Source organism: Sus scrofa, chromosome 2, assembly GCF_054392235.1.
Source record: "Sus scrofa isolate SSC_HxYL_T2T_F1_AM1 chromosome 2, Sscrofa_HxYL_maternal_Yorkshire_Landrace_v2.0, whole genome shotgun sequence".
Taxonomy (NCBI): domain Eukaryota; kingdom Metazoa; phylum Chordata; class Mammalia; order Artiodactyla; family Suidae; genus Sus; species Sus scrofa.
In genome coordinates, this window is record NC_139384.1 from 81,894,108 (window position 1) to 82,000,918 (window position 106,811).

Sequence of the window (106,811 nt, forward strand, 5' to 3'; positions counted from 1 at the left end):
TGCCGCAGCTCCAGCTTAGGTCGCAACTATGGTTTGGGTCTGATCCCTGGCTGGAGAACTCCATATTCTACGAGGTGGCCAAAAAAGAAAAAAAAAATGAGCACTTTTCTTATGGAGGGGAAGATTCAGAAGTCTAGGCTCATTGAAATCAATCTTTTCATAGGCACTTCAGCTATCCAGGGCCAGATCCCCTGTGCTTTCTCTTCCCGAGTTTCCTCCGGGTGCCCCATTGGAGTGGCTGCTGGCTGGATGGCAGGCAATCTGTTTCCATTCTGAGTTCCCTCGGGGCTCGCAGGGCGCAGGGGTGGGGAGAAGGGGGGTTCTTAATGCCATGGCTTGATGGCAGCCACATCCTTTGTTTACTGATAATGTTTTTCATTCACAACAGAGGCATGGGAAGGAGCTAGGATTGGGGGTGACTGAAGCCTCGAGGTGGTGGAGCTATGGGGAGAGAGGTCCTGAGGGGAAGCTGAGCCATGCAGTGGGGAGGAGGGCAGAGTCCAGAGGAAGGGCAACCGGTGGAGGGGTCCTGCCGCTATCCAGCAAGCTCTCATTCTGACAGTTCTGCAGAAGACCAGCAGAGGGCGCACGTGTGTGTCAAGATGACTATGCATGTGTTGCATATCTGTGTTGTGTCTCTGTATGTCTGTGCACTTTGTGTGCATGTTTCTGTGCATTATATGTGCATTTGTATTTGTGCATGTGATTACGTGGTGTGTGTATCTGCATGCACATTGGGTGTGTCAGGTGTTCTGTAGTTCCACTGTGTGGCACATAGACATATGTTGTTTACATTATGTGTGCTGTGTGTGCCTCTGTGTTTCTATGTATTTGTCTGTATCTGTTTGTTTATTATTTATTTATTTATTTATTTATTTATTTTGTCTTTTTGCCGTTTCTAGGGCCGCTCCCAGGGCATATGGCTAGGGGTCTTATCCGAGCTGTAGCCCTGGCCTCCGTCAGGGCCACAGCAACGCTGGGATCCGAGCCTTGTCTGCGACCTACACCACAGCTCATGACAACGCCAGATCCTTAATCCACTGAGCGAGGCAAGGGATCGAACCCACAACCTCATGGTTCCTAGTAGGGTTCGTTAACCACTGAGCCACGACGAGAACTCCTGTATCTGTGTATATTTATGTGTATGTGTGTGGTTTTGGTGGTGGCCTGTGGTCTGTATTTTTGTATTTGTGTTGTGTCTGTGTTATATCTGTATGCACTGTATGCATGGGATGTTTGCAAAGTTTTTCCTTACGTAGGGATCTGTGGTTGGATTGTGTCATGTTCATCGTGTGTTTGAATCTTTGTGTGTTTTGTGTGGATGTCTCTGTGAGTCTGTTTGGCTTTTTTTTTTTTTTTTTTTTTTTTTTTTTGCATTTTAGGACTGCACCTGCAGCCTATGGAAGTTCCCAGGCTAGGGATCGAATCAGAGCTGTAGCTGCCAGCATACACCACAGCCACAGCAATGCCAGATCCAAGCTGAGTCTACAACCTAAACCACAGCTCATGGCAACACTGGATCCTTAATTGACTGAGCAGGGGCAGGGATCGAACCCAAGTCCTCATGGATACTAGTCAGGTTCATTAGTGCTGAACCACCACGGGAACTCCTGTTTGGGATTTTGTGTTGGGTTTGTGAGCATGGACTGTTTGTATTGTGTCTGTGGTTCAGTTGTGTAGGGACAGTCGGTGTGTGTGTGTGTCTCTGGCTATTTGTGTGACTCTGTGGGGGATGGCATTTTATCACTTCATGTCTCCATGTATCTGCCTGATGGGGGGGGCCCACATCCCTCACCCTAGGGTCACAACAGCTGTCACTCAGGGGCAGTCCCCAGTTCTACAGAATTCCTACTTCCCCACAGTGCTGGGGGCCTGCAAAAGGCCATGAGACCTCTGGACCTTCCTGGGGAGGGGCTGACAGGGCCCCTGGGCTTCCAGGGCCAGGAGTCTAGCGCCCTCTCTGTAGGGGAAACTGAGGCCTGTGGAGTCTGCATAAGTCACAAGGCCAAGGTTAGGGGAGGCTGCAGGGCCACTGGCCCCTCCCTGGGACCTGGGGCCTCTGGGAGAGGATGGTGTGGATTTCCCCTGGCTGTGGGGGGATGGGTATCAGCTCAAGACTGAGGTTGCAAAGCCCCAGGGGACAAACTAGCAGCATAAAACATTTCGGCAAAGAAAATACAGCGGCAGCAGAGTCTGCTCCTCTGGGGTGGCCTACTCCAATGTCCCCTCCCCTCCCCAGATTTCTTTTTTTCTTTTTAGGGCTGTACCCACGGCATATGGAGGTTCCCAGGCTAGGGGTCAAATCAGAGTTGTAGCTGTCGTCCTACGCCACAGCCATAGCAACGCCAGATCCAAGCTGTGTCTGCAACCTACACCACAGCTCACGGCAACTCCAGATCCTTAATCCACTGAGCGAGGCCAGGGATCAAACCCTCATCCTTGTAGATATTAGTCAGGTTCCTAACCCACTGCGCATAATGGGAACTCCCGCATTGATGAATTTTAAGCTTTGTTTTTATGCTGCCACATGGATGAAACTCGAGGGCATAACATGCAATGAAATAAGCCAGACACAGAAAGACAAATGCTGTCTGATTCCACTTATACGAAAGATGAGTCAACTCCATAAAGACAGAAAGTAGGATGGTGGTGGCCAGGGGCTGGGGGAGGGGGAGGAGGAGGAGGAGGGGAGTTAGTGTTGAACGGGGGCGGAGTTTCGGCTGGGGACGATGAAAACATTCTGGGCCGAATGGTGGGGATGGTTGCATAACCATGGACTTAATGCCACTGAAAATGACTAAAATGGTAAATTGTGTGTTAAGTATATTTGCTATGTAGTTAAGACCAAATATCTTTTTTTTTTTTTTTTTTGTCTTTTTGCCATTTCTTGGGCCACTCCCTCAACATATGGAGGTTCCCAGGCTAGGGGTCTAATCGGAGCCATAGCCGCCGGCCCATGCCAGAGCCACAGCAATGCCAGATCCCAGCCCCGCCTGTGACCTACACCACAGCTCACGGCAATGCCGGATCGTTAACCCACTGAGCAAGGCCAGGGATTGAACACGGAACCTCATGGTTCCTAGTTGGATTTGTTAACCACTGTGCCACAACGGGAACTCTAAGACCAAATATCTTTGTCTTCCTTTTTCGTGAGAGCTGGGACTTTGGTTTGCAGAGGCTAGCACACAGTAGGTGCTCCGTGAATGGTTGTTGAGTGAATGAAAGAGGGAAGAAGCAGGGAGTCCCCTGGTGGCTCAGCAGGTTAAAGATCTGCCATTGTCACGGCTGTGTCTCAGGTCACTGATGTGGCGCGGGTTCAATCCCTGGCCTGGGAAATTCTGCACACCTTGGGCACAACCAAAAAAAAAAAAAAGAGGGAAGAAGTGATGTGTTGTCAGCAGATGGAGAGAGTTGGACACAGAGAGGGAAACAGGGGAAGAATGTTGAAGCCTGAAACCAGCACTTTCTCCAACTACAACTCATGTCCCCAAAGCATTTGGGGATGTTTGGAGACGTCTTGGGAAGGGAGTGGAGGAGGTGCTGGGCAACTAGTGATCCGAAGCCAGGGACCTTGCTAACTATCTGACAATGCACAGGACAGTGCCCCACGAGGGCTCACCCTGTCCCAATGTCAGTGGTGCTGAGCAAGAATGAAAAAGCCCAGCTTTAGAGACACCTCTTCCTTGGAAGCCCTTCTGGATTTGACATACAGCCCTCCCCTATCACAACTCACACACCTTTCCCTTCCCCATTCCCTGCCACCCCGTGCCGCCCCCGGAAACACCAGGAAAGATAGGACAGGTCGGGTAAGCTCAGAGCTGTGCCAGAATGGGAATGGGGTCAAGGTCAAGGTCACGAGTTTCCTTCATCGCATCGCGTTTGCCATGAGAACCAGGCCCTGTCCCTGGTGCTGAGGTTCTGCATGTAGCACGGGGGATACAGCTCCTTGTCGCACCAAGGACCTGTTGGGTTGGGGATAGGAGCATCACTGGGGGTGAATCCTGGTCCAGGAGGATCAGGGCTAGGGCTGGACTGGGATCCTGGCTGGGAACTATATATTGTCATTGTTCAAACTCCTACTCATTCCTATTGAGTCCGAATCCAGGACTGGTGATGAGCAAGGCACAGGGATCCCAGCCCTGAAAGAAGAACTGACACCCTCAGATCGCAGCCCACATCCGCATGGTTTCCTGTTTACCCCTTAAAATGGGTTGACGCCACGGAAGGAAAGAGAGAGGGGGCGATCTGTGACAGCACCTTCCCCTGGTCCCCAGAGTGGAAAGGGTGAGATTTTGCCACACTTACACACCCCCAACATCCTCTTGTCTAAATTGAGTCTTGGCAGGGACCCAGCCCCACGCACCAGCGGCTGAGCCCAGGTAGGACACGTCAGACCAGTGGGCACCAGTGTGGACTGCGTCTGGGGCGCCTGGACCTAGAGAGCTGTCAGAAGTTCATAAACACCAGACTCCTTAGCCCCATCCTCTACCTGGAACCCTGTCCTGTGTCTTCCTTGCAGCCCAGTAGGACTTGCTCCCAAACATTCTCTTCCTCCTTCCTGTGTCCTCACCCTGCTCTCCACCCAGACACTCTGGCTGAGACTGGTCATTTTCCATAGCATCTTCTGATCACCCACTCCCGTCTCTCCCATCACCAAGGCCATCTCAGCTCAAATTTACCTGTTTCTCTCCCATCCCATTGCCACTGCCCGGGCCACCTCCTCTGGTCCCTGGGCCAGGGGACAGTCCCCTGCAGTGTCCCCATCCCCACCTGGCCCCCATGAAATTCCCCTAGCATCCCCACCCCCAGGCCTCCTGCTGTTTTGTCCACGGTGACTTCTGTCTGGTGCCCACCTGACAACTCTCTCCTCTGCTTAAAATGTTCCTCCTCTGTCACTCAGCAAACCAAGCAGGGGGTTCAGACCCCCACAACTGGCCCTGATCAAGGTTGAGAGGGACATGTGGGGGCCCAGAATGAACAGCCTCGGCCCACCAGAGTCATTCTTTCAGTGGACAGTGGGTACCGCAGGCTACATGTCCCCATGCTGGGGACACAGTGTGACAAATGAGACAACATGGTGCTTGCTCTCCTGGAGTGCATGGTCTGGGGACATTCTAGCCAGGCCCCTCTCTGTTTGGTGGACAGCCTGGTCTAGTCCTGGTTGGGAGGTGGACAGAAAGGCACAGGTGGGCATCTTCCTGAGGGGCAGAATGTCAAGCCCGGAGTTAGGGAGGCAGCCCATCGAGGGATTTGACATAGGGCATCCTTCCCACCCCTGCCAAGAATCCCTGGAGTTAAGGAGCAGGAGACACGTTTTTGGAAGGAAGAGCAGGGTGCATGCCGTGTCCAGCAGTCCCTGTCAACGAAAGGCTAGGAGTGTGGTGTGGAGGGCCCCAGACTGGGTTCAAATCCTGGCTCTGCTGTTTGGGAGCTGTGTGACCTTGGCAAGTTTCTTAACCTCTCTGTGCTTCACATCCTTCATCCCTAAAGCAGCATTGATGACAAGAGCCTCTACTTCATTGGGTGGTTGGTTGAGAACGTTACACATGTTAATGCATCTAAGACACTAGGATCTGTGCCCAATGCAGGTTGCTGTTAAATTAAACCACATGAGAAAATGGTCAGTATTGACCAGAATGTTATCTTATGTTTCTTTCTTTTTTTCTTCCCTCCCTCCCTTCCTCCTGCCTTATTTTCCTCTCTCTTTCTTTCCTCTCCATCTTCTTCTCCTCCCTTCCCTGCCTCTCTTTCCAACATAATGATTTAGTCACTTTGGTTGGAAGGCTGACTCGCTTGTTTCCAACTCCTCCAGCACTTTAGGAAAGTGGTTCAGTGTCTCTGACGCTCCGTTTGTTCCCCCAAGGGATGGAGATTAGTGTAGCACAGACTTGCCCAGGTCGTGGGGGACATCAGGGGAGGCCATGCATTACGCTTCCCCTGGGTGGCGAGCCCATAATTAGGTCTGTGAAAGTAGAAGCAGCAGGTGAGTCTGCTCTCAGAAGAAAGCATCTCTCTGGGTTCAACACCTCATCGCAGCCTGTGGCCCCTGCTGACCTCTCCAATTGGCCCCAACGGACCAGTAGGACAGCGACACGCTCAAAACTCATGTGAGTGAGCGACGGGTGCTATTGTGTGTCTGTCTTCTGAGTGTGTGACTCACGTGTGTGTGTGTGTGTGTGTGTGTGTGTGTGTCTTGGGGCTGGCAGTAGGAAGTGGACATGGAAGGCTTCCTGGAGGAAGCGACCTTTGGGCAGAGTCGCAAGGGATGTCCAGGAGGAGGTCTGCTTAAGAGGTGGTGGTGGGCAGCGGGTAGGTGTGGACAGAATTAACAGGTGCGCAGGGATGTGGTTTGGGGAAGTGAAACTCTGCCAAAAATGATGGGCTTGGCGGAGGCCCTGGGGGCTGATCATGCAGGGGCCTGGGAAGCCAGGGATGGCTAAAAGCAGGGACAGGGGTCCTTGTGTTAGAGACACAGGCTGGCCTCAGGACTCTGCCACCCTTGTCGTTACCAGCAGACACCCACCTGGAGGCCATGTCCACTGATGATGGAGCTCTAGGTTCCAAGGTCACACATCCTGGGTTCAAGTTCCAGTCCCACCATGATGTGATGTGGACAAATCCCTTAGGCTTTCAGTACCTCAGGTCACCTACTGAGCACCTAGGCTGAGCCAGAACTGTGAATGCCTTATCCTACTGCATGTAGTAGAGTCAGTGCTGTTGCTTACCCTTAGTTTACAGATGCGCAAACTGAGTCTCTCATCCAGGGACAAGTCAGGACTCAGCCCCAGGTCTGGCCAGCTTGACCTTGGACCCAAGGTGACAGCTCTGACCTCCTCCAAGTGGATAGTAAAAAGGATAACAAGTGGCCATTAAACAGAGTCTCAGGAGTTCCTGCTGTGGCACAGTGGGTTAAGAATCAAACAGCAGTGGCTTGGGTCACTGCAGAGGTGTGGGTGGGTTAATGGATCCAGTGTTGCCACAGCTTCAGGGTAGGTCACAGCTGTGGCTCAGGTTCAATTCCTGGCCCAGGAACTTCCATGTGCCGTGCAAATGGTCATTAAAAAAAAAAAAATCAAAGTCTGGCTACCCCCCTAAAGTGACTTGCCCTTAGTCACCTAGCCAGGGGGCCAGCTGGTGGCTCCTAGGCTTGCCTGACCCCAAAGCCCATGCTCTTCAGCACATAGTAGGTGCTTTAGAGACAAGAGACTTGGGCATGTTGACAGAGGAAGAAGCTGAGGGCCGGGTGACAGAGTCTGCAGCTCCCAGCAGGACCTGGCATAGCGTAGATGATGGATAAACATTTGGGATCTGAAGACCCACTGTGTGCAGAACTATGTATGTTTTTCTCTCATTTGCTCATTCCCTGTCTCCCTGAGTTGCGTACTAGCCTTGCTCCCATTTTACAGAGGGGAACACTGAGGTTCAGAAAAGTTGAGTCCTGGGCTGAGCTGCACAGGCAGCAATAGCAACAAGAGCCGACAATATTTTGGGTGGTTCCCATGTCCCAAAATTTGTTCAAAGCACTTTACATGTTCATGTAAAAGTGAACCCTAGGGTGGAGGTATCATTCATCTTGCCATTTTATGGACAAGGACAGTGGTTTTTAAGGTTAAGCCATTTGCTGAGAATGATGGAGTACCTGCCATATACCTTGCATGTGATGGGCTCTGGGGTGCCCACCTCTGGTCTCCGGCCTCTGACCGCCCACACCAGTGTTGTCCCTCAGTTAAGGGTGACACGGACTCCTAGTCGTGAACTAGACAAAAACCAGTGAATAGTCACTGAGCTCCTGGAGTCCCAGGTGCTGTCTGTGCCAGTAACGAGAGCCTGACCTCGAACTCTACAACCCCCTCTTGAACCCAGATTCCAGCTAGAGGCCGTGCCCATCCAGTGGGCTGCCTTGACAGGGGGTGAGCACCCCATCACTCGGCGAATCCAAGCAGCGCTCCCATGGAGGAAAGTTTATACTCAGGTGAGAGAACTCTCTGAAGCGGTCCCTGGCAAAAGCTAGGAAGCTAAGTTCCTAGCTTCCATTGAAGAAAGGAGAAGGGTTCCTGGGTCCCTGTGTGGGAAGAGAAGTCAATTTCTAGCACAGCCCAGCCTGGGAGGAGGGGTGAGCCCTGACTGGGCTTCCCAGGCACAGAGCCAGGCAGGCAAAGGAAGCTGTGGGCCCCTCCCTTCCCTGACTCAACACACTTATGACAAAAAACCCGGGCGTTCAGAGCCTGGTAGAGAGAAGACCACGTGAAGGGGACTCAGAGCGAGTGGAATTCAACACGATGACTCCTCACAGCCAGGCTGAGGGGAGGGGACCCGGGCCCGCAGTGAGACATCAAGGCAGAGCTTCGAGGGGGGTCCAGGAGCCAGGTGAGGGGAAGAGCTTGGAAATGGGGAAGAAGGGAGACTCGGTGTCTGGTGTTTAGGATTGAGCTTAGCCCGGGTGAGGGCTGGGGGTCAGGAGGGAAAGAGGCCCCAGTGTTCCTGAGCTGAGGCTGCAGACCCCACCTTGGGTGGGATGGAGTTAAGGGAATCCATACAAGAGAGGAGGGGCAAAGGTGAGAGCTGGGTGGGGGCGGCCACCTGAAGAAAGAGCCCATGGAGGAGGAGATATCAGCTCCTGGCCCCGGACCTGTCTCTGGACAGTGACCTGGCTCCAAGTCAGGCTCTCTGGCCACTGGAGTGTGGTCAGAAGGAGCGGCTGACATTGGGCTGGACTGGCAGAGGGACAGATCCAGAGATGCACAGATGCACAGATGGACAGACAGAGGTTGGTGGGAGGGGAGGCATTGCTGATGGACATGAAAGCAGCATGTGGGGAAAGGGTTCAGAGGAGGCTGGGGGTCCACTGAGACCCTCTGCTTCAGTGCGGGCTCTGGATATGCTCCTAGGACTCTGGGGCATGCGGTGATGGGAAGCCTAGCCTTACCCTGTGCCCCCGACCCTATTCCCCCGGCAGAATTCTCAAAATTTCCCAGAAGGCGGCGGCGGTGCTGCAGGAGGGGAATGCAGCTGGCACTGGTGGGGCTGATGATCGCAGCTCTGTGGGCTGGGCTGCTGACTCTGCTTCTCCTATGGCGTGAGGACACCCCCAGCCCCATATGGCCTCTCTCTTGTGTTCCCTCTCAGACCCCCACTCTCTGATCCTGGGGAGCCCAACATACCTCTCAGAGCCTAGTTTCCCCATCGTGTCTCCCATGTATCCCCACCAGCCCCTTTCCCTGCCCCTCCCACCCACCCCCAAGAGGCCCCTGCCCTTGCCCAGCACCCCAGGACCCCCTGCTTTCAATACCACCCACATGGTGCACCCAAAGCCTCCATCTCCAGCAGGCAGGTGGGGTGTGGATGGATGGGGGGCCCCTGAAATGTCCTTCCTCTCCCCTCCTCTCCTCTCCTCCCCAGATTGGGACACTGTACGCAATCTGAAACAGCTGGAAGAGGCCGCTGCCCTGAACGGTATGGGGGGGGGGGGTTCTTTTCCTGCTTCTTGACTTCTGTGCAATGTGGGAGAAGGTCTGGGCTCCAGAGTCCCACCCCCGCCCCAGGAACTGAGGGTCAGTCTGTGCCCCTCTGGTGAAAACCCACAGATGCTTGGAGGACAGGCTCCGAGAAGTGCCAGATGGAATATTATGTCACTGTCCGTGCCTCACCTTCCTCACCTGTAAAATGGGCATCCTTTTAGGGCTCAGAGGCAGAAACCAGCTAAGACTTTCGAAATGCTCAGAATGGAGTCCAGTGAGCTTTCGAGAAATGCCTACCACTTTTTCAGTTCATTCTGGGTGGGGGAAGGGTACACCTGTTCATTCGATTCTTGCCGGCACTTTCCTGAGTACCGGCAGACCTCGGAGATACTGTAGGTTTGGTTCCAGGAAAGAGCAAATATAATGATAAAGCAAGTCACATGCATATTTTGGTTTCCCAAGAACATATAAAAGTTGTATTTACCCTATAATGTGATCTCTTAAGTGTGCAATATCATTATGTCTAAAAAAAGTGCACACACCTTAATGTAAAAATATATTCTTTCTAAAAAATGCTAATCATCACCTGAGCCTTCAGTGAGTCATAATCTTGGCTGGTGGAGGGTCATGGCATGTAGAAATTCCCGAGCCAGGGACCGAACCCACGGCAGTGACCTAAGCTGCTGCAGGGACAATGTGGGGTCCTTAACCAGCTGCCCCACTAGGGAACTCCAACAGACTCTTCGTTTTATGTACAATTTCTCTGTAGCAGGTGCTGCTGTTCCATAGCATTTTCTCCACAGCAGAACTTCTTTCACAATTGGAGTCAATCCTCTCAAACCCTCTGCTGCTTTATTAACTAAGTTTGTGTACTATCCTGAATACTTTGTTGTCATTTCAACAGTCTCCAAAGCTTCTTCTCTGGGAGTCGTTCCCATATCCAGAAACCACTCTCTCTACTCATCCATAACAAGCAACCCCTCATCTGCTAAGTTTTATCCTGACAGGGCAGCAGTTCAATCCCATCTTTGGGCTTCTCTTCTAATTCTAGCTCTCTTGCTCTTTCCACTGCATCTGCAGTTCCTCCTTCACCAAAGTCTTGAGCCCCTGAAAGTCATCCAGGAGGGTTGGAACAGACTTCTTCCAAATTCCTGTTACTGTTGCTATCTTGACTTCTTCCCATGAATCACAAATATTCCTAATGGCATCCAGGATGGTGAATCTTTTCTGGAAGGTTTTCAGTTGACTTTGCCCAGATCCATCAGTGGAATCACTGTCTATGGCAGCTATCACCTTACAAATGTAATGCTTAAATCATACATAAGACCTGAAAGTTGAAATGATTCCTTGATCCATGGGCTGCAGAATGGATGCTATGCAGCAGGCAGGAAAATAACATGAATCTCGTTGTCCATCTCGACCAGAGCTCTTGGGTGACCAGGTGCTTTGTCAATGAGCAGTAGTATTTTGAAAGGAATCTTTTTTTTTTTTTTTTCTGAGCAGTAGGTCTCAACAGGGGGCTCAAAACTTTCAGTTAACCGTGCTGTCAACAGATGTGCTGTCATCCAGGCTCTGTTGTTCCATTTATAGAGCATGGGCAGAGTAGATTCAGCATAGTTATTAATGGCCCCAGGATTTTCAGAACAGTAAATGAGCACCGGCTTCAACTGAAAGTCACCAGCTGCATCAGCCCTAACAAGAGAGTCAGCCTGTCCTTTGAGGCTTGGAAGCCAGGTGTTGACTTCTCCTCTCAGGCTGTGAAAGTCCTGCATGGCACCCTCTTCCAACAACAGAAGGCTCTTTCATCTTTACTGAAACTCTGTTTAGTGGAGCCACCTTCATGGATGCTCTGAGCTGGATCTTCTGGGTAACCTGCTACAGCTCCCACACCAGCCTTCACTGCTTTCCCCTGCTCTCTTCTCCTAGGGAGACGGCTTCCTTCCTTCAACTTCATGATCCAGCCTCTGTCAGCTTCTCACTTTGCTTCTGCAGCTTCCTGACCTCTCTCAGCCTTCTGAGAACTGGAGGGAGCTAGCCTGGCTCTGGATGAGGCTTTGGCTTCATGGAATGTTGTGGCTGGTTTGATCTTCTATCCAGGCCATGAAAGCTTTCTCTATATTAGCAGCGAGGCTTTTCACTTCTTTTTCATTCAAGTCTTTACCAGAGCAGCATTCTTTTTAAAAAAGTTTTAAAGTAGAGTTGATTTAGAATGTTGTGTCAATTTCTGCTCTACAGCAAAGCGACCCAGTCATACATATAGATACATTCTTTTTCTCATATTATTTTCCATCATGATCTATCATAAGAGATTGGATACAGTTCCCTGGCACAGGAGGCTTAGCTTTTGATCTCTCTTGGCTTTGGATCTGTGCCCCTCACTAAGCTTCATCGTTTCTTAGCTTTTGATTTCGAAGTCACTGTAGGGCTTTTTTTTTTTTTTTTCCTTTTTTTTTTTTTTTTTTTTTTTTGTCTTTTTGCCATTTCTTGGGCTGATCCCGTAGCATGTGGAAGTTCCCAGGCTAGGGGTCCAATCGGAGCTGTAGCTGCCGGCCTCCGCTAGAGCCGCAGCAACGCCAGATCCAAGCTGCGTCTGCAACCTACACCATAGATCACAGCAACACCGGATCCTTAACCCACTGAGCAAGGCCAGGGATCGAACCCAAAACCTCATGGTTCCTAGTCGGATTCGTTAACCACTGTGCCACAATGGGAAATCCTGTAGGGCTATTTATTGATTGAATTTCAATATTGTTGTGTCTCAGGGAATAGGGAGGCCCAAGGAGAGGGAGAGAGATGGGGGAAAGGGTGGTTGGTGGAGCAGTCAGGACACATTTATGGATTAAGTTCACCATCGTATGTGAGTGTGGTTCATGGTGCCCTGAAGCGATACCAGACTAACATCAAAGATCACTGACCACAGGGAGTTCCCGTCGTGGCGCAGTGGTTAACGAATCTGACTAGGAGCCATGAGGTTGCGGGTTCAGTCCCTGCCCTTGCTCAGTGGGTTAACGATCTGGCGTTGCCATGAGCTGTGGTGTAGGTTGCAGATGCAGCTCGGATCCCAAGTTGCTGTGGCTCTGGCGTAGGCCGGGGGCTACAGCTCTGATTGGACCCCTAGCCTGGGAACCTCCATATGCCGTGAGAGCGGCCCAAAGAAATAGCAAAAAACAAAAAAAAAAAAAAAAAAAGATCACTGACCACAGATTAACAACTATAATCTTAATGAAGTTTGAAATATTGCGAAAATTACCAAAATGTGACCCGGAGACACAAAGTGACCAGATGCTGTTGGAAAAATCGTGCTGGTAGAACAGCAAGCCGCAGACCTTTGACTTGCAAAAAGAAGTGATTATCTGCAAACCCAAATAAAACGAGGTCTGGGAGTTCCCTGGTAGCCTAGTGGTTTAAGGATCTGGTGTTGTCACGGCTGTGGCTTGTGTTTGATCCCTGGCCCGGGAAATTCCATATGCCGCAGACACAGCTAACCACCGCCCCCCGCCCCTGCCCCCCACAAAAAACAAGGTCTGCCTTTACTTGTGACCTCAGCCACTGTGACTATGTGACTAGGGGTGGGGGGTGGTATGTGATGGGGGGGTCCCTGTACTTGGGCCTGGGATGGGGGCCTTTGAGGACCTTCCTGGCTCTTGGGTATGCGTCTTCTCTCCCACTGCCCCAGTTTCTCAGGTGTCCAAGGACTTGGAAAGACACAAGGGTGATCAGATGGCCCAGAAATCCCAGGGTGAGTGAGCTGAGCTCGGGGTCTAGGGAGAGGAGGTGGGAGGGGGGATGGATGGATGAGTGGACACAGGGCTCTGGAATTGCAAAATGGGCAGGTGACCCTAAAGACTGAGGCGGGGTGGGGGTGGGGGGCTCTGTGGGAGTGGGTCTGAGAATTTGCTTACCACCAAGTCCCCTCCCCTACAATCAGCTGCCCAGATGTTGCAGGACATGGCAAGAATCCAAGCTGAACAGAAGAGAATGGTATCTCAAGGTGAGAGATGGAGGCCAGGGAAGGGGGCCTGGGTCCTAGAGCCGTGGGCTGAGGGCGTATCTTAGCATCATCCCTGACACCAGCCCCACCCCTACCTCCATCAGAGTCCGAGCTTTTCCGGAACCTGGATGGTCTTCGAGCAGACCTGAGCAACTTGAAGTCCTACAGTGAGCCTTGGGAGGGGCATGGGGGTAGGGGGGCAGGGAGGTATGTCTAACCCTTTGTCTCTGACCCCTGCCCTTTCCCCCCAACCACCCAAGGCTTGAATGAGAGGCACAGGGCCTTGCATTCACTGGGAAGACTCCAGGAGGAGGTGGAGAAGCTGTGGCTGGAGCTACACGAGTCCAACGGTGAGCGTGCACGTCTGTGCCCATGAGCTTGATGATGCATGTGACAACCCTGGGCGGGGGGTGGCAGTGTGTGTTCCAATGTGCAGTCCAGGTGCGTATGTGACAGTGGATGGTGCATGTTTATGTGTGTGGCAGGGCTGATGGAGATCACCCTAGAAAGCCCTTTCTGATTCCAACAGCTCCCCTCTTCCGACCTGGAGGGGGCGCCCACAATTTTTTTCCCCACCTTTGGGAAAAGCTGACCCACATTTATCATCTCTGGGTCCCCTTTACTGATCTCTCTTCTGCCTGATTTGTCACTGCTAGAGGAGGGCCGTGGGTAGGATGCCCTCGGCCACATGGGACCCAAAGGGTTGTTTGATCCCACCAGTGGCGGTGGGGGTGGGGGGGCGTGGGGGGTGTCACTTCTGTAGCAGTGGAGACAAGGAGAACCTCGGTGTCTTCCCCAGGGCTGGTAGTGATGGAGGCAGTGCTGGCACTTCTGAGGGGCGCGGGGATGGGCCAGCAGGCCAGCAGGCTGCAGAAAGAACAGAAATTCAATCACCGTGCCTTCAACCTGGAGGGGAACCTGGGTGTTACTGCCTGAAGTCCCCACCCCCTGACCCCTATGGCACCCTTGATTTTTGGCCTTCCACCTCTGGGAAGCCCCAGCTGGGTCACAGAAGGGGAAGGATCTCTGCTTGGTCTGGAGGAGTGCTGTCCCCTGGGACATGGTGCGGCTGTGGGAATCCCAGCAAGAAACCCCCGCTGCGCTCCTCCCCGGGGAGCAGGGGAGAAGGGCCTCTGGATCTCACGCTAATGGATTCCCTCCTAATTCCTTGAGTCCCTCCCGCAAAGTCTGGTCCTGCGGTCTGGGATCTGAGCCCAGCTCAGCTGCTCTTCGGGGTGACCGAGTGACACAGAGCCAGGACACCAGCCCCGAAGTTTTCTTTTTCTTTTTTCTTTTCTTTTCTTTTTAGGGCCATAGCTGCCCAAGTTCCTGGGCCAGGGGTTGAATGGGAGCCTGCATCCTCACGGACACCATGTCGTATTCTTAACCCACTGAGCCACAACAGGAACTCCCCCAAAGTTTTCCTGAAAGGACCAGAGATGCTGTCTTCAGGTTTTATCATTGCTCCCTGCAGAGGGCTGCCTACTGGTTACTGTTGTTCCCCAGGGTTTCTCAAACTGATGTGGACCCCAGACCCCTTAGAAAATTTCCACCAGGAGTTCCTGTTATGGCTCAGCAGTTACAAACTCAACTAGTATCCATGAGGATGTAGGTTCGGGTCCTGGCTTCGCTCAGTGGGTTAAAGATCTGGTGTTGCTGTGAGCTGTAGTGTAGGTCATAGATGCAGCTCAGATCCTGCATTGCTGTGGCTGTGGTACAGGCCAGCAGCTGCAGCTCCAGTTCCACCCCTGGCCTGGGAACTTCGATGTGCCATGGAGGTGTGGCCTTGAAAAAGCAAAGCAAAAACAAACAAAGAAACAAAAATCACACACAAAAAGAAGAAAGAAAAGAAAAATTCAGAGTTCCCATCGTGGTGCAGTGGTTAACGAATCCAGCTAGGAACCATGAGGGTGCAGGTTCGATCCCTGGCCTTGCTCAGTGGGTTAAGGATCTGGCGTTGCCATGAGCTGTGGTGTAGGTTGCAGATGCAGCTCGGATCCCGCGTTGCTGTGGCTGTGGCGTAGGCCGGCAACTATAGCTCTGATTTGACCCCTAGCCTGGGAACCTCCATATGCTGTGGGAGCGGCCCAAAGAAATAGCAAAAAGACAAAAAAAAAAAGAAAAGAAAAGAAAAGAAAAATTCCACCAAAGCTATGGAGCCCTCCATGAACATCACTCTAAGAAAATCTATTCCTGGAGTTCCCGTCATGGCGCAGTGGTTAACGAATCCGACTAGGAACCACGAGGTTGGGGGTTCGGTCCCTGCCCTTGCTCAGTGGGTTAACGATCTGGCGTTGCCGTGAGCTGTGGTGTAGGTTGCAGACGTGGCTCGGATCCCGCGTTGCCGTGGCTCTGGCGTAGGCCGGTGGCTACAGCTCCGATTCAACCCCTAGCCTGGGAACCTCCATATGCCACGGGAGCGGCCCAAGAAATAGCAACAACAACAAAAGACAAAAGACAAAAGACAAAAAAAAAAAATCTATTCCTGAGTTCCCTGGTGGTCTAGTGGTTAGGATTCAGGTGCTTTCACTGCTGCTGTCTAGATGAACTCTGGTCTGGGAACTGAGGTCCCACATTAAGCCACTGCATGCCATGGCCAAAAAAAAGAGAGAGAGAGAGAGAGAGAGAGAGAGAGGGGAAAAATTATTTATTTATTTATTTTTGTCTTTCTGTCTTTTCTTGGGCCACACCCATGGCATGTGGAGGTTCCCAGGCTAGGGGTCCAATCAAAGCTGTAGCCGCCGGTCTACACCAGAGCCACAGCAACACCAGATCTGAACTACACCTGCGACCCACACCACAGCCCACAGCAATGCCGGATCCTTAACCCACTGAGCGAGGCTAGGAATCAAACCCGCAGCCCCATGGTTCCCAGATGGATTCATTAACCCCTGAGCCACGATGGGAACTCCAAGAAAATTTATTTTAAATCACAGTCCAGAAACAGTGGTTTTAACCTCCCACCTGGGAGTGCTGGTGGTGGTGACAGTGCCTGAGGCTTGTTACCTCATGGGTAGGGGCAGGGGGAGAAAAGACCAAGGTGGTCCCAGATCGAGGCCATCAGGACCCAGTCCTCCAATCTTCTCCCACACCCTCACCCAGGCTCCCCTGACCAACTAGAAGAAAAGCATCTCAATTTCCTGGAAAGTGGCCCAGAGTGGTAGTTTTGGGGGTGCTGGCAGCGACGGTGGCCAGGGCTATTATTGGGGCAGGGGGGCTGTTAGTGAAGATAGTAATGGAGAAAGTGATGCCGGCGGTCTTGACCTCAGCATTGCCATCGGCACTAGTGACGAAGACGTGGCAGGGCTGGTGTCGGTAAAGGTGGCGTTGGCCGTGGTGTTGGTGGTGGAGAGAGGCGGCTGGCCACCGTGGGTACCTGCGGTGATGATGCTGATGGTCAAGGTGCTGCTACCGTGGGGTGTTTGTGCTAATGGTGTCCAAGCTTGAGATGCCCCTGCAGGGGAGCTGGTTCTATGACAGCGTCTGAGCTCCAGGGAAAAAGGCAACCTGTGACTCTCTGTTAGGCTCTGGGATGGATCTGCTTTCAGCCCAGACCCTGGAAGAGAGGCTGAAACCCACCTTGCCCATTGTACCCATGGCACCCACCACGGCACCCACCACGGTGCCCACCACGGTCCCTACCACGACGTCCACCATGGTGCCCACCACGATCCCCACCACGATGTCCACCACGGTGCCCACCACGATGTCCACCACGGTGCCCACCACAGCTGACCCCCTCAGCCTCTCCTCCACCCCAGGCTCCGTGTGCAACACATGCCCTGAGGAGTGGGTCCATTTCCAAAGGAAATGCTACTACTTTGGTGAGACGGCCAAGAAATGGATCCAAGCCAAGTACGCCTGCAGCAGTCTGCAAGGGCGGCTGGTCAGCATCCACAGCCAGGAGGAACAGGTGGGCCCGGATTCCCTGGGGGAGGAGGTAGATCCCCACCCTGACCTCCTGTGTGGTGGTGATGAGTGAGGGACCCAGGCACACTTCCCCAGCCCTCCATCCCTGTCCTGCTCCCCAGGACTTCCTGACCAAACACGCTCACATAAGGGGCTCCTGGATTGGTCTTCGGGACCTGGACATCGAGGGGGAGTTCATCTGGATGGATGAGAAGCCCCTGGACTATAGGTGAAGGGGGGGCATGTAGAGGAGGGGGCCTCTTGGGGGGACCTCTCTGTGATGAGAGGGGAGGGTATTTGGGGGCATGTACTCCCAAGCCTGGTCTTGGGGAGCTTCTGGATTGCAACCCAGGGAGATGGTCAGGGCTTGGATTCGGGCTCAGACTAGGAGTGGGGGAGGCGGGAAGGGTGTCTCTGGGCCGCAGGGAGTCGGGGTGGGAATCCAGGGATGGGGTGGGGAGGAGGGCCCAGACTTGGAGAGGTATGTCAAGGCCAAAGATGGTGGGGGCCCTTCCTCTTCCCCATCTGCTGACCTGAAGCCCTCCCGCTCCAGCAACTGGCAGCCCGGGGAACCCAACGACGCGGGCCAGGGAGAGCACTGCGTGATGATGCAGGCCTCGGGGCAGTGGAACGACGCCTTCTGCGGCAGTTATCTAGACTGGGTGTGCGAACGGCTGGCCACTTGCTGAGCATCTGTTCAGCGCCTCGGCCCTGATTCCCCTGGGATGTTTTCCACAGATCCTGACAGGACTCTGCCCACCTAAAAGCTACACCCCTCTGCCACTCCCCAAGCTCAAATATGGGAATATCCGGACCCTAAGAACCCCCAGTCATGGCCTGGATGCCTCTTTTGTGGCCAAAGTGTCCCCATGATGTCTCTTCCAGCCCAAACGGTAGAAGCTGGCTGGTCCCCCAGGTCCCACCAACATCCCAGAGGGCCTGGCCCTTGCTCCTCAGCCCGAATGGTCATCACTTCCCTGTCCTCCGTTGCTTGGAGTTCCCACTTTGAGAACCCCCTGCCTGTGAGCTGGAGGCTACAAGCCCCCTTCCCTCAGGGGTGCAGCCCCTGGCAGCCCCACCCTCCAAGGAGCAGCTGATAACCCCCTCAGACCCCAGCATCCTTCCTCTGCCTCCACTCTCCATCTCCTGATGCAGCCCCTGTGTCCTGGCATCAAAGGACAGAGATCCCCGGCTCAGGCAGCTGGGCACCACCATCCTGACCTTCATGAATATCACGGGGTAGCAACAGCCCCTCAAGCTGGCTGGCTCTGGTCCCCAGGCATAGAATGTGGGAGCCAGGAATTTCAGAACCTGGTCCCTGAGGCCACCTCTGAGTCCTGGAACTGAAGTGGCATTTCTACCTCCCTGATTTTTTTTTTTCCCTACTTCATTACCAGAAGCATTTGCTAGGGCCTGGAGATGAGGACTCTGGGATCCGGGGAGGCCAAGAACACCCCTAGACCCCCAGGAATATTGTAGGGCCAGGCAGTGGGACCACCCTGAATCTAGGTCCCCACCCAGAGCAAGGCCCAGTGCATAGAATGCTGGAGAGGCTGCTGGGGAGGTGGCCAGGTCACCTGGCAGTCGGTTCAGGTTCTGAGCTGCCAGCCCCACCCCCTCTCAGGCAGCACCAGCCCCAGCCCCAGGCTTGGCCGGGGTCAGCCCCCCACCCCTGGGAGGCTGTGGATGGAGGCAGACCGGGATCTCAGGATACCCTGGTTAAATGCCTTGCTGCCACCTCACCCCCAGTCCCTGGCCTAGAAAAGGAAGAGCCAGACATCCCGTAATACTTGGTCCCCTTTGAGAAAGAGGAGTCCATGAGGAGGCACCCAAGCTGGACCACCTAGGACCTGGGAGTCAAGGATCGGGCCAAACACCAGCCAGGTGGGGGAGGGAGGGAGGAGGTCACCTTGGGGCTCAGAATGGGCAGAGACAGAGATGGTCCTTGGAGCAAAACTTGCTCTCTCCTCCCCACCCCACCCCCAAATTTCTGTCTCCTCCAGACCCTCGGAACTCCAGGCCAGCCACAGCTGCCTACCTGAGCTCTCCTTGTGGGAACTCACACTCCAGCCTCCCAGTGGCCCAGGCCACACTGGGCCACCCTTGCCACTCTTCCTCTCACCACCTGCCTCCTCCAAACCCATCAGAAAAGGCCATGGGCTCAGGCAGTCAAGCCACATTCAAAACCCATGTACTTTCCACCCTCTCCTGCTACAGCCTTGGTGCAGCCCCCATCCTCGCTGGCTCAAGTCTCCATCTTCACTGCCCCCAACCCCCCAAAATTTTCCTTCCAGCTCAAAGAAAAAGCCAAAAGTCCTACAGGTCCTTTTTGATCATGTGAACCCCTCACACGTGCCATACCTCCCCAATTTCAACCACACTAGCCTCCTCACTGTCCTTTCAACATGTAGGCTCACTCCTGCCACAGGGCCTTTGCACATGCTGCCTCCCCTGTTAGCTCCTCGCCCCCATTTAAAATGACACCTCCTGACTCCCAATCCCTTATATCCTGGCTGTACTTCTTCACTGCAGCATCTTGTCCTTTCAGTAGAATGTCTATTTCAGGAGGGCAAGGGCCTTTGTTTTGTTCTCAGCTGTGTCCCCAGAGCCTGGCACATAATAGGCGCTCAATAAATATCTGTCAAATTAACTGTGTGATCTTCTCTTGGAACCTGCTTCAGGGCCTGTGAAACGAGGGGTGCTACGTGCCTGGTTCACCAAGGGCTGGTGCTGGGTTCATCCTCCTCATGCCTCCCCTACCCACCTGGGGGCTTTGGTCCCAAGCATCCTAAGTCAGAGCTGCTGTGATGGGCACCCACAGAATCATGGCTGCATGTACATTCTCCCTGTACTCCCCTTGCCCCACCCCAAACCTACAGCTTGTTCCGAACCTTATCCCTTCTCCACGAGTCCCTACTCATCCTCTGCAGGCAGCAGCAGACCCTGGGCCCTCCTCTGCCAGCTCGCAAGCTCGGCAGCACCCCTTGGCAACCAGCTGTATCTCCTCCCCTCCTGCCCGCTTTCTCTGGGGCATCCTTTGCTGCCAGACCTCTGGACGGAGCCGGCCCTGCATCCCTACCTCCCGCCCCTCACACCTGGAATCTGACCCCTGCCCCAGTGGGCCCTGAAAGCCACCTCACAAGAGTCCCTGAGGACCTCGGTCTGCTAAGCCCAAAGGTGACGCCAGCAGTTCTCTCTGAAATCCAGCTTTCCAGGTACCACAGCCTCTGGCTCTCCATTCCCCACGCCTGTGGCTTCCATCTCTGCACTGATGCTGCCCCCTTACCCCAGATTCATTCTGCCACCCCATGGCCACCCCCTCTTCCAGCTGCCTTGGGATGCCTCCCCTCCTGATCCTGATCCTGGTGGGAGCTCAGTACTTTTATTTATCCTGTTGAAAAACGATGCACTACCTTCTCTGCAACATGCAGAAGCCCACCACTGGCTGGGATGACTGTCACTGCCCCTTACCAGGCCTGGTGGGTCCCCCTCCCCTCCCCACCTCCTGCCACCCTCCAAACAGCCAAGTTGAAAAAGCTGCACCCTCCCCATCCTTAAGCCCCTCTCATAAGCTGTGAGGGGGGACTAAGCCAAAAGCACCCAAGATTCCCTTTGAAAATAAGACTTGTGCAGGTTCAAGGGGGAGGAGAGAAAGACTTGAAGAAGTTCCCCTTGCCCCCACAAAAGTCCTAAAGGGCTTTCCTTGAGGGGGGAGGAGTGATCAGGGACCAAGCGTGGCGGGCAAAAGGGCAAACAAGTTTGCCTGAAATGTAATTCTTTTACTTTTTTTTTTATCTTAACAAGGAACCTGTGTTTGTGCATCGATTGTGTGTACAGAAATGACTTCAAACTATTTTAAGCATCCAGATGATTCTGAGGTAAGCCCACCCATTTCCTCTTGAGACCCAGGTCACGCGGGCCAGAGTTCTCAAAGTGTGGCTGGGAGCAACAGCAGTTCCTAGGAACTCGTTAGAAATGCAAATCCTCGGCCTACCCCGGATCTGCAGAATTGGAAACTGGGGCGGCAAGGGGGACGTCCCCCCCATACAAAGCCTATGTCCTAGAGCCCTACTTCTCAGACTAAGGTACACAGGAACCCCTGAGGTGCACCTGAGAGCCTGCATTTCTGACAAGCTTCCGGCAGATGCTGCCGCACAGGTCTGGGAACCACACTCTGAACAGCAAGGGTCTAAAAAAAAATGGTTGACCACCACCCTCTGCCTGTTTTCTAGACATACATTTGCCCCCATTCCCCCCACTTCTGCTGTCAAACAGAGGCTGCTGGGTAGAAACTATTTACTCTCTGATCCTCTACAGAAAAAGGGTGCCAACCCCTGGTCTAAAGAAATCTCCCTTGGAGTTCCTGCTGTGGCGCAGCAGAAACGAATCCGACTAGGAATCAAGAAGTTGTGGGTTCAATCACTGGCCTCGCTCAGTGTGTTAAGGATCCAGCATTGCTGTGAGCTGTGGTGTAGGTCGCAGGCGGGGCTGGGATCTGGCATTGCTGTGGCTGTAGTATAGGCGGGTGGCTACAGCTCCGATTCAGCCCCTAGCCAGGGAACCACCATATGCCACAGGTGCGGCCCTCAAAAAGACAGAAACAAAAACAAAAAAAGGAAAGAAATCTCCCTGGCCTTGGTCCCTCCATCCCAATGCCTCCCTATCCCGACCTCTTCAGCCTCAGCCTACAGATGGTCTCCAATTATGATCCCAGAAAGTGTCAGCATTCTCCCCATTCCAGCCACACCAGCAGCTCCTTCCGCCTGGTTTATCTTCTCTCGGCCCCCAGCCTCCCCCACCCCCCAAGGTGTCCCTCCCTCCCTCCCCTCTATATTATAAACATGCTTGGGCCTTGGCCTCCCTCATCAGTCTGAGGCAGGGGCCTGGGCCAAGGTGTTGAGCGCATCTCCGAGGCCCTCACACAAGACACAAGACACAAGACACACTTGGGAAGGGAGCAATCTGCATCCTTTATCTGCGTGGGATCAGCGGCCCTCCAGGGCCCGGTCTCGGGCAATGACCGCCTCCTCGAACTTGATCATGAGCGTGGTGCCCTTGTGCCAGTGGGCCGTGACCTTGGCGGGGAAACCACTGTGCGTGAGCACCGCCTCCACGATGCCCGCCGTGAAGCTGGCGCAGTTGAGCGTGCTGTTCTCCTTGGGCACGGAGATGTAGGTGTTGATGAGCGGCTCCCGCTCGATGATATAGAAGGTGCGCGCGTCGTCGTTGGCCTGCTCCAGCTTGTCGGCCTCCTTGCCAAAGAGCGCCTTCCACACGGCGCCCTTAACGAAGAGCAGGGCGCCCAACACCTTGGTTTCGCGCCGGGCACCCTTTTCTCGAGCCACCAGCGCATCCAGAACGCGGGCGCCCACCTGGCGGCCCAGCGCGGCCAGGCGCGCCTGCAGCTCCGCCACGGAGAAGACACGGCTCTGGCAGTGCTGCACCAGCTCGGAGAAGAGCAGCGCGAAGGCGCTCAGGCTCACCTCCGTGCGCGGCCGGGCCAGTGCGCGCTCCAGCAGCGCCGACTTCCCGCGCGTGAAGCGCGCCTCCATGGCGCCGCCGCCGCCCTGCGGGGAAACAAGGAAACGTGGGTGTCAGAGGCGGGAAGAACCCCCTGCCCCTCCCCGCCCTCGTGTGCTCCATCGTTGACTTCCCACGTGGGAAGAGATGAGTGGAAGACATGCAGGCCTCCACCTGCGCGTAAAGCCTACGTGCGTTACGCCTAGCCAGCGACAAAGGAGGGGAGCTGGGGTAGGTTTAGATTCTTGCCGAGGAGGTTTGGGAGGGTGGCTCGAGGAGGAAGGTGGGAGGAGATACAAGAGGGGGACCAGAAGGGGTCGCCCCAAACGACCCAACGCTCGCGTTCCAGGTGATCCTCAGGCGTTAATAGCGCCATCATGAACCCTCCGCCACCTGTGCGAGTAATTATAAAGCTAATTAATGCACACGGGCCGGGGCGTCAGACCCAGGGCAGGAAGGGGAGGAGAACAGGCGGCCATGGGAGGACACTGGCAACTGCCCCTCTCCCACCGTGCGCTCCAGCAGCAACAGCGCCAACTTCCCAAGGTGAAAGTCGGGGAAATAGGGAGAGAGAGGAGTAGAAACAGCGTCGAGACCGAAGGCCATGAGCGTTGGGGGCTGGGGGAACCGGCAAGATACTCGAGGCAAGGAAAAAGGATGCCGGGAACCCTTCCAAACCCGTGCCCTGGGGCAACTCCGATTTGTCCTGCATGAAGCATGCCTTCTTGAGTGGGCCTGCGTTGGGAAAAAGACTGGACGGGCGGCCAGAGAAGGTGTTGGGAGCCCCCTACCCTCGTGCTCTCCAGAAAGGTAGGTGCACAGTGGGACTCCAGAAGGAGGGAGCCGACTGTGGGACCCGGAAGTTAGGGGAGCCAGGAGGGGGCGCTGTGATCCTCCCATCCCAGGGCGTGAGGCCACTGCTGTCGGTGGCTGGAGACCCGGAAAGGGGTTGTTGGGAGAAAACCACGAGGGGGTGCTGAGAAAAACACTGCGATGGGGGATGGCAGCAGATGTGGGGGATCCCAAGGGCGCTGAGACCCCCTCCCCCAAGGGTGGGGTCGGGAGGGGTGGTCGAGAACCCCGCCCAGACTATGTAGGGACAGGGCCAGAGGCAAAAAAGCCTAGGGTTGCTGAGAGGGACCCAACCAGGTCTGCGTGGCGGATGGAAAGTCCAGTGGGGGAGGGGAATCTCAGGAGCTCCAGGATGCACCTGCCCCGGTGCGCAGCTGCCTACGTGGGGAGGGCCCAGCGCGCGATAGGGGAGCGGGGGGGTGTTGAGACCCTCCACCCGGCTGCCATGGGGCTGGTGCGCTAAGCCGCGGAAAGATCTGGATCCCGGCCCAGGAGTGGACCACGCAGAGGGACCAACGAGAAGCCCACCCTCTTCGCGGTCCCCCGGGATGGGCCGAGGCGAGCTGACCGGGGATCGCGGATGCCAAGGCCCTGGCCCAGGGCCCAAAGACCCGCGGGGAGGGATCGGGGAGTGGAGCGGGCTACGCGCTGGGAGGGGTCGTGGCGGGCGGGGTCTCACCGGGAACAGCGGCCGCCGATTCGGCCGAGCTGCTTTACGGCGCCGTAAAAGGCCCGGGCGTGCGCAGGCGCCGCGACGGGAGGGGCATGTGGGCGGGGCGATTCCAGAGAGCGGCCACACGGGGGCACCCGTGTCCGTGGGGTCGGACTGAGGGTTGCCTTGCTAGCCTTGGTGGGCCCGCCACCACCGGTGCTCAAGAGCACACGTTTGACGGTGGTCCCATGTCTGTCTCTGGCACATGTGCGTCCTTGGGCATATGTCTTCTCGTCTCAGGGGCACACGCATGCCCTCGGGTACACATTCTCTTTGTAGGAGCACATGTATGCCCATGCGCACGCGCTCACCTGTCCTAGAGATATACACATGGCAGTGCACACACGTCCACTCTCTTAGGTCCATGCGCATGTCCGTGGACAAGTATTCTCTTAAGAGATGTACATCCATGAGTCATGGGAATAATACACTTAGGGGCGTGTGCACACCTGGATACGTGCTCTGTGAACAGATACACTCACGAGCATAGTGCACAGGGGCTCATATATCCGCGGACCCATTCACTCTTAGGGAAGCATTGGATGTCTCAGGCCACAAATTCTCATGCACACATTCGGGTTTGGGACTCAATTACCCCCTGGGTACTCGTTCGTGGACACATAGGGATCCACTGGGGGTGTTCCTTCTCACATGCCTTCGTGCCCCCAGGGTTCCTGGCGTCATATCCACGTGCTCAGTGTGTGACCTTCCCCATTCCCCAAGTCAGAACACTCCCCCATCAGCTCCCAAAGCCACCCCCACCCCCACCCCCACCCCAGCCACACCAATAACAGATGGGAAAGCCACACTGTTTCCCCTTGGCCTTTATCTTCACGGACCACGCAATGAGAGTGCAGAAAGGAATGGACGCGTGCCCGGGTACACACTGTGAACACCCTTGGTGGCATAATCAGACACACTCATGTCCACAAATTCCTATTCACACCAGCACAGGCAGTGACGGGGCACACCCACAATTACAGAGACACATTTGCACGGTGTACCCCACCCCCACCCTGGCACAACTCCATTGCACAGGACACACGCGTGTTTACTCTGACAGTGAAACACTCAGGTGCAACACGTGTCACCCACACGTGTACAGTGACACAGGGGTGCACACCCCAGTCGCTGCGACTCCCAACATGCACCTATAACACCTTCCTTTGTGAAGTGCTTATCCCCGCCACATGCACAGGCACACACACAAAGCCACAACACTCATGCACCGGGACACATGGTTTTCTACAGGTGGAATGAAACACAGTGTGTACCCAGGTTCAGACCAGGCTGGGGCCCCCATTTTCCATCTTCACTGAGAGGTGCAACCTTGTCCTCCATTCTGCAGCCAGGGTTTTGATGTCTTCTCATTTATTTAGTTGTGGGCTCTGTGGGGGGTGGGGTAGAGGGCAGAGCCCATAGGTCAGGCAGATCCCACTCTTGGAAGAGAACCTGGGGCCACATGGGGGCTCATCCACCTCCCCAGCCCTGACTTACTTGGACTTGGGGTCTTCAGCATCTCAGTGACTTTCCGTAACTCATTCTTGATGTTGGTTAGGTCTGGGTTTGGGGGAAAGATAAAGGAAAAAGCTTTATCTTCAGGAATCATGGAATGCGAGTGCAGAAACAAATGGACACATGTGGGTACATTCTCTGAACGCCCTTGGTGGGGCTTTAGCACCTTTATTAGAAACCACCTCCCTTCCTGACCCCCAATCTGGGTTGCCACAGAATGTGTGTACTTGGGGTTCCCAGCAGCATTTCTATACTCCCTGAGTGACTTGGAGGGTGACATCCATCACCCCTAAACTCTGTGCTCTGGGAGGACGGTCCCCCTGCTGTCCCCTCCTTTGACCCCCCCCCGCCCAGCACCCAGCCCAACCCTGGGCATGGAGACAGATTTGCCCAGTGAAGGTCTGTAAGGGCACCTGTTGGCAGTGTCCTCAGTTTCAGGTTCCCCTCCTGGACCTTGTTCTTGACCGTTTCAATGAGCTCCTTGTTCGAGTTGATCCTCTCCTTGATGGTGCTCCAGCCTGCCTTCTGCTCTTTCTGGCACTCTTGCACCGAAATGGAGACTGAAGGTGCGGATCAGGGAGGTCTGTGTCACCATTGCCCCCCCACCCCACCCCTCACCCCGGGCCTCCTCTCACCATTCCAGATCTCCCTTTTCAAGACCAGCAGCTCCTGGGACAGCTCGGAATCTGTTCGGGATGGGGAGGTGGAGCAAGAAGAACTTTGAATCGCCTCAGTTCTGCCATTGGGAGCAGCACTGGGCCTCCCTGGCCCCTGGGGACCCCCTCTATGCTGCCCCAGACCCTTTCCTCGCCACCAAAAAGCAAAACCAAACCCCCACTCACTCTTCATCAGGACCAAGGCCAAGAGGACAACGCAGGACAGGGCAAGGAGAATGTGTAGGCTCATCATGGCTCTGTGCAACCAGTGGGAGAACTGGGCAGGGTCTGAGGATGGCCTGGACCGGACTGGGACTGGGGCAGAGGCAGGACAGGTTACCTCCAGGGCCCAACACGGCCACTCAGACCACCACCGAGAGCTCTGTCGTCCACACCCACTGGTCCCAGTACTAAAAATTGCTGGGGCCATCCATAACACTGCCACCAACATGCAACCTAGCCAGTGCCCCCTGCAAACGTCCCCAGTAGTCACCATTATGCTCCCTTTATCATCCTTGTCACCAACAGCCACCGACATCAGTGCCTGATGTTGCCAGCATTGTCCCATCACCAGACCTCATCAGCTCCGTCTAGGTGATTCCTTCCTGATCCACTCCATGGTCACCTAGACACCATCACCGTCACCCAGACCTTCACCAACACTTCCATGAGGACAATCACACCACGGTCATCATCACCAGCTACAAAGCTACCCCCTACCACTGTCACACACAAGCCTTGACATCACCACAGCCATTGACCTTGACCTCCACATGCTGCCCTATGTCCCTGAAGCCCCTCCCAAGGCTGTGTGATGTGCCCTGGCAGGCAGCTACTTACCCTTATTCTTGGGCGGTGAATGACTGCTTTTTGACTGATCCCGGTTTCTGAAGGTCAAGGTGATATTCTCATAGGCAGGGTCATTTGCACCTGTGGGCATGTCGGTGGGAGGGGTTGTGGAAACCTGGTGGGAGCTCTGGGGCAGAGATAGGTTTGGTTCACCAAACCCTGTGAGCAGCAAATTTCTGGGGGTAAAGAGAAGGAGTGGAGAAGGAAAAATCTTCATCTTGAGTAAGTGGAGAGGATGCGTGTGAACATTTGGGTGATACATAGAAACACGCATGTTTTGCGTGGGGGAGGGAACCCTCTGGCCCCCACTTTCGGCCCTTGACCTCTCCCTCTTGACCTCTCCCCACCGCCCCCGGCCCCCGAGGTGCCTAACCTTCTTTACAGGCTGGGGGCCCCTTTTTCTTGTCTTTGAAGGCTGCCGCCTGCATCTTGAGCTCCTGGTTCATGTAGATTTCCTCAGTCTCCATGGTCCCCAGCCTGCTGGTTTGTCTGTGCACATCCCCACCCACCGGAAAGTGTCTGGGCAGATGAGGAAATCTCTGCATTACGGAGGAGGAAAGGAAGGAGGGGTCATCCTCTTTTCAGGGATCCAGGACCCTCCCACTCTGGGGCATCCTTACCCCAACCCTGGCTCAAGAAGGGTCTTAGGAGACTAGAGTGTCACAGAGGATGAAGAAGAGATGCCCATAGACCTGGAAATGGAATAGAGTGGTCGGGAACCTGGGGGGGGGGAGGTGCTCACTAACGCTATGGTGGTCACCTATCGTAATGCATAAATGTGTTAAATCAACACATTGTGCATTGTAAACTCACACAATGTCACCGGTCAATTATACTCAATGAAAATAATTTTTTTTAAAGGATGGGAACTTTACAGGAAGCTCTTTGTGTCTGTCTGTCTACCTAGATGAACCTCATCCTCCTGTCTCCCATTGCTCTCAGGGGAGATATGTGGCACCCCCAGAGTCCCACTTTTAGGGGCAGGAGTATCCAGCCTTGGAGTTAGGATTCCTAGGTCCCAACACCTTTCTTTGCTCTGTCCCAGTCCCACCATTCGGCTCCACCCTAAGAAGTTCTGCTTCTTCAAGGCCCTTTGGAGGAAGGGAACGGATATGAGGCAATGGTGCTCACCACTGGAACGCCACACCCACATCTGGGACTATGGCCAGACTTCATCTTGACCTAACCCCAGAAGTAGTTTCCCCCTCCACCTGCAGACCCCTGGAGAAACACTCAAGAACACACACTCATCCACACATCTGCTCACCTGCCCTGACCCCCCCCAACACACACACACAAACACATGCACATGCACACACCCCTAAATACACCTAGTCACACATCTACTCACGCGTATGCATGGCACGCTCATTTGCATGCTTATACATATTCATGAACTCACTCTGGCTAGGTGTCTTAAAGCTCTCTTTGAGCCCATCTGACCTTAAAAGCTGAGGATTAAAATGAGACAAAGTAGCAGTTCCCATCACGGCTTAGTGGAAATGAATCTGACTAGTATCCATGAGGACACAGGTTTGATCCCTGGCCTCACTCAGTGGGTTAAGAATCCAGCGTTGCGTTAGCTGTGGTGTAGATTGCCAATGAAGCTTAGATCCTGCTTTGCTGTGGCTGTGGCATAGGCCAGCAGCTGCAGCTCCAGTTCAACCCCTAGCCTGGGAACTTCCATATGCCAAGGGTGCAACCCTAGAAAGAAAAAAAAAAGACAAAGTATATAGGGAATTTTCTCTTTAGGTCTAGAGGAGTGGCTTCCTATAGAAATATAATGTAAAACATGTAGGTTTGCGGGCAAGGTTTTTTAAAATTGAAGTATCATTGATTTACAATATTTATATTAGTTTCAGGTGCACAACATAGTGATTCAATTTTTTTTATTGTTATTTCCCCCAACACAGTTTTTTTCCACTGTACAGCATGGGGTGATTCAATATTTTTAGGTTATACTCAAAGTTATTACAGGAGTTCATGCAGTGGATTAAAGATCCAACTGCAGTGGCTCAGGTCGCTGCGGAGTTGTGGGTTGCAGCCCCCGCCCAAGAACTTCCATATGCTACTGGTGTGGACATGAAATTAAAAAATTAAAGTTATTACAAAGTAATTGCTATGTTTCTCTGTGCTGCACAATGTATCCTTGTTGCTTATCTATTTTATACATAGTATTTTGTACCTCTTGATCTCTTCCCCTTATATTACCTCTTCCACCTTCTTCTCCCCACTGGTAACCACAAGTTTGTTCTCTACATCTGTGAATCTGTTTCTGTTTGGTTGATTATATTCATTCTGTTTTTTAGATTCTACATGCAATTGATAACACACAGTATTTGCCTTTCTCTGACTTATCTCACTAAGCCCTCCAACTGCATTCATGTTGTTGCAGGTGGCAAAGTTTTGTTCTTTTTTATGGCTGTGTAATATTCCGTTGTATATATATACCACGTCTTCCTTATCCATTTATCTGTTGATGGACACTTGGGTTGCTTCCATAATATCTTAGCTATTGTAAACAAGGCTGCTGTGAACTTGGGGTACATTTATCTTTTCAAATTAATGTTTTCATTTTTTTGAATATATACCCAGGAGTGGAATTTCTGAATCATGTTTTGGTTCTATTTTTAGGTTTTGTTGAAGAACCTCCATACTGTTTTGCATTGTGGCTGGACCAATTTACATTCCTCAACATTGTACAAGGGTTCCTTTTTTTCCACATTCTTGCCAACATTTGCTATTTGTAGGTTTTTTGACCATAGCCATCCTAAGTTGAGGTGATACTTCATTGTGGCTTTAATTCACATTTATCCAGTAATTAGTGATGTTGAGAATCTTTTTATGTGCCTGCTTGCCATCTGTATGTCTTCTTTGGTTAGATGTCTATTTAGGTCTTCTGCTCATTTTTTAATTGGGTTGTTTGTGAACGATGTGTTTATTGAGATATTTTACATTTTTTGGTACTAGGTCTTCAAAATCAAATGCATATTTACACTTAAGTCACATTTCATTTTGGACTGGCTACATTTCACTGCAACATTGGACTCCTCTAGAATATCAAAGTTTTCTCCTGTTACCAAATTCATGTTCAGCCTCTTGCTTGCTACTCAAAAGCTGATACTCAAGAGACAAGCATTGGTTGGAAAGGAAAATTTGCTTTATTCAGGAAGCCAGAAACCTGGGGAGAAGACAGATTCACATCCAAAAGTCAACTCCCAGCTGCTGACCAGGGGGCAAAAGCTTTAAAAAAGGAGTTTCAGGAATTCCCATTGTGGTGCAGAGGAAACGAATCCAACTAGTAACCATGAGGTTGCAGGTTCCATCCCTGGCCTCACTCAGTGGGTTAAGGATCTGGCATTTCTATGAGCTATGGTGTAGGTTGCAGACAAGGCTCTGATCCTGCCTTGCTGCAGCTGAAGGTCCGATTAAACCCCTAGCCTGGGAACCTCCATATGCCATGGGTGCAGCCCTAAAAGGCAAAAAAATAAAAATAAAAAAGGAGTTTCAAGGGTGTTTGGTGGAGGGAGGGGGCTATGTGCAGAATAGCACAGTCGGATCCGACAGTCATCTTGAAAAAATTGATCATGCAGTGATCAGATCAGTGTCATCTTGATTATTTATTTATTTATTTTTGTCTTTTTAGTGCCACACTAGCAGCATATAGAAGTCCCCAGGCTACGGGTCGAATTGAAGCTGTAGCTGCTGGCCTACACCACAGCCACAGCAACTCGGGATCCAAGCTGCATCTGTGACCTACACCACAGCTCACAGCAATGCCGGATCCTTAACCCACTGAGCCGAAGCCAGGGATCAAACCTGCATCCTCATGGATACTAGTCAGTTTCATTCCTGCTGAGCCATAACAGGAACCCCCATCTTGATTATTTTAAGTACAGTTAATCTTCACTTCCAAAGTCAGTTTGTCCCCTCCCCCCCTTTTTTTTTTATCTTTTTCTAGGGCCTCACCCATAGCATATGGAGGTTCCCAGGCTAGGAGTCTAATCGGAGCTGTAGCCTCCGGCCTACACCACAGCCACACCAGATCTGAGCCACGTCTGTGACCTACACCACAGCTCACGGCAACGCTGAATTCTTAACCCACTGAATGAAGCCAGGGATCGAACCCACAACCTCATGATTCCTAGTCAGATTCGTTAACCACTGAGCCACAACAGAAACTCCTGTTCCCACTTCTTGAGGCTAGTTCTTGGAATTGTGTAAGATGGAGCAGCTTATGTTGTAGCCATGTTCTAGTCATCATGTAATTAACTTCTTCCACCTGATGGGGGTTTCAGCATCTGCAAAACAATTCAAAGGACAGGGCTCAGAATATTATCTATAGCCCTTGAGGAGGAACTAAAAGTCCTTTGACTTTGCTTAACGGCTAAATTATTATTATTTTGTCCTGTTTCTTCCATGTTTTTGCATGTCTCTGATTAAATTCATTCTTTGACTCAAGTTATTCTACAGACAAGAGAGAGGCAGAGGACAAGGTGGGTGGGGGGAGGCGGGGTGTCCGTCCTGAGAAGACCCATAGAAAAAATAAGTTTAAAACTTTCTATGTGTGGGACATGAGTATGTTTTCTTTTTAAAATATGATTAAATTCTAGATAACTTTGGAATGGTTCCCAGGGTCCGGTGAGGATAATGTTCTCTTTCCTAAGGTATTGCCGACCTTGTCTCTCAAGGAAGATTGATTTAATAGCGATTAGATGTCAGCTCCTCTAGCTGGCCTTAAAAAGAAATCAGACATTGAGAGAGGTGATGGGAAGCTGATGTAACAGCCATAGAAGAGATGAGCCAATGGGGAACTGGTTCTGCTCTGATGGACAAACACAGAGGGCGGGGCCACAGCATTACATAATTTCCCTGGCTCAGATGAGGCTAAGAACGGACTCCAGACCTCTGTTTTTGAGGAAAAGGTAGCCCCAAAACTGGAGACCCACAAGCAACCATGTCATGATAGCCTAAGAGGTCCCTGTGAGGTTGCCTGAGCAGACCTTTTCACGAGGTAATTGTTCTGATTTTCTTTTAAGAAAGGAAATGTGGAGTTCCCGTTGTGGCGCAGTGGTTAACAAATCCGACTAGGAACCATGAGGTTTCGGGTTCGATCCCTGACCTTGCTCAGTGGGTTAAGGATCCGGCGTCGCCCTGAGCTGTGGTGTAGGCTGCAGACGCGGCTCAGATCCTGGATGCCGCATTGCTGTGGCTCTGGCATAGGCTGGTGGCTACGGCTCCGATTCGACCCCTAGCCTGGGAACCTCCATATGCCGAGGGAGCGGCCCAAGAAATGGCAAAAAGACACACACACACACACACACACACACACACACACACACACACACGGAAATGTGTCCTAACCAGGGATTGGTTTGGGGGGGGGGGTGCATGATCCAGGCCTGGCCAATCAGAGTCCAAAATTTGTCACGGGGATGGGGGCAGACAAATGAGCCAGACACAGTCAATGAAATTCAGGCCCCAGGCTTTTGTTGGGTTAACCAGGAGAAAAGTTCATCCTCACTCTTTTTTCCTGTCTGTCAGACTGCCAGAATATAAGCGTGGATTTGTGATGGGAAGAACTTACTTGAGAGTGGAGCCAACACTGAGGAAAGCAGACCTGACAGGGAGTGAGGTCCTGGAGACATTATTTGAGACCCTGGATCCAGCCATACCTGAATCTGTTCTAATCCTGGGCCCCTTGGTTACATAATTCAGAAATATCCTTTCACTTTTGCTCAAGCTAGTTTGAAGTGGGGATCTACAGCATTTGCAACTCGAAACATCTTGGCTACTAAGGGAGCTGAGCAGTTGGCAAATGAGGAAAAAGGCTAAAGAAGGGGTTGCCTGTCAAAGTCTGCAGTCTGGGACAGGAGGATGACTTGTGTTGGAACTGAGGTAAAGAGACCCTTCTTGAGGACCAGATACAGACGGGTAATTGTGGGTCTTGGAGGCAAAGAGGCATTCACATCAGGGTCGGAGCACAAGGGAGTATCCCCTCTCTTCAGAACAATGAGGGGGCAGGATGGGCAAGGTACAAGACTCACCCTCTCTGGTCCTTCTGACTTAGTGGTCCCACTCCAACCCTAAGGCTGAAGTGGTGTTAGGATGGAGGACCTGGGAGGGGGAATCCTTGGATTGGGGTCTGGCGGGATCCATGGGCACCAGGAGTGTGTGCAGTCCCAACTCACCGCCACCAGGATCAGGACTGGGGCTGTGCCATCACAGGGGGTGGTTTGACAGTGGGAGTGATCTCGGAGTGATCTGGGTTTTTAAGACTCCTGGGTTAGGATTCTCAGGAAACTGGACCTTGAGTCACCCAGATTTGTGTCCCCAGAGATGCTGAGGATTTGCCTTCCAGGGCATTGACTCCAGACTGAGTCCAACATCATCCAGGCGGGGGTGGAGACTTAATCTTGGAAGCACAGGAGTCAGTCCAAGGCATGCATGTGTCTCTGTATCCCTAGGTCCCTCCCCATGGTGGACACATGTGTCTGTGGGCAGGGTGTCTCTGTATGACTCTGGTAAATGGGTTGTGTCTTGTGTGCCGTGTCTGAGTGTGTGTGTACATGTAGTGCGTGCACCTAGGGAGTGTGTCCACGTGTGTGGTTATTTACAAACATTTCCTGAGCACCTGTCTCGGAGAGACAGCCGTGAGTGATGGTTTGACGTGAGATCTTAATTCTCTGCTCAGGAACTGAACCTGGACAGCCTGGGTGAAATCCGGGAATCCTAGCCACTAGACCAGCTAGAGGCTAAAAGCAGAATTGCCCTGATTCTTGCCCCCCGTTGCAAGCAAGACTATTTCAAGGAGGCAAAGGCCAAAGGGGAGTGTGTGTGGGTGACCCCCAAATGAGGGATGTCCCAGAGAGGTGATTTAAATCACATATAGGACAGTTCTTCCCAGTCTTTTTTTTTATTTGGCCAATTATCTTGTTTTATTTCTCACACCTGACTGGACACAGGGCCCTCCCCAGTATGTGTGCACATCTTTTGGTCAAGATGGATTCTAAAGCGGAGTTCCTGACATGACTAGTATCCATGAGGATACAGGTTCGATCCCTGGCCTTGCTCAGTGGGTCAAGAATCCAGCGTTGCTGTGAGCTGTGGTGCAGGTTGCAGATGAGGCTTGGATCCTGCGCTGCTGTGGCTGTGGCATAGGCCAGTGGCTATAGCTCTGATTTGACCCCTAGCCTGGGCACTTCCTTATGCTGTGGGTGCAACCCTAAAAACAAAGAAGAAGAAGAAAAAGATGGACTCTAAAGCAAAGGGTTCTGGGATGGTGTCAGGACTTATTATGGCCTGGCCCCTCCTCCCTTTTTGACCCCTAGGAGTCTTTCTGCACATGTGTAATTGGGGAGGTCTCCTTGACCCCAGGAGTGATTGAGGTAGTCATCTTATCTTTTACTCCAGCAGAGCTCAGCTCCTGCCATTAACTTTCTCCTTGATGTATCAAAGAGAAGCAAGGCCCAGTTTACTCAGATTGACATGTCCCAGCTGTTCTCAGCCTAGGGTCCCATCTGCCTCCTACCTCAGAAGGAGAGTCCAAAACATCCTGAAAACCAGAACCCCACTCTGTTACCAATTCTCCTTCCTGTGGAGTGTGCTGATGGAGAATATGACATTTGTGTCTGGGGTCCCTTTCAAGACTCAGTACCAAGTGTTCTAAAGTCTCTGTCCACATCTCTCAGAAGCTGGGTTTTTAAGACTCCTGGGTTAGGATTCTCAGGAAACTGGACCTTGAGTCACCCAGATTTGTGTCCCCAGAGATGCTGAGGATTTGCCTTCCAGGGCATTGACTCCAGACTGAGTCCAACATCATCCAGGCGGAGGTGGAGACTTAATCTTGGAAGCACAGGAGTCAGTCCAAGGCATGCATGTGTCTCTGTATCCCTAGGTCCCTCCCCATGGTGGACACATGTGTCTGTGGGCAGGGTGTCTCTGTATGACTCTGGTAAATGGGTTGTGTCTTGTGTGCCGTGTCTGAGTGTGTGTGTACATGTAGTGCGTGCACCTAGGGAGTGTGTCCACGTGTGTGGTTATTTACAAACATTTCCTGAGCACCTACTGTGTGCCAGGCTCTTTTCTAAGCAACAGGATACACCAGACCACAAACAAGTCCCCTGACCCTGGGGCTGCTGGTGGCTTGAGGCCCTGAAATGTTCCGTGCAGTGGGGAATAGTGGGTTCCTGTCCAGTCCCAACCGCAGATCCCAGATGAGGCCTATTGTGGGCAGTGGGAGAGAATGACTCAGCAACTTCCCAGGAGGCCCAAGACCCTAGGGTGACATCAAGGTGGCCTCAAAGGTAACATCCCCTTCCCCTCTCGAAGGAGGCCGTGAGCCTTGGGTGAGAATGTCGTTAGAGGAAGTTAAAGCCTCGTTTTCAGAAGTAGAAGTGGGGGTCAACAAGGGAGGAGGGGGAAATGGGGCAAAAGAAAGCCATGCTTGTCATCCACCTGCCTTCTTTCCCGAGCCTATGCACCTGGCTCTTATTGGAGGCACCAGCTCAGTCACCCTACACCCCACAGAAGACACAGCACAGGGTCGAGGCGCTCTGCATCCTCTTCTCAAGGTTTATTTCCAGCCCTGCCCCACAGAGGCCTGGCCCCGCCCCTTCTGAGTCATGACCCCACCCCTGTGGGGCCTGGCCACGCCTCCAAGCCCAGTGATGCGCAGATGCAAACTTAGATTCTTCTAGCTATGGCGTCCTCAGGCGACAGCAGCGAGCGCCGGTCCAGTCTATGCCAGCGCACTGGCAGTGGCAGGTGGTCTCAGCGCGCACGTCCCAAGAGCCACAGGCGGAGCCACACGTGCACCCAGTGACAGCAAAGCCTGCAAGTGGGAATGAGGAAGGAGCACCTTAGACCCCGAGCCAGAGGCTGCTGGCCTGGGGGGTCCAGGGAACTGGAGCCAGATGCGTGGGTGGTGGGGCAGTTGGCGGCTGGGGGCATGGACACAAGTGTCCTGAGGAAATGGAGTCCAGAAGTTGGAGAAAAAGACAGGGCTGGGAGTGGCTGGATGTGTGCCCCCAGAGATGCTGAGGACCAGGACATTAGGGAAGTAGAGGCAGGGACTTGTGGTCCTAGAGAAATAGAGGCTGGACATAGGGGAGGGGGTTATCGGATACTGAGAGCAGAACCGAGAGTCTAGACAACAAGTTCTGTACTCACCTGAGGGGCAGGTGACCAGGTCCCCCCTGGAGGTGACACTCCGGCATTCCAGGCCAATGTTCCTAATTACCTGAGGAACTGTGGAACAGATGGTGGTAATGGTGGGAACTCTGAGACCAAGCTACCCCTCCCCCATTCTCATGCTGCCCAGGCCCTGGTGGTTTGGAGACAGGCAAGGGGTCTGGAAAACTCCCCTGGGGAAGGCCCAGGTAGTCCAGGCCCTGAGGAGAGTTCCCCAGGTCGTGGGGAACTCACCACCTCCCAGGATTCTGTCTTGGAGGGAGGAGGGTTTGGAGCTGTGGTTCCAGGAGGAACTGGGGTTGAGTTGGCTTTGGGTTGAGGTTTGGTTGGGACTGGGGTTGGGGTTGGGATTTGGTTCAGGTTGAGACTGGGGCTGGCTTGATGTTCACTCCATGTCAGGAATCAGAGAGGCCCCTGAAGCCCCTGCTGAGGTTGGACATGAGGGTCCTCACTTAGGAAACTGGCGACATCCCGGATCTTCTCATTGATGGCTTCATCCACGGGACACAGCGACTTGCCCCACACCAGCAGCCCCAGGGTTGGGAGGAAGAGGAGGGAGAGAGCCTTCATCCTGCAGGTGCTGCAAGAGGGAGCCAAGAGACCCACAGCGGGGTCAGCCCCTTCCCAACCTGGGGAGGATCAGGCCTGCAGAGCAGGTGGGATCTGGAACCTTGGGTCCTGATGGGGGATGGGGCTGGAGGCCCAGCTTTGCCCCCAAAGGCAGGAGCAGCCGTCACTTACCCTCTCTGTGGGCTCAGCAGGCCAAATCTTGGATGTGAATTCCACGCTCCTACCTCAGCTCTCTTTAAGGCCCCTCTGGTTGTGGGGCTTCCTGTCTTGGCTAAGTCCCCTAGGCATCCTGACCCTCCCTTCCCACATCCGGGGCTAAGAGGAACCCCCTGGGGTAGACTCTGGGGCCCTAGGTGTGGGTGGGAAGCTCTGCCCCTTCTCTGCCACAGCCTCTGCCTTCAAGTGCCTTCGTTTTCCATCTGGGCTGGGGCTGGGGCTGGGGCTGGGGCTGGTGCAGGAGGTAGAACCTAAGAGATTGTTCCAGGAACCGTAGTCGAAGGGACAGGTAGAGAAACAGGAGTTTGCGTGGAGGGACAGGAAACACAAACGTGACCAAAATAATGTACTTGTTGAGAACTGCATACCATGTTCCTTCCCCAATGCCTGTCCCAATAGAATAGACAGATAAACTCATGGTTTGTTCCTTCAATGGCAAACTACAGCCCATGGGCCAGATCTAGCCCACTGTTATTTTTGTATGATCCATATGCTAAGGATGGTTTTTACAGGGAGTTCCCTGGTGGTCTAGCGGTTAAGATTTGGTGCTTTCACAAAGGCTACCCGGTTCAATCCCTGGGCTGGAACTGAGATCCCATATCAAGCCACTGTACACTGAAAAAAAAGAATGGTTTTTACATTGTTTTGGTTTGTTTCCAATGTGGATAGATTCTTTTCAATTGTGGTAAAGTACAAATAACATAAAACGTACCATTTTAACCGTTTTCAAGTGTACAATTCAGTGACATTAAGTACATAGACGGTGTTGCATAATGATCAACCTTGTCCATTTCCAGAATTTTTTTTTTTTGTCATCCTAAACTGAAAATCTACCCATTAAACACTAACTTTCACTTCCCCCTCCCACAGTCCCTGGAAACCCCTAATCTTATTTCTTTTTTTCTTTCTTTCTTTCTTTCTTTCTTTTTTTTTTTTTTTTTTTTTTTTTTTGTCTTTTTAGGGCTGTACCTGCAGGTATATGGAGGTTCCCAGGCTAGGGATTGGATCAGAGCTGAAGCTACTGGCCTAAACACAACACCAGATCCAAGCTGCATCTATGACCTACACCAAAGCTCATCACAACTCTGGATCCTTAATCCACTGAGTGTGGCCAGGGATCGAACCTGAGTCCTCATGGATGCTAGTCAGATTGGTTTCCACTGAGCCAGGAGGGGAACTCCCATAATCTTATTCCTAAGATTTTTCCTGTTCCTACAGCACATGAGGAATCATACAATATTTATCCTTTTGTACCTGTCTTATTTCACGGAACACAATGTTTTAAGATTCATCCATGGGAGTACCCATTGTGGCTCAGCAGAAATTAATCTGACTAACATCCATGAGGAAGCAGGTTCGATCCCTGGTCTCGCTCAGTGCGTAGGGATCCGGCATTGGCATGAGCTGTGGTGCAGGTCACAGACATGGCTCAGATCCTGAGTTGCTGTAGCTGTGGGGCAGGCCAGCAGCTACAGCTCTGATTTGACCCCTAGCCTGGGAAGCTTCATATGCTGCAGGGCAGGTACAGCCCCCCACACACACACACAAAAATTCATCCATGTTGTAGCATGGATCAGAACTTCATTCCTTTTTAAGGCAAAATTCAATTTTGTGTACATACCACATTTTGTTTATCCATTCATCTGTTGATGGACTGTTGGGTTGTTTCTACATTTTGGCTGTTGTGAATAACGCTGCTGTGAACACGGGTGCACAAGTTTTCTTTCAAATACCTGCTTTGGTCATTTTAGGAGTAAACTCGGGCATGGAATTGCTCGATCATATGGCAACACTTAACTTTTTGAAGGACTGCCAAATAGTGTTTACATTTTTTAATTTTTAAAAATTTATTGAAGTGGAGTTCCTTTCGTGGCACAGTGGTTAACGAATCTGACTAGGAACCATGAGGTTTTGGGTTCGATCCCTGGCCTTGCTCAGTGGGTTAAGGCTCTGGCATTGCCGTGAGCTGTGGTGTAGGTCAAAGACTCAGCTCGGATCCTGCGTTGCTGTGGCTCTGGTGTAGGCCGGTGACTACAGCTCCTATTCAACCCCTAGCCTGGTAACCTCCATATGCCACAGGAGTGGCCCAAGAAATGGCAAAAAAAGACCAAAAAAAAAATGTATTGAAGTATAGGGAATTCCTGTTGTGGCTCAGTGGTGACAAACCCGAGTAGTATCCATGAGGACTCAGGTTTGACCCCTAGCCTCACTCAGTGGGTTAAAGGATCTGGTGTTGCTGTGAGCTGTGGTGTAGGTCGCAGACATGGCTTGGATCTGGCATGCTGCAGCTGTGGCTGTGGCCCACAGCTGCAGCTCTGGTTTATCCCCTAGCCTGAGAACTTCCATATGTTGCATGTGCAGCCCTAAAAAAAAAAAAAAATCATTGAAATATAGTTGATTTACAGTGTTGTATTAATTTCTGCTGTTATGTACAGCAAAGTAATTCAGTTAGACATTCTTTTTCCTACTCTTTTCCATTGTGGTTTATTTCTGTATATTGAATATATTTCCCTGTGCTATCCAGTAGGACCTTGTTTATCCATCCTATATATACTAGTTTGCATCTCCTAACCCCAGACTCCCAATCCTTCCCTCTCCCACCTGCCTCCCCTTTGGCAACCACAAATCTATTCTCTAAGTCTGTGAATCTGTTTCTCTTTTGTGGTTAAGTTCTTTGGTGTTGTTTAGATTCCACATAAAAGCAATATCATATAGTATTTGTCTTTCTCTTTCTGACTGACTTAGTATGAGAATCTCTAGTTCCATCCATGTTGCCACGAATGGCATTATCTTATTCTTTTTCATGGCTGAGTAATACTCCATTGTATATCCACATATTTTTAGAATTTTATTTTTTCAATTTATTTTTTATTTTATATCAATGTATAGTTGATTTACAGCATTGTGTTAGTTTCAGGTGTACAGCAAAGTGCTTCAGTTATATATATATATACATATATCCATTCTTTTTCAGGTTCTTTTCCCATATAGGTGATTACAGAATATTGAATATAGTTCCCTATGCTATAAGTAGGTCCTTCTTGATTATTTTATATATAGTAGTATGTATATGTTAATCTCAACCTCCTAATTTATCCCTCGCCCCCACATTTCCCTTTCATAACCATAAATTTGTTTTCTAAGTCTTTTTGTAAATAAGTTCATCTGTATCATTTTTTTAGATTTTGCTTATAAGCGATACCATATAGTATTTGTCCTTCTCTGTCTGACTTACTTCATTTCCTATGATAATCTCTAGGTCCATCCATGTTGCTGCAAATGGTATTATTTCATTCTTTTTATGGCTGAATAATATTCCATTGTATATATAAACCACATTTTCTTTATTTATTCATCTGTCAACAGACATTTAAGTTGTTTTCGAGTCTTGGCCATTGTAAATAGTGCTGCAGTAAACACTCGGGTGCATGTATCTTTTTGAATTATAGCTTTGTCTGGATAGACGCCCAGGAGTGGGATTGCTGGATCATATGGTAACTCTATTTTTAGTTTTTTGCAGACTCTCCATACTGTTTTCATTGGGGCTGCATGAATTTACATTCCTACCAACAATGTAAGAGGGTTCCCTTTACTCCACACCCTCTCCAACACTAATTATTTGTAGACTTTTTAATGGTGGCCATTCTGACTGGCGTGAGTTATAGTTTTAATTTGCATTTCTCTGATAATTAGTGATGATGAGCATGTTTTCACATGCCTCTTGGCTATTTGTATATCTTTGGAGAAATGTCTACTCAGGTCTTCTGCCCATTTTTTTGATTGGGTTGTTTGGGAGGTTTTGTTATTGCATTGTATGAGATGTCTGTATATTTTGGAAATGAAGCCCTCGTTGTTCACATCACTTGCAAATATTTTCTCCCAGTCTATAGATGGTCTTTTCATTTTGTTTCTTGTTTCCTTTGCTGTTCAAACGCTTATAAGTTTGATTAGGTCCCATATGTTTCTTTTTGCTTTTATTTCTATTGCCTTGGGAGACTGACCTAAGAAAATGTTGGTATGATTTATGTCGGAGAATGTTTTGCCTGTGTTTTCTTCTAGGAGTTTTATGGTGTCATGTTTTACATTTAAGTCTTTAAACCATTTTGAGTTTTGTGTATGGTGTGAGAGTGCATTCTAACTTTATTTATTTACATGTAGTGTTCCAACTTTTAACACCACTTGCTGAAAAGACTGTCTTTTCCCCATTACATATCCTTGCCTACATTTTTTTTTCTGTCGGTGACAGCAGCATGTGGAAGTTCCTGGACCAGGGATCTAACCCAACCCACAGCAGTGACAATGCTGAACCCTTAATCTCTAGGCCACCAGGGAACTCCTTTTTTATTTTTTATTCTTTTTATGGCCGCACTCTCGGCTTGTGTGAGTTTCTGGGACAGGCATTGTATCCAGACCATAGCTGCAACCTATGCCATAGCTGCAGCAACACCAGATCCTTTTTTTTTTTTTTTGCTTTTTAGGGCCACACCTGCAGCATATGAATTTGCCATGTTGGGAGTCAACTCAGAGCTGCAGGTGAGGCCTATGCCACAGCCACACAACACCAGATCCTTAATCCACTGAGCAAAGCCAGAGATCAAACCTGCATCCTCGTGGATACTAATTGAGTTTGTTACCAATGAGCCACACAGGAACTCCCATCAAACACTTCAGTTCTAGAACTTTTCAGATAAAACTGTTGAAGGGTGCAAAAGAAGTGGGCAGCCCGAACTACAGGCAGGGTGAAAAGCAAGCAGGAGTGTGTGGAACCCTCTGGGGTTCCTTGGGGATTCAAGTTTGAAAACCCTTCATTCAGTATTAGGAAAGAGCCATACGTGCCCTGATAAAAGAAATGTTCACATTTTGACGTCTGGGGAAGCCATTCTGGCTTATACTTGAGTCAACGTGAATTTTATGCTAGCTGAAACAGCCTGTTTGTGGCCTATCAAACATACATTGTACATCTGCTTTGATTGTTAAAAAGAAGGATGAATTGACCAGAAGTAAAGAATCTCTATGTTCAAAATAAAGATTAAATGCCTCTCTTCCTGGGATGTTCATGCTGGTCCTCCTTTGATGGTAAGATTCCCTCCCCAGATGCCACGCCTATACCTACTGCCTTGCTGTGCATGTGCTGATCCGGGTGTTTTATTTTTTTTTAAAACCTTGAAGGAATGCCTCCTTGCCTTGTTTAATATTCCAGCAAGACATAAAACTATGCTGAGAACCACGTTTCTCCAGAGTAGTTCCTCAGGGTAATATGAGAGGCTGTCTTCCAGACTCTAATCCTATTATAGGTGGTTCATTGATGATTTTCTTCAACAGCCCCTGAAATCTCTTTTTTAAAAAAATCCTCGCAGGAGATCCTGCTGTGGCACAGTGGGTTAAGAATCCAACTGCAGTGGCTCAGGTCACTGCAGAGGTATGGGTTTGATCCCCGGCCTGGTGTAGTGGGTTAAAATATGCGATGTTGCCACAGCTATGGTGCAGATCGCACCTGCAGCTCAGCTTCAATCCCTGGCCTGAGAACTTCCATGTTTCATGGGTTTGGCTGTAAAAAAAAAAAAAAAAAAAATCCTGGAGTTCCTGAATCCGACTAGGAACCATGAGGTTTCGGGTGTGACCTCTGGCCTCAGTGTGTTAAGGATCCTGCGTTGCCATGAGCTGTGGTATAGGTCGCAGACTCGGCTGGGATCTGGCATTGCTGTGGCTGTGGTGTAGGCTGGCAACTGTAGCTCTAATTCGACCCCTAGCCTGGGAACTTCCATATGCCGTATTTGTGGCCCTAAAAACCAAAAAAAAATCCTTTTGAGAAATTCCCACATGGCACAGGGTGGGTAAGGATCCCACATTGTCACTGCAGCAGCTTGGGTCACGTCTGTGGATGGATTTGATCCCTGGCCTGGGAAATTCCACATGCCACGGGTGTGGCCAAAAAAAAAATTCCTTTCATTCTCTCTGATTTCTACCAGCAAAGTTGAGCTCTAGTGGCCTTAATTTAATTTTATTAATTTTTGCATCTAATACTACCTAATAAAATTCTAGAGCCAGGTCTTTAAAAAGTACAATAGGGCAATCAAACAATTACAATTTTTAAAAATTAATTCCATTGAGGTATAATTTCCATACAATAAAATGCATCTAAAGTGTTTGGTGGGATGCATTTTTGCCAGTCTATATATAACCTGCATGCTGCATGAATGTTTTGTTTTTCCCAAGTATTGGTTTGCTGTTGTTTGGCTGTACCTGTGGCATGTGGAAATTTCTGGGCCAGGGATTGAATCCGTACTACTGCAGTAACCAGAGCTACTGCAGTGATAATGCCAGATCCTTAACCCACTGAGTCACCAGGGTGGAACTCCTCAAGTATTTGTTTAAAAAAAAAAAAATCAGTTGGGGAGTCCCCTGATGGCCTAGTGGTTAAGATTCAGCCCTTTCACCTCTGTGGTTGGGGTTCAATCCCTGGTCTGGGAACTGAGATCCCACGTCAGACCACAGCACACTGTAGCAAAGGGAAAAAAGGAGAGAGTTCCCATTGTTCCATTAGTTGGAAACAAATCCAACTAATATCCATGAGGATGGAGGTTCAATTCCTGGCTGGCTCAGTGGGTCAGGGATCCCTAGTTGCCATGAGCTATGGTGTAGAGCACAGATTCTGAGTTGCTGTGGCTGTGGAGTAGGCCTGCGAACTTCCATATTCTGAAAAAAAAAAAAAAAAAAAAAAAATCAGGAGTTCCTGTCATGGTGCAGCAGAAACGAATCTGACCAGGAACCATGAGGTTGCCGGTTCGATCCCTGGCCTCACTCAGTGGGTTGAGCATCTGGTGTTGCCATGAGCTATGGTGTAGGTCACAGACGTGGCTTGGATCTGGTGTGTCTGTGGCCTAGGCCAATGGCTATATCTCTGATTAGACCCCTGGCTGGGGAACCTCCATATGCTGCATGTTTGGCCATTTAAAAAAAAAAAAAAATCAGGTGTAATTTACATACAGTAAAATTCACTCTTTTTACTGATTTCTATGAGTCCTGACAAATGCATACAGTTGTGTAACCATCACCACCAAATACTCATAGATTTAAATTATAACTGGGGCGGGGGAGAGAGTTTCCCAAAGATCTGAAGGCAATCTGTGTCCTGAAGCCCCAAAGAGAAAAGATTTTCCTGCTGAGATACAACCGGTTGTCCTATGTGCCGCAGACCTTGTGAATATTCATAAGTGTTACCAGCCCGTTCTCGCCTCTGTTAACATACATCTGTCCTTGAAGCTGTTTTGAACAAAGGGGCACCTATCCCTTCCTAAGACCTAACTTCCTGTGAAACTGACTGGCAGAGGTAACCTGCGCTTCTGATTGGTTGCCTTGCCCCATCTCTTGCCTGGTGATGATGTCCCATTGACAGGTGGCTCTCCAAATCAGAAGAGAAGCATTGACATTTGCTTCCTGTTCCCCATGAATGTGAGAACATAAAAGTCAAAGTCTCAGAGCATTGCCAGATTTCTCTAGCAAGAGCTGGAGAGCCGGGCTTCTTTTCCATAAACACTTCCGACCTGGGAGGCGGGGTGCACCTTGCAGAATGGGAGATGGAGCGGCTGCGGGCAGCACAGTCTGGAAGAGGCTCTGGCAGAAACTGCTGGGGCCAGACTGAGCCTTGAGACTGGGTAGTGAGAATCCTGGTGATGCCCAATGTTAACTACTCAGAGATTTTCCTCTGCAAGGACCCACTCCGACCTCCCAATTTTTCCATGGCTCTTTGAGCCTCTTGCCTTCTTTTTTCTTTTTCTTTTTTTTTTTTTTTTTTTTTTTTTTTTTGGTCTTTTTACTATTTCTTGGGCCGCTCCCACGGCATATGGAGGTTCCCAGGCTAGGGGTCCAATCGGAGCTGTAGCCACCGGCCTATGCCAGAGCCACAGCAACGCGGGATCTGAGCCGCATCTGCAACACCTACACCACAGCTCATGGCAACGCCGGATCGTTAACCCACTGAGCAAGGGCAGGGACCGAACCCGCAACCTCATGGTTCCTAGTCGGATTCGTTAACCACTGCGCCATGACGGGAACTCCCCTCTTGCCTTCTTAAAAAATAGGATCCATCTTTTACTTTGGGGCTCTCTGATGAGTTCTGAGATGGTCACATCTACCATTTGTTGAATACTTAATCCTGTGTGTTGAGCAATTTACGCATATCACCTTGTTTAATCACCACATCCACTCAGATAGTTATGATTGTTATTGATATTATTATTTTTGGCTGCACCCACAGCACAAGGAAGTCCCAGGGCCAGGGATCAAACCCATGCAACTGCAGCAATCAGAGCAGCAGCAGTGACAATGCTGGATTCTTAACCTGCTGAGCCACCAATGAGCTCTTGGACAGTTATGATTATTATCTCTATTCCACAAAAGGGGATGATAAGGTCCAGAGAGGCCAAGTGACTTACCTGGGGTCACACAGCCAGTTGGCTGAGAAGCTGGAATTTGAACCCGGGCAGTGTGGCTCTAAGGTCTGCACATTTTAGCCCTAAGAAGTGGAATGGCTGGGTTCCCTGGATGGCCATAGCCACTGTCCCAGCTTTTCTTTAAAAAAAAAAAAAAAAGGAAAAAGAAAAAAAAATGCTCTTTTGAGACTATTCCTACAGCTTTTTTTTTTCTTTGAAAGAAAAAGAAATAAAATGTAGCTATTTAAAAGGAAACTCGGAGAGTTCCCTAGTGGCCTAGCAGTTAAAGATATGACGTTGTGACTGCTGTGGTTCTGGTCACTGCTTTGGCTTAGGTTCGACTCCTGCCCTGTGAACATCTGCATGCCCAGGGCGTGGCCAAAAAATAAATAAATACAAAGGAATTCAAAGAATATAGAAGTTTAAAGTTCCCTCATATTCCTACTCACCCAGAGTGATAAAGAAATGGGGGGGAGCAGTTCCCATTGTGGCTCAGCAGAAACAAACCCAACTAATATCCATGAGGATGCAGGTTCGATCCCTGGCCTCCCTGTAACGATCTGACATTGCTGCAAGCTGTGGCATTAAAAAAAATTGGGGGGGGGTGGTTTAGGAAGTACCGTGCACACACACACACACCATTGAGGAACTGTGAATACAAGGGAATGGTGGGAGTTCCCCCATTGTGGCACAGTGGTAACAAACCCACTAGTATCCATGAGGATGTGGGTTCCATCCCTGGCCTTGCTCAGCAGGTTAAGGATCCAGCGTTGTCTTGAGCTGTGGTATAGGTCACAGACAAGGCTCAGATCCTGTGTTGCTGTGGCTGGCAGATGCAGCTCTGATTAGACCCCTAGCCTGGGAACTTCCATGTACCGCAGGTGTGGCCCTAAAAAGACCAAAAAAAGGTGTGGGAGGGGAATGGTGTAGGGATGGAAAGAGGAGTCTGGCTGCAGCTTTCTGACAGCCTCCACATCAGTCTCCATTTCACAGGTGGGAAAACTGATAGTGGGTGAAGTTGAATCACTTTCTTTTTTGTTGTTGTTGGGTCATTTTCAAAGTGGAGATTTCAGATTTGTCAGATACCAAAGTCCTTACTTTTTTTTTTTTTTTTTTTTTTTTTTTTGGCTGCACCCACAGCCTATGGAATTTTCTGGGCCAGGGATTGAACCGTGGCCACAGCAGTGACCCGAGCCACTGCAGAGACAACAGAAGATCCTTAACCCACTGAGCTACAGTGGGAACTCTCAAGGCAAGAACAGTCTTCTGAAATTCCCTCTGCTCAGCCTGGTGCTTGGGGCCCTGGCCACCCAGGATGAGCTGTCTCCCCAGCCCCTTCCTGCCATACCCGCCTCCCTCCCCTGCAAACAACAAAAGCAGATGCCAAGGAGGTTCAAGGATGCTGTACGGGTTATGCCTGAGGAGGCTGCAGCCCCATTTCTGGGAGAACCAGCTCAGCCACTTACTAGCTGTGTGGTTTTGAGCAAGTGGCTGAGCACCTCTGGGCCTCAATTTCCCCATCAGTAAAATGGGATTATTCATATTGACAACTTCACAGGGTCTGGGTGAAAATCAAGTATTTTTTTCCCCTCAGATTTATTGAGATACAACTGACATAAAATGTTGAGTGAGTTTAAGGTGTACAATGTGATGATGTGATACCCGTGTCTATTGCAAAGTGATTACCACATAAAGTTAGTGACCATCTCTGTCATCTCACACAATTACCATTTTGCATTTGTGTGGTGAGAACATTTAAGATCTACTATTTCAACTTAAATGTCCATCAACAGGTGAAAGGATAAAACGTATATGTACACAATAGAATATTACTCAGCCATAAAAAAGGACAAAATAATGCCATTTGCAGCAACACAGATGGACCTAGAGATTATCATGCTGAGACCCCCCCCCACCACCACTTCCCCGTCCCTCAGCTCCTGGTCACCACCATTCTACTATCTGTTTCTATGGCTCAGTTTTATTAGATTCCACATATAAATCTTAAACAACCAAACTCACAGAAACAGAGAACAGATTGGCAGTTGCCAGGGCCTGGGAGGTGGGGGAAATGGGCGAAGGTGGTCAAAAGGTACGAGCTTCCTCTTATAAGGGAAATAGAGTTCCCGTATTGGCTCAGTGGTTAATTAACCTGACAAGTATCCATGAGGACATGGGTTCGATCCCTGGCCTTGCTCAGGGATCTGGCGCTGCCGAGAGCTATGGTGTAGGTTGTAGACGCAGCTCCCATCTGGTGTGGATGTGGCTGTGGCATAGGCCAGCGGCTACAGCTCTGATTCAACCCCTAGCCTGGGAACCTCCATATGCTGCAGGAGTGGCCCTAAAAAATAAATAAATAAATTCTGGGGGTGTAATGTACAACATGATGGTGGTTAACAATATCGCATGTTGTACATTAAAATTTGCTAAAAGAGGAGTTCCCACTGTGGCTCAGAGGGTTAAGAACCCGGCGTATCCATGAGGATGCAGGTTCCATTCCTGGCCTCACTCAGTGGATTAAGAATCCAGCGTCGCCATAAGCTGCAGCGTAGGTTGAAGATTCAGCTTAGCTGTGGCTGTAGTGTAGGCTGGTGGCTGCAGCTCCAACTCGACCCCCAGCCTGGAAACTTCTATATGCTGCAGGTGTAGCCCTAAAAAGAAAAAAAAAGTTGCTGGAGCTCCTGTTGTGGCTCAGTAGTTAACGAATTCGACTAGGAACCATGAGGTTGAGGGTTCGATCCCTGGCCTCACTCAGTGGGTTAAGGATCCAGCATTGCTGTCAACTGTGGTGTAGGTCTCGGACGCAGCTCGGATCTGGCATTGCTGTGGCTGTGGTGTAGGCCGGCAGCTGTGATTCCGATTGGACCCCTAGCCTGGGAACCTCCATATGCCGTGGGTGCGGCCCTAGGGGAAAAAAAAAAAATGTTGCTAAGAGAGGAGAATTTTAAAGTTCTCACCATGTATGCACAGTAACTCTGTGAGGGGATGGATATACTATCTAAACTGATTGTGGTTATCATTTTGCAATGTATTGTCAACAAAAGTAAGCAATAAACTGGAGTTCCTTAGTGGCTCAGCAGGTTAAGCATCTGGCGTGTTCACTTCTGTGGCTTAGGTCACTGCCATGGTTTGGGTTCTGTCCCCGGCCTGGGAACTTCTCTGTGCCTCAGGTGTGGCTCAAATTAATTAATTTAAAATTTTTTGAAAAATAAAAGCAATAAACAACTAAGACAGCCTTTCAGATAACTCTGAGGAACTGCTCCAGACAAGTGTGGTTTTCAGCACAGTGTTATGTCATGTCAGAACAAAGAACCTAAAACAAGGCAGGGAGACATTCCCTCAAGCTTTCCCAAAAAACCAGATCAGCATGTACACAGCAAGGCAGTATGGCCTTGGTGCCAGGGAGGGAGTCTTATCATCAAAGGAGGAGCAGCATGGACATCTTAGGAAGGGAAGCGTATAATTTTTTTTTTTTTTGGTCTTTTTAGGGCTGCACCTGCATCACATGGAGGTTCCCAGGCTAGGGGTCGAATCGGACCTGTAACTACGCCGCAGCCACAGCAACGTGGGATCTGAGCCAAATCTGTGACCTACACCACAGCTCACGGCAACGCCAGATCCTTAACCCACTGAGCAAGGCCAGGGATTGAACCTGTGTCCTCATGGGTGCTAGTTAGATTCGTTCTCCATAAGCCAGGACAGGAACTCCTAATCTTGTTCTTTTTTGAACATGGACAGTCTTTACTTCTGGTCAGTGCACACTTTTCATTAAGACCTTTTTCTGGGAATTCCTTTGTGGTGCAGCAAGTTAAGGATCATTGTCACTGCAGCAGTTGGGCACAGGTTCAATCCCTGGCCCCAAGAACTTTCACGTGCCATGGGCCCAAAAGAAAAAAAAAATGTTTTTGTCTTTTTTTAAATTATAGTATAGTTTTTTATGATGTACTAATTTCTACTATACAGCAAAACTTTTCTTTAAAAATCAAAGCCGATGTACATTGTATGTTTGATAGGCCACAGACAGGCTGTTGTAGCTAGCCTAAAATTCAAATTAACTCATGTGTAAGCCACAGTAACTTCCCCAGATCTCAGTATGTGGACATTTCAGCGTTCCTTGGTGGCCTAGTGGGTTTGGGATCGGGTTGTCACTGCTATGGCATGGGTTCAGTCTCTGACCCAGGAACTTCCACAGGCCTTGGGCATGGCCAAAAAAGTAAAAACAAACCAAAAAAAGGGCATATTTCTTTTATCAGTATGTATGTATTAAATCATTAACTTGTACACCTTACATTTAACAATGCCAGAGTTTATGCAGTGGGGCAACGGGCTCGGCAACGTCTCTGGAGCGCTTGGACGAAGGTTCTATCCCTGACCCAGCACAGTGGGTTAAGGATCTGATGTTGCTGCAGCTGTGGCTTAAGTCTCGACTGTGGCTAGGATCTGAATCCTGGCCCGGGGAACTCCATACACTTCAAGGTGGCCAAAAAAAAAAAAAAAAGAAAAGAAAAAAAACTTAAAGCTGCAGAGGAAATATAGATTCCACATGTAAATGAGATCATACAAAATAAATAAATAAATAAATGAGATCATACAGTTTTTCTTTCTCCATCTGACTTATTTCATCCAACGAGTAATTTATGGGAATCTGCGTAGATGCAGAACGGAACACAGCACATAGTGAATGCCTCATAAATGTGTCCCCCCCCCTTTTTTTTTGGTTATGGTTTTTCTCAGGATTTCCCCAGCTACTATCACTGAGTGGTCTCCAAAGGGAACTGTCGTCACCCAAGGTCCAAAGGGCCCCCAGCCAGGACTTCCTGTCCAGTCCCCGCTGCACCTCAGCCCTGGAAGCTTCCCACTCACGGGGCTATTTCCTCACCCCCAGATCCCTTTTCACAATATTCTTGGCAGTAGCTGTTGGTTAACTTGTGTTTTCAGATTTTGAGCAACTTTTCAAAAAAAAAAATAGGGAAGCTTGCCTTGCTTGCTCCACAATGGGGCTCCCCGGGGACCCTGGCTTCCCTTCTCCGGGGTCCTCACTGTCACAGCTTTCCTTGAGTCACAGTCATTTCCTTTTCCTGCTACTCATCCCCTCCCCCTGAGACCTGGGGCACTTCTTGCTCTGCCAGAGTCCCAAGGGTTTCACCAGATCCTTAACCCACTGATCAAGGCCAGGGATCCCACTGGCATCCTCACAGAGGCAGTGTTGGGTTCCTAACCCACTGAGCCACCACAGGAACTCCTCCCTCTTTTTTCCTTTTCAAAGCAGCTTTATTGAAGTATAATTTACATACCAGAGTTCCCACTGTGGTACAGTAGGTTAAGAACCTGACTGCAGCGGCTCCAGTCGCTATGGAGGTACAAATTTGAACCCTGGCCAGGAACAGTGGGTTAAAGCAGTGAGGTAGGTTGCAGCTGTGGCTCAGATTCAGTCCCTGGCCGGGGAACTCATATGCCATGGGTGTGACCATAAAAAATAAAATAAAAACAAAACAATAAAACAGTAGTTCCCATTGTGGCTCAGTGGTACCGAACCCAACTAGTATCCATGAGGATGCAGCTTCAATCCTTGGCCTCGATCAGTGGGTTAAGGACCTGGGGTTGCTATGAGCTGTGGTGTAGACTGCAGATATGGCTGGGATCTGGTGTTGCTGTGGCTGTGGCATAGGCTGGCAGCTACAGCTCGAATTTGACCCCTAGCCTGGGGACTTCCATGTTCGGCCCTAAAAAGACAAAAAAAAGTTCCCGTTGTGGCTCAGTGGAAACAAATCTGACTAGCATCCATGAGGACACGGGTTCGATCCCTGGCCTTGCTCAGTGGATTAAGAATCTGGTGTTGCTGTGAGCTGTGGTGTAGGTAGCAGACATGGCTCAGATCTGGCGTTGCTGTGGCTCTGGCGGAGGAGAGCGGCTACAACTCCAATTCGACCCTTAGCCTGGAAAACTGCATATGCTGCAGGTGCAGCCCTAAAAAACAAAAGGATCCTCCCCCCCAAAAAAATACATACAACAAAATGCATCCATTTACTACCCAAGGATCTGTAGTAAATTTTATCAGGTTGCACAGCCATCACATGATCCAATTCTGTGGCATAGGCTGGCAGCTGCAACTCCAATTCGACCCCTAGCCTGGGAACCTCCATATGCTGCAGGTGTGGCCCTATAAAGCAAAAATAAATAAATGGAGTGATACAATATTGTAATCTTTTTGCATCAAGCTGCTTTCACTTAGCGTAGCATGTTTTTTACTTGTTTTTTTGTTTGTTTTGGGTTTGTTTTTTTTTTTTTTCTTTGGCTGCCTTGGTGGATATGGAGTTCTGAGGCCAGGAATCAGATCCAAGCTGCAAGTGTGGCAACACCAGATCCTCAACCCACTGTGCCGGGCTGGAGTTCGAACCTGCATCCGAGAGCTTCCAAGATGCAGCCGACCCCACTGCGACACAGTGGTAACTCCAGCAGAGTGTTTTTTAAAGGTTCATTCATTCATGCCCTAACATATATTTTGGTCCTTGACTGAGCAGTGTTCCATTGCATGGATATACCCTATTGATTTCCATTCACCAGTTTTTATTTTCGGCTATGCCCTCCAACATGCTGAAGTTCCCAGACCAGGGAACCAACTCTCACCACAGTAGCGACAGGAACCACTGCTGTGACAAAGCCAGATCCTTAACCTACTGAGCCACCAGGGAACTCCTCCATTCACTGTTCAATGGGCTTTTGGATTGTTTGAACCTTTTGGCTATTATGAATAATACTATGAACATCCCTGGGCAAGTCTTTGTGTGAATGTATATTTTCCTTCCCCTTGGATGGAGGGTTAGTTCCTATTGTCTGATGTACCATAAATATTTAAATTTTGACTTTTTTTAACGTGTTTTTTCTTTTTTCTTTTTAAGGTCCCACTCCCTACCTTTTTTAAAAATTGAGGTATTTTTGTTTGTTTGTTTTTAGGGGCACACCTGCGGCATATGGGAGTTCCCATGCTAGGGGTTGAATCGGAGTTGCAGCTGCTGGTCTATGCCACAGTCACAGCAACTTGGAATCCAAGCCGTGTCTGTGACCTACACCGCAGCTCATGGCAACAAGGGATCCTTAACCCACTGAGCGAGGCCAAGGATTGAACCCATATCCTGACGGATATTAGTTGGGTTTATTACTACTGAGCCACAACAGAAGTATAGTTAATTTAAGATGTTGTGTTAATTTCAAGGGTACAGCAAAGTGATTCAGTTATACATGTATATTCTTTTTTGATTCTTTCTCCTTATAGGTTATTATGAAATATTGAGTATAGTGCTATAGAGTAGGTCCTTATTGTTTACCTATATTATATACTGTGCATATGTTAATCCAAAACTCCTCATTTATCTCCCCTCCTCACATTTTTTTCAATTTTATTTTTAGTTTATATGGAGTATAGTTAATTTACAATGTGTTAGTTTCAAGGGTACAACAAAGTGACTCAGTTATACTAACCCACACCCACAAATAATATGTAAGAAAAGGCATCAGGTTGTTACTCTCCGTACAAAGCAACAGCAGTAGTTGCAGAGGGACAGTCCTTTCAAAAAGGATCTCAGCTAATTCCAATGGGAGGAACGACAAGATTAAAATAATCCTCAAGAGATATAACAGACGGAAGTTCCCATCCTGGTGCAGCAGAAACGAATCCGATTAGGAACCATGAGGTTTTAGGTTCCATCCCTGGCCTCGCTCAGTACGTTAAGGATTGGTGTTGCCCTGAGCTGTGGTGTATAGGTAGCAGCTGAGGCTTGGATCCGAGTTGCTGCGACCGAGCCTGGCAGCTACAGCTCCAATTGGATCCCTAGCCTGGGAACTTCCATATGCCACGGATGCAGCCCTAAAAAAAAGAAAAAAAAAAAAAAGATAACACAAAATTTTTAAATTACCCCCCCAAAGGAAAAAAAAAACATTAAAAAAAAAAAGAGGAGTTCCCGTCGTGGCGCAGTGGTTAACGAATCCGACTAGGAACCATGAGGTTGCGGGTTCGGTCCCTGCCCTTGCTCAGTGGGTTAACGATCTGGCGTTGCCATGAGCTGTGGTGTAGGTTGCAGACGTGGCTCGGATCACGCGTTGCTGTGGCTCTGGCGTAGGCCGGTGGCTACAGCTCCGATTCAACCCCTAGCCTGGGAACCTCCATATGCCGCGGGAGCGGCCCAAGAAATAGCAAAAAGACAAAAAAAAAAAAAAAAAAAAGAGAGAGAGAGAGAGATACTGGCAGGAAGAGATGGCTGCTAATACCTTTGAGTAGAGAGTTGCTGGGAAACCGGGGACACCACCCCGCCCCCACTCCACCTCCTCCCCAAAACCCACCCATCAATCCTGGAAACATGACATCTTGGAGCCCCCAGGTGATGCATCGTAGAACGCAGAGATTTTATTCTCATAGGAGGGTTTTGAGAATTCTGTGTAACGCGTGTGGAGGCCTTGACGTGATGCCTGGGATGTGATCAGGGTCTGACACCACCGGCTGTTGCGGCCCATGGAGAGGGGGAAGGGGGTGGTTCATGAGTATTTGTGGGATCAAAACGTCCTTAGATGGGAGACTTTACGACATCATCTAGGTACAGGGCAGGGGCTGAGGCGATTTAAGCAACGCAGTTCCGCAGTTCCGTTGGCTGTGCGAACTACCGAGTAACTCTTGACCTACTTCCCCCTCCGCTGGCTCTAATTAGAGTGGCCCAAGTCAGACGTGGAAGATCAAAGGGACCGGCGAATTGAACCACAGTGCCCCCCGGCGCTCACAGCGCTTACCTACCTAAGCAAGCCCTCGAGGAAAACCGTGGCTTCGCAGGGAGGCGAGTTTTTTATTTTGATGATTTAAAAAACATGTATTGGAGTATAGTTGACTTACAATGTAATGTTAGTTGTGGCGGGTCCAAGTCCAGGACCCTCTTTCCCAGGGCCTTCCTTCCCCATCCACTGAAGACTTAGCTCTGATTTTGAGGTCACCTATCCTTTTGAGAATGTTAGTTTCCGGTGTACAGCAAAGTGACTCAGTTACACACATACATATATCCTTTCTTTTTCAAATTCTTTTCCTATGTAGGTTATTACAGAATATTGGTTTAAACGCTGAACTGTAAAACCGTCTCCCTCCCACTCAGTCTTCCGCCGGTTGAAAGGCTTCCCTGCGGAGGCCATGAGGGGCGCTGTGCTTCCAGGGCAGGCTATCTCAAGGGTCTGAGATGACCCACTTTCTCTCCTGCACCCCATCTCCTCGAGGACTGCACGTCCATCTCTCTGCCCTGTTAAAGAGTTTAGAATTGCTGAATAGGAGGGATTTTTGCTTTTCCAAGGCCCAAACTGCAAAACTGTGCATGCGACATTTCTGGTAAGAGTGTCTTTTGATTTCTCTGAATTCTCAAAAGGATAGGTGACCTCAAAATCAGGGCCAAATCTTCAGTGGATGGGGAAGGAGGGCCCTGGGAAAGAGGGTCCCAGACGGACCCGCCACAACTCCAGAGGTGACAGGATGGAAATGAGTAGCGCTCCACTGCGGGGTGGGGGTGGGGGGCTATGCTCAGTTTACCCACCCACCAGGACCTGCTCCCCAGACACCCATCCCAGCTTAGCCACATGGCCAATATTAGATTTGAGCCCCCATCTGACCCTGCTCATATCCCTCCTCAGCAGGGGGTCAAATGCTCACTGAGGCCCCAGGTGGCTCTCAGATCTTGTCTTCCCTCAAGACCCTTTCCCTCCCGCTCCATTCCACTCTCTTACTTTGACCTCCCTTCCCAATTTTCATTCTCTGCAACTTCACCTCCTCCAGGAAGCCTTCCCTGACTGCCCCCCGGCTAAGTGGATTAGAGCGTCCTCAGGGCTCCCATGGCCCCCTGTGCTGTAGATTGCCAGTCGATGTGTGTCTGTGCCCCAGAGAGAAGGGGCTTCGCAGGGAGGCAAGTTTTTTATTCTCTGTTATTCACCCGGTGAGATTCACATCTCATTTTAGCTGAGTGTTATGGGCTGAACTGTGTCCCCAGAAAATTCATATGCTGAAGTCCTAACCCCCATGCCTCAGAATGTGACTGTATGTGGAGATGAGACTTTCAAAAGATAATTAAGTTAAAATGAGGTCATTAGAGTAGACTGTAAGCCAGTACGACTGGTGTCCTTATAAAAAGAGATTAGGGCACAGACACACCCAAAAGGGAAAAAAACATGTGAGGACACAGGGAGAAAATAGCCATCTACAAGCCAAGGAGAGTGGCCTCAGAAGAAATCAACTCTGCCAACACCTTGGTCTTGGACTCCCAGTCTCCAGAACTGTGAGAGTCTAATCTCTGTTGTTTTGGTCACCCTGTATGTGGTACTTTGTTATGGCAGCACTAGCAAACTAATATACCCAGTAAAGACTCTGATAAGTCCTGCAGTTAGGAGCCCCTGTGAACACCCTGGGGGAAGGAGGTGGGGGAGGAGAAGCAGGAAGGGGGTCTAACTCTCTGGGGTGGGAATCAGGCATCATTTTCTGGGTGCCTGTCCTCACACAAATGCCCCTGATCCTGTTGTGCCACAGTGGGAACTCCTGGAGCCAGTATTCAAAAGGAGGAGTTTATTTCTCCAAAAAGGGAGGGGGGCAGGTCAGATGGGGGTGGGAGGGTCAAGGCAGGGAAATGTCCTCCAGCTTCTGGTCCAGCATCTTGAGGTCATCCAGGAAGCGGGTCGGTGTGAGGATGTGGGAGGAGCCTGGTGGGCACGAGGGCAGAGCTGGAGGTGCTGCCTTGGACACTGATGCTGCACTCCACAGCCCCCCTCCATGCCCCCAGCCTGAGGTCTCAGGAAACCAGGTCCTGACTCTGAGGACTCAGAAGTCTCACCCCCTGGAAACAAAGGGGTCCACTCTGACCCCTTCCCTGGGAAGCCAAGCCCTAGCCCCTCAGGAGTCCAGCTACTACTTCTCACCCAGGGCTCCCAGAAGCTACCCCTCCAGAGGCCCCCGATCAGTCCCCCAGGGAACCCCCTCCAGCCCAGGGACCCCAGTCTCCGCCACTCACCAATGAGCACCTCCCACTTGCCATCAGTGGCCCTGGTCACCTCGTAGGCAGCCCTCATCTCTGACATCGACACACCTCCCACAATGTAGATGATAAGCCGGGGCCCAGCTCGTGCCTCCACGCCGGCCTTGTTCTTGTGCCAGTGGCCAAAGCGGGCGCTGTGCGGGGAAAGCAGGCAGAGGTCAGTCTGAGAAGCAGGACCCCCGCCCCCCCACCCCACCACCAAGCGTCACCCCCCACAGGCCTGGGCATGGGTGGGGGATGGCCCTGGGCCTCACCTGACAGCAGCCTGGGAACTGGGCATGGGGGCGGGGTCAGACACAAAGGGCCACAGCTTTCGATCCAGCCGGTCCTCCACGGCATCCTGGGGCCAGAGTTGGGGACTGAGGAGAGCAGCCCAGGGTCTGGAACCCCCTCTGTGTGTTCATGAGCCAAGGTCCTGGCAGAAGCCCTACCCTCTGCATTTCCAACCCCTTGGTGACCCAGAACCTGGGGCCCCTAGCCCCTTAAGGACCTTGCTCCTGCCCAGCTCCTCAGGTACCAGGGAGTGTGGACACCCATTCCCTTGGGAACCCAGCAGTCTGAGCTCCCTGCCCCTCAGGGACCCAGAAGTCTAGGCATCCAGGATCCACTGGGATAAGGGGGCCAAGGTCACAGGCCTCCAAGCAGGCGGAGGTGCCAGGACTCCACACAGATGCCGGGAAGCCAGAAAGCCTGGTCCCTGGCCTGGTCCTTTTTGCTGCTGTTGCTCTTGGCTCCCAGAATGGGCAGGGGCTGGCATGGGGAGGACAAAGGGGACCCAGGGGGCTTTCTAGGGGCAGGAGAGACTAGAGGGGAACAGAGGAGACCAGCGGATGGAGAGGAAATGAGGATCCCCTACAAAGGACCCCTCTGGCGCCCCAGTTCCTCCCGTGTGGACTTGGGACATCCCCCTGGCAGCGCAAATCGGATGCCATGGGGATGCCCATAATGAGGGATTTTCCCTTAAGCCCCGGAGCTTAGGCCCATGATCATGGAGGAGGCTGAGCACTGCCTGGATGGCGGAGCAGTGGGGGGAGAGGGTGAAGTCAGGCCCCACCCCCCATGTACCTCCATCACGTCCTTGACGACCGGGGTCCATCGAGACAGCTGATAGGTGGGTTCCAAGCGCTCCCTCCGCTCCAGCCGGCTTGAGGTCCCAGAGCCCTACAGGCGGAGCGTGGCAGGGCCGGTGGGGGAATTGGGGAGAAGGAGGCGGGTTACAGATGGTGCTGGGGACTTGTCTGGCTTGGGGAGATTGCAGACAAAGATGAAGAAAGGGAACAGAGAACCAGAAAGAGACAGAAAGGAGTGAGGGAGACAGAGAGCAAGCGTGAGGAAGAGAAAATAAGAAAGAGGAAATACAGAGCCAGTGAGACAGAGGTGTGACAAAGAGAAAGGCCAGGATTAAGAGAGAGATGGGGACAGACGTGGGAGGACTCAGGGGAACTGAAAGGTGGGGGACAGGGTGACAACGGGAGCCTAGGAAAGAGAGAACAGACAAGGGGAGAACGAGAGAGGGGCCCACAGCCCAACGGTGGAGGCAGGGTTGGGGGAGGTGGGACATGAGAGCCAAGCACAGGAAGCTGTTGTGTGTGTTCTGGCAGAGTGGGTGGCCCTCCAGGAGCCCAGGGTCAATCATGTGCCCCATGCTGGTGACCTGGCTGCCTGCCCCAGGGACTCAGACCACATGCACCCTGTGGGCACCACCACCAAGACTGGGGTTCTGATTACACCCACCCCCCCTGCAGCTGGGGACAGCTCTGGTGTCCCCAGGTCCTCAGACTCCACTCAGGGCTCTCTGTCCCCCAAGAACCACATCGCACCCCATGTATGCCCACCCTGGTGGTGCCTTCCAACCCTGAGGCACCCCACACCCACTTCTGCCCTATCTCTGATGACCCTATGGCATACCCCCGGGTTGGTGACAGTGGCCCCCAGCTGCTCCAGGTTCCGGATGAGGCTGCTGTGCGCCTGGACATTGGCATGCTGGATCAGCTTGGCCAGGTTTTCCTCACTCACACCTAGAGGAGGTGGGGGATGGGATGCTCATGGGGGGGGTACAGAGGTGGTCACCCTGTGCTGGGTTGAGGCGGTTGGGGTGGTGTGAGGAGGTGCTGGGGCCAGGATGGGGGCATCCTGCAGTTGGGGGGCCCTCAGGACCAGGGGAGCCACCAGTGTGGCGCAAGGGGATAGTCTTTTTTTTTTTTTTTGTCTTTTTGCCATTTCTAGGGCTGCTCCCATGGCACATGGAGGTTCCCAGGCTAGGAGTCGAATCGGAGCTGTAGCCGCCAGCCTACACCAGGGCCACAGCAAGGCGGGATCCGAGCCGCGTCTGCAACCTACACCACAGCTCATGGCAACGCCGGATCCTTAACCCACTGAGCAAGGCCAGGGATCGAACCCACAACCTCACGGTTCCCAGTCGGATTCGTTAACCACTGTGCCATGATGGGAACTCTGTAAGGGGATATTCTTGATGCTAGAATTCTGAATGGGGATCCCAGAGGGGGCGGTAGATTGGAGGATCCTGTGGAATCATTTGAGGGGGGCCATTTGGAGGCGTCATAGATTTGGGGGTCTCCATGCCAACAGAAGACAGTGGAGAGGGTCCAGGGTCCAGAAGAGTAGCTGTGGGGTTTGGAGTATCTGGCATGCAGGGACATCCCAAGGACAGGAGAACTGTGAGGCTGAGGGATTCCCAGGACCACTGGAGGCTGCGCGGAGTGGCGGTATACCAGCCCCCCGCCCCCGCCCCCACCCCCACCCCCACCCCATCCCCACCCACCATTCCTCAGGAGGATGTAGAGCAAGAGAACCCGGATCTTGTCATAGGCTGGCACTGCTGCGTCCAGCAGCACTGGCACAATCAGCTTCATGGCGTCCTTGATCTTTTCACCCTCTGCGTCGGAGCCCATGGCTAAGTCCTGCGGGGCAAGGTGGGGGGGGCAAGGTCAGCCACTACGTTGGGGGGACCAGGTAGGGCAGGGACATCCCCACGGACCTTGCCAAGACCTTTGTATTTCATTTCACCCTAGTACCAAGTCTCTGAAGGTTCTATACCTGTCCACAGAGAGGCTCCACCCCTCACACAGGCCCCACCTCTCCACAGGCTCCACCCTCTCGCTGCCCCAGCCTCCTCCCCCTACATACCTCTCCATAGGCCCCGCCCCTTACCCAAGTCCTAGCTTCCCACGGGTCTGCCCACCCCCGGACCACACTCCGCCCCCAAAACGCCTTTCCACAGGCCCCGCCCCTCACAAGGCCACACCCCTGCCCCAGCCCACCCCACCTGCTCCACACTGCACAGCTTCTCCACGCAACCTTTGAAGCGCTTCATGCAGTCGTCGGCTAAATGCAGATGCGTAGAATACTGCGGGGTAGGAGTGGGAGTCGGGGTAACAGAGATGAGTCCAAATGCAGTGGCATTTGGAGGGAGGCAGCTTCCCCGCCCCCGCTCACCTTGTTCAGCTCCTTCTGATACTGCGGCATCTTTTTCAGGATATGGGACAGGTCTTTGATATTGGCCTGGGGAGGGGGCCGAACGTGAGCAGACCCTGCCTACCAGACGCCCCTACTCCAGGCTCCGGATCCAGACTGAGGCCCCGCCCCCTCCGTGGGGAGGGGGGCGTTCCTCCCAAACTGCCCACGCTGACGCAGGCAGACCTGCGCCCTACCTTGTCTGTGGTTAGCCTCTTGCTCTCACAGAATGTCTTCAGGAGCTCTGTGACCTTCCTGACGGTGAGAATAAGCAGGAGTGAGGTTGACGACTGTTATTTGGGGGCAGAGTTGGGAGTTGCACGGCCAGGGGAAAGGGAGCTAGGGGACACAGGCCAAGTGCAAGACCGGGGACGCTAACTGGGGAGGCCAGCGGAGGAGTGTGTCTTGTGGAGCGAAGCTCAACCAGAGCAGGAGGCCATGTACCCACCCAGTCCACAATGGGGGCCCGGGGGTGGGGACCGCATGCGGAAGGGCCCACACCGGGGCGCCCACCGAGTGCACGCACTTAGACACGTCCGCGATGTGCATGTGCCGAAGCTCCACCCACAGGTCGTCGTCCTCATCCAGCAGCACAGCCTTCTCCCGGGCCTCGCTGAGCCCAGTGGTCTCGTACCTGGGGGATTGGGAGACCTGAGGGTCAGAAGCACTGGCTGAGGACCCGGGCCCCGGGTCTGCAGTGATTGCAGAGGGCGAGTTCCGGGGTCCGCCCACCTGTACGTGTCCTGCTCGATGGCCAGCAGGTCATAGGCCATGGCCTGGAAAGTGAGTTCATGCAGCAGTGGAGACACGGGATCAGCTGCTCGGTCCATGATGAGTAGCTGTGAGCGAGTTTTCTCAGGGCCCTGGGGTGCATGGGGTGGGCAAGGATGAGAACATTGACCCCGATCCTGGCTGGGGCCTCTCCCCTCCTACACAGAGAGCCCCCTCACCTCGCCCAGACTGGGAGTGTCGGCCTTGAAGGCGTTCAGCTTGGCTAGGACAGCGTGGGCCAGCTGGGCCGTATCCTCTGGGCCCCTGAGTGTGGGGTGGGCAGAAGCGGGGGGGGGGGGGGGGGGGAGCTCAGGGCATGAGGTGAGGGAGGGATGGGCAGAGACTGGGACTCAAGGATAGGGTTAGGGGTGGGAGTCAGGGACCAGGATGAGGCTGGGGGCTGGGGTCAGAAGACAGGTTAAAGGCTGGAAGCAGGAGGGGGGTCAAGGTCAGGAGTCATCCTCGGGAGGGGGTGCCCACTTGCGGTAGCGGATGGCTGGGTACTCTTGCAGTGTGGCGCAAAGGGTGGCGATTTGTTGAGCCAGCACCTCAAGCTGCCGTGCCCGTTCACCTGCCCGGAAGGGGCAGTAGAGGTTGTAGGTGCTGTGGGGCGCATCCAGGGAGAACACCTGGGAGGACACAGTGCCAGAGCCCCTGCTGGAGGTGCGCCCCCTCCGGACCCCAGCCGCCACCAGCTGCCCCTCCTGGGGGCTTCCTGTGGTCTCTAGAGCCTCTTTGCCATCCAGGGGCCACATCTAGGACAGCCCCCAACAATTGCCTAGAGGAGAAGGTGACTTTCCCCCTGTCCCCTGCGGTGTGGGCGGGAACTGAGATGTGCTCTACATGCCCCCTGCCCTTTCCCAGGAGGACAAAACTCCAGGTGCCCACAGTAGTAAGAGCTCATTCTGGGAGTTCCGGAAACTAGTCTGACTAGTATGCATGAGGACATAGGTTCAATCCCTTGCCTCGCTCAGTGGGTTAAAGATCTGGCATTGCTGTGAGCGGTGGTGTCGCGGTCCCAGATGCGGCTCGGATCTGGAGTTGCTGGAGTTGCTGTGGCTCTGGCATAGGCTGGCAGCTGTAGCTCGATTCGACCCCTAGCCTAGGAACCTCCATATGCTGTGGGCACAGCCATAAAAAGCCAAAAAAAAAAAGAAAAGAAAAGAAAGAAAAAAAAGAAAGCTCATTCTGCCCGGCGTTGGCCCCTTTCCTTTCCGGTTCAGTGTCCCCTTTAACTTGTTTCAGTGCCTGTTTCTGAAGGAACCTGGGATGTTCGGTGACAGACTCCACCCCCACCCCTCCCAGGACTAGGCTGGACTGTACCTGGGCCTCATATGGGAGGAAAGCAAGGTGGATCTCTTTCAGCGTCTTCACCATCTTTGCCAGACGGGAGCGGCCCAGCTCACTGAACAGGGGCTCCGGGCAGGCTGTGCCACATGGGTAATAGGGGGCATCAGGCCAGAGAAGCCCCAACACCCCCTGGCCCAGACCCCCAGACCCTTGGCTTTCCTCACTCACTATCGGTGAAGAAGACATGTGCTGCTTTGTAGGTGAAGGTCGGTGTCCCCCGGAAGTCTGCAATCAGGGCCTGCACCGACTGGGGAAGGCAGATCACTTTCCGGGGTTGGCCCACTACCCCTAGCCTGACCATCCCCTGCCCGTGTCTCCCAGCTGCTGCCTGTCCCCCGTACACACGCAGACGTGCACGCATGTGCACGCATGCACACACACCCATTCACATAAGCACCTTCTCCGTGGGGCTCAGCAGATAAATGGCCTCCAGGCTGGGGATGGGTTCGCGCCGTTTGTTGATGTCCTCAACAACTAGTAGGAAGAGAGAATGGGGCCAAGGCCCATAAGGAGTCTCAGACTCAGGGAGCTGGACACTTGGGAAGGAGGCTTAGATGCTTGGGCACGTGAAAGGGTGACCTCCCTCAGGGTCCAAGGCAGGTGATGGGTCACACAGCTAAGAGCTACAGAGGCAGGGTTCTCCACATTTGGGGGTCACAGAGTCATACCCCCTGGGGATGTCTCATAGAAAGTTGCACACTCTGGGGGTCACACACTGAGTTCACCCTGGGAGTCCTACATGGGGTTCCACACACAGGGGTTGCACAGCTGGGGAGGCTGCCCTCTTAAGGGTCGCAGTCAGGGAGCCCTGTGTGGGAAGCCTGTCTATTATGGGCTAGCGAATCAGGGCTGTCTATGCAGGAAGTTGCATACTTTGGGAGTTCTGGACAATTTGAGGGGATCCCACACTCTGGACCCATCTGGGCAGCTTGGGGTGGGGGTGTCCACTCACTGGTGATGCCCTCAGCCAGGATGTCTGACATCTTACAGCAGGATGACAAAATGCGCATGCTCGGGTGGTCCATGATGAGCACCTGCCCAGAGGGATGGACAGATGGACCAGTGGACCAACAGAGGGCGGGAGAGGCTTAAGCTCTTCTTGAGGAGGAGCTGGAGTGGTGGACAGGCCTGACAGCTTCAAGAGCCGGTTGAACAGGAGGACCCAGGACCCCATTCCCCACATGACTCTATCCCAGATCTGCCCATCTGATCCCATCTCTGTGGACTAGCAGCCTCCTCAGGGAGCTGGAGGGAACCCCACATTCAGGGCCTGCCCCCCGTCCCCACCATGGGTTTGGACAAGGCATTCTGTCTTGCTCCTACCTTCCACTCCCCATCCTTCTTGACGCTCCGAATGACTCCACTCAAAATTTCTGCAGGGAAGTGAGGGCCAGGCTCAGAATGCTGGGTCCTCTGGGCCCACCACACCACAAAACCTTTTGGGTCCGGGGCAGCACCTCCATCTGAACTCCCAGTAACTTCTCCCCCTAGTCCTGTGAGGTAGTTCCTGGTCACCCTCGATTTATAGACAAGGACATTGACTTTCAGAGAGAAGTTAAGTTGCCTAAGCACCCTGGGCATCTAAGTGGCCAAATGCCTACAGCATAAGTAGCCACTGGATAAATGCTTTTAGATAAACAAATAACTGGAAAGCCAGGACTCACATAACAGGTCTACCTGCCTCCAGAGCTGGCCTCAGCTATTTGAGAGAACTCTTGCTATTTGAGTTCTCTTGGTGAGATTTCAGCCACGCCCTCATTCCACCTCCATCAGTTTCCCCTGAACCAGAACTCAGGATCCCTAGATCCTTGCTCTGAGGCGTGCCTGGCTGTGGTCATCCCATTACTCAACTTCCAGCCTCAGTTGTCTCATCTGTAAAATGGAAGCAGTGGCTTTCCTGCCTCCCCTTTAACCCCTGTATAAGAAGCTCCTTTTTCAGTTGGGTTGCTGGGCGTTTGAGCCACACTCCGCGCTGCCTAGTGAAGGGAGTGGGTAGAAGGGACAGGGCAGCTCCGCCCAGCAAGACTGTCATGTACAGTGTTATCAAGGCAGCCTGGGCCAGGGCGGAAGGAGCTGCTGAGGCCGGAACTACCGGAGGTGGGGGAGGGAGCGACCTCCACCCCTCCTCCAAGAACCCGGCCCGCGAGGCCTGGACGCCTGGGTACCTCTCCCCCCTCCCCCCGCCCCGCCGCTGCATGGAGCTCCTGGGGACTGGAGAAGGAGGAAGGCGTCCCCTACTCTTGGACCTGGATAGGGGCCTGGACACGCCCCCTGGGCACTCTCACCACCTGGGGTCACGCATCAGCACACCCAGCCCGGCCCCAGTCCGCATCACGGGGCCTCAGGGGTCCAGCCTGTCGGACTTTGCCTGACTCAGAGACCCTGGTCTCTGGATGTCTAGCTGTGCCATAACCCCTCGCTGTCATCCCAGCGGGTCCCGGAGTCCAGGCTTGGCACCTGGCTGCGCCCCGCTTAGTCTGATCCCCTTGGGTTCGCGGAGTCCAGTCGCCCAACTTTGTTCCGCTCTCTCACGGTAGAGCTGGGACGTCCAGCTAAGGCCAAGTCCCCGCCCGCCCCTTCGAAGGTCCTGTGCTCGACGCCCAGACTGGCCCCCGACTCCCCACCGCCTGGGTCCCAAGGTCCGTGCGCCCCCAGCCCCCGCCCCCAGGGGACGCAAGAGCCCGTCCCCGGAGCGGCACTCACTTTCCCCCACCACCGCCTTCAGCCCCGAGGGCGCCATCTTCCCCTAGGGGCGCCGCCGCTTCCGGGTCTGTCCCAAGGTGGGGGCGTGGCCCTTCGCGTCATCCACGTGGACCCCGCCCAGCGGGACCTGGCCCCGCCCCTGCGCACCTGGCCCCGCCCCGCCGTCTGTTCTCGGAGAGAAAGAAGGGTTCTTCGCGGAACTAGTCCACGGATGTGTCCACTTAGACGTGCACCTAGTCCCTGAAGGGGCATATCCCGAGGACACGCTCACAGACGTGAGCTCAGACACACTTCCCTCGCTTGTGTCCAGCGGGAAAGTGGGATTGCAAGGCAAAAATCCCTTAATCTTCCCCAGGCAGAGCTCCACTCTGCCAGAAGTTTCTCTGTGTCTCAAGGATACTGTGTGCCCACCCAGAGCCGCGGGGCCACTGTGAGTCACTTCTGTACCCGAGTTTAGCAGCAATAGCGGGCTTGGGCAACAACTGATGAAACTGGAGAGGAGGCTTGTAGCAATAGCTGGAGCTAAGCCAGCGCCTACTGTGTGCTAGGGACTGGTGCCAGATTCTCCATGGATCCTGACAGGAGGAGGATAGACAATGAAACCACGGCTCAGACCCTTGTTGAAGGCCACGTGAGGAGTAGGCCTATTGCAATGGGAAACACCAGTCTGTCCCAGGAAGTATGCTTGTCACAATCTTGCTGATACACACAGGGATTCAGTGGCATGTTCAACTGCTTGCACACTCACACACACCTCAATTCACACTCAACTCCAAATTTCAGGGCCTGCGCCTGCTGTGCACCAGCTAAGGGCTGACACCTTGTTAGGCAGAGGGCACAGTCCAACAGCACCCAGACAAATGGGGTCCTGGATTTAAAGTGTGACACATCGTGTAAATAAAGACTCCTGAACTGGTTCAGTTCCAGATCAGTGCTTTTATCTGATCATGTTTAAGAGTCAACCAGGTGCTGGGCCCTCTGCCACTTACATGGGACAGGTGTAGAGTCCCAGCAGTGAATAAGATCAGAAAGGCTGGAGTTTCCATCATGGCACAGTGGAAATGAATCCGACTAGGAACCACAAGGTTTCGGGTTCAATCCCTGGCCTCGCTCACTGGGTTAAGGATCTGGCATTGCCATGAGCTGTGGTTAGGTCACACACAGGGCTCAAATCCTGTGTTGCTGTGACTCTGGTGTAGGCCGGCAGCTGTAGTTCTGATTGGACCCCTAGCCTGGGAACCTCCATATACTGTGAGTGCAGCCATAAAAAGCAAAAAAGGAAAAAAAAAATCAGAAAGCCTGCCAGGTGGCACTTAAAGTTGAACAGAGCCCATTGACAGAGAAGTGGATAAAAAAAGATGTGGTACATATACACGTTAGAATATTACTCAGACATTAAAAGGAAAGAAATAATGGCATTTGCAGCAACATGGATGGACCCAAAAATTATCATGCCAAGTGAAGTTAGTGAGACACTAGTGTCATATGCTATCACTTACATGTGGAATCTAAAAAAGGACACAGTGAACTTCTTTTCATAACAGATACTGGCTCACAGACTTTGAAAAACTTAGTTTCCAAAGGAGACACGTTGGGGGTGACAGGATGGGCTGGGGGTTTGGGATGGAAATGCTATAAAATTGGGTTGCGATGATTGTTGTACAACTATAAATGCAACAAAATCCATTGAGTTAAAAAGTTGAACAGAGGAAGAGCAGGAGACAGAAAACAATCAATTATGCCTTCAGGAAATAAACAGTGACAAGATAACAAGTGCCAAGGGTTGGGGAATGCTTAATTTAGGTGGTGCCAGAGGGCTACCCTGAGGGGGTGGCTTTTAAGCATAACCCTGAAGGACATCAAGAAGTAACCATGCAGAGAGCAGTGGCTGGAATGAGGTGAGAGTGGGGTTGAGAGTTCCCTTAAAGGAAGTGAGGTTGGAGGGGCTGCAGAGGCCAGATTTGTTTCTTTTTCACCTTCTCTTTCTCTCCCTCACTCCCTCTCTCCCTTCCTTCCTTTCTTTTTTAAATGGCTGCACCAGCAGCAACACTGGATCCTTTAATGCACTGTGCCAGGCTGGGGATTGAACCCTCACCTCCGCAGCGACCAGAACCACTGCATTCAGATTCTTAACCCATTGTGCCACAATGAGAACCCCCTCTTCCTCTTTCTTTCATAGCTTTATTGAGATATAATTCACATACCATACAATTCGCCCACTGAGAGTGTACCATTGGATGGCTTTTAGTATATTTACAGTCGTGCATCCATTACATCAATTTTTAGAACATTCCCATCACCCCCGGGTGTTTGGGTTTTCTCCTGAGGACAATGGGGTCAAGGGAGAATTCTGAGCAGGGGAAGGAGGGGAGCCCTGCAGCTCCTGGGAGGAAGGATGGGTTGCAGGGGCAAAGCAAGGAGCTAGGAGACCCCCAAGGAAGCCAGGATCCTCTCTAACTCCTCAGCCTGCCCCCTGGTGGTGAGAATCTAGGTTCCGCCACCCCAAACTCTACTCAGTGAAGGGGACCAGGGTCTTCTGCTGTAATGGGCTCGAGGGTGTGTTGCCCACCCTGGGGTTGGGGGGAACAACTATGTTGAAGTTCTAACCCTCAGTACCTTAGAACGTGCCCTTCTCTGGAAATAGGGTTGTTGCAGTGCAATTAGTAAAGATGAGGTCGCGCTGTAGCAGGGCAAGTCCCTGATACAATGTGACTGGTACCTATATCTTCGGACAGCCATGTGAGGACATGGACAAAAAAGGGCCATGTGCGATAACAGAAGCAGAGACTGAAGGGCCGCAGCTACAAGCCAAGCCACACCAAGGGCTGCTGGCAGCCACTGGAACCCAGAGAGACAGGGAAGGATCCTCCCTCTATGTGCTGCAGGAGCAGAGCCCTGCCAACACCTCGACTTCAGACCTCTGGCCTCCAGAACTGTCTGGCGATAAATGTCTGTTGCTCTAAGCTACCCTGCTTGTTGAGGCAGCCCAGGAAACTAATGTGTCCATGGAGGAGCAGGACATCACGTTGCCATTGGCATCTTGGGGCTGTGGAGAGGGTGTGAATGTGGGCTCTGCATGGCAGAGGGCTGGCTGGGGAGGAGGACAAGCTTCTTCACTTGGGCAGAGGTGGTGACTGTGTGACCCATGTTTCCTGAGAAGGAACTTCAGCAGGCTTCCAGAAAGGCATCTTGAGGAGGGCATGGGGGGCAGATGGAGTCTTCCCAGCAGCAACCTCTCTGGGGGCACCAGGGGCTTTTCCCCTTGCCTACTGTCCCCAGGTTGGGCTGGGGTGACAGGTCAGGAAGACAGAGCAACCTGGAATTGGTGGGGGGAAGTTAGGGGCTCCCGGACCTTCCTGTCTTGGGGCCTGGGGGTGGGGATGAGACAACTAGACCCCTTTTGGGTCCCTGGTCCCAGCTTCCTCTTCTCCCACCACCTGCAGGTGGCAACTGCCTTTGCAGCAGATAAGGTGGGCCGCAGACCTCACCTGAGCTGCCCTGTTGGGTTCGCTTTTTTTTTTTTTTGTCTTTTTAGGGCAGCACCTGCAGCACATGGAAGTTCCCAGGCTAGGGGTTGAATCGGAGCTGCAGCTCCGGCCACAGCCACAGCCACAGCCATTCTAGATCCAAGCCACATCGGCAACCTACCTTGCAGCTTGCAGCAATGCTGAATCCTTAACCCTGAGCAAGGTAAGGGATTGAACACAAATCCTCATGAGCCACAAAGGGAACTCTTCAGCCTGTCCTCTCCAGATAGGGCCCAGCCAGCCCAAGCTCCCCACTGTGGGGATGCTGATTTGGCAGGCTGCTGCTGCAACCCACTAGTGTGCTTGGGACCCCGCGAGTCTTGCTGGGCCAACAAGGTCCAAACCCAGGTCACCCTGCCTCCTACCATCACGGCAGTCCCCACATCACACTGCAAAAGCAATTATCTGGATCATCTTTATGGGGTTTAAGCTTGGGTAGGAGCAGATGGGGTGTGAGCTGGGGATTTGGGGCTGGGTACCCACTCCACCCACGTCTCAATCTCTTAAAAAGCCTTCTCTGGCACAGGGCTGGGGCAGAGGCCAGCAGAGAAATGGACGGGACCCAGGAGAGGGAAGCAGGGACAATGATGGACCAAGAGGAGAAGGAAGATGGGGGCTCGGCCTCATGCATCGAAGTAAGTCCCCCCTCCTCAGCCCCCAACTCCAGGGCTCCTGATTGACAGAACTAATTAGTTTGTAGGGCACCTAATTAGTAAGCCTGTCTCCTGGGACCCCTGACCCAGTTACTGCCCAAGAAGGTGCTGGTGGGCAGGAGGGTCTGAGTGTCTAACCCAGCCCGGGGGCAGAGGTTAGGGCTCTCGGTGCTGACCCTGGTGAGATGGGGGATGCCGGGACTGAGGAGGGGCCCCTAGGACATTCCCCAGGCTGGTCTCCCAGCCCCCAGGCTGCCCTGCCGTCAGGTCCCAATCTAGGACGGAGGGACGCTGGCACCAGCAGCCTCTCCCTTGAGGCAGTACCACGTGAAGTGGGCCCCCTGAGGCGGGGGAAGGATTGGGAAGGAGACTCATGTCTCATTTGGAGCAGCTCTGCAGGGCAGCACGTCGGCGGGGACCATGGTGAGAGCCACGGAGGAGGGCGGAATAGGCCCTGGGTTGGGGTGGAAGCTGGCCGGCCAGGAGGGGAGTCGAGGGGTCCCCCAGCTAAGGGGCCGACTGAACTGTGTCTGTGCCCTCAGGCGGGCTCCCCAGACCAGGAGGGCTTCTTCAACCTGCTGAGCCACGTGCAGAGCGGCCGGATGGAGGAGCAGCGCTGCTCACTGCAGGCAGGGCCAGGTCCAGCCTCCGAGAACCGTGAGAGTGGGCAAAGGGGGGTCCTGATGGGGGGAGCACAAACAGGGCATTTCATAGGGGTACGGGACAAGGGGCCATTTGGGGGACCTGTGGAAAGAGTGAGAAACTGAGTAGGCAAGGTGGGGAGAGAGATGCCTGTGGGTCTTGGGGTGAGAACGTAAGGAAGGGTCTTGGGGTGAGGAGGGGTAGAGGGGTGAGCTGGGTTTCCTAGAGCCTGAGGTCCTCCTCGCGGCCTCTGCTCCACACAGAGAGCAGCCCTGCACCCGAGATGGACAGTCTCATGGACATGCTGGCCAGTACCCAGGGCCGCCGCATGGATGACCAGCGTGTGATGGTCAGCGCCCTGCCTGGCTTCCAGCCTGTGGGCCCCAAGGTAGGTGACGTTCTCCCAGGGCTGAGGAGAGAGGAGCGGGACTGAGCCCACGAGCCCTGCCTTCCCACCCCCACCTCTGTCCATCATCTGGACAGGGGAATGAGTGCCTGGTCGGTCGGAGAGCCCACCTTGTGTCCCTTCCAGTCACAAGACCCTGGCCACTCCAACACCCCAGTTCAGAAGGAGGACAAACGCCCAGACAGGGCTGGGGAGGGATCAAGGTCATGCAGGAGGCATGTTAAAGTCAGAACCATGGCTGGAACTCATGGCTCCTGCTCCTGAGATTGAGAGCTTGAAGGAGGTGAAAGAGAAGAGACCCCCTTCCTGGGAAAGCACCCTGAGGGTGGAGGGCTCATGAGCTTGTGCACAGGACACATCCATATACCCACATCCATTTCACACGTACCCACCCACAGCTGGCCTTCTGATCAAGACCTTGGTGAGATCACCAAGATCCATTAGCTCCTAAATAGCACTCTAAATGTTGAGTAACTGAGGAAAGCAGGAGCTCAGGGATGGTGGGACGGGTGGGGGGTCGGGGGAGGCAGGATGTCGGCTGCCACATCCGCCCTCCCTCCAATGTCTGTGTTACTTCTGGCCAGCACTGCCCCGGGTCCCTTCCTCTGGCTGACCCTTCCTCATCCACAGGACGGAGGGCAGAAACGAGCCGGGACCCTCAGCCCCCAACCCCTCCTCACCCCTCAGGACCCGTCTGCTCTCAGCTTCCGTCGGAACAGCAGCCCCCAGCCCCAGACACAAGCCCCCTGAGGGCCTGAGGCATCCTGGGCCCCACTTGGCCCCTGAAAGCAGACAATAAAACACTTCCACAGGCAACAAAGAATTACGTGTGTGTTATTTCATGGGTGGAGGGGCTGGGACTCAGGCACTTGCAAGGCCTCAGGAGCTCTGCTGGGCTGCACGGAGAAGCCTTTCCTCCCGCTGCTTCCGTATCCTCTCCTTGAATTCTTCTAGCTCTTGGCGCTGGGGGAGGGGATGGGATGGGAAGGAAGGAGTGGTATAAACACCTCAAGGCCAGGACCTCTTTCCCACCACCCTTCCCCTGGCCCCCCAGACTGTAGCTTCAGAGTCCAGCCTCTATACTGGAAGCCTGTGCCAATTACAACCAGGGTCTAAGTGGGATTAGGTTCAACCTTCAGGGAGAGGGCGGTAAGGAAACCACATGTCCCTCCACTCTCAGTCCCATCATGGCAATGGGGAGCCAGGCCCCTCTGTCCTCTGGCGGAAAGAAGAATATGTCTCTTACCTGGTCCTCCTTCTCGGGGGGCCACAGCTCCCTCTGTAGGGACAACAACACAGTTGGAGCCACAAGCCAGGAGCCTCCAGAGCCCCACACCAGGGCCGGGTCGGCTCAGGGGAGGCAGACACTGGTGCCCAGCAGATTGGTGCCCCCTACCCTCCCCCACCCCCTGGAATGAACCTGTGCCCACCTTGCGCTGTATGACATAGTCCTCAAACCACTCGGCCTGATTCGCAATCCAGAACATAGCCACAGGGAAGGTGAGGTAGATGGTCATCTGGAAGGGCAGGAGTCGGATGAGCAGGGCAAGGAACTACTACCTCTGCCCCCACTGTGTGGGGGCTGCTCAGGGCCTGGAGGACCATTCTCTGGCAGAGACCAGGGATACCCCTGCAGCCCCAGAACCCCCCAAAAATTCCCACCAAGGGTACAGAAGCCACACACCTTAAAAAGTCTAGCCCCATAATCCAAGAGTCCTTACTGCTGAAAGCCCCCTTTGAGGCCAGGAGATTCCCTTTCAAAGAAAGACATGCACACACACACAGGCCCCGGGAGCAGAAGAGCTCATAGAGCATAAAGGTATCTCTTTGAGACCTCATTATCCCACCCCCCGTCAGACCCCGGAGAACCCCCAACCCCAAAAGGTCTCACGCTTCAGTCTACACCCCTAAATCTAAGAGTGCCTGCCGCACACGCACCATGAGCCCGAGATCTGCTCCAGAGCCTGGAGCGTTTCTTCCTAGAGCCCCCTCCCTATATCCCCCCTCTCAGAGGGCCTTCCTCACATGAGCCCTCCCAGAGCCCCCAGCCCAGGGCCCCCTCTTCAGGGTTTCAACTGTAAAGGTTGAAAGGCTTTCGCCCCCAGAGCGCCATCTCTCGGAGGCCCCCCTTTTCAGAGTCTCCTCATCCAGAAAGACCCGGCGCCCAGCGGTCCAACCGCTCCACTGCTCACTGACCCGAAACACCTCCAGCTTCACGCCCATCTCGCTCCTCTTGGGCTTCAAAGCCGCTTCCGCCCAAAACCAACCTTCCAGCAAGACTGCCGCTCATTAGGGGTCGGCGGTCTCTAGTGCTGAAACCGATTGGCCTGAGGAACTCTCTGGATGACGTCATCTTCGGACGCTTCTTCCTGTTTCCGGTAGCTGGCGCTGTCTAAGAGAAAGTCAACAACTCAGGCCGCGCTATTGGGAAGGGTTCAACCAATAGGAAAACGGATCTGGCCAGAGAGGGCGGCCTTCAGTCTGAGACGTCATTATAGCGCGACTCCTGCCAGTACCTGGAGCGCCCGGAAAATGGTGGTGATGGCGCGGCTCTCGAGAACCGAGCGGCCGGACCTCGTCTTTGTGAGTTCGCGGCGGGGCCGAGGATGGCTCGCGTGGGCACTCTGAGGCTTAGATGCCTCAGGGCATTGGGGCCTAGCCGCCCGAGGGAACTAGGCTAGAGCTTTGTCGGCCCGAGGGTAGGAAGAGCATTACGGGCCGGAGACGGGGACCAGGCTAGTCAAGAGCAAAGGGCTGGTGCTGGAGACCAAGTGGTCTGAGTAAAGAGCAGGTGGTCTAGATTAAGGGCTTGGCGTCCTGGTCCTGCGGCGGAAATGGGAACGCGCAGAGAATGGGAAGGAAGGGAGACGAGCTAAATCTTGGGAGGCCTGATATTTGAAGTAAAGGCATAGTGACCAGTCTAGGGTTCTGGTTTCAGTGGTAAAGTCTTGGTGTCCTGGGTAGTGGTCTAGGTCATGAGCGTTATAGTTTCTGGGATAAAGGCTTGGCATCTGAGAGAGAACCCTGGAATTGGAAGTAAAGACCTAGTGAGGTGAAGCTGCTCAGGCGATGGCCAGTGGAATCCTGAAGACTCAAAGACTTGGTGTTTGGAGTGGAAGCCTGGCATCTCCATGAGATTCCTGGTGTCTGAGTTAAAGGCTAGGCATCCTGTCCAAACCTTTCTCTCTGAGATAAGGGTCTAGCTTCCAGCTTCTGGAGGCAGAATTGAGCTAGACTCTGACTAGCGGGAGCCTGAGGTGCCAAAGGTCTGGTGTCTGAGAAGAGGTATATTGTGAAGAGGTAAGACATGGTGTCAAAAACAACAACAACAACAACAACAAAAAAAAAAAACACCAAAAAACTTGTTGTCTAGGGCAGAGGCTTGGTGTCTAAGGAGGCTGCTGATCTGGGCCAGAGACTGGGTACCAGAAGAGTGATGTCTGGGTGGTAGTCTCATGTCTAGCCTAGAACCCCGTGACCAAGGAGTCTGATGGTCTGGCTCAGATTGTAAGCAGCAGAATTCTGAGGGGTGAAAGGATAGATCAGAGTCCTGGGATATGGGCATCTGGTGACCAGGCTCTGATGGTGGGAACTGGGACCTGGGTAGGGGTCCGGAGCTTGGCGTGGAGTGGTGCTGCCCTCAGGCTCTGAGGGTAGGGTTGTCTTCTCCCCGTTCATCGGCCCTGGCAGGAGGAAGAGGACCTCCCTTATGAGGAGGAGATCATGCGGAACCAGTTCTCCGTCAAATGCTGGCTCCGCTACATTGAGTTCAAACAGGGTGCCCCGAAGCCCAGACTCAATCAGCTGTACGAGCGGGCGCTGAAGCTGCTGCCCTGCAGGTGAGGTTGGCTGCAGCTGCTCTGCCTGTCTCAGCCCCACCCCACTTGTCCCATCACACCAGAGCTGGCTAGTAGGTCCCAGGTGATTGCTATGTGTGGCACCTTTGATTGGTGAGCACACTTTCCCTGCCCATCCCCCCATGGGAGACTTGTCACCCCTCCTCAGACCCCTTCTCCCAACACTTGTCTCCTGGGGCAGGGGGAGGGTTTTAGGATCTGTAAAGCTGACCAATCACTGCCTTCCCCCCTCCCCAGCTACAAACTCTGGTACCGCTACCTGAAGGCACGCCGGGCACAGGTGAAGCACCGTTGCGTGACCGACCCAGCCTATGAAGATGTCAACAACTGCCATGAGAGGGCCTTTGTATTCATGCACAAGGTGGGGAGAGGGCATGGCTGGGCCAGGGGATGAGTAGGGAGGCAGGGCTCAGAGTCCAGGGAGGTGGACAGGGCCGGGGGTTGGAGTCCTGTGCCTCTGTGCACTCAGGGTTGAGCTAGACTTAGTTCCAGGGGGACGGGGCTTCTGGGTCCTGCTGCACTGAACGTCTGGTGTCTTTGTGGCTCAGCTGAGGTGCTGGCTTCTCCCCTCTGCTTCCAGATGCCACGGCTGTGGCTAGATTATTGCCAATTCCTAATGGACCAGGGACGTGTCACACACACACGCCGCACTTTTGACCGCGCGCTCCGGGCATTGCCCATCACACAGCACTCTCGTATTTGGCCCCTGTACCTGCGCTTCCTGCGCTCACACCCCCTGCCTGAGACAGCTGTGCGGGGCTACCGACGCTTCCTCAAGGTAAGCCCCTTGCAGATGGGGGGCGGGCCAGTTCCCCAAGTCAAGACTTTCCAAAAACTGGGACACTATGCTAACAGACAGGCTCCTTGAGACAGACAGGCTTCTGTCTGTGGGTCCTGTGTTTACTCTCCAAATAGTTTCCTAGCATCTCCTCTTTGTCAGGAGTTGAGACATGTTCTGGGGACAGCCTGGCCAAGACAGTCTCTGCCTGCCCCCAGCTTTCAGTCTAAGTTGGTAGCAGACATAACCCGACTGTGTAAAGCAGAGGAAAACTGCATGCGTGGGAGGGCAGGGAATGGGAGATAAATGGGAATGCATGATATAGGCAGGGCTGAGAGTCAAGGTGCAAGCAGTGTGGGGCTGGTGCGCAGTTTTTCTGAACTTATTAGTCTGTTATGCATCATGATATCCTTAGCATGGTGCTGTTTAGGTAGAGGGCTTATGAAGAAAGTAAGATCTGGGTGTTCCCACTGTGGCTCAGAAGGTTATGAGGTGCCGGCAGCTCATAGTATCCATGAGGATGCGGGTTCGATCCTTGGCCTCCCTCAGTGGGGTAAGGATCTGGCATTGCCGTGAGCTGCAGTGTAGGTCACAGATGTGGCTCAGATCTAGCGTTGCTGTGGCTGTGGTGTAGGCTGGCAGCTGTAGCTCTGATTCGACCCCCTAGCCTGGGGAACTTTCATATGCCACGAGTGTGGCCCTAAAAAAGAAAGAAAGAAAGGAAAACAAGGCCTGACCTGTTCAAGCTGGACCACCGATGCCTAAGCCAGACCATTCAGGGCTGAAGCTGGGTAAGGTGTGGCTCTGGCTGGACAGATGTGGCTAAGGCTAGCCCTTGACCGGGACTGTGGTGGGTGGCTTTCGGGAGGCCTGGCCTGGGAGGGGGTGTGACCAGGGGGCATGGCCCCACTGATAGCCTGCGGATGGGTGGGTGCCCAGCTAAGCCCCGAGAGTGCCGAGGAGTACATCGAGTACCTCAAGTCAAGTGACCGGCTGGATGAGGCTGCACAGCGCCTGGCCACCGTGGTGAATGACGAGCGCTTCGTGTCCAAGGCCGGCAAGTCCAACTACCAGGTGGGCCCTGGGTGGTGGCGGCAGCCAGGCAGGAGGGCTCGCCCCCTTGAGGCCACAGCTGATGCCCCTTCCTGCGCCCCGCAGCTGTGGCACGAGCTCTGCGACCTCATCTCCCAGAACCCAGACAAGGTGCAGTCTCTCAACGTGGACGCCATCATCCGCGGGGGCCTCACCCGCTTTACCGACCAGCTGGGCAAGCTGTGGTGCTCGCTGGCCGACTACTACATCCGCAGCGGTCACTTTGAGAAGGTGCGGGGCTGGGAGGGGGGCAGGGGGCTGGGGGGGGCAGGGGGCAGACGCGGTCCCCCTCTGGTGCACAGCACCATGGGACACCCATGGATGCGTATGTGAGCAGAAAACATGTGCAGATGCGCCACTTATGTATGTGTGCGTGTGCCGCACCCACTTGCCCTCCTGAAAGTGGGGAGAGGCAGGCAGTATGGCCCTGGCGGCAAGCGCACCGATCTTGGCTCAGCCAGACCTGGGATCTCTGGCTGTGGCTTTGGACCCATCGCAGCTTGGGTGTCCTCATTTGCAAAATGAGCATGACAGTCGCTCCCTCTCCTATTGGAATCCAGGCACTGGGTGTCTGATGTCAAGGTCCCGTTCCCCCACCAAGGCCTTGGTGGCATTACTGTCAGTGTGGCAAGCCTGGGGACAGGGGTAGTGTGAGGGAGCTCTGAGAGGTTCCCAGAGGGCCTGGCTGGGGCTGTTGCAGAGGGTAGGGCGGTGAGAGGCAGAGGAGAGCAGAGGGGAGTGGGGCTGGAGCAGAGTGAGAGGGAAGGGCTGGAGTGGGACTCGGGGAGGAAGCCCAGTCAGCCATGAGCAGGACACAGGAATGACCAGTCATGCATTTTCCAAAGGCCCTTCAGGCCTCTTCTGAGCAGAGTGTGCAGGCTAAGACCGGCAGCAGAAGACCAGCCAGGAGGCTGCTGGAGCCAAGCAGCCAGGCAGAGGCAGAGGGGCAGGACCAGCCAGGGACAGGCGCAGAGTGATGGGGCCTGTCATGGTGGGGATGCCCCTCACCCCTGCTACTAGCGTTTTCCGTTCATACTGCCCGTCCCCTAGGCTGTTGGGGGGGGTGTGACTAGAAGAATGTGAGCTGAAGAAGGGGGGTCGGGCAGGAGCGAGAAGTGCTTTGTAGCAATGATTGCAGACTCCGAGGCAAGCTGAGGTTAGGGTCTCTGCAGGGTGATTTGTCACCTATTGGGTCTCATTCAAGCCTCATACTGACTCTGCATAGTGACAGGGGCTGTCACTCTTGGTTTACTGATGAGCTGAGGCGCCCCCCCCCGCCACCCCGATCACTCTGGTGGGGCCAGGGTTCCAACCATGGAGCTCTGTGCTGACAGCTGGGTGGCCCCAGGGAAGAACCCGCAGGGGTCTGATGTGAGACTCATGCCAAGGGTGGTGCTGCCAGGTGCCCTGTGTCCAGGCGGTGGGCACATGGGTCGATCCCCTGACAGCCCCCTCCTTACCCCTGTTCCTGACCCCTCAGGCTCGGGATGTGTATGAGGAGGCCATCCGGACTGTGATGACCGTGCGGGACTTCACGCAGGTGTTTGACAGCTATGCCCAGTTCGAGGAGAGCATGATTGCAGCAAAGATGGAGACGGCTTCGGAGCTGGGGCGGGAGGAGGAGGGTGAGCAGGAGGAGGGGTTCGCAGGGGTTGGGGAGTCCTGGGTGCTGAGTGGCTTGGGCAGGGGGGAGATGTGGGTCTTGGGGTCAGTCAGAGGCCATCAGAGAGGGAGATTGAGTAGGCGGTGTGCTTAGGGTCTTGGTAAGCAGCTAAGGCTGGGGACACAGCTGGACACTAGTGGAGAGGGAGGACCGGGGGGCATGATGAGGTCTGGAGGGGTTTCCAGAGTAGCCTGGACCCTGGGCACGTTGTGGGGTCTGGGTGGCCCTGGGACAGCTCAGACTGGGGTCAGCAGGGAGGGAGTGCCCAGATGGCCAGTGAGGGAGCCAGAAGGGAGAGAGGGCTGAGAGACGGAGAGAGCCAGGGGGCCATTTGCTGAGGCTCTCCGCACTGTTCCCGGCTCTCCCCTTGGGTCCCAGACGACGTGGACCTAGAGCTGCGCCTGGCCCGCTTCGAGCAGCTCATCAGCCGGCGGCCCCTGCTCCTCAACAGCGTCCTGCTCCGCCAAAACCCGCACCACGTACATGAGTGGCACAAGCGTGTGGCCCTGCACCAGGGCCGCCCCCGGGAGGTGGGTGAGGGCCCCACCCCCAGAGCTGCATTCCCCTGCCCACCCCCCACTCCCCGGCCCACCCAGCCTGACCCAGCTCCTCCTGTCTAGATCATCAACACATACACTGAGGCTGTGCAGACGGTGGACCCCTTCAAGGCCACCGGCAAGCCCCACACGCTGTGGGTCGCATTCGCCAAGTTTTATGAGGACAACGGGCAGCTGGACGACGTGAGTGTTATGTTGCGTGTGCACATCCTCGGCCTGCACGCCCACAGGCGAGCAGGGTCTCAAGCTTGGCTTCTGCCCACTCTGGCAGGCCCGCGTCATCCTGGAGAAAGCCACCAAGGTGAGCTTCAAGCAGGTGGACGACCTGGCCAGCGTGTGGTGTGAGTGTGGTGAACTGGAGCTCCGGCATGAGAACTATGACCAGGCTCTGCGGCTGCTGCGGGTGAGCACCAGCCCAGCTTGGGGGAAGGGAAGGGCGGGAGGGGCCCCAGGGCTTCCCCTCAGCGCCTCCCCATGCCATCCCTGCACCTGCAGAAGGCGACCGCGCTGCCTGCCCGCCGGGCCGAGTACTTTGATGGCTCAGAGCCCGTGCAGAACCGAGTGTACAAGTCTCTGAAGGTGTGGTCGATGTTGGCCGACCTGGAGGAAAGCCTCGGCACCTTCCAGGTGAGCTGCCAAGACTAGGTGGGACATGCACCCGCATCAGGGGGGCTGCTGACTCCGCCCCTGACATGCTCCAACCCGCATCCCCCTTCGCCCACAGTCCACCAAAGCTGTGTACGACCGCATCCTGGACCTGCGCATCGCCACGCCTCAGATCGTCATCAACTACGCCATGTTTCTGGAGGAGCACAAGTACTTTGAGGAGAGCTTCAAGGTGAGGAGGTCCCTGCCTGGGTGCCTGGGGCACTGTGTTCGTCTGCTGGGGCTAACGGGGTGCTGCCCACCTGGCGGCTTGAACAACAAATGTATTTTGCCAGTTCCACTGGCGGGAAGTGTGAGGTCAAGGTGTTGGCAGGGTTGGTTTCTTCTGAGGTCTCTTTCCTTGGCTTGTAGAGGCCACCTTCTCACTGCACTCTCATGTGGTCATCCCTCTGCATCCTTTTAGTGTCCCAGTCTCCTCTTAGGAGAATGCTAGCTGTACTGGAACCAGGTTTATCCTAATGGTCTCTCTCTCTCTTTTTTTTTTTTTTTTTTGCTTTTTTTGCATTTTAGGGCCGAGCCCATGGCGTATGGAGGTTCCCAGGCTAGGGGTCGAATCGGAGCTACAGCTGTTGGCCTTCACCAGAGTCACAGCAATGCAGGATCCGAGCCGCATCTGTGACCTACACCACAGCTCATGGCAACACCAGATCCTTAACCCACTGAGCGAGGCCAGGGATCAAACCCGCAAGCTCATGGTTCCTAGTAGGATTCGTTTCTACTGCGTCACCATGAGAACTCCCCTAATGGTCTCATTTTAACTTACTTATGTCTTAAAGACCTCGTCTCCAAGTACAGCACCTCATGAGGTGCTGGGAGCTGGGGCTTCAGTTGGAATTTGGGGGACACAGGTCAGCCTGTCACAGGCACAGGGTCCTGTGGGGGGGGGCGGGGGAGGGGGGAGTGAGGGGGTGGGAGGAGGGTGTCAGTACAGGTGTGTGCAGTTCCTGCCCTGCTGCTCGGGCCAGGGGTCGTAGGCACATGGGGTGTTTTACACGTGTATATATACACGTGAAGAGGCCCTGCCCCACTGCCGAGAGTTTGGTTGTGTACACGTGGGGACCGTGCATGTACACGGATGGGGAGGTGGTACCTATACAAGGTGCCACTGCTGCCTGAGTGGCGGGCCCCACCCCTTTGCCTGAGTGGGTGAACCTTCTCCCAGAGCACTGGGCGCCAGTGTCTGAAGAGCAGAGGAGCCACCCGCCTCTTCAACTGTAAAGTCGCTGGCTGGTCTTAGTGGGTCCTTGTCCAGCTCTGTCTTTGGGGGCCTTGCTGTCTGTTGAGGGAGACAGGCAGCGGACAGGCCCTCCTGGCTGGGCCGTGCTTGCACAATGGCAGGGAGAAGCAGGACCAGAAGGGGTGGACAGGCCAGGCGCCCACTTGCCGATCCTGAAGGAGACTTGGGGGTTTTGGTTGTGGGGAGTCTCCCCCTGTGGACTCACACGATTCCCCCTTGGGACAGGCATATGAGCGCGGCATCTCGCTGTTCAAGTGGCCCAACGTGTCTGACATCTGGAGCACCTACCTGACCAAGTTCATTGCCCGCTATGGGGGCCGAAAGCTAGAGCGGGCACGGGACCTCTTTGAGCAGGCGCTGGATGGCTGCCCTCCCAAATATGCAAAGAGTGAGGAGGGCCAGGCGAGCTCATTGGAGGGCGCGGGGAGGGGGGCATCCGGGCAGCAGCCACGGACCTCTGACAGCCTCTCCCCCGCCCCTTTTTGTTCCTGTCACAGCGCTGTACTTGCTGTACGCGCAGCTGGAGGAGGAGTGGGGCCTGGCCAGGCACGCCATGGCCGTGTACGAGCGGGCCACCCGGGCTGTGGAGCCCTCCCAGCAATACGACATGTTCAACATCTATATCAAGCGGGCAGCTGAGATCTACGGGGTCACCCACACCCGGGGCATCTACCAGAAGGCCATTGAGGTGCCCACCGCAGGGGGTGGGGCAGGGGGCTGGGGTCGGGAAGAGAAGGGCAAGAAGGGGTTCTGCAGGCCCGGGATCCAAGCAGGCCTGCGCGTTGGTGGCCTCAGGGCAGGCCTGCCAGCCCGGGGGCCAGCCTGGGAACCGCCTGGGCTCCCCCAGAGGGGGGGTGCCCCCCCCATCTCACATGGTGCGCTCCCTGACCTCTCCTGACCCCACTCAGGTGCTGTCGGATGAGCACGCCCGGGAGATGTGCCTGCGGTTCGCCGATATGGAGTGTAAGCTTGGGGAGATCGACCGCGCCCGGGCCATCTACAGCTTCTGCTCACAGATCTGCGACCCCCGGGTAGGGACGGGTCCTGGACCGGGATGGGTCTGGAGCCGGCAGGTGTGGGAGGCTGCGGCCAAGCCAGCCAGCTCATGTCCCCGGCCCCTCCACAGACTACCGGGGCGTTCTGGCAGACATGGAAGGACTTCGAGGTCCGGCACGGCAACGAGGACACCATCCGGGAGATGCTTCGCATCCGCCGTAGCGTACAGGCCACCTACAACACGCAGGTCAACTTCATGGCCTCCCAGATGCTCAAGGTGTCAGGCAGCGCCACGGGCACCGGTGAGCAGCTGTGACCTAGCACTGGCCTCCTGGTCTGGGAGCGCAAGGGTCCACTCTGCTTCCCATTCCCTGGGCCCAGATTGGGGGTGCCCGGACACCCACAGCAAGGTAGGCACAGAAGGCTGAGGACAGCCCAGTGTCTGACCCCCACGCTTCATCCCTGCCCGCCCCGCAGTGTCCGACCTTGCCCCTGGGCAGAGTGGCATGGATGACATGAAGCTGTTAGAGCAGCGGGCGGAGCAGCTGGCAGCTGAGGCCGAGCGGGACCAGCCTTCACGGGCCCAGAGCAAGATCCTGTTTGTGAGGTGAGGGCAGGCCCTGGAGCTGGGAGCCAGCCAGCTCTCCTTCCGGAGGGGAGGTGCTGGGGGGCTGCTGGGCCCAGCTGAGCAGCGCAACCCCCTCCCCCGCCCCAGGAGCGACGCCTCTCGAGAGGAGCTGGCCGAGCTGGCGCAGCAGGCCAACCCAGAGGAGATTGAGCTGGGCGAGGACGAGGACGAGGACGAGATGGACCTGGAGCCCAATGGTAAGAGGCCAGCCAGCCAGCCAGCCAGCCAGGCAGGGTGACGGGCAGAGGCAGGGCAGGACCCCCGCCTGGAGAGTGACCTTGTTCTCCTTGCCTCCCCCAGAGGTGCGGCTGGAGCAGCAGAGCGTGCCGGCTGCCGTGTTTGGGAGCCTGAAGGAAGACTGACTCCCACTCCCACCCCCCACCTCCCCCGCTCCCCCAATGAAGCTCGTGTTTGTAAGTTCTGGTCTGATCCTCCTTCCTGCCCGCCCTCTCCTGCCTACCGACCAGGGACCAGGTGCCCGCAGGGATTGCCAGCTCAGTAGCGCCCTGCCCCCCATCCCCAGATTGGCTGGTGTGGGAGGTGGGGCAGCTGGGCTCCAGGCCAGGGCCCATGCCCCACCCTCACCCGGCAGAGCCAGTTCTGGACTCTGCGAGGCCAGTCTCTGCTGCCTGAGGCCTTGAGCCTGGAGGGGGCCCCTGCCCCACCCCCGACCCCATCACAAACCGCTTCTCCCTGGGTGAGGGCACCTGCCTCCCTTTGGGAAGAGGCTGATCTGAGAGCTTGGGAGGCACCTCTTGCCCTGGACACGGGCCAGGAGCCAGACCTCCCTCAGCCATGGGCCACGGCCAGGGTGTGGTCCTTAGTCCTAAGCCCTGGGAAGCCATTAGTGGGCTCTAAGCTATTAAAGGATTTTAAGCATTCAGGGACTTAATCAGATTTGTGCCCTGAACAGGCCAGGCAGGCTGCCATGGGGACCAGCCCATGGCAGGTGACTGGAGACGTGAGGAGGCCCAGCCTAGTGGCCTGACTGGGGGGGCGGTCAAAGGGACAGAGAGAGGTGAGTGAGACAGAGAGGCCTTCAGGAGGCGAATATGCGCGACTGGGTGGCATTGGGGAGGCTGGTTCCCCACCCAAGCTGCAGGGGGATGGGAGCTCAGTCAGGTTCCAGCGTGTGGTGGAGCTTCTGCACCTGAGACCCCAGTGGCCTCGCCAAGGAGGCAACCAGAGCCTTCGATGTGGTGCTCAGACAGAGGAATCCCTGGCCCAGGACCAAAGGCCGGGAAGGGCCAATAATAATAGCCACATTGAGGAAAATGAAGCGAGTGGGGGCAGGAAAGGCTGGCCAGAGGCCTCGTGTGCCCAGGAAGTCAGTTAAGAGGCAGCTGGAGAGCAGCCACGGGGCCCTGGCAGGGAAGTCATGCCGGACCTTTGCAGGAGCTGCGCCCGGGCCTCAAGAGGGCAGAGGAGAGGCTGGAGCAGGGTCAGGAGGGAACTGGAGGAAACAGCGAGTGTGGGAAACCCTCTGAGGCAGAGACGTTGTGGCGGGGAGGGGTGGGGAGTGCCCAGCCAGCCTCCAGGCCATGCCATCAGTCACACTCTCTTTAAATTACTTTATTCAAGAAGGTGGGGAGGACAGACAGGGGACTGAGCTGAGCCCTGAGTCCCTGAACCTCCCAGCTCAGCCCCCACAGCAGGACGGGACAAAAGTTAGGGGGTGGGGACTCCAGCCCCACCCAGACAAGGTTGGGGACGGACAGGACCCAGGAATACCAATAGACTGTCCTCCAGGAGGGTGGCGGCCGGAGCCCCCGGGGCCCGGCCTGCGGACCACCTGAGACAGGGCTATTTAGGGGTACTGCCCCCCTTCTTGGGAGTAGTGGGCTTCTTGCTCTGCCAGAGGTGTCCCTGGATGGTGAAGGCATCCACGCTCATGGACATGGTCTTGGCGGGGATCTGGGTAAAGCGCTTGCGGTCTGAGTTGTACTTGTAAATGCCCTCGACCATGGCGGGCGTGACCGTTCGGGGGCCATAGCCTGCCAGCCGAGACAGCTCCTCCGTCTCCCCAGACAGTGTGTACAGGGCTCGGAACTGGCAGCTTGAGTCTCGGAAGAGGATCAGGAAGTGGTTGGCCTTGCTCTTCTCGATCTCCTACCGGGTGGCAAAAGCAGTGAGCAGCCCAGCCAGGGCCCCCTGACCCACCAGCCCCCAGGCCCCCCACACGGGCCCACCTCAAGGATGCGGTTCTTCTGTGGCTCGTTCACCTTGCCCGCCAGGCAGCAGTGTGACAGGGCGTTGTGGATGATGAACTTGTTGGACTTGGCGCTGGGCTCCTTGTACAGCCGTGGACCTAGGGGGCAGGGCGGTCAGCAGGGAGAACCAGGAGACGGGCAGGGCCTGGCGCTTGCCACCCGAAGTCCCACCTACCTGTGTACTCGGGCACTGAGGCTGGGGAGGAGGCATTGCTGCCATTCTCCCATTCACGTTCACGACTACCAGGCAGGCGGCTTGGAGACATGAGGCCGGATGGAGATGGAGCCCTGGCAGGGGAAGGGGTGCAGTGGGCATGCGGTCACTGGGGGCCCAAGCTTCCCGACCAGTGCAGTGGGACCAGGGAAGAGCAAGCCCAGAACACTGCAGAGCGGGTCACGTCCAAGGACATCGTGTGTGCCCCTGAGCCCACGCAGTACCCTCTCCTAGCCCCCGGCACGGTGAACCCCAGCACAGAGAGGCCCGTCCTTGTATTCTGTCAAGTGTGCGTCCTTTGATCCATCTGGCGGCAGATACACACGCTGGTGCCCGTCACACTCCTAGGCTCGCTGTCCCTCACACACATACTCTGAAAGGCCACCTGGAACACAGGCGCCTGCCCACCCAGGCCAAACTCACCGAGACGTGGGCCTCTTCACGCCAAGGTTATTGGGGGCCTCGTTGGCCACGGTGGACAGTGACAGAGTGGACTGTGAGTAGATTTTGCTGAGCCGAGAGCCTGGGAGCAGAGGGTGTCAGTCAGGCCCCACTCGAAGCCCCTTCACCTCCACAAACACCCAAGGGGGCCTTACCTGGCCAGCTGGATAGGGAACGTGGGGTCGGACCCTCACCCTGTGCAGCCCCCCTGGCGGCTAACCTCCCCCCACCCCTGGGCGGGAGGGGGCTTTGTCTAGCAGCACCTCACCTCTTAGGCCGTAGAGAGACCTCTGGGCCAGCTCCACCCACACCCCTCACCCTGCTGCAGCCCCCACATCCTTCTGGAAGCCTTGACCCCTATGAGCCCACGTGCTGGCTGCACCCTGCAGCCCTGTGAATGTACCCCCTACCTCCCTACATTCCCCCAGGGGCCTCACCTAGCAGGCCACGGGCTGGGCTTCGCGCCAGGGCAGTGTCATCACAGCAACCAGAGCGCGGCCGGGGGGCCCTCCGACCTCCCCGGCCTGGCCCCCCACTCCCCGTGGCCCGGGGCCGCAGCACCTTGTCAAGGTCATCCATCAGCTTCAGCTGGGCCCGGCGTTCATACTCAAGCCGCGTGAACTCCCCCCGCCGGGGGCCCACCTCCTCCTCGGCTGGGGCTCGGGCAGCAGGGGCTGGGATCGCAGCTGGGGCCGCAGGAGCTGGTGGGGCTTGGGGGCTGGAGGCTGCCTCCTCCTGGGCCAGCCTGCAGATGAGGGGATTGAAGCAGTCAGGTCATGGGGTCGCCAGTGGCAGGGGTCCCTGGGCTGGGCACAGCCTTACCGTGCAGCCTCCTCCCTCCGCTGCTCCTTCTCCGCCTCCTGCCACTGTTTCCGCCGCCGTGCCTCCTCTGCCCGTCGCTGCTGCCGCTCCAGCAGGCTGGCCCGCTTTTGGGCCATCTCGTCCTCAGGCTTATCTTCATTCTGGGGGCAGGCACCAAATCCAGCTGGGTGTCCCTCCCCTGCTTCATTGGGGGTCTGATCTTCTGTTGACCCAACCTGCCAGCCACTCACCTGTCCTTGAATTTTTATAATTGGTCTGAAGACATTTAGTGGGCACCTGTTTGTGCACAGGCCCATACTGGCTTCTGGGCACACAAAGCAATCATTACCTCAGTATGGGTGAATAGCAGCAGAGGCTGTTATCAGTCTACACTGTGGAGGGGGACCTATCTAGCCTGGGGACACCAAGAGGAAGTAACCTTGGACGAGGAGGAGGAGAACTGAACTGAGGATGAGTGGTGAGAAGCGTGTTCTGGGTGGAAAGAACAGAAGGTACAAAGGCCCTGAGGCCAGAACAAGCCTAGCAGGTGTGGAGCAGCAGGGAGGCCAGTGTGGCTGGGATGCAGAGCTGGGGAGGATGGCACAGGATGAGGTCAGGGGCGAGCAGAAGGTTTTAAAGAGGGGAGCGACGAGGTCCCATTTACATTTTTGAAAAAAATCTTGCTGGCCAGGGACGGAGTTCCTATGGTGGTGCAGTGGAAACGAATCCGACTAGGAACCATGAGGTTGCGGGTTCGATCCCTGGCCTCGCTCAGTGGGTTAAGGATCTGGCGTTGTTGTAGGCTGTGGTGTAGGTCACAGATGCGGCTCAGATCTGGCATTGCTGTGGCTGGGGCGTAGGCCGGCAGCTGTAGCTCCGATTCAGCCCCTAGCCTGGGAACCTCCATGTACCTCAGGTGCAGCCCTAAAAAGACCAAAAAAAAAAAAAAAAGAAAAGAAAAGAAAAGAAAATGGCCAGGGACTGATATGTGGAGACCAATTAGGATGTGACTGCAGGTGTCCAGGTTAGAGGTGGTGGCCCAGGATGGGGATGCCAAGAGGAATAATGCCAAGACATGGAAGTGTCAGGAAGGGAAACTGGTAGGGAGATGCTGTCGGGGGCTGGGGGGGAGGGAGAGCAGGAGAAAGGAGACCCCTTGGAGGACCCTAGCCCCATTTGACCATATACCCAGTCCTGTCCATCTGTCCGTCACCTCCCCCATCCATCTATGTGCCTATCCCTGTCCATCTATCTACCCACCCCACCTATGTGTCCACCTGGCCACATACACCTTGTCCGTCTGCCCACTTGCAGCTGGCTAACCATCTACCTTGTCCCCTTACCAGCTCCGTCTGTCTGTCCATCCTTTGGGAAAGTCCTATCCATGTGCCCACCTGTCCGCCTGCTGGTCTATCCATCCACCCACCCTTTTCCCCCCTCCCTGACCATCTATCCATCCACCTGCCTCCCCACCTACTCAGGTGACTCTCACCTTATAGAAGAACCCCAGCCCGGCCCGGGGCTCTCCCTCTGAAGATGCCTCTTCTTCTAAGGAATCCTCAGCACCAGGGGGGCTTCCGTCCCCCTCATCCTCAGCCGTGGGCTCTCCCAGGCTGCCCAGCGGGATCTCGATGAGGCCAGGCCGGGCTGCTGGCTCCTCGGGAGATGGCCCCTCCGCCAGGAGGATGGAGGAGCGCGTCTGCACAGGCACCTGGCTTGGCGAGAACTTGCGCAGGTGGGGGAGGCTGTCCACATCGTGGGGAGGCGTGAGCACCCTCGTCAGGGGTGCCAGCCGCAGCTCTGCTGGCCGTGCATGTTTCGGGCTGCGGGGTGTTGGGCTGGGGCCAGGCCCAGGGCTGCGCCGGGCAGCTGGGGCACGCCGGGCAGGGCTGGGGGATGCAGCTTTGGGGCCCGTCGTGGGACCAGGAATGACCCAGGCAGCAGGAGGAGGGGCAGGCCCAGAGGCCTCGGGCGGGGCCAGGAGCCGCTGCTGCTGGTCCGTGAGCCTCTGCATGTCCCGTTGCAGCGAGTTTAGCGCTGCGCTCAGCTTGCTGACCGCCCGGTTATAGTCCCCCAGCCCCTCGGGGGGCACTGGGCCCAGTTCTGGAGAGAAGGTCACAGCCTTTGGCCGTGGGGACGGCTCACCCTGGCCCTCACCTGCCGGCCGCTCCCCACCAGGGGCCAGGCCCGGCTCTGCCTCCGCTTCCCCACCAGCCTCCCGTGGCTGCACCTGCAGGAAAGCGCTCTTGCCCAGCCGCTGGCGATGCTTGGCAAAGATGGCCTCTATCCGTCGCTTCTGAGCCTCTATGGCCCGGCGTTTCTCCTCTAGCCGGGCTCCGAGCTCGCTCATCTCTGAGCTCAGGGCCTCCGGTGCCACAGGGGTGGCCATGGGGGACCCTGCCTCAGCCTCGGCCTTCACCAGCTGCTTCTTGCGTTCAGCAAAGCTGGTCATCTTCACTTCAGAGTTGCTGGCTGCCGGGGACGAAGCTGCGGCCTTGGGGGAGCCCTCGGTCAGAGCTGGCGGTTTTGATACCTCCCCCACCAAGCAGGGAGACGGTTTCAAGGGACCCTCGGGGTGGGGCAGGTAGGCAGGTGCTTTGGTGGGCCCGTCGGGCAGTGGTTTTGAGGCCCCCTCGGGTGGATAGGGGGAAGCCAGCGGCAGTTTGGAGGACCCCTCAGGGGAGTGGAGGTAGAAGCTGCCGTCGGCAGCCCCATCCGGGAGCAGCCGGGGCTCGGCACTGTGGATGATCTGCAGGGCCTCCTCGATGGTGGGCAGGTCGCCGGTCTCTGGGGGCGGCTGGGCGGGGGTCCGGGCTGGCACGGAGCGCGGAGGACCCAGGCTGTCTGAACTGACGGAGCGGAGGAGGACTGGGTCTCCCATGACAACATCCACGTCGCTGTCCAGGCCAAAGGGGGTGCTGAACGACACGGCCTGGGAAAGGGGACGGCTGGGCGGCCGGAGGGAGGGGTCAGCCCCTGGGACAAGCCCGAGCCCTACCCTAGCCCCATCTGTCCCACTGCCTGGGCCCTCGTGGATACACTCACCTAAGCTGACGGTTCCAGGCTTTGCCAAGGGCCTCCATGTGGGACATGGACGGGGAGGACTTCAGAGAGCCTGTGGAGGGGCAGGGAGTGCTCATTATGGAGTCACTGGGGACCCTGAGTGGGGTCAGCCACAGGATGTCAAAGGATGAGTCACTGATGGGTCATTGTGTGGATGGATAGCTGGGGGCCATGTGGTGCCACTAGGGGGTCCTGTTGAGCCATGGGGGAGGTCACTGGGGGGGGTCAATCAGGGTCACTGGGAGTCATTCAGGTGCCAGAGGAACCCAATGGAGCAGTCACATGGGACAACATGGGGCAGTCTTTGGGTGGGGGATCTCCAGTGACAAGCCAGCCCCCTGCCCTCACCTGTGGATCCACGGAGTGGGGACTGGGGGCCACCGGGTGACAGGAGTGGATGGCGGAAGCTGAAGACAGGGGAACTGCCAAGAGATGCGTGTCAGCCGAGGGGCCCCCTCCCCGCTCCCGGGAGTGGAGCATCCCCCTGCCCCATCCCAGCAGGAGGAGGGCCTATCATGGCCATGGAGTCTTAACCCAGCAGGGGAACCATACCTGCTGCCGCTGTTGTTCTGAGGGGGAGAGGCCTCTGTGGCCCGGGGGGAGGCGGCTGCAGCACAGAGGAGAGGGTAAGGCAGGGCCTGGCCTCCCCACCCGCCCTCCACCCCAGACGCAAGGCCAGGCCTCACCATGACCATCAGGCAGATCCTTGACCTGTACGAAGTCAGGCTTCAGCACCTCAAAGCACATGAACAACTCAGCTAGCAGCACCATCAGGTTGACCTGGAGGCGGAAGACAGGGTCGGCCAATGGGACCCACGGCCCTGGACCCATAGCCCTGGACACCTGCCCACAAGGCCCCAAGATGGCGCTACCTTGAGGGGCGGTGGGACATAGAGCAGGTCCTCAAGAGACAGCGGGCAGCCACGAGGAAGGCGAGAGGCGCAGAAATCCTGCACCAGCTGGAGGTTGTACAGGCTGTCCGCCACAGACATGGGGTCCTTGAGGCACACCTCTGTAGGGACAGGATGTCTGGGTCCCTGTCTCTAAGGCAAGGAGGGCGAGGCCCCAGGAAAGCAGGGGGCCTCCTATGACCCAGGCTTGGCCCCATTCACAAGGGGTACCTGTGGAAGGCTATTCCTCAGGCCTTTGCTTTGGCTGTTCCTACCACCTGGAGAGCTTGGTCCCCCCCAAACTCAACTCAAAAAGCTTTTCCTGACCACCCAGTGCTCTGCAGAGCACTGAACCTCCAGAACATTCTTCTAGATGAACTTCCTGTCTTTCTCTCCCAACTAGGATGTGAGCCGCCCAAGGTCAGGCGTGTGTCTGTACAATATTCTGCCTGGATCTCTGATGCCTAAAAACAGGGTCTGGCACACAGCTTGCACTCTATTGATATATGCTGTGGGAATGAACTGTATGAACCGCAGAGCAGTTCAGTCACTTGTACGAGATCACACAGCTGATTAGGGGAAGAGAGGTTCAAACCCAGGTCTCCCAATTCTGGCAGCTGCACTCATAATCTCTGCACTACTCCAGGGACAGATGCCAACACCAGGTGCCAGGCTCCCAAAAACAGGGTCTGGCTCAGGCCCATTCACTCACCTTCGAGTCGCAAGAGCTGAGGACAATAGCAGTGGATGGTGGCAGCCAGCGCGGCCCCACTTGCCAGGTCCTGGAGGCTGGTCACGGTCGGAAAGCAGGGGGCGCGTCGGGCCACGGCGCGGTCCTTGCGATAGCGGATCTGTGGGTGGGAGCCAGGTCAGGTCAGAGGTCAGGCTGGCCCCCAAGTCAGCAGTCATGCAGGCTGGGCGGGGAGGCCTAGGGGTTCCGCCACGACGGGGGCGTGAAGCCAAGGGTCCCAGAGCCAGAGTGGGGGGCCAGCCTGGAGCAGGGGAAGGGCAGCAGCAAGAGGCAGAGGAGGTGTCTGCGAGCAGCCAGGCCAGCAGCGGGGGGCTGGGGGCAGGGACTCCTGGGACCCTGGGGCGGGGGATACGTTACCATGGGGGGTTTGCTCCCCGACTCCTTCAAACAGAAGGCAATTGCGTGCTGGGGGGGGAGAGGAGCAGCCGTCAGCGGGGCGGGAGGGGTGCTGACTTGCTGGGCCCCCAAGCACACCTCTGGGGGGGGTTGGGGGAGACAGCCCTGATCCCTGTCCTGAGCCCTGGCTGTCCAGCTCCCTGATGGTGCTCTGGCCGGCTTTGGGGACCCCAGCTCCTCCCAGCCCGGAGGGACCCCACGGAGCAGCCTCTCATGCAAGGAACCCTCTTCCCTCACCCCCAAAAGACCCAGGCTTCAGCTGGGGGAGGGGATGCAAGGGAAGCAGGTAGGCAGGAGAGGAACCCCCAACCCAGGCCCTAGGGTGGGGGGGAAGGAGGCCCTGAAGTGAGCAAAGGCAAGGACTTTAGCCCAAAGCCTCCCCTGCCCCCCTCCCCACCCCCCGCAGGGGTCACTTTTCCCCTTGTGGCACTTCAAGGAGGGACACCCCACTGCCCCCAAAGCTGGGAGCAGGGAGCTGTCCTTAGGGAAGCTGGAATCTCAGGAAAGTTCTTCTACCCTCTTTTGGGTTGGAGGATCTTCCTCTTGGCTAGAGGAGTCATCTCCAGGTGCCCTGCCTGTTGGGGTCAGGATCCATGTGTCTGATGGGCTGCGGTCTCCCATCTCAGCTCAGGCGGCCAAGCCCAGGGAGCTCCGCCCTCTTGGCTGATGGGGGGGGGGGGGTTCATCCCCAGCAGGAAAAAATTCTGCCCTCTCAATTAGCCGCAGAGATTCTCCCCTTCCCTGGGTTCCAAGGGGTTTCCCTCTGTTCCTCCCCCTCCCTCCCGGGGCTGGGGTCCCACTTCCTTTGCTCATATCTGGGGGGAGATCGGAGAGGGAGCAGGACAGGCAGGCAGACACAGACACACGGACAGAGCGACAAGCGGGGCAGGCAGACGGGGCAGAGAGACAGCCCCACTTACAGGAACCAGCTTCCAGTACCAGCGTGTGGGGCACTGATGCCAGAGAGGCAGAGAGGGAAGTGGCAGGAGCAGGCACAGGAGGGAGGGGAGAGGGCAGAGAAAGAGAGAGAGTCACCTCCAGCCCTCCCCCCACCAGTGCAGGAATGGCCTTGAGGCACAGCCCTGCCCTGTCCACCCAACCCTCGAGGGTCCGCCCTTCTTTCAATCCATCCATCACCCCAGCCTCACCGAAGGTTGCGCTGGGGCCACCCCATCTGCAGGGGCCGCAGGAGATGCTCTCTGGGCAGCTTCTTGCTCCGTCTTCTCCTGCAGCCGCCGGATGGTCTGGGGAGTAGGGAGGGGTCAGTCCTCTGGTCACTGGGTGATCCTGGCCCTCCAGCCCATCTTGACCCAACCCCCACCTACCGTGTCCACCCAGAAAAGGAGCTTGTGCTCCAAGCTGGCCAGGGCCAAGGGACCAGGCAGTGTCTTTGTCCACTCGAAGGCGAATGCAACCATGAGGGCATCAATGACAGCTAAATGGGCTCCCTGTGGGGGCAGAGGCTGAAGGGTGAGACTAGAGCCGGGGTTGAAGGCTCCCCTCAGCCTTCCAGGGAGAAGAAAGAGGAAGACCCTGGAGGTGGGAGGGGATCGAAGGGGGAGGGGCTTGGGAGGCGGGCCTGGCTTTGAGGTCACAAACTAGGCCTCAGGATCCAGGATCCAGGATCCGGTGGGACATGCCCTCGGTGGCGGGGGGCGCTAGAGTAGCAAAAGGCGCCAGGCCTGGTAGGAGGAGCCAACCGGTGGGCGGGGCCTAAAGGGGCGGGGGCGGGGCCTACCATGAGGATGGGCTGGTGCCTCAGGTCGGCTTCCTGGACTGGGCGCTCGGGCAGTGCAGGTACCGTGCCCCTCCGCGCAAGCAGGGCCAGTAGCGCAGAGGGGCTCGGGGGCGTCTCGAGCTGCGGCAGGGCCTGGCGCCAGGCCCGGCAGTAGAGCTCAGCCGAAAGCAGCAGCCGCGTCACCGGGGGCTTCACATGCTCCTGCGCATACTGGTCAGTGTAGAAGGGCTCCCACAGCTCCGAGGGCACATGCTCTGCGGGGCGAGGGGCGCAACGGGGGAGAATGGCGGGTCAGAGCCACCGGGCACTGGCCCCCATACATGCAATTACATGACCCCAATTAAGGGAGGTGGGGGATCTGGACCAGGGAGGATGACACTAGGACGAGAGTAAGGGATCTGGGCTGAGACGGGAGGCGCAGGTGTGGGGGATTTTGCCAGAGGAAAAGGTGACAGCTTCTAGGCAGAGGGGTCTGCATACAAAGGCAGGGAGGTGGGAGAGAGCACAGTGCCTCCGGGAGATGGCGGGCTCTCCGACGTGGAGGGGAGGTGGCCCGGAAGCCAGATGGGCGGGGTCTTGTAGACACGCCCCTCTCGCCCTCACCTAAGGACTACAGCAGTAACGTCATTACTTAACTGATATCACTTAATCCTGCTCCCTGGGTGCTCCACCCCATCCCAGTGGACTCCCTTTGCCTTACAGCAGCCCTAGGAAGAAGCAGCCGAGACACGAGTGGTCACTTGGCTTTACAGATGAGGAAACCTCAAGAAGGCCACACAGCTCTTCAAAGTGGGAGGCAAACCCAGTCCTTAGACCCTACACCCTCTCAGAGCTGATGGAGGCTGGGGTGGGATGAGCTGCGGTTCGCGAGCTGGCAGGCAGGGCATGGAATGGGAAGGGGGGACAAGGTGCAGACACTTTGATTTGCGGCTGGTGAGTGGCCCGAACTTGGTGACTGAAGTGGGGGGAGAGGCACCCACGGCCCCATGGGGAATGAGGGGGGAGATGGGGGAAAGAGAGTGGTGGCTGAGATGGGGGTACAGGAAGGGCTGGGGCTCAGAGGCAAACACAAAAACCCTTAAAGAAAGGAGCTGGGAAGGAAGAGGCTTGAGGAAACCCCATATGGAGGTGGCAGAGGCCCAAGCAAGGAGGACCCAAGGGTGGAGAGGAGAAAGATCAAAAGGAGTCGCCAGGAAGATCTAGGAGGTAGAGGAGGTGACCCAGGCCAGTATGGGAGGGTCCTTTCTCATGGGTCTTCCGGGGGACCCCAACTCTTATCCCGATTAGAGCTGCTGCTTTGTATACTGGGGTTCGGTGTGTGTTTGAAAGAATGGGGTGGAGGCAGGATTCTACTGCTTACAAACATTTGAACGTGACGTTCCAGGCTTTCCCCAGGTGCCAGCCTTCACAGCAATGTTCCCCAGAGGCCCCTGCCCTCACCTACCGGGACCCAGGTATCCTTGCCTCCAGCCCTCCCCACCCCCACTCTTCCCCCAACCCGGAGAAAGTCACGTTTGACCTTCCTACGTAACACCAACCCCTGAGCCAAGCTGGGCTGTCTCTCTCTGCCCCTCTCAGCTCAGCTCCTGGAAAGAAAGAGCTCTCCAGACCTGGAGATGATTGTATTAAGTGAAATCAGTCAGACAGAGAAAGACAAATATCCTATGACATCACTTCTATGTGGAATCTAAAAAGATGATACAAATGAACTTATTAACAAAACAGAAATAGACCCACAGACATAGAAGACAAACTTCCCGTCACCGAAGGGGGTGGGGGAGGGGCGGATAAATTAGGAGGTTTGAGATTAACACATAGACGCCACTATATATAAAATAAAATAGGTAATCAACAAGGACCTATTGCATAGCACCGGCCAGTAAACTCTATATCTTGTAATAACGTATAAGGGAAAGAATCTGAAAAAAGAATACATATAAATATATATATGAAAGAATACATATAAAATTGAATCAATTTGCTACATGCATTTGAAACTAACACAACACTGTAAATTAACTATACATCAATAAAATTTTAAAAAAGAAGAGGTTAAAAAAAATAATATTAATTAAAAAAAGAAGAGTCCTCCTGGTTCCCTTTCCTGCCACCATACCCCCACCCCAACCTCCCAGATCTGCCCCTGCCCTCCTTGCTCCCGGCCTCCCCAAGGCCAGCAGTGGCCTTCCAATGCCCACTATCTCTCCTGGGCTCTCTGCCGAGCACCTCCTTCTTCCTGAAGCCTTCCTCCCCACTGGCATCTCCCAGCATCAGTTTTTTTCTCCCTCTCCCACCACTCAAACCATGCTAGCTCCCCCCACCCGATGCTGGGCTCCAGGCAGCTGTGTCTCCAGCTGCCTTTATGGACCTGCCTCCCCACCCCCACACCCACCTCACACTAGGATGGCTCCTATGGCCCTCTGAGCTCTGCCACCTGCTGCAGCCCAGGCTTGCCCATAAACCTCAGCATCTTACACCAAACCTGCTCCTGCTCTCTGTGTCCATCTCAGTGAGAGATCACCATCCCTCCCTCTCTCTGGCTCCAAAATCCAATGAGTCATTTGGTTTGAACTCCTTGCATTCCCTGGACCCAGACCCTCCTCCTCTCTCCAGCCTCAGCAAAATGAAACAAGTTTCTTTCCTGCAGGACTTGTCAGGGCCTTGAAGATGACAACTTGAGCTAGAGCTACAGATAGCCAATGTTTACCAGGTATCTGCTTTGTACCAGTGTGTCTCCACCCTGGCACACTTGGCATATGGGGCTGGATAATTTTGTGTTCAGTGGAACTGGGGGTGTAGGGAATCGGGTGTGTGGGGAGTGCTGTCTTGTGCGCTGTAAGACTTTTTTTTTTTTTTTTTGTCTTTTTGCCATTTCTTGGGCTGCTCCTGCGGCATATGGAGGTTCCCGGGCTAAGGGTCGAAACGGAGCTGTAGCTGCCAGCCTTCGCCAGAGCCACAGCAACGCAGGATCTGAGCCGCGTCTGCGACCTACACCACAGCTCACGGCAATGCAAGAACCATGACCCACCGAGCAAGGGCAGAGACCGAACCCGCAACCTCATGGTTCCTAGTCGGATTCGTTAACCACTGCGCCACGATGGGAACTCCTGTAAGATGTTTAACAGAATCCTTGGTCTGTCCTCACTAGATGCCAGGAGCTTCCTCCTCTCAAGTAGCCACAACCAAAAATGTATCAAGACACTACCAAATGTCCCCTAAGCGACAAACACGTCCTTGGTTGATACCCACTACTCTATACTATAAAATGTTTATCGAGCAGTTACAGTAGAGCAGCAGTGTTGGACAGAAATATAATGCGAGCCACAAAGGTAGTTTAAAATTTTCTAGAAGCCACGTTAAAGTAGCAACAAGTGACATTACTTTAGAAATACATTTAACCCAATAAACATCCAAAGTATTATCATTCCAACATGTCATCATTAAATATCTAATGAAATATTTCACATTCTTTGTTGTGTACCAAATCTTCTTTTAGTATCATTTTTTTTTTTTTTTTTGCTTTTTAGGGCCACACCCGCAGCATATGGAGATCCCCAGGCTAGGGGTTGAATCGGAGCTACAGCTGCCGCCCTACGCCAGAGCCACAGCAACGCCACATCCAAGCTGCATCTGCATCTGCGACCTACACCACAGCTCACGGCAACGCTGGATCCTTTAACCCACTGAGCAAGGCCAGGGATTGAACCTGCAACCTCATGGTTCCTAGTCAGATTTGTTAACCACTGAGCCACGACGGGAACTCCTGAGATTTATTCTTATCCATTGTACAGATGGCAAAATCAAGGCCCAGAGAGCTAAGATGACTACATCACACAGCTAGTCAAGGGCAGAGCCAATGGGACCCTAGTTTCCTATGCATCACACAGAGGGTTCTGGAGGCCAGAGGGACGACATCTGGTCGTTTCCCCAACTTGTATCAAGATGGCATCCTTCCTAATCTTATCTCTAAGCTAGAGCTCTGCTGGAGCAGAGGAGCAGAGCCCAGTCGCCTGCATTCCTGCCCAGCCTCCTCACACTTGTGCCCCTGGGCCACCAGAACTATCCCTTCCCCCAGCCGCTATTCCCCCTGGGCGACTGAATATCTCAGTCCCCAGACACCTTCCCTGGCTCCCGGGGCCCTCAGATCCCCACCCAAGGCCTGAGAGACCCTCCTCAAATCTTACCAGCCTCCTCCCCGGCCACCATCGGGACCTGCACACTTTTCTTGTAGAATTCCCTGTTGATCCATAACCCAGGCCTCTGCACACGGGGTGTCCTCCCTCTGGCAAACTCCTACACACCCTGCAAGGTTCAAATGCTCCCTTCTCTTAGGAGCTTTCCCATCTCCTCCCCTCCCTAGAAGACTTCAGGGATTTCCTCCCCTGGCCCACTGCACGCCTCTCCATCACAGACTTTATCACTCTGAGCAGCAGTGATCTGGTTTCAAGTCCCATCCCCCTCTCTCCGGAGTCCATCTCAGTTGTCTCTTTCCAGGGCCCAGCACTGGCCTGGCACCCAAGAGGCATCAGTAAAGAGTCCCAGAGTTTGCGAATCAAGCAGAACTGAGCCCCCCACTTCCCTCTCAGAGCCTGGTGTCCCAGCTCTTCCAGTCCCTGTTTGGAGAAGGTGGGTAGGTGGAGGGGGGGTGGAGATTGAATTTGCCCCTCAGGGAGGATGTCACACAACATAGGGAGCTGGGTCAGTGAGAATAGAACTGGGTGAGTCAGGGCATCTCCCCAGAGACCTGACTTTTCTTTCTGCAAAATGGAATTTCTGTTCTGTCCTCTGGCCAGATGATGAATAATTTTTTTTTTTTTTTTGCCTTTTTCTAGGGCCGCTCCCGCAGCATATGGAGGTTCCCAAGCTAGGGGTCTAATAGGAGCTGTAGCCGCCGACCTACGCCAAAGCCACAGCAACACGGGATCTGAGCTGATTCTGCAACCTACACCACAGCTCACGGCAACACCGGATCCTTAACCCACTGAGCAAGGCAAGGGATCGAACCTGCAACCTCATGGTTCCTAGTCGGATTCGTTAATCACTGTGCCATGATGGGAACTCCAAATAATAATATTAATAAAAATACCACCGGTCACAGTGGCAGCAAAAGTGATATCCACTGAACACATACTGTGTGCCAGACACAGTGCCAAGAATTCTACAGTGAGAAACCTTGTGAGGAAGATACTGGGACCCCAATCACCCCAGCACCACCCTGGCACTTGGCGGGTGCCCCACAGACATTTGTGAAATGGATAAATAAGTGAATGAATGCTCTTTTTTTTTTTGGCTTTGATGTGCAGTGGCTTGATATGGGATCTCAATTCCCAGACCAGGTTTTGAACCCCGGTCACAGCAGTGAAAGAGCCCAATCCTAACCTCTAGATCACCAGGGAACTGCCACCAATGAATGCCGTCTTTAACAGGAGTAAAGGGTACACTTAGAGAAGTGGGATAGTTCATCCATATTCTAGTGGAACATAGGACTCAGATCCAACTCTGATTCCCAAAGTTGAGTTCTTAGTGGCCTCATAATGTGGGACATGAGGGGCTAAGGTAGATCTGGGTGTCTCCCCGCCCGCCCCCCTCTTCCTCAAGCAGATTCTTGGGGGGTAGGTGGGCCCTGCGTGGGAGGATGCAGGGAAAGACACTGGGAGAAAAGGACAGGCTTGGGCAGAACCAGGAGACGGACACCTGTCACCAAGACCCACACCCAGAACAGGTTGATCTGGGAAGGCCACTGAAGGGGGGATGGGCTGTGCCCAGCTGGTGCCAAGACCAGTGGGCAGGACCAGTGGGAGGCAGGGCGTCCCCCCAGAAGGCCCAGACCTTAATTAACTCATCTTCCCCAGGGCCAGGCCCTGGTTGCCCAGCACTGGCACGGGGCCATGACTGAGCCTGCCCAGGGCCTCAAATCCTAGGGACCCACCCGCATCCCGCCGCCGTGGGGCGGCTGGAGTTCTTCACACATGTGGGCCTGGGGGAGGAAGTGGGAGAAGGCCCTACACCTGGGCCCCCACCCGCGGCGATCCTGGATTAGCCATTTCGCATCTGCTGGGCTCGCCCGCCTCTTAGGCAAAATGGGGCAATAAGTCACAGTTGCCAGCCGCCGACCGGGAACAGGGAGGCGAAAGAGGGGGTTCCCGGGGCTCTCCTAGCCGCCCGCAGCGCAGCCAGGGCCGACTCCGGGTGTGTGTCCGGGCCGGACGGGGGCGGGGGTCCTCGCGGGCGCGTGATGTGAGTGTGTAAAGGGGGGAAGGGCGTGCCAAGCCAGGCCCGCGCCGGGAGACACCACTCGGCCTGCAGCCCCCTGCCCAGCTCACCTGGGGGTCAGGACGCCCGGGTCCCGGCGAGGAGCTGGGCCGCCGGCCCCACCCCCACCCTGCTCCCGCAGCCGGGCGGGCAAAGTCCATGGCCCCGGCGGAGCAGGAAGCCCAGAGGCCCGGCGCAGAGGGGCCCGGGCCCGAGACCCCCGGCAGCCGGCGCTATTGTTCCCACGGCCCCGGCCTCTCCGGCGCGGCGCCCCGCCCCCCGCACCTGCCGTCCCCCCTCCCCCGGCCGGGTACCTGCGCCCCCGAACGCGGCCCGCAGCACCCACGCCAGGCTGGCCGCCGCCTTGGCCCGCGAGAAATCGTACTGGTCCAGCGACTTGATCTCGGGCACCAGGAAGGTCCTCCGCAGCGGCCCGGGCCCGGGGGGCGCCGCCTCCACCATGGCGGCGTCGGGGCTGCGGGCGCCGGTTCCGCGCTCGCTTGGACTGGGCTGCGCCGCGCTCGCACCGGGGCCGGGCCCGCCGCCGCCGCCGCCACCACCACAGCTGCCGCCGGGGCCGCAGCCGAGCCAGGTGCGGCCGCTCGCGCTCACGACGCTGCGTCGGCCCCGCCCCGGGGCGGAGCCCAGGTGCGCCCCGCCCCCGGCCCTGGCCCGGGACCCTGTCCCCTCGCCTCGACCAGCCCCTCGCCGCAGGGTGGGGCGGGCCCAGACTGCGGTGGTGGCGGGGGAGGCTGCAGAGGAGTGTGTGTGCGCGCGCGCGCACTGTGTGTGCGCGCTCACTGGGGAGGATGAGCGATCCTCTGTTTGCGGGTGTGTGTGCCTGCCCAAGTGTATTTCCTTAGACGTGAGTGTGAACTTGTCATTCCTGGCCTGGAGGCAGCCTATGCATGGGTGCACCTGTTTCTCATTGTCTTGTGAAGGTGCAAGAATGTGTGTCCGTATTCGTATCAGTGGGTGTGAATCTGGTCGTGTTTGGGTGGTGAACCAGTATATTTGAGGAGGTCTGCATGTGTCCTTGTTTTTCATGCGTGTTGTGTGTGCAAGGACCTGTATTATGTGCTGAGAACATATGAGTGGTGTGTGTGTGCGTGTCTGTGTTTTGTCAGTGCATTATTTGTGTGCATCTAAATGTGCTTGTGTTTTGTGTCAGCCTGATTAATGTCTACGGAGTATGTGAAAAAAACTGAGTGTGTGTGTTCGTGCCAGAGCATGTGAATGGCTGTTACTGGATATTTTGTAAATGTGTGTGCATTTGTGGTATCAACAGAATTTGTTGGGAGCAGGGTTCTAGTTGTGTGTAGGTGGAGATGATGTGTTTGTGTCCATGGGCATTTGTCTATGAGATATGAGTGTAGTTGTGTGCACATGAGTGTGTGTACATGGGGAGCAACTGCATAATGTGTTTTGTGCATATGTGTGCATTTTGAGTGTATTTGTGGGTGACTGCATTTGGGTTCATGATGTGAGCCCAGGTGATGGGGTGTGCAAACCATGGAAATGAGGACAATTGTGTAAGAATGTCCATTTCTGGATGCATTTGAGTGGGCAAGTGTGCATATTTCTCTAGAAACTGCACATTTGTGAGAGTAAATCTGTTAGTGTGGTATGAGCCTGATTATATATGTTGGTGTAAAGGGGTGTTTGTGTGTGAATATATTTGGGTGTGTGTGAACCCAGGTATTTGTGTATGTGATGCAATTGTGTAGCTGTCACTGGGTATATTTGTAGATGTCTGAGCCCCTATTTGTGGATATTTGTTTAATATTCACTTGAGTGTTCCATGGGGGTTTTCCATCAAGACCTCTGCTGTGTGCCTCTTTATGTGAATCTGGGAAATACAAATGTTTGTGCTTGTGAGTGTTAGGTCTTCATAGGCCCATATGTCTAGACGTGTGTATCTGAGTGTGGTTTCATGTGTACAATAGGTGTCTGTGTGTGTTTGGGTTTGTATGTTATCTGTTTATGTGAGTGTTGACATGTATCGCTGAGTGTATTGAAGGTATTTGTGTGTGAAGCTGGTGTGGATTTGTGGATATTTGCATGGATCTGTATGTGAGCATGAGTGTGATAAGATGCACAAGTGTGAATGTGTGTATGTGGTTTCTGAATGTAAACTGAGTACCCGAGAGTATCTCTTTATGTGTAAGTGCACTTGTAGATGCCTGGTTGTGAACATCCAGCTGTAGTATGTATGTGGATGTGTCTGTGTAAGTGGTTGTGTTTTGAATGGCTTGTGGGTGTGGAAGGGTTAGTATCTGTGTGCATCTAGATGCACTTGTGTGTCATATGTATGTGAGACCAGGTGGGTGAATTCCATGTAAGGGAACATAGGTAAGTTTGCATTTATAACTGCAAAGGGGATTTCAATCTACACACACACAGAGAACAGTGTTCTCTTGACTATATAAAATTATGAGATGACAAAGCACTAGCAAGTCAGATTCCTGAGCCCACCCCCACCCCCCATGGTGGTCCCAAGACTGTGTCCTTTGTAGACATTCGCCATCCTCCCTTAACATACACTGCGTGTTTGAGGTGTGGGTCTCATGGTCCAGGTGGTGTGCAGGGCAGGGGGTGGGTTGCCAGAGGGAGGGGAGCTGGGGCGTGGGCCCTCCTGTCTGGATGTGCCCGTGCAGGAGTGGGTGTGGGCGCACGCACGCACAAAGGGGCCAGTGTGGATGTGTCTGAGCGCACGTGGGGATGTGTGTGGTGCACGTGCCTCAGCCCGGGTCCCAGTCCCCCTGAAAGACCCAGACAAGTCCTTTCTGCCCCCGCCCCGGCCCGAGTTTCCGTTTTCCCCATCCTGCGGCATCCATTTGGGGACCTGGGAGGCGACCTGGCGGGGCGGGGGCCGGGGGGGCGTGCCTTGGTGCCCTGCCCCTCCTGGAAGTGTGGCTTGTCCTGCTGGCGCACCCGTGTGTTTGCTTTTCCTGGGAGGGTTCTCCTGACCTCTGTGGACCCCAAGGACAAACAGGGATGAAGGCAGCGCCTGCCGCTTGTTGGCATATTCCCTGTGGACGTAAGGTAACCGTGCAGGGCAAAGGTTTCCCGCCTTGGGGGCGCCCCGCAGGCCCTCAGCTGTCCTGAGATGGGGGCTTCCGGCTGTGTTAGAGCAAGAGCCAGGGGCCTCCGGGAGCCCAGCCCCCACACCGGGCGGACTGGAATGCCTGGCTGGGCTGGACCGCCCCACCCACGCCTGCTGGAATCGAGGTCCCACCTGCCCCCGGGGGCCTGTTCCTGGGGCCTAGGCAGCCACAGACACACTGGCTCCCCTGTGTGCTTGGGGTGGCCCTGTCCCCACTTCCCCCTCCTGCCCTTCTGCCCGCCTCTTTGTCTCCCACCCCCTCCGCTCACCTGGGGCCTCATTCTCAGGCCTCTTAACTCATTAGACCGGCCCTGGTTATTAAGCTGGGGGTGGAGATGACTTAGAGGCTTTATAGGTCAAGGGTTCAGGGATTAAGTTTGAGAGGAGGTGCTCTGTGAACCCCCAAAAGGTCATCTATAAAATTCTGCATGTGTGTGCATTTCAGAGATCATATTAACAAGTGACAATTTTTGAGAGTATTATATGCCCAGCACAATCTCATTTAATCCTCACAACAACCCTAGCACCAAGAATATTATACGCCACCCCCGCCCCCACTTCTTTGTCTTTTTAAAGTCTGCACCAGGCGGCACATGGAAGTTCCCAGGCTAGGGGTTGAATCGGAGTTGTAGCTGCGGACCTATGCCACAGCCACAGCAACACAGGATGCAAGTTGCATCTGTGACCTATACCACAGCTCACGGCAATGCCAGATCCTTAACCCGTTGAACAAGGCTAGGGATCAACCTGCATCCACAAGACACTGTGTTGGGTTCTTAACCCACTGAGCCACAGTGGGAACCCCTATACACATTTTATAGACAGGAAATCTGAGGCTGAGAGCCTTGTAGTCACAGAGCAAGAATGGAAGGAGGCTTTGAGCCCAGGTCACCTGAATCCAGGGTCCATCCACTGAACCACTCTGCTGCCCTTCCATCCTGAGGCTGCACTACCTTCTCTATATATCTATGAGCTTCAGATGGGGTTGAGTGATGATCTCAGAGAGAGGAGGACAGTTGGGTTCCCCTCTCTGTACCTCCAGCCCAGAGCAAGCTGCAGTGATGGGATCCAGGTACAGCCACTGTTTTTGTCCTCCTCACACCCCACAGTATCCGATGGTGGCCAGAGAGAAACTATTATCAGAGTCCCAGGGACCTCAGAGAGATATTTCTAAACTATTTCAAAATAACGTTTTAAAAAACCAAAGCAAGGAGTTCCTGTTTTGTGGCTCAAACCTGACTAGTATCCATGAGAATGTGGGTTCCATCCCTGGCCCCGTTCAGTGGGTTAAGGATCTGGCACTGCCATGAGCTGTGGTGTAGGTCACCAATGTGGCTTGGATCCTGAGTCACTGTGGCTGTGGCTGTGGCTGTGGCCAGCAGCTGCAGTTCCCATTCGACCCCTAGCCTGGGAACTTCCATGGGCTGCACCTAAGGCCCTAAAAAGAAAAAAAAGGGGGGGGGGAGGGAAGCAATATGGTGCCTGTCAAGGACTATCCCTATTCTCATTACATTGCATTGAGAGGCAATCTGCAAATACATCAAAGCGTCAATTCAGCGAGGGACAAAACCTTGGGACATTTGCAGCAACATGGATGGAACTAGAGACTTATGCTAAGGGAAATAAGTCAGAAAAAGACAAGTACCATATGATATCACTTATATCTGGAATCTAATATATGGCACAAATGAACCTATCTATAGAAAAGAAACAGACTCACAGACATGGAGAAGAGACTTGTGGTTGCCGAGGGGGAGGGGGAGGGAGGGGGATAGACTGGGAGTTTGGGGTTAGTAGATGCAAACTATTTGGAATGGAGGAGCAATGAGATTCTGCTATACAGCACAGGAACTATATTTAGTCACTTGTGATGGAGCATGATGTAGGATAATGTGAGAAAAAGAATGTATATATATATATATGTGTGTGTGTGTATAACTGGGTCAATTTGCTGTATAGCCGAAATTGACAGAACATTGTAAATCAACTATGATTTTACTTTTAATTATTTTATTAGAATCCTTTTGCTACAACCAAGTAAAGAAGTGAAGACCACCTAATTGATATTTAAGGGTCCCTACATTTCTAGGCGGTTCTCCCCCCTCAGAAATTGATAGCTGCTCCAATGTGTTAATGCAGGAAAGATACGAAGTCCCTAAGATCTGTCCGACACCAGAGAGGACATCCTGTGTGTCTGCCAAGTTCATAGAACCCAAGCAGAAGGCATGTTGACTGATCTTCTCCACTTCTTCTCACAGGCTGAAATCAACTATAATTTTTTTTTTTTTTTTTTTTTTTTGTCTTTTCGCCTTTTCTTTGGGCCGCTCCCACAGCATATGGAGGTTCCCAGGCTAGGGGTCGAATCGGAGCTGTAGCCACCGGCCTATGCCAGAGCCACAGCAACGCGGGATCTGAGCCGCGTCTGCAACCTACACCACAGCTCACGGCAACGCCGGATCTTCAACCCACTGAGCAAGGGAAGGGACCAAACCCGCAACCTCATGGTTCCTAGTCAGATTCGTTAACCACTGCGCCACGACGGGAGCTCCTCAACTATAATTTTAAAAGTTAAAAAAACCCCAAAAAATCTTGGGACTGGCATAAAAGAGAGTATGCTAGTGATAGCCAGAGTGAGGGCGGCTCGCTGGGCACAGGGAGGTTTCTTCGAGGAAGGGGAGATGGGGCAGAGACAGGAACAATGAAACACAACAGTTGGAGGAAGAAATTCCAGGCAGAGAGAGGTGCCAGAGCAAAGGCCCTGGGGTAGGTCCACCCTTGGTGCTCGGCCCTGGTCACTAGCTGGGGTGTAAGTGAGGCAGAGAGAGGAAGATGCTGGAAGGTCTTGGAGTGTTTCTCAAATTCCCTCCAGCACAGACCAGTTTTCCCCTCCTCAGCCATAAAATGCAATAAAAAAGAATGGCTGGGAAAATGAAATAGAAAAAGACATGGGGGGTGGGGGGAGGCACTGAGGGTTTGGGATGGAAATTCTATAAAATTTGGTTGTGATGATCGTTGTACAACTATAAATGTAATAAAATTCATTGAGTAATACAAAAATAATAATAATAAAAGAAAAAAAGGAGTTCCCGTCATGGCTCAGTGGTTAACGAATCCGACTAGGAACCATCAGGTTGTGGGTTTGATCCATAGCCTCTCTCAGTGGTTAAGGATCCAGCATTGCCATGAGCTGTGGTGTAGGTTGCAGACGCAGCTCAGAACCTTCGTTGCTGTGGCTGTGGTGTTGGCTGGCAGCTACAGTTCCGATTAGACCCCTGGCCTGGGAACCTCCATAAGCCATGGGTAAGGCCCTAGAAAAGACAAAAAAAAAAAAAAAAAAAAGACAAGGTTTGTGCCAGAAAGCCAGGAACAACTAACAACTATGGGGGTAGGTCCTGGGCTTGCAGAAGCCAACTGAAAGTGTTCCTGATGGCCAAAGCAGGAGCAATTTGAGCAACACAATTAATAAAGTATTGGGGGAGTTCCCTGGTTGCTCAGTGGGTTAAGGATCCGGTGTTCTCACTGCAGTGGCTCTGTTTATAGCTGTGGCTCAGGTTTAATCCCTAGCCAGGGAACTTCCCATGCCAGGGGTGAGGCCTCCCCCCCAAAAAAAATTACACTGTAGGATTATAACCCCAAGAATAAAATAAATATCTATGTGTTTGCACAAAGAAATGATCGAATACATTAACAAATGAAGGACAGGTAGGGAAGGAGTCCAGATAATTTATGCAGGTGCTCCACCCCAAGGGACAGCTGGAACTGCACACGGTGACTTTGTTTCAAAAGGAACAGTGTGTAAAGAGAGGGGGAAAAAAAGAGTAACTTTTCAGTGGAGAAACCTGACAAACACACTCTGTCACGTGGGGCGGTGACCAAGGTCAACACTAACAGTCATAATTCGCTTGATAATGTGGACTCTCGAGATGATGAGATGAAAACAGCACTTTACCTCTGTGATCGTTCTCTCCCCAAACCCATAACCCTCATCTAACCAGGAGGGAACGAGGTGAAAAATTCCAAGAGAGGCATCCTCCTACACACGTGACCATAATCCTCAAAGCTGTTAAGGTCATCAAAGACCAAGGAAGCTCAAGAAATCGTCCCAGCCTTTGCAGCAACATGTAGGGAACTAGAGACTCTCATCCTGAGTGAAGTAAGTCAGAAAGAGAAAGACAAATATCACAGGATATCACTTATAGCTGGAATCTAATATACGGCACAAAGTAACCTTTCCACAGAAAAGAAAATCATGGACTTGGAGAACAGACTTGTGGTTGCCAAGGGGGAGAGGGAGGGAGTGGGACAGATGAGGAGCTTGGGGTTAATAGATGCAAACTATTGCCTTTGGAACGGATAAGCAATGGGATCCTGCTGTGTAGCACGGGGAACTATGTCTAGTCACTTATGATGGAGCATGATAATGGGAGAAAAAAGAATGTATACATGTATGTGTAACTGGGTCACCATGCTGTGCAGTAGAAAAAAAAATTGTATTAGGTAAATAACAATAAAAAAAAAAAAAAAAGGAAATTGTCCCAGCCAAGAGAAACCTAAGGAGATAAGACAACTAAATGTCATATAGGATCCTGGACCAGAAAAAGGACATGGGGGGAAAACTGGAGAAATATGAATAAAGCATGAACTTTAGTTAATAATAATGTATCAATATTGGTTCAGGAGTCCCAGACTAATGTAAAATGTTACTAATAGGAGAAACAGTAGTGTGTGTGTGTGTGTGTGTGTGTGTGTGTGTGTGTGTGTGTTGGTGGGGGGAGGGGAGTAATGGACATTGTACTCTTTGTTCCATTTTTCAACATATTTAAATTTGTTCTACAACACTGTAAATCAACTATACTTCAATTTAAAAAAATAAATTAGGGTGTTCCCACTGTGGTCAGTGGGTTAAGGACCCAACTAGTATCCATGAGGATGCAGCTTCAATCCCTGGCCTCACTCAGTGAGTTAAGGATCCGGCATTGCCACGAGCTGTGGTGTTGGTCAAAGATGCGGCTTGGATCTGGTGTTGCTGTGG

At 53.9% G+C, this 106,811-nt stretch overlaps 9 protein-coding genes across 26 annotated transcripts; 3 read left to right on the plus strand and 6 right to left on the minus strand.

The window, feature by feature from the left end:
• Positions 1 to 5,886: 5,886 nt before the first annotated feature.
• FCER2 (Fc epsilon receptor II) lies at positions 5,887 to 20,008 on the plus strand. Of its 7 annotated transcripts, none has more exon segments than NM_001435344.1 (11): positions 5,887 to 6,107; positions 7,864 to 7,972; positions 8,957 to 9,076; positions 9,400 to 9,453; positions 13,135 to 13,197; positions 13,387 to 13,449; positions 13,554 to 13,616; positions 13,710 to 13,799; positions 16,974 to 17,362; positions 17,481 to 17,587; positions 17,912 to 20,008. In NM_001435344.1, coding segments are annotated over 10 exon segments (1,107 nt in total). In that variant the 5' UTR covers positions 5,887 to 6,107; positions 7,864 to 7,950; the 3' UTR covers positions 18,048 to 20,008.
• A 2,301-nt stretch (positions 20,009 to 22,309) lies between these two features.
• On the minus strand, positions 22,310 to 24,463 carry TRAPPC5 (trafficking protein particle complex subunit 5). 2 transcript variants are annotated; one of them, XM_003123147.6, is made up of 2 exons: positions 24,410 to 24,463; positions 22,310 to 22,925 (listed from the first exon to the last, which is right to left on the minus strand). In XM_003123147.6, exon 2 carries the CDS (start codon positions 22,908 to 22,910, stop codon positions 22,344 to 22,346), a length of 567 nt encoding a protein of 188 aa, XP_003123195.1. In that variant the 5' UTR covers positions 22,911 to 22,925; positions 24,410 to 24,463; the 3' UTR covers positions 22,310 to 22,343. The 2 variants fall into 2 exon arrangements, with proteins under 2 accessions (XP_003123195.1, XP_003123197.1); XM_003123149.6 differs by having other exon boundaries at positions 24,259 to 24,463.
• PCP2 (Purkinje cell protein 2) lies at positions 23,355 to 71,260 on the plus strand. Of its 3 annotated transcripts, none has more exons than XM_003123152.5 (5): positions 23,355 to 23,688; positions 69,269 to 69,377; positions 69,938 to 70,052; positions 70,301 to 70,425; positions 71,074 to 71,260. In XM_003123152.5, exons 1-5 carry the CDS (start codon positions 23,483 to 23,485, stop codon positions 71,191 to 71,193), a joined length of 675 nt encoding a protein of 224 aa, XP_003123200.3. In that variant the 5' UTR covers positions 23,355 to 23,482; the 3' UTR covers positions 71,194 to 71,260. The 3 variants fall into 3 exon arrangements, with proteins under 3 accessions (XP_003123200.3, XP_013842794.2, XP_020939574.2); XM_013987340.3 differs by having other exon boundaries at positions 69,938 to 70,034; XM_021083915.2 differs by lacking the exon at positions 23,355 to 23,688 and adding an exon at positions 55,114 to 55,230.
• Positions 25,251 to 28,510, minus strand: MCEMP1 (mast cell expressed membrane protein 1). The gene is made up of 8 exons (XM_003123159.6): positions 28,488 to 28,510; positions 27,836 to 28,001; positions 27,454 to 27,543; positions 26,800 to 26,928; positions 26,593 to 26,643; positions 26,371 to 26,517; positions 25,940 to 26,002; positions 25,251 to 25,830 (listed from the first exon to the last, which is right to left on the minus strand). The coding sequence occupies exons 2-8, from the start codon at positions 27,927 to 27,929 to the stop codon at positions 25,814 to 25,816; spliced, it is 591 nt and encodes a 196-aa protein (XP_003123207.1). The 5' UTR covers positions 27,930 to 28,001; positions 28,488 to 28,510; the 3' UTR covers positions 25,251 to 25,813.
• RETN (resistin) lies at positions 36,019 to 37,432 on the minus strand. The gene is made up of 4 exons (NM_213783.2): positions 37,396 to 37,432; positions 37,107 to 37,234; positions 36,634 to 36,711; positions 36,019 to 36,295 (listed from the first exon to the last, which is right to left on the minus strand). Exons 2-4 carry the CDS (start codon positions 37,222 to 37,224, stop codon positions 36,162 to 36,164), a joined length of 330 nt encoding a protein of 109 aa, NP_998948.1. The 5' UTR covers positions 37,225 to 37,234; positions 37,396 to 37,432; the 3' UTR covers positions 36,019 to 36,161.
• STXBP2 (syntaxin binding protein 2) lies at positions 56,431 to 65,300 on the minus strand. Of its 2 annotated transcripts, none has more exon segments than NM_001444880.1 (19): positions 56,431 to 56,585; positions 56,894 to 57,051; positions 57,172 to 57,257; positions 57,983 to 58,078; positions 58,826 to 58,935; positions 59,700 to 59,838; positions 60,204 to 60,284; positions 60,374 to 60,439; positions 60,589 to 60,646; positions 60,918 to 61,025; positions 61,124 to 61,254; positions 61,342 to 61,426; positions 61,643 to 61,791; positions 62,486 to 62,589; positions 62,681 to 62,759; positions 62,910 to 62,986; positions 63,465 to 63,546; positions 63,836 to 63,885; positions 65,216 to 65,300. In NM_001444880.1, coding segments are annotated over 19 exon segments (1,782 nt in total). In that variant the 5' UTR covers positions 65,253 to 65,300; the 3' UTR covers positions 56,431 to 56,499.
• PET100 (PET100 cytochrome c oxidase chaperone) lies at positions 71,260 to 72,767 on the minus strand. 4 transcript variants are annotated; one of them, NM_001097466.2, is given in 4 exon segments: positions 71,260 to 71,406; positions 71,690 to 71,722; positions 71,874 to 71,960; positions 72,640 to 72,685. In NM_001097466.2, coding segments are annotated over 4 exon segments (231 nt in total). In that variant the 5' UTR covers positions 72,667 to 72,685; the 3' UTR covers positions 71,260 to 71,322.
• A 167-nt stretch (positions 72,768 to 72,934) lies between these two features.
• On the plus strand, positions 72,935 to 82,334 carry XAB2 (XPA binding protein 2). The gene is made up of 19 exons (XM_003123151.6): positions 72,935 to 73,026; positions 74,134 to 74,282; positions 74,538 to 74,661; positions 74,881 to 75,078; positions 76,018 to 76,152; positions 76,237 to 76,401; positions 77,651 to 77,795; positions 78,212 to 78,363; positions 78,454 to 78,573; positions 78,662 to 78,793; positions 78,886 to 79,017; positions 79,115 to 79,228; positions 80,519 to 80,681; positions 80,791 to 80,981; positions 81,202 to 81,324; positions 81,420 to 81,591; positions 81,767 to 81,896; positions 82,005 to 82,114; positions 82,218 to 82,334. Exons 1-19 carry the CDS (start codon positions 72,976 to 72,978, stop codon positions 82,277 to 82,279), a joined length of 2,568 nt encoding a protein of 855 aa, XP_003123199.3. The 5' UTR covers positions 72,935 to 72,975; the 3' UTR covers positions 82,280 to 82,334.
• A 1,140-nt stretch (positions 82,335 to 83,474) lies between these two features.
• Positions 83,475 to 99,302, minus strand: CAMSAP3 (calmodulin regulated spectrin associated protein family member 3). Of its 5 annotated transcripts, none has more exons than XM_021083911.2 (19): positions 98,988 to 99,302; positions 92,422 to 92,675; positions 92,009 to 92,131; positions 91,832 to 91,927; positions 91,604 to 91,636; positions 90,645 to 90,692; positions 90,249 to 90,387; positions 89,519 to 89,658; positions 89,333 to 89,426; positions 89,199 to 89,253; positions 88,995 to 89,068; positions 88,629 to 88,698; positions 87,076 to 88,480; positions 85,605 to 85,744; positions 85,220 to 85,527; positions 84,765 to 84,864; positions 84,303 to 84,415; positions 84,107 to 84,225; positions 83,475 to 84,026 (listed from the first exon to the last, which is right to left on the minus strand). In XM_021083911.2, the coding sequence occupies exons 1-19, from the start codon at positions 99,133 to 99,135 to the stop codon at positions 83,721 to 83,723; spliced, it is 3,765 nt and encodes a 1,254-aa protein (XP_020939570.1). In that variant the 5' UTR covers positions 99,136 to 99,302; the 3' UTR covers positions 83,475 to 83,720. The 5 variants fall into 5 exon arrangements, with proteins under 5 accessions (XP_020939570.1, XP_020939567.1, XP_020939568.1 ...); XM_021083908.2 differs by having other exon boundaries at positions 87,076 to 88,531; XM_021083909.2 differs by lacking the exon at positions 91,604 to 91,636 and having other exon boundaries at positions 87,076 to 88,531.
• Positions 99,303 to 106,811: the final 7,509 nt, after the last annotated feature.

Coding starts and splice junctions, on each gene's coding strand:
- FCER2 (XM_021076276.2), top strand. CDS start 8,280: ATGACTCCTCACAGCCAGGCTGAGGGGAGGGGACCCGGGCCCGCAGTG. Junction 13,198..13,386: donor GATGGCCCAGAAATCCCAGG/GTGAGTGAGCTG, acceptor CCCTACAATCAG/CTGCCCAGATGTTGCAGGAC. Junction 17,363..17,480: donor TCCACAGCCAGGAGGAACAG/GTGGGCCCGGAT, acceptor CCTGCTCCCCAG/GACTTCCTGACCAAACACGC.
- TRAPPC5 (XM_003123147.6), bottom strand. CDS start 22,910: ATGGAGGCGCGCTTCACGCGCGGGAAGTCGGCGCTGCTGGAGCGCGCA.
- PCP2 (XM_003123152.5), top strand. CDS start 23,483: ATGAGCGTTGGGGGCTGGGGGAACCGGCAAGATACTCGAGGCAAGGAA. Junction 69,378..69,937: donor GCTCGGCCTCATGCATCGAA/GTAAGTCCCCCC, acceptor CTGTGCCCTCAG/GCGGGCTCCCCAGACCAGGA. Junction 70,053..70,300: donor AGGTCCAGCCTCCGAGAACC/GTGAGAGTGGGC, acceptor TGCTCCACACAG/AGAGCAGCCCTGCACCCGAG.
- MCEMP1 (XM_003123159.6), bottom strand. CDS start 27,929: ATGGAGACTGAGGAAATCTACATGAACCAGGAGCTCAAGATGCAGGCG. Junction 26,644..26,799: donor GGCCTTGGTCCTGATGAAGA/GTGAGTGGGGGT, acceptor CATCCCGAACAG/ATTCCGAGCTGTCCCAGGAG. Junction 26,003..26,370: donor ACTGAGGACACTGCCAACAG/GTGCCCTTACAG, acceptor CCCCAAACCCAG/ACCTAACCAACATCAAGAAT.
- RETN (NM_213783.2), bottom strand. CDS start 37,224: ATGAAGGCTCTCTCCCTCCTCTTCCTCCCAACCCTGGGGCTGCTGGTG. Junction 36,712..37,106: donor GGATGTCGCCAGTTTCCTAA/GTGAGGACCCTC, acceptor TCTGTTCCACAG/TTCCTCAGGTAATTAGGAAC. Junction 36,296..36,633: donor CCTGGTCACCTGCCCCTCAG/GTGAGTACAGAA, acceptor TCCCACTTGCAG/GCTTTGCTGTCACTGGGTGC.
- STXBP2 (XM_005654736.4), bottom strand. CDS start 65,252: ATGGCGCCCTCGGGGCTGAAGGCGGTGGTGGGGGAAA. Junction 61,026..61,123: donor ATCGAGCAGGACACGTACAG/GTGGGCGGACCC, acceptor CCAATCCCCCAG/GTACGAGACCACTGGGCTCA. Junction 58,936..59,699: donor CTACATCCTCCTGAGGAATG/GTGGGTGGGGAT, acceptor CACCTCCTCTAG/GTGTGAGTGAGGAAAACCTG.
- PET100 (XM_085006682.1), bottom strand. CDS start 72,666: ATGGGCGTGAAGCTGGAGGTGTTTCGGGTCAGTGAGCAGTGGAGCGGT. Junction 71,961..72,468: donor GGGGCTCTGGGAGGGCTCAT/GTGAGGAAGGCC, acceptor CTGCCCTTCCAG/ATGACCATCTACCTCACCTT. Junction 71,407..71,689: donor CCCCCGAGAAGGAGGACCAG/GTAAGAGACATA, acceptor CCCCTCCCCCAG/CGCCAAGAGCTAGAAGAATT.
- XAB2 (XM_003123151.6), top strand. CDS start 72,976: ATGGTGGTGATGGCGCGGCTCTCGAGAACCGAGCGGCCGGACCTCGTC. Junction 78,364..78,453: donor ACCAGGGCCGCCCCCGGGAG/GTGGGTGAGGGC, acceptor CCTCCTGTCTAG/ATCATCAACACATACACTGA. Junction 80,982..81,201: donor TCTACCAGAAGGCCATTGAG/GTGCCCACCGCA, acceptor GACCCCACTCAG/GTGCTGTCGGATGAGCACGC.
- CAMSAP3 (XM_021083908.2), bottom strand. CDS start 99,135: ATGGTGGAGGCGGCGCCCCCCGGGCCCGGGCCGCTGCGGAGGACCTTC. Junction 90,388..90,644: donor CGGGGAGCAAACCCCCCATG/GTAACGTATCCC, acceptor TCCCACCCACAG/ATCCGCTATCGCAAGGACCG. Junction 85,528..85,604: donor CGGAGGGAGGAGGCTGCACG/GTAAGGCTGTGC, acceptor CCTCATCTGCAG/GCTGGCCCAGGAGGAGGCAG.